Source organism: Xenopus laevis, chromosome 7L (assembly GCF_017654675.1).
Source record: "Xenopus laevis strain J_2021 chromosome 7L, Xenopus_laevis_v10.1, whole genome shotgun sequence".
Classification (NCBI taxonomy): domain Eukaryota; kingdom Metazoa; phylum Chordata; class Amphibia; order Anura; family Pipidae; genus Xenopus; species Xenopus laevis.
The window spans coordinates 11,673,116-11,817,294 of record NC_054383.1 but is presented as its reverse complement, the minus strand read 5'-3'; the positions used below and the strand labels follow the sequence as shown (position 1 = coordinate 11,817,294).

The following is a 144,179-nucleotide window of genomic DNA, read 5'->3' as shown; positions in this document are numbered from 1 at the left end:
CAGTCGCTGGCGACTTTTCGCTGGTTAGTGAATCTGTCCCTAGGCTTCTTGCATTGCTGTTCTCTAATGATGAGTCTGTATAACGCCCCTATGTGGTGCTATTTCTAACTAAATTAAATTATCTTGAACTGGTCCAGCATCAGGTACATGGACAGGTCCCTGAGATGAGAAAAATTTACCCCATAATGGGGGCACCTGCCGTATACAGATATATATGTTTTGATGCCCTTTACACTGCCACTCTATTAGTAGCCAAACTAAATATATAATGAGTCTTATCTCTTTATTATCCTCAATTAAGTGCATAAATGTATATTTTATCATGTTTATCGGTTTTTTCGTTCCATGCGTCCCATCTGTTGCCAGTATCTTAACATCTGAATTCTAATCTGTACTTGTAATCGTTCATTATTCCTTTTAACAAAAATGAATTGATTATAGAAATTTCGACGACTCTCTTGGTTATGTTGAGCAACAGAACGGGCGGAACTGTTGGTTCTTCTTTTTCTTTTGATTACTCGGAGAACGCTTCTAATTCAGAGTTACCTCCAGCTGTTTTTCGCACACAATCCACCTTTTATGCAGCTGTATGTGGAGGAGATGGATTAATGCACGTATCGTTGAGTTAAAAGAGAATTTTGACAATTTACACTCACAAAAGACGTAATATGAATAGAATATTCATATGTCAGATAAAAATAATTTCCTGTAAGAAATCTTCACATCATTAAGCATTATAAAACAATAGGCCACCTGCCACTGCAAATTTCTTTGGATTATGTGAGTATTTTCGCCTCCTGATGTGCAGGCAATGCGTTTCCCCTGTGCAAATAAATACACAATAGAGAACAGAGGTTGTTGGAGTATAATGAAGTGGTACATTATACTCCAGCTATGCTTGGAATGGCTTTATGTTGCTTACAAATGTCAGGCTGGCAATGTTTATAGTTGCAAAGAACCGCGGACCACATTATTGAAACATAAACTCAAATTATCTGGAGTCAAAAAATGACCATGTTTGGACCAACGTTGGAGATACCTGTATTCTAAATATGTATTATTTAGGGATGCACCGAATCCATTATTTTGGTAACGGCTGAACCCCCGAATCCTTTCCGAAAGATTCGGCCTGATACTGAACCGAATCTGAATCCTAATTTGCATATGCAAATTATGGGTGGAAAGGGGAAAACATTTTTTACTTCCTTGTTTGTGACAAAAAGTCCAGCGATTTCCGTCCTCGGATTCAGTTCGACTGGGCAGAATCGACTGGGCAGAATCGACTGGGCAGAATCGACTGGGCAGAATCGACTGGGCAGAATCGACTGGGCAGCTGAAAAAGGCAGAATCCTGGCCGAATCCCAAACTGAATCTTGGATTTGGTGAATCCCTAATATTTTTCAGGGTATTTAGAGTTCTATGATCTGTATACATCATTTCCTATGTGAAACAAGGAAAACATTATTTTGCTCCTAAGGATTGGGTGTGAGACAGGTACAAAGCCTTCACCAACTGTTGTCGGGAAGCAATAGCTCAGTAGACTCCCAGTCACTACAATGTATGTGAAAGAGTTGGGAAAGGGTTTTAAAGGCTTATAAACTGCCAAAAACATTGAACACACCATATTCCTCAAATATATCAATATGGGGGAGGGAGGTCATTATTGACCTGTTCACTAAAACGTTTATAAAGTCCAACATTGAAATTATTATTTAATAAATGCATTGAAGCTGGAATAAAGCCCCAGTTGACTATTTTTTCTTTTTACGGCAAGGTATGACTGCTAAATATACTGCTAGGGCTGTGCCAATTTCTAAGATGCAAAGAAAGCGCCAGTAATAAATAAGGCCCATTTCTTGCCTGGAGATTATTAATTCTTCAGCAAATTCATAAAAACCCAATCATATATATATATATATATATATATATATATATATATATATATATATATATATATATATATATATATATATATATATATTCATGATGAAAGCTGACGCACACTGGGATTTATCAAAAATAAAACTTATTTTATTGGATCGACGTTTCGGTCCACACACGGACCTTTATCAAGATAAATACAAAGTGCAAGTGTAGACAATTTTATAGACTCACCCACCAGTGAATCTCCACCCGAACACGCCCATGTATCAAGTGAAAATTTTAACCCCAGAGAACCCAAAAGTCCAGCGAACATGGATAATATTAACTTGGTCTGAAAAACAAAGTGCATAGAACCATATAATTTAGTATATAAAACTGCGTAATCACATATTACAAATACTTTTTTTAAAAAAATTGTAGTAAAAAATGGTGAAAACGTTTTTCTTTTAAATTGACGATGTGATAAATAAAGTGTTAACAGTGTCATAAAATCATCTAAAACCAGTATAATAAATACATAAGACATAAGCTGTTTGCATAAAAGTACATTACTGACTGTCAGTAGCAACACATAGAATAATATAAGCTTTATAGTTACTTATAAAAAGCAAGAAAATTAGCAGTATTCATTTAGTCCTCTAGGGGCAATGGTATTTAGCATTTTGATCCAATATACCTCCTTTTGCAATAACATGCGATCCCAATCACCTCCACTGGTGGGTTCGGGGATTAAATCTATGCCCATGAATTTGAATGTTGGGAGGTTATGACCCATTTTTAAAAAATGTTGTGGTAGTGGTAAATCAGATTTTCTAGTTTCTAAAGCTTTTTTAATAGATGACCTATGATTACCCATCCTCTCACGAAGGGTATTCTGCGTTTTCCCAACGTAGGTCAAACCGCATGGGCATGTTATAATGTAGATGACATGAGTGGATGTACAAGAAATCCGATGTCTAATCATGATCTCTTTCCCAGTGTGGGGATGTTTAAAAGATTTACCTGACAGCATGTATCGACACGTAATACAACCCGCACATTTGTAACAACCTTTGTTTAATTTACTTACAATGTTGCCACCAGACTCGTAGCATTTGGTTGGATCTGTCTGCATTAATAGGTCTCTTAAATTTGGACCACGTTTGTAGCCCCATAGGGGTTTTTGGGTAAGCGATTGAGATAACCTTTTATCACTTTTCAAAATTGGCCAACTATTTTCGACTATATTCCTAACAGCCATAGACCCAGTTGTGAAACTGGACGTTAGAATAAAACGATTCTGTTCCTTTGGACCTATTCTGCGTTGGGTGTCTTGTGTCTGTGCTAAATGTTCTCGGGCTCTTTCAACAGATTTGGTAATTACATGTTGATGGTAACCCCTTTGTTTGAATCTATCAGCAGTTTCCACTATTTGCCTTTCACGGATATCTTGATTAGAATTGTTTCGCATGGTGCGAAGAAATTGTGAAAATGGAACTGCTTTTTTGGAGCTAGGGGGATGGAAACTCGTAGAGTATAAAAGAGTATTTCTATCAGTTGGCTTGCGATATAATTTATACCCCAAACCATTGTTCTGTCTGAAAATTTCAACATTCAAAAATTGGATACTTTGCATATTATGTGTGACTGTAAATTTAACTGGAAGATTGAGAGCATTAAGATATTCAACCATATTTAGCAACCCGCTCACATCACCACGCCATATTAGTAGAATATCGTCAATATAACGTAGGTACAACAGTAGAGAATCCCCAAACTTAGGTATAATATTATGCTGTTCATAGTAAGCCATAAAACAATTGGCATAGGCAGGAGCCATTGCTGCACCCATCGACGTGCCTTCCTTCTGTAAATAATATTGTTTCTCAAAACGAAAATAATTATATTTCAATGTCAATTCCAAAAGTTGACAAATAAAGTCAATGGGAGGGCCCTCGTATGTGGTGGAGTTGAGAAGTGACCAATGAACAGCCTCTATTCCTTCATGATGAGGTATTATTGTGTATAGGCTACATACGTCCATGCTTGCCAATACAATGGGTACATCAGGGAGCATCGTATTCGATAGAATTTCCAAAAGCTGTTGTGTGTCTCTTAGAAAGTAGGGTAAGGCTTGAACTGTGCTCTGCAAATGGTGGTCCAGATATAGACCAATAGGGTGTAGCAGACTGCCCCTTGATGAAACGATCGGTCTGCCCGGGGGATTACACAAATTTTTGTGGATTTTAGGTAAACAATATAAAATTGGGCAGATTGGATGCGCTTGGAGAAGATATTGTTTCTCACTAAGTGTAATCCAATTTTGTTCAACCGCATGCTCCAACACCAAACCAATTTCGGATTTAAATTTATTCACTGGGTTGATATTCAGTTTAATATATACAGAGGTGTTGTTAAGCTGACTCATTACTTCTGTACGATAGTCAGTATAATCCATGAGGACTATGCCGCCCCCCTTATCTGCAGGTTTGATTATAATTGAATTATCAATACTTAAAGATTTCAAGGCCTGCCTTTCCTGAACCGACAAGTTTGGATGATTCTTAAAAACGGATGAAGGGAGAGTGTTAACTTCGTGTGACACGGTCTGGAGGAAAACATTAATATTGGGATTGGATGCTGCCGGATCATAAGAGCTTTTATTCTTCCATTTACAACTCAATACAGGCTGTTTAGTTTCACCAAATTGATCTACTAGGCGTAATTTCCTTCCCATTTTATAACACACCACTTCCCATTTAAAGCTATTGAATGGCACAGTAGGAACAAATGAAGTACCTTTATTGAGCAGTGAGGTCTCCGCTGGCGTCAATGTATGATGCGACAGGTTGTAGATTGGATTTATTTGGGATACTTGGGAGGACGGCTTCGGCCGCTTCTTCCCCCTCCTGATGCGCCTCGGGCGTCTCTGCCGGCGCTCCTGGTGCTTATTGGGGTGTAGGTATCCACTGGCCCACGATCGGTGGGTAGAGCGTCCTTTGGAAAATGGGCCGGTTGCTGGCTGCTTCCAGACGCAGCCGAGCCGCTGGGCTGCATCGAGGGTGCGTCGCGTTCTGATGACGTCATATCGTCCTCTCCTGCAGAATCACCGGAGCTATCCACGGTGCTAACAGCACGGCCTCTATGCTTCCGCCATCTTTGGGAGCTTCCGCGCCAGTTTGATGACTCTCTATTTCCACTGAGCCAGCGGTAAACCCTATGTTGCTGATAATCATCCTCAACTTTGCGTAGCTTCTCTCTTTTGAAGCGCAGTAAGTCTTGTCTAAAGACTTCCATGTTACTTTTAAGTTTATGATGGTACTCACTGAACAATGCCTCATTCAATGCTGTATGGTGAATCGTTTATATATATATTTATTCTCTGTAATATCCAAGGGAGAAATATGGGTATGGACAAAAGATACAAATTTCCTTAGTACAGGTAAGGGATCCAGTATCTGAAAACCCATTATCCAGAAAGCTCTGTATTACGTAAGGGCAGTCTCCCATACACTCCATTTTATCCAAATAATCCAAATTTTTAAAATCAATTTCGTTTTTCTGTGTAATAATAAAACAGTCGCTTGTACTTCATCCCAAACTAAGATACAATTAATCCTTCTTGGAAGCAAAAACAGCCTATTGGGTTTATTTAATGTTTACATATCCAATTTCTGCCAATATATTGCACATTTCATGTATACATATTTATTGTGTATTTTTAAGTGCCTTTTTGTGATATGTACTAGCTGGAGCCACATCGTCTCATCTCACTGTATATTCGTATACTGCTGAGATGACAATAAAGTTTACTTTGACCTTTGACATGATTTTCACGTTGACTTAAGGTATGACAATCCAAATTACGGAAAGATCCCTGCACCAGAAAACCCCAGGTCCTGAGCATTCTGGATAACAGGTCCCATATCTCTACTCAGGAGATTTACCTTGAGCCACCACTCTAATGACACCAATTCTATTTTTGTGAAGATATCTCAAACCAGGTACAGAATTGTTTGCCCAAGTTGTACTTTCTGGGGGTTTCCTTGTCCTTTAAGTAGAGTGCAATCTTTCGTTGGGAACTGTTCCTTGTGTCAAGAAAGGTGCAACCACCAAAAGGTGAAGAGAGCTTGTTGCACTGCAAGTGAGATAAAAGACCTTCTAAGATCCATTTGTTCTTTCCATAGTGCACCACCAGTTGTTTTGCCATTCAGCTATTGTTAGAGTGCAACTCGATCACCCTCTGACATTGAAATGTTGAGGGTCTGCACAGTCTACTGTGTCTCAGGCTTAACATGGCTTTGAGTATATTTTGTAAAATGTAGCATTTAAATCCTACAAACTTTTCTTCTTCTTCTTCTTCTTCTTCTCTTTAGACTCAGGGAAAGCTTGGTTTTCTTTAACTGTCGTTGACTCCTTAAAACAAATGAAGCACTTGTAACAGTAAATAAACACCACGGCATCTCAGAGATGGAAAGAGAATACAACATAGATCAATGCAGGTCTAGATCAAGCCAGCAGGATAACCTGGGACACATTGCTCTTTTTTATTTACTTAAATTGCAACTTGGATTTATATGAACACAATAAGCCCATAGTATTTTTCTAAAACAAAATGTTCAGACACTCATAAAACTTATAATAAAGCACTTGCGCAGAAATTGTATGAAAATCAGTTTAGACTTTGGGAGAGAAGTTACATAGGCAACAACATGGTAATTACAGAGAAACCTTTGTGAAAACACGATATTTCTTACATACCTGCTGTTTTGTTTAAGAAAAGTGAGTGACATCACGTTCATTGTTTGTTTCCCAGAAGAAAAGGATTTACTTGTTTCATTATATCAATATTTAGAGGAAAGGTGATGATCATTCACCAATAAGGCTTAAAGGGGACCCGTTGTCCAAAAAAATAATTCCAAATCCTATTTTATCATGTTTAAGTCAAGCAAAATAAACTTTAATTACACTGAAAAATATTTAAATCTTGTTTAGTTCTGTCTGGGAACTCATAATTATAACAAGCAGGCAGCAGCCATTTTGTGGACACTGTTATTAAGACAAGTCTTTTATCATCTCAGAATCTTGTTTGTGCATCAGAATGGGGGACCTGATGTCCATCCCCATGTCCTGGCTACACAATTAAATGGTGACGAGAACGGGGGGAATGTGGGAAGTGCAGTGACATCTAGGAAGTGCTGAATGGAAAGTGAAAGTAATTGTCTGCCCGCCTCTATGCATAGAGGAGGGGCAGGCAATATTTGATTGACAGCTGAGATTTCTAAATTAATTTACAACAGCTATGAATGCTTTAATAAAAAAATAATAATTTGTGTTTCATATTTAATCTGAAAAGGGCATTTATTATACAGCTTTTTATGGGTGACAGGTCCACTTTAATGCACTTTTAGAATAGAAACAGAGTGTTAGTTGTCCTTTATAATAAAAATACATTTGAATGATATTGTTCAGCACTTTGTTGAGGACCACAACGTCTGTGATTTATAGGATTATAGGATTTTTAATGACAACTGGAGTGCAAAATGTAACATTTTGAAACAAAGACAGTGCTTGATAGGAAAGTGCAAGTATTGAATTGGCTTCTTCTTAAACAATCTTGACATGGCTCCATCTCCCTGAATTTGTGTATCGTGCAGATGGTTTCAAGATAATATTGGGAAAGGGAAGAGCAAAGACAAAAACGTAATGATTTACAGGGGTAGGATACAAATCCCTAGTCAGTGTTTCGTTACTGTTACACATGCAGGTAACATAGGGCTCATTTACAACTGCAAGTACATTGAGCAAAGTGCAAATTTAACTGAAGTCAGTTGAGCATAAAACCCCATTAAACCCCCAATACGTAAAAAATTATTTTAAAAAGAAATCTTTTTTTTTTAGCTTTATAATATCCCAAAGCTGGAAATAGCTCAACTCCAGCTAAAACCTGTCAATGGCAGAGGTTCCATCAACCATTTAGAAGATGTGTGTAGCCTTCATGATGTTCTGTTTTTTTTCTGTGGGTTTCGCTCGAAAACTCGATTAATTTAAGCAATTTGATTTTTTTTGGTGAAAACTCAATTTATTTGTGTTTTTGGGTTGTTCACCCCAAATTCATTGATTGAGTTTTTTCCATTCAAGTTTTTTCTTAAATCGGAATTCGATCGAGGTATAAAAAAACCTCACAACCCTCTAGTACTCGACCTTTCATAAATAACCCCCCTCGGGGCAGATTTATCAAGTTTTTTTAAACTCCCATCAACTTGAAATTCAAATAAAAAAAGACCAACCAAATTTTTTTTAAAAAAATTAATGTTTTAACTTTGCAAAAAAAGAGACTCAGATGAGGCTTAATGAGATAATAACAGACTTCAGGTGTTGGGGTGTCCACTAAATTGACAATATAAAATGTTTTAACTTTGATCGTTCCAATCAAATACGGAATGTATTTGATCGAATTCAATTCAAAGTATTTAAAAAAAAAAAAACATGTGAATTTTCAAAGTCCACCAAATGACTCCAAATAGGTTCTAGTAAGTCCCCCATAGACTAAAACAGCAATTCAGCAGGTTTTAGATGGCGAATAGTCACATTTTCAAAGAGACAGTACATGATAAAATTCGATATTGTAATTTTTAAGTTTTTTTCAAATTCAAATCGAATTTGCACTATTCCCTAGTCACTAGTACTAGTACGCTAAGGGGCAGATTTACATATGGTCGAATATCGAGGGTTAATTAACCCTCGATATTCAACTGCCGAATGTAAATCCTTCGACTATCGAAGTCGAAGGATTTACCGCAAATAGTTAGATCGAACAAAAAATCAAACGATTTTTCTTCGACCGAAAAATTGTTAAAAAGCCTATGGGGACCTCCCCCATAGGCTAACAATGCACCTCGGTAGGTTTTAGGTGGCGAAGTAGGGGATCGAAGTTTTTTTAAAGAGACAGTACTTCGACTATCGAATGGTCGAATAGTCGAACGATTTTTAGTTCGAATCTTTGGATTCGAAGTCGTAGTCAAAGGTCGAAGTAGCCAATTCGATGGTCGGAGTAGCCAAAAAAATCATTCGAAATTCGAAGTTTTTTTTATCCTATTCCTTCACTCGAGCTAAGTAAATGGGCCCCTAAAATTAGCTCAAAATTTGAATTTAAAAATCTGATTTTTCAATTAGACCCATTATAATTCTGCCCCTTAAGGTATGAAGATCCAAATCTTGGAAAGATCAGTTATCCAGAAAATCCCACGTCCAGAACATTCTAGAACACACAAATACTGTATTTGCAAAATTTTTAATTATGAGATGCAAAATAAAATGTACATATAAGGAAGGAAAATCTGTAATTTTAGCATTTCATTATTTATACCCCATGCTAACTCTGACTTAAATCCATTTGTGACCTTTGATAGGAAATTTTAATATTCCTACAAAATTCAACGTTTTGCTTTACAAATGATATTATTCTTTGTACCTTTAGAGGTAAATAATTCAGCAAATATTAATTTGAACACGGGGAAATGTGACATATAATTACCATATCACAAAATGAGTTTGTCTTGGAGGGATGCATGAATATTAAAACGTAGAGGAATCGGAAATATCCGCGCTACAGTCAAACTATTCAGAACAGAAGAAATGATTTAAGAAGGGATCCCAGTGGGAAAGGCTACATTGTAGGTAGATGTCTAAAGTTTCTAAACTGATTGATGTCCAGCGGGTATTGATGGTGCTATTTTAGGCAGGTTGGGCATATAATACTTTTTCTACTATAAAACCTACATGAGATAAGATAAAGATCCCTTTCTTTATATTTTGTGATTTATATATATATATTTTATACAATAAACTGAAATTTTATGGTGCATTGTTTATTGGACAGGCATAAAAGTAGATCTACTTTTCAATTGCATGGTTAGGTTGCTTTTTAGAGGTACTTTTAGGAATGTCTTCTTTACTCTGATCGGACTTTATATAATTACTTACTATATAAGAGTTCACTGGACATCTCTTTTCTGCATACTCTAAGAGCTCAAGTCGGTTACTTGTTCAATGTGATGGTCTTCTCCTATATCCCAAATGTAATGCAGTATAGGTATGGGACCTGTTATCCAGAATACTCTGGACCTGGAGTTGTCCGCATAAGGGATCTATCCATAATTTAGATCTTCATACCTTAACTGTACTGGAAAATCATGTAAACATGAAATAAACCCAATCGGCTGGTTTTGCCTCCAATAAGGATTAATTATATCTTAGTTGGGATCAAGTACAAGCTACGGTTTTATTATTACAGGGAAAAAGTAAATTCATTTTTTTAAAATTTGGATTCTTTGATTATAATGGAGTCTATGGGGCAAATTCACTATGCGCCAAAGCGCCTAACGCTAGCGTCAATTCGCTAGCATTGGGCATTTTCGTTACTTCGCAAATTCACTAATGGACGCTGGCGTAACTTCGCTAGCGTAACTTTGCACCCTTACGCCTGGCGAATTTGTGCAACGGACGTAGCTACGCAAATTCACTATGCGCGCATTGTTTTGAACGCTACCTTTTAAGCTAGACTTCCTTCGCCACCTCAGACCAGGCGAAGCGCAATAGAGTAGATAGAGATTTCTTCAAAAAAAGTTAAAATTTTTTCTAAGTCCCAAAAAACGCTGGCGTTTTTTCTATATTATGGGTGATAGGCTGAAAAAGATCGAAACATTTTTTGTGGCTCCCCTCCTTCCCCCCTACATTTCCTAACTCATGGCAACTTAATTATACAGTGGGCACATGTGTAGGGCAAAATAAACATTTTATTTGATGTTTTGAAGGTTTCCCAGGCTTGTGTAGTGCTGCTACATATTCCTCCATTGAAATTTGAATTTGGCGCCGTATGCAAATTAACCATCGCTAGTGTAACTTCACTTCGCGAATCAACGCTAGCGCAACTTCGCAACCTTACGCTACCCCTGAGCGCAACTTCGGATTATAGTGAATTTGTGGAGTGCTGGTGAAACTACGCCTGGCGAAGTGCGGCGAAGTTACGCCTGGCGCAACTACGAATCTTAGTGAATTTGCCCCTATGGGAGACGGCCTTTCCATAAATTTGGAGCTTTCTGGATACCGGGTTTCCGGATAACGGATCTTATACCTGTATTGAGTCTCCACCATAATGATAAATCAAATAATCGCATTAAGTTTTCAACTGTCTCCTTCCTGGCCTACTACCTGATGACTTGACAAAGGATTACAGAACAGTGATATTCTATTTTCAAATAGAGAACTACGAGCTGGAAATGGACTTCTTGACCCTCAAAAAAAAAGAAGTTCATCATGAAGGTCTGAAAGATGGAAACGAAAGACTTTTTGCACTAATTTCCCCTTACTTCTCTGTCTTTCTTCCTGATTCTTTGATTGATTTTTTGTTCCCGATAAAAAGAACACAATGTTTAGATATAAAAAAATGAAAATAAAATAATGGAATAAACACGAAAGCTCATTTTGTGTAATTTGTAAGCTTTTTATTGTGCTATTTATCATTTATAAGACCCAGGGCACAGCAGCTGTTTGCTATTCCAATGTATTTCCACCAGAAGACAAATGCCTTGGGCTTCCTGCCACTGGAGCTAATGGCAAATGCCTATTTTGCCAATTCATTACTTAAAGGAACTTAAAGCCCATCTAGCAACAGTGAACTTGAAATATCCTCCAAAAAGTGTGCACAATATTTGATCCCATGATCCCCTTTAATATTAAACAAATCATATAGACATCAAACTCAGAGCATAATTCACACTCTTACTTGGAAAAATGGCAGAACTGCAACAAGACAGTCAAAACATCAAGTCAAAACAATGTGGATTGTTGCTTGAGGCTCCTTTAAAGGGCCCCTCCAACCTATGGTATACACATTGTTCCCATCAAGTCCAGACCTTTGTAGTATAGAGCTTAAACATGGAGCATCTCCTATGGTTTCAAACCTAAGAAGCAAAGGAACATTTATGCTATTGCACCATAAATATTTTTGTTAGATGGTGGATCAGCCAAGGGCTGGTGTCTTGCAAGAGTGATGTCGTAATGATGTCACTTTTCCCACCTATCTGTGTTTTTAGAGCACTGTTTGTGTTTGGATTTTCACTTAGACTGGGCGTAACAAAGAAATCTTTCTTCTAAAAAATCTTTCTAGGAAAGATCATTTATTTCAATACACACGTGTAGAGTTAGAAACAATAGAATTCTACCTATATTTGATGATTCAGCACTAACAATGGCCGATGTTTGGGTGCCTGGAAAGGCATCAGATCAAAATTTTCCGTCCAGCCCAATCGACGAGCCAATATTAGTCGGCTCGTTTCCTACCATACACGCACCGAATATCGTACGAAAATTTGTTGTTTTGTTTATCTGTGCGGTTATGGCTACCTACAGGGGAAGATTTACTCGAGGGCGAAAATTCGCCAGCGACCGCTTCGCTGCCATATTCACCAGGTGAAAATTCCCTCAGACAGTGTTAATTCACTGGAATGCGGAGTTTCACCGTGGGCGAGATTTCTGCTTATCGGAAATTCGTTAGAGGTCTGGTGCTCACATTAATTTGCATAAGGCGGGAAATTTAAAGTTGAATGGACGTATACGTTGCAGCAAATACATTACATTACACAAGTCCAGGGAAGCTTAATAAAGACAATAGAGTTGTTATATTGCCCTACACATGAGCCCACTGTATAGTTTATGTTCCATATGTTAGGAAATGTATGGGGGAACCCGATTACCCAAAAAAAAGGACTTTTGCTGGCTATCACTCAGAAAAAAAGGAAAATACGCCTTTTTCCACTAAAAAATATGATGTAAGAAACAGAAGATTGAGGAAGATCTTTGCACTCCATTGCACTTCACTTGGTCCGAGCTGGCGAAAGAGGTAAATCTGAATTTCATTGAATTTGCGAAGTAACGTCCATTCACCAGAGCAAATTGTCTCCTGTCGATAGAGTGCGAATGACCGCTAGCGTTTATGTCTTTCGCTGGCGAAGTGACGTCTGCGCCCGTTAGTAAATTGGCGATGTCCCGCCAGGCGGTAACGATAGCAAATTGACTCTAGCGTTAGCCACTTCACCCTTGAGAAAATCTGCCCCTTATTTCCTAATTAAATGCACTTTTATACAATGCAACATTGGAATACATATATATGCATATAGTTCAGCGCAGGAGTCGGATAATAACTGGAGCGCTATTAACTGATATATTTTGTAAAAAAAAACATGTTTTCCCATGACATTCATTTAATTCATAGCCAACAATCAGAACGGTTGTCTTCAAACAATCGACCAATTACGTTGCCTGTTGATTGATGGTTATAGATGAGCACTAACGCTTTGACTTTGCACCTTTTATTATATTAGCCCTACATTTTAATACTCATTTTGATCCTATTACAGTCCGAGCACTATAATAAGCTCTTAATGGACCCTGATATTCATGAACAAGGTCGGAAGCGGAGTTGTCTATACGAACCCTTATCTGTTGTAGATTCAGCATTATGATGGGCTTTGCAAAGGAAAATGTGACTTGTAATGATGAGATATTTTATTGGCCCGGGCAATTTGTTCACCCGTGATGATATCCCTGTAAGTGAGGGGATTTACACTGTGAGTGTTTGAGGCCATTGCTGAATGTTAATTCTCCATAAACAGAAAAGCTGCAGCTGGAGAGAATTATGCTGACGTCTCACTTGCCCGGCTTGATGCTCTTCAAAATAAATAAATAAATCTCTTAGAATTAATCTGCCCGAGAAATTAATTTGCAAAGGATATTCTGCAGGTGTTTTATGAATAAGACATGTAAGCGATATCTCAAAATTGAGAATATCATTCATCTTCCAGCAAAGACATTTGTTTTTCTTTAAAAGCAGCTACAAATACCCAGAATGTCAGAGCGATGGAAAAGCAAAGGAAAGAGGGAGAGAATAAAAGACTATTTGTGTTTGTACTTAGTAATGCTTTTATTTGCAGCTAATTATGCAGCCACACCCTTGCAATTAGCAAAAAAAAAAAAAAACAAGGCAGATCTCCCTATAGAAAGGAGCCTTGATTGAGAAGCACAGCCAGTGCATTAATGTTCCAGTCTAATGGATTGCAAGCTGTTTTTATTAGAATCAGCTGAATCCTGTTTTGCATAAAAAAAAAAAGGGACTGTGTTTGCCTTCAAGAACGCATTTACATCAGTACGACTTCGACCAAGGGAGGGGGGGAAAAATGTATCAAGATGATGTAAGAAGATAAGACAATGAAATCTCTGTGCCATGGGTTTTTTTGGCACAGAAACGTTAATCACGTCCCCACAGGAATGGAATATATTTTGCAATGTGTATCTCCTGTGCCTTTATTTTTCAAAACGTTGGTCGGCGGCCAAAAAACTTAAATGCCCGTTCAAATAGGAAAATTTAAAACAACTCCCCGTTTTCTTTGTTAAAAAGACATATCCTGTAAATGACATTTTATTTCTCTCTCTCTGCGTAATAATACAAACACATTCTGTTCTGGAAAGGCGAACGGCAATCATCTTGGTTATTGTAAGGGGCTTCCCAATATAGAGAAGCAGATGAAAACAAGGTTTTGGATTACATGGTAATTTAGGAATGCACGGAAGGCCAAACAGTAACCATAATAGAGATCTGAAAAACAAAATAATCCCAGCAAAGCAGAACAACATATGGTTCATTCTTCTGAAGGCACTTAGAAAAAAAAATATATATATATATATATTATCCAGAAACCCGTTATCCAGAAAGCTCTGAATTACGGAAAGGCCATCTCCCATAGACTCCATTATAATGAAATAATCCAAATTTTTAAAAATGATTTCCTTTTTCTCTGTAATAATAAAACAGTCGCTTGTACTTGATCCCAACTAAGATATAATTAATCCTTATTGGAAGCAAAACCAGCCTATTGGGTTTATATAACGTTTAAATTATTTTCTAGTAGACTTAAGGTATGAAGATCCAAACTACAGAAAGATCCAATATCCAGGTCCCGAGCATTCTGGATAACAGGTGCCGTACCTGTATATAGTTTTATTATTTTTAATTGCATTTTCTTGTTTATTGTTACTTTTGTAGTGATGGGCGACTAAATTGGGAAGCTGCGAATTCGCTGCAAATTTAAGGGGCCCATTCACTAAGGGCCGAATATCGAGGGTTAATTAACCCTCGATATTCGACTAGGAATTAAAATCCTTCGACTTCGAATATCGAAGTCGAAGGATTCAGCACAGATAGTTCGATCGAACGATCGAAGGATAATACCTTCGATCGAACGATTAAATCCTTCGAATCGAACGATTCGAAGGATTTAAATCCAACGATCGAAGGAATATCCTTCGATCAAAAAAAGTTAGCCAAGCCTATGGGGACCTTCCCCATAGGCTAACATTGACTTCGGTAGCTTTTATCTGCCGAACTAGGGGGTCGAAGTTTTTTTTAAAGAGACAGTACTTTGATTATCGAATGGTCGAATAGTCGTACGATTTTTACTTCGAATCCTTCGATTCGAAGTCGTAGTCGAAGGTCAAAGTAGCCCATTCGATGGTCGAAGTAGCCCAAAAAAAACTTCGAAATTCGACGTTTTTTAACTTCGAATCCTTCACTCGAAGTTAGTGAATCGGCCCCTAAGCGTTTTACTGCCGTTGAATAAATCTGTGACAAACTGTTTCGCCAGCGAAAAATGTGGGCGTGCGTCAGAATAGTCACGCGCGTCAAATTTATGCGGACGCCTATTGACTTTAATGCAAAAAATTGTCGCGAGTATCGAAATTGACTTCAATGCAAATTTTCCGCTGTTTTGTGAGAAATTTGCTAATTTTTCTGCAAAATGTGACAAATTCGCCCATCACTATTCATTTTCCTAGATTTTTAAGATATATTTGTATATGTTTTAATATTTTTTTTTTATTTACTTGCTTGGATTTTACCAGAATATTTTCATATTTAAACAATATATATTTTTTATTATTTATTTAACCATAGATTTTAACCAGAACATTTTTTAAAAAGTATTTTATTTTACTACCAGTATCAGATCCATTATCCGGAAACCTCTAATTCAGAAAGCTCAGAATTACAGGAAGGTTGTCTGCCATAGACTCCATTTCATCCAAATAATCCAGATTTTTGAAAATGATTTCCTAGTACAGCTATGGGATACGTTATCCAGAAAGATCCAAATTACGGAAAGGCCCTCTCCTATAGACTTCATTTTATTTAAATAATCACAATTATTATTTTTCTCCTGTTATAATAAAACAGTAACTTGTACTTGATCCCAACTAGGATATAATTAATCCTTATTGGAAGCAAAACCAGCCTATTGGGTTTATTTAATATTTACATGATTTTCTAGTAGACTTAAAGATGAAGATCCAAATTATGGAAAGATCCATTATGCGGAAAACCCCAGGTCCCGAGCATTCTGGATAATAGGTCCCATACTTTTAGCAAGTACCTTGTGCTTGATCCAGATTAAGATATAGGGGCCAATTTACTTCAGATTTCTATTTTTTCACAAATATTATTTTTATTTCTCTAAACATTAATTTTTTTAAAAAATATTCTCAAAAATTTGAGAAAACCACAAAAAACTGCAATACAAAACATTGGCAAGTAAATGCAGTGAAGGTCCTATAGAAGTCAGTGGGAGCTGTGCTTATCCTATTAGACCTTTTTTTTTAGCCAATCAGACGTTTTTAGAGGTGTTCGGATTTTTTTTTTGTCCAAGAAATTTGTAATTATTAGCTCATCATTCCACGTGTTTTTTCTGCTTGTTCTTTTTACATATATATTCGGATCTTTTAATAACTTTCATGGCATACGTGGTTTTAGAGAAAACAAGTTGTGGTTTCAAAAAGCTCTAATACCACTAAACTTTGACCTTTAATAAATGGATCTCATAATTAATCCCTATTGGAAGACAAACCAGCCTATTGGGTTTAGTTAATGCTTAAAGGAATTTCTAGTACACGTAAGGTATGAAGATCCAGGTTACGGAAAGATCCGTTATCCATAAAACCTTGAGCATTCTGGATAACAGGTCCCATACCTGTATTAATTCATTTATCATTCATCCATGGCTTTTTACCGAGATATTTTTTATATTTTTTTTATTATATGTTATTATTTTTAGCCTGGATATTAGCAGAATCTATTTTTGAATATTTTTCTATAAAAAAATATCTTTTTTTTTATCATTTTCATAACCTTGCTTTCAGTGCTCAAGCTTTTTTTCATTCCAGGTTGAGTCATTAGGAGGGAGGCATTGATTGATGATGATAATGCTGTGGATCTTATGACTAATCAGACGTTGGCAGCTGAAATATTTTCTTAGTATTGAAGATTTAATATTCCCTTTTATTCAGCCTTGTAAAAATCTTTTCTCCCCCCCCACCTATAAAAACAAACTGCGTCTTAAACATTACAGCACTCTTGTTATATGCGTTTTAACAACTTTGATCTAATGCAGGAAATATCTAAGCGAATTCTAGATGGATTTTTTTTTTTCTTTTTTCTTTTTTAAGGATTTACTGCAGGTATTTTGCTGGAGTGTAAATTTATTTGTCAAATCTCTGAACACATTTTTAATTAACTCGTAGCACTTGAGAAAAAGAATACAGAGCAGAGGAATATAAATAGGCGACTATAATGTACTGTAACGTATAAAGTTGCATTTAGAGCCTTTAATAATGAAGAACATTTAAAAAAAAAAAAACTGAAGAGACATTTTAAATTAGCAGTTCGATGAATTATTCATTGAAATGTATTTACACTATATTAACATATATTATCATTTTGGATTTTTTTTTCCAAGATGATTTTTTTAACCCTTGAGAAAAAACACTTCTTACAGAGCTTACCCATGTGTCCTGATATGTCTACAGTCTTGTTTATAATTGATGATATTTCCTTTTAAAATAAGATACTACTGAAAATTTCATTGAGTCTGGCTGTAGGGGAACCAGAGCGATGCTTCTGTATATATTTTTTATAAGAGCTCGGCACTCAATTGAAGTTATTGTCACCGGTAGCAAATTTGTCCCGTTTCGCTTTGCCATGAATTTTGAGAATTTCCCGCGAAATTTGCAAACTTGGTGAAAAATTTCACCCATTAAAGCCAATGGGTGTCTGTTAATCGAACCATCACCGGCATCAAAGTTTTTTTTGACACTGACGACGATTCCGATGACGGCGACAATTTTGACGGCCCATATTTTAGCGAAACCGGCAAATTTTCACCAGCGAATCCACAAATTTATTCACTAGCGGCGAAACGCACAAATTCACCGCAAATTCACGCCTGGCGAATAAATTCACCCATCACTAGTCACCATTTGTCTGCAAACAATAGGTTTTGAGTAAAGAAAAACATGGAGGTTACAAAAGCCCAAAAAACATGGCATTGCAAAGGTTGATAAATTGAGAAGCAGTTTGCCTGAACTAACTGTCCAAATAGAGACCCACGGGCCAGATGCCTTCATGGCTGTCAATCGTGCCATAGGCTCGACAGACAACTTTTAACTGCCTTCTCATTTTAAAATAATTTGGCCATCAAATGTCTTCTATAAGACATGACCACAACATGGAAGTAGTAACGATGGATGAACATTTCCCCCTACCTAAATAAAGCCATTATACCCACACAGTATAATTGAAGGGAACACTTTGAGATATAAGAAGCAGTTCTTATAATCTATGGGGGTACTATAATGAAAGGCACAAGGTTTACTACTGGTCTAGTAACCCATAGCAACCAATCAGCAGATCAGCACTGAATCCACTTTTTGGGATTCGGCCAAATCCCCGAATCCTTGGTGAAAGATTCGGCCGATTACGAACCAAATTCTAATTTGCATATGCAAATCCTAATTGCATATGCAAATTAGGGGCAGGAAAGGAAAAAGTGGAAAAAATCTTCTTTTGTGACAAAAAGTCACGTGCTTTCCCTACCTGCCCATAATTTACATATGCAAATTAGGATTCGGATTTGGTTCGGCCAGGCACAAGGATCCTGCTGAAAAAGGCGTAATCTTGGGATCCTGAATCCCGAACTGAATCCAGGATTCGGTGCATCCCTAGTTTCAAAACAAGGGTTCTACAGGGGTGCCCTCTTGTTCTTCAGAAAAGAATCTCCTGCCATTGGCAGTGTATCCATCCTGTCATTGTTCTTATAATGTTCCCTAATGTACATGTAAAGAATGTTCATGTCCTCTAACAAGTGCCCTTTCTCCAGAGAAAACAACCCCAACTTTGACAGTTTACCCTAACAGTTTAAATCCATCACTTTTACTAGTATAGTTGAACGTCTCTGCCTGCACTCTCCAGCTCATTTATATCCTTCTTAAGGATTGGAGCCCAAATCAACTCAGGGGACCTGCAAAGTACCAAAATGATGCTTTCATTGCATTCCTCAAGTTAATTACCTTTTTTTATGTAAGAGAAAACTTTATTCCCTTGGGAAGACACTTCCACTGGCTGGAGTTGTACAATCTGTTGTCCACAAACCCCCCAAATACTTCATAGGGACACTACTGATCTGAAAAGCACATAAACCGTATGGGTTTAAGTTTATTTATTTAATTTATTGTAAAGTGCCAACATATTCCAAGGACTGTATAACAGAAGGGGGTATACTTTAAACATTATATAGAAACAATAACCAATACAATAGTTAAAACCCTGCTCAATAGAATTTACAGTCTAAAAGAAGAAAGGGGTATAAGACATAAGGTGTAGGAATGGGCTATATCCGGAGACATAAAAGTGAATAATATACACTTAACAGATGGCAGTGACATACAGTGCACACTGATGGGATGTTATACTAGATAAGGATAAGCTTCTCCAAAGAAATGTGTACTAAGAGAAAGTTTAGAGGCAGAGGGATTGAAAGAAAGTCTACTGGACTTGGAAAGGGATTCCAGAGGAAATGTGCAGCTTCTCTAATTGGCCAAAACAATTCTTGCACATTAAATAAAGATCTTGCACATTAAATAAACATCACTTGTCTAACTGAGAAAGAGGCAAATAGGTCACTCTATTATTAAGTTTATTCAGCCGTCATCAGAATAAAGCCTACAATAATGCTGAAAATGCTGACTTTTGTATGTTGTACCTAGAGTTTCAGTGGCCCTATAAAAATAATGATCCAGGCCTTCAAAGTTGTCCACAGCAGCTCCCCATCTTGGATCTTGTTAGGTCATCTTTTGAGTGTCGCCGGCACTGCACATGCTCAGTGTGCTTCGGGCTGCTGTTGGAAGGTCGTCTTGGGAAATCATCATGGTATTAGCAATCTGTCATAAAACTGATGCTACTCGGCTGATTATTAATACATTCAGATGCCAGATGGACTGGTTTCTGAGCTGCCATGTAATTTGAATCTTAATTAATTTTAGTACTTATCAGTCTTGTATTTAGTATTTTATACTATGAATCAGCAGAAAAGAAGGTGCTGCTGAGGGCGTCTAGTTGCCTTAGGGTAGGACTCCACGAGCGATTTTGTCGCGATCCGACGCGCTGTGATAAAACGCATGCGACAAAAATAAGGCAGTCGCAGAGTTGATCCGACGCGACCCGACTGTCGGATGCAGACCCTTAGGCTCAAACAGTAGTATAAATCAAATTTCTAGCCTAATCCTTTGTTGAGTTTTAGTTCTACTTAATATTTCACCAAGCAATGGGAGACTGTTCAGGTTTCTTGTAATACAAGATGGATTAGATTCATTTAAGTGAGCTTCTTTTAAACATTCATAGGAACATTTACCATCATATTTCTTCTGAATGCACAACACTCACAGAAGAACGGACATCTCTAGGGTTTTGATCAAAGAACTGATGGTTGCTTGATACATATACATTACCTATTATCATTTAACTATGCAAAGTTGCATATGAATAATGATGGGCGAATAAATTCGCCTGGTGTGAATTTGCGATGAATTTCTGTGTTTCGCAGCCAGCAAATAAATTTGCGAAACTCCTGCAAAAATTCCCACGGAAAAAAAAAATTTAGGACGTGCATCGGAAAAGTCGATTGCGTTAAAATCGGAACGCGTCAACACTATTCGGACTCCCATTGACTCCGGCGTCAAAATTGACACAATCGACTTATTTAGACACGCATCCAAAATTGATGTGGGCGTCAATTTTCGAGTTTCACTAATTTTTCGGGAGAAATTTGCCCATCACTGCATATAAAGACTAAATATGTCCATGGGAGCATTCCCACTTCCTATGAGCGGATGAATATGTTACAGTTACTGATTAATAAACTTCAGTCAAGATCAAAATCTGCTACACATCAAAATAATAGCATTATATTAAAGGGGTTGTTCACCTTTGAGATAACTTTTAGTATGATGTAGAGCGTGATATTCTGAGTCAATTTGCAATTGTTTTCCATTTTTTATCATTTGTGGTTTTAAATTATTTAGATTTTTATTCAGCAGCTCTCCAGTTTGCAACATCAGCAATCTGGTTGGCAAGGTCCAAATTCCCTAGCAACCATTCATTGATTTGAATAAGAGACTGGAATATGAATAGGAGAGGCCTGAATAGAAAGAGGAGTAATAAAAAGTAGCAATAACAATAAGGGGGTTATTTACTAAACTCCGAATGCAAAAATCACGAAAAATTTGTGATTAATTTTTTTATATAAATTCTGACTTTTAAAAAATCACAAATATTTTGGAATTTATTAAACCCCGAGGATGGAAAAGTCTCAGACCTGTTGAGGTTGCATATAAGTCAATAGGAGAAGTCCCAATGATTTTTTGAGGTACGCTGGGTTTCGTGCAATACCCCAACGTTTTCGGGCAAAAATCTGAGATTCACGAAAATCTGATTTTTTCCCGCAAAGCTAATTTTTGGGAAAATGTAATAATAAATAAGCGCAAAAAACCTGAGCGGATTTGATTGGATTTTGTAGCAGAAAATAATAATAAATAAATTCAGGCTGTGATAAATAACTCCCCAAATGTGTAGCCTTACAGAGCATGTGTTTTTAGATGGGGTCAGTGATCCCCCATTTGGATGTAAAGTGTCAGAAATTATTAAAATAAACTATAAAAAAATAAATAATGAGCCAATCTATAACATACTATCCCCATATGTAATAAAAGGCACTAAGTTTGCCCAGGAGCAGAAATCAATAGCAACCAATAAGATGTTTACTTTGGAACAGATGACCAGTAAATGCTACCTGCTGATTGGTTGCTATGGGTTACTGTACCTGGGCAAACTTAGTGCCCTTTATTTTTTAGTGCCCTTTATTTTTTTAAGGGGTGGGTGCACCACCCCTTTAAAAAATACATAGGAAAAAAGATACCCTATGTACAGGTATGGAATCCGATATCCTGAAACCCGTTGCCCAGAAAGCTCCGAATAATGGAAAGGCCATCTCCCATTGACTCCATTTAATCCAAATAGTCCACATTTTTAAAAATTATTTTCCTTTTCTGTGTAATAATAAAACAGTCGCTTGTACTTGATCCCAACTAAGATATAATTAATCCTTATTGGAAGCAAAACCAGCCTATTGGGTTTATTTAATGTTTATATGATCTTCTAGTAGACTTAAGGTATGAAGACGAAAATTACAAAAATATCCGTTATCCAGAAAACTCGAGATTCTGAGCATTCTTGATACCTGTACTTGATCCCAACTAAGATATAATTAATCCTTATTGGAGGCAAAACCAGCCTATTGGGTTTATTCAATGTTGACATGATTTTCTGGTAGACTTAAGGTATGAAGGTCCAAATTATAGAAAGATCCATTATCTGGAAAACCTCAGGTCCCAAGCATTCTGGATATCAGGTCCCATACATAAAATATAGCTCTTTCTCTCGCCCACTGGGAACCAATACGTTTTAGACCAAATTCTGCTGTTTTTCTTGAGCAATGGAAACCAGTTGCAGTAACAATGGCCGACACCAGGTGTCTCTAATGGGCTAAAGTTGACGGGAAGGTGAAAAGTCTTATGTTGCTTAACTCAAAATGTCATGTCAAAGTTAATTCTGTATTTATGTATCTTAAGTGGCAACCGAGTGGATCTGAAAATACCCCCCACTAACGGAAATAATTGTATCCAATTGCACAGAAATAGCATGGAAAGCAATAAATTGGTTTGCTTTGGAAAAAAAACAGAGCACTTAAGCTAAATAATGACAGTCTTGTTTTGCTTTCAGTTACTAAATAAAAGGCAAAGCCTGCGACATGTTCCACTCCAGAAATAAGGTTTATATAACAAACCCGAACAGATATTCTCTCTTAATGTTTGTCTGTACAGAGGACACAGTGTCTCCATACAAAACACACACATATATACACTAATACACATATTTTTAGAAACGTACGCTGATTATTTTTGTTACTCGTTTTAAATTGAAGGAACTTCTCGAGAAAATAAATACAGATCCTAGAAGTGCATGGGTGCCCCAAACCTAACCCAATGGTCCCCCGTGATATTCCAGCAAACACCCTGAATGGGTCGGCACAGATATCTGATGGCACCAAACTATGAGATATGTCCGACACCCAGTGGTGGGGAAGGGGGAGAGAAGTCAACAGGCAATGGAGGAACCCTTGTCGGATCCTGCACAGGACTAAAATGGGTTGTTCACCTTTAAATTAACTTTTGGAGGCAGATTTACTAAGCCCGAGTGAAGAATTTGAATAGAAAAAAAATTGAATTTTGAAGTATTTTTTTGGGTACTTCGACCATAGAATTGGTCAAATTCGATCGAATCGAAAAGTGTCGACTATTCAACAATTCGATAATCAAAGTACTGTCTCTTTAAAAAATACTTCGACTTCATACTTCGACACTTTAAACCTACCGAGGTGCAATGTTAGTCTATCCTTCAATCGATCGCTTAAAATCGTTCGAATCGTTCGATCGAAGTATTTGCGCTAAAATCATTCGAATTCGATATTCGAAGGATTTTACTTCAAGGGTCGAATTCGAGGTTTTTTTTTACTGTTTTTATAATTGGTGTTTTTTGAGTTATTTAGCTTTTTTTCAGCAGCTCTCCAGTTTGCAATATCAGCAATCTGCTCTAGGGTCCAAATTCCCCTAGCAACCATGCACTGATTTGAGTAAGAGACTGAAATATGAATAGGAGAGGCCTGAATAGAAAGATGAGTAATAAAAAGTAGTAACAGATTTGGTTTTATAGATGGGGTCAGTGACCCCCATTTGAAAGAAAGAGTCAGAAGAAGAAGGCAAATAATTCAAAAAATATAAAAAATAAAGGCCAGTTGAAAAGTTCCTTAGAATTAGCCATTCTATAACATATTAAAATTTAACTTATAGGTGAACCACCCCGTTCCCAGACAAGGGGTAGGCAGAAAGAAGAGTTACGTGACTAGTGCCTCTTCTATCTACTATTTTTGGGTGGAGTTCCCCTTTAAGGAGCCTTCTGGATAACAGGTTTGGATCCTATACCTGTATCGTCTATGGAAGAACCAATTTCACATAATTCTGAGCTTTCTGGATAACGGGTTTCCGAATAACGGATCCTATACCTATATCTTTTTTTTAACCTATCACACAAATGTGTGTGCACTCTCACTCTTTGTCATCGTTAAAGGAAAACTATACCCGCCCAAACAATGTAGGTCTCTATAAAAAGATATTGCAGAAAACAGCTCATATGTAAAACCCTGCTTCATGTAAATAAACCATTTTCATAATAATATACTTTTCTAGTAGTTTGTGCCATTGGGTAATCATAAATAGAAAATTGCCATTTTAAAAAACAAGGGCCGCCCCCTGGGATCTTAGGATTCACTGTGCAGACAAACATACCAAACAAACCATACATGTTAGGTCACATGAGCCAATTAACAGACAGAGTTGTGTCTTTTGCTTCAACACTTCTTCCTGTTACAGTTAGGGGCAGATTTATCAAGGGTCGACCATCGAATTAAAATACTTCAAATTCGAATATCGAAGTCAAAGTATTTTTCACCGAATTTGGCCATCGAACAATCGAAGTAAAATCGATCGAACGTTTCGAACGATTTTAGTGTACAATCGAACAATTTTACTTCGATGTATAAAGACTTAGAAAATGGTTGTAGAAGGTCCCCATAGCTAACATAGCAATCCGGCAGGTTTAATTTGGCGAAGTATTGAAGTCGAAGTTTTTTTAAAGAGACAGTACTTCAATTATCGAATGATCGAATATTCGAACGATTTTTACTTCGAATCGAAGTCGAATTATCCAAAAAATTACTTTGAATTTCGAATTTTTTTACTTCGAAAATTCCCTCGAATTCACTTCGACCCTTGATAAATCTGCCCCTTAGAGTTGTAGTATTTCTGGTCAGGTGATCTCTGAGGCAGCACACAGACCATCACAAAATGGTGGCTCAAGGCAAGAGATGTAAAAGGACAATATTTACTTAAATATATATTCCAGTTTGGTAACGTTCTTTAATATGTCACTTAATATGATATAAACTGTTGCTTAAGTGTTCATTTTGGGGGTATAGTTTTCCTTTAAGTGGTTGAAACATTGAAATGAAGCAGCTCTAAATATTTTTTCTGAAAATAATGTGAAAAACGTTATTGTCTTTCTAAACTTTAAAAGTTGGTGGTATAACGGTTACACTTCCGGTGACACTCTAAAATATCTGCTACGCTCTAATAATGAGAATGAATTAGTACTTTATAAAATTGCTAGCGTCTACATTTCAGTTCTAAGAGTTGTTAACTAGCCTTTAAAATGTGCTTGTATAGTCGTCATTATCGAGTACAGTAATGCGGTTTGCACTCTTTAATTTAGCAACAAATGAACGCGCGTCATTACGCTGAAGAGCAGTTATCAGCTATTTCAAAGTTGATCGTGAGCATCTCTATAACTGGGCAGGAATGAAGTATTTTCTTCGATTTTCATGGGGTGTGTACAGTATTCTTGTTGGAAACGGGGGATTTAGGAAACATTAGGAAATATATTTAAAGGCAGTGCATCATTAGTGGGTTGTGGTGAAGGCAGGTGTTTAAAGGGTTAAGGTGGGAGTTTGATTGTGAGCATCAACGCAGAAAGCATTGGACTGTTATTAGGTGCTACAAGTAGATATAGGGGGTAATTATCACTTGCATCTAGCTAATAGGCCTGGCACCAGAGTATAGTATAAACTCAGTGGGGGTCATTTATCAACACTGGGCAAATTTGCCCATGGGCAGTAACCCATGGCAACCAATAAAATTGCTGCATTCATTGTTCTGCTTGCAGCTGGCGTTAAAAAGCTAATCACTGATTGGTAACTACCCATGGGCAAATTTGCCCAGTGTTGATAAATGAGCCCCAGTGTCTGAAGTGTTGTGTTAGGAAAAGGAAGCTTGTAATCCCCCAGATTTACCTGTTACCCAATACAGGTATGGGATCCGTTATACAGAAACCACTGAATTTTGGAAAGGCCATCTCCCATAGACTCCATTTAATCCAAATAATCCAAATAATTAAAAATGATTTCATTTTTCTCTGTAATATTAAAACTGTAGGTTGTATTTGATCCCAACTAAAATATAATTAATCCTTATTGAAAGCAAAACCAGCCTATTGGGTTTATTTAATGTTTACATGATTTTCTGGTAGACTTAAGGTATAAAGATCCAAATTATGAAAATATCCATTATCCAGAAACCCTTTATCCTGAAAGCTCAGAATTATGGAAAGTCTGTCTCCCATAGACTCGTTTTATCCAAACAATTAAAATTTTTAAAAATGGTTTCCTTTTTCTCTGTAATAATAAAACAGTAACTTGTACTTGATCCCAACTAAGATATAATTAATCCTTATTGGAAGCAAAACCAGCCAATTGGGGATTATTTACTAAAATCCAAATTTATCTCATTATATTAATAAAAAAGCTTGACCAAACTCTCATGCCCGATTTTAGCCTATTTGATTAAAAAAAGCCTCGATTTAATCGCATTGTGAAAAAAACCCGATAAAATTGAGTGAAAACTCAAATCGTACGAAGTTTACGGGCCTTTTCCCGAATCGATTTTCTTCAAAATTTTTTTTAGATGGGGTCAGTGGAAAGCTGGAAAGCTGGAAAGAGTCAGAAGAAAAAGGCAGATAATTGAAAAAAAATGAAAAAACATAAAAAATAAACAATTAATTAAGACCAATTGAAAAGTTCCTTTGAATTGTCCATTCTATAACATACTAAAAGTTAACTTAAAGGTGAACCATCCCGTTATTTTTAGGGACCGGCCCACTTTATACAGTACTTTGTATAGCATACAATCAACAATAGAAGGTTGTTAATTAATTCAGAATCATATTACACTGCTGCAAAGAAATCAGGGTATTCTGTATTAAAATTGATTAAAGTTTAAGATAAATGGTAAACAAATTCATGAAAACTTGCTCAGAGATTTGTTGTAAGCACTTTTGCAATTTACATTATATACTAGTAAAATTCTGATTTGCAAGATAGTAGCAGTTTTCAAACTGGTAATAGAATTTATTTGAAACAACATTGCCACCTACTGGTCATTTCCGACAACAGTTGTCTGTTAACCGTTTAGTATGTTATAGAATGCCCTATTCCTAACAGCTTTTCAGTTGGTCTTCATTATTAACAGTTTTTTTACTCTTCTGTCCCTTTCCAGTTTTCAAATGGGGGTCACTGACCTTGGAATCAAAAAAAAATCTATTGCTCTGTGAGGCTTTAATTGTATTGTTATTGTTAATGTTTATTACTTATTCCCATTAAGATCTTTAGATCCTCTTTTATTCATCTTCCAGTCTCTCATTCAATCCTCTGCCTGGTTACTAGAGTACATAAGACCCTAGCAACTAAATAGCTGCTGAAATACCAAACTGGAGAGCTGCTGAACAAAAATGCTGAAATTGGAAAATGTAAAAAAAAATAAAAAAAGTAGACCAATATCAATGTCTACATCATAATAAAAGTTAATGCAAAGGTGAACTACACCTTTAAAATGAAAAAAGAGGTCTTGTAACATTGCTGTGCTTAGAAAATGAAGTTAGTGAGCAGAGAAGAGTGATCTGATGTTTCTCTGGTAACGTAAACATTTTTGTTTTCTCAGGAAATTAATTATAAGACAATAATTCATTTATATTGTAAAATGTCTCAGAGGAGTGCTTTAAGCAATTATAAATAGGGATGCACTGGATCCAGGATTTGGTTGGGGATTTTTTTCAGTCGAATCCTAAAATAGTGGATTCGGGGCATCCCTAATTATAAATTAATTTATTTTGAGGGTTTCCCTTTAATGATCATCCCTGTAACAACATTGACAGCCTCTATGACAGATGTCACCTAATTTTCTGCCAAAGTTTTGAAAGACCATTTTGTTTCCCAACAGCTGCACACTGAGCATGTGCGGTGCCACTGACTCCAAAAGATGGTGTAACAGGATCCAAGATGGAGCTCTCCTGTGGACAACTTTTAAGACCTGGATCATTCTGATTAGTGATGGGAGAATTTGCACAAAATTTGCGAAACGGTGAAAACTTTGAGAAATGGCACTGGTGTCTCGTTTTGGCGCCGGCGTCCGTTTTTGACGCCGGTGAATTTTCGCCAGCGAATTTTTGCGTCCGTTTCGCAAATTTATTCGGCGGCGGCGAATCGTGCAAATTCGCCGCAAATTCACGCCTGCCAAATAAATTCGCTCATCACTAATTCTGATCCTCTGGGCTGGTACAGTAAATTCACTATATAAAATAACGCATTTCCATCAGTATTCTGTTTTAGGCTTTAGTTGTCCTTTGATACTTCAAGGCAATGTGTTTCTGAATCATGGGAAAACATTTACCAATAGACAACGCTTCAGTTTTAGGCTTTGCTCGTCTTTAAACGTGGATTGAACTCATTCGATAAATAAAATGTTAACCAAAATAACTTATGAAACCCATTCTGGAATATCCAATACAAATTCAAGTTCCACATATTGTTAATACCCATTTGTCCCTAGAAATATATATATATATATTATATATTATATAAAGTGAAATGATGTCACTAATATATCATAAAAAGAAAATAGCTTTCACCTTTGGTTCTCATAATAAACATCAAATGTTACATTTGCATGATTCATATGTCTTTAATCAGCTCGCCTCTTAATTCCTTAGAACTCGCTATTTATATCCGGGACGTGATTTTTTGAGAAACATTAAACATTAAATAGTTTTGACCTTTGTTCAATGGAAAAAAAAAAACAAAGTTTGTAATAAGAATATGTTTTTCTAAAACGATGGGAACGCTCTTGATAAAGTTCAACTGGCTTTTATTTATGAAGATATAAAGTTTTCAGATTGTAGGGGGAGGAAATCTAAGATGCATCACATGCAAGAAGCGAATGTCTGGGTTTATATCCCTTGAATTTAATCTGTGGTTTAAAGAGAAAATGAAAAAAATAAGAATACAAATGTTTCTCAGTAGGTGCTGTATAATTAATAATTAAAGGGGGTTCTCGCCTTTAAACTAACTTTTAGGGACAGATTTATCAAAGGTCGAGATGAATTTTCGAATGAAAAAAATTTGAATTTCAAGCTATTTTTTATGTACTTCGACTAGGGAATAGTCCAGATTCGATTTGAATTTGAAAAAAATGAAAAAATTTGAATATCGAAATTTATCATGTACTGTCTCTTTAAAAATTCGACTTCGACCATTTGCCATCTTAAACCTGCCGAATTGCTGTTTTAGTCTATGGAGTCAATTGGTGGACTTTGAAAAATCTTAGTTTTGTTTGGGAAAAACTTTGAATCGAATTCGATCGAATACGCTATTCCTTCGATTCGAACCATTGGAATTCAGTCGAATACGGACCTATTCGATCGAAAATCGACCAAAAAAAAAAAACTTTGACTTAATTTTAGTTGGTCTTTTTGAATTTGAATTTCGAAGTTTTTTCAGTTTGAAATTCGACCCTTTATAAATATGCCCCTTAGTATGATGTAGAGAGTAATAGTCTGAGACAATTTGCAATTGGTTTTCATTTTTTTTTTATTTGTGGTTTTTGAGTTTAGTTTAGTTTTTATTCAGCAGCTCTCCAGTTTTCATTATATGCAAGGTCCAAATTACCCAAGCAACCATGCACTGATTTGCATAATAGACTGAAATAGGAATAGAGGTAAACAGACAAATAAAAAATAATAACAATAAGGGGCAGATTTATCAAGGGTCGAATTTTGATTTCATGGGAGTTTGTAAAAATTCTATTTAAAAATGATTATTTTAAAAATGATTTCCCTTTTCCCCAGTAATAATAAAACTTCGACCATCGTATGGGCTACTTCGACCTTAGACTACGACCTCGAATCGAACGTTTCGAACTAAAAATCGTTCGAATATTCGACCGTTCGATAGTCAAAGTACTGTCTCTTTAAAAAAAACTTCGACCCCCTTATTCGCCACCTAAAACCTACCGAAGTCAATGTCGAAGAAAAAACGTTCAATCGATGGATTAAAATCCTTCGAATCGAACGATTCGAAGGATTTAATCGTTTTTTCAATCGATTTTTCATTCGATCAAAAGATTTTTCGTTCTATCGAACGAATTGCGGTAAATCCTTCGACTTTGATATTCAAAGTTGAAGGATTTAACCTTAAGTAAATCTGCCCCCCTATGCTTACATGATTTTCTAGTAGACTTAAGGCATGAAGGTCCAAATTACGGAAAGATCCGTTATCCGGAAAACCCCAGGTCCCAAATTTTCCGGATAACAGGTCCCATACCTGTACTCACATTGAACACGTCCTGCATTGAACACGATGGAGCATTGGTATATATATGTATATATGCTCCAAAATACGGCAATGCCAATTCCCACAGTGCCCCATTTAAGCAAATAATTCTTTTAGAAGCCTTAAGGCAGTGATCCCCAACCAGTGCCTCACAAGCAACACATTACTCACCAACCCTTGGATGTTGCTCCCAGTGGCCTCAAAGCAGGTGCTTATTTTTGAATTCCAGGCTTGGAGGCAAGTTTTGGTTGTATAAAAACCAGGTGTACTGCCAAGCAGAGCCTCCTGTAGGCTGCCAGTCCACATAGGGGGCTACCAAATAGCCATTATTTGGCACCCAGGAACTTTTTGCATGCTCGTGTTGCTGCCCAACTCTTTTTATTTTTGAATGTGGCTCACGGGTAAAAAAAAGTTGGGGATCCCTACCTTAAGGTATAGTCATCCGCTTTGTAGAAGTCTACTTTCCCAGCTCTATTCTAATATAAAATCTTGAACTAGAATCTATTTTAGTGCCGAGATGTGTGGGGAGAAGAAGACCACTTGAGCCAGGTCTGGACTGAGTGTCAAAATAGGCCCTGGCATTTCAGGTACACAGAGGCCCAATCAGTCCACACAGAGGACCAAACAGCCTCCACCAGCCCACTAAATACTGACTTTCTATGGCACCTTATAGCAGCCCCTCTGGCATTTGCCAGAACCCACAGATTGCCGGTCCAGGCCTGACTTGAGCTCTTCTAGTGAAGTTCTAGTGACCTCTTCTAGGAAGCTCCAGCGGGCAAGATCCATTCATTCCCTCATTGATGCACCCAATGGCCTAGCTTGTGAAATAGTGCATAGCTTTTTTTTCCCTCAATAGTTCAACATAATTTAGTGAAGCCGTGCCTTATAAATAATAAAAAAAAATTCAGTTAAAGGAGTGGGTGTGTGTGGCTCAGAAAGCTATACTGTGCGTCTGCCCTTATAACAGTGCGATTGTGCTCAGAGGGAGGCTTGGAGTTGTCCAACAAGTAATGGTATAATGAGGTTTGTTTACTAAAGGAAACAATAAAGCACTTGGTTTTGTTCCATATTGGTTATAGCAAATACACATATTGTGACAGTTAGGGAAAGTATAGGTTCCGCCATGGGATTCCGTAGCCACAATATCAGTGCAACCAACGAACAAAAGCCTTTAAGTTCAGGAGAAACAAAATAGTTCGGAAAATTAACAGTGGCAGCATGTGACTACTCAGAGCAGATTCCTCGAATGCTTGTGGTTTTCATAGAAATTTGTTACTGTATTTCAAGCCTGAACACAAGTCAACCACGGTACCAGGTCTACTCTCGCCCTTAAAGGATAAGTAAACCTCAACAATAAGTGAATGTAAAATGGATGAGGGTGCTATTATGAGCACTTTTGTAATTTACATTCATTATTTATTTTTTTTTAGTTCCAAGATATTAAAGGATACATGTACTGTTAATATGAATGAATTGTGTTACAACAGCACCACCTGCTGGTCATTTTCCCACCAGTCTGACCACCAAGTAGTCAAGGAAGTTGTCAGGAGAAAGAAAGAGGCTGCTCTGATGTTCTTCTGCTTAGGAATAAAATTAGAAACCTTTATCAAATCTTTCCTAAGCAGAAGAACATCAGAGCCGCCTCTTTCTTTCTCCTGACAACTTCCTTGACTACTTGGTGGTCAGTCTGGTGGGAAACTGACCAGCAGGTGGCGCTGTTGTAACAAAAGCCATTCATAATAAAAGTACATGTATCCCTTAATATCTTGGAATGAAAAATAAATAAATAATGAATGTACATTGCAAACGGTCTTAGAATAGCCCCCTCGTCAAGTTTACATTCATGGATTTCTAAGGTTTACTTATCCTTTAACTCACTTATTTAACGTACAGGGAAATCAGGGAACTTCAGTAATTGACTTTAATTTATGCCGCCTGATTATTTCCCTGTGCTGTTTGGAAGTATATTGAATTTGCTAAAAAAAATTATGAAAAATAAAATATCGTTTGAAAATGTCAAGCCTTTTTTTCTGGAGATACAACACAGGGAAAATAACATGACCTCATGGCAAATGTGTGGGGAATAAATCTGTGCCGATGAAACTTTCTTCTTCTTTTTTTTTCAATTTATTAAAAAAAATAAAAAAAATATCTCGTTTCCACCGTCTCCCGCTGTGACCACATGGTCGAATTTACAAGTAAATCCATAAATGACACACACCCTCGCAGATGGAACGGAGGGATTCAGAAGAAAGAGCACCACACAGAGTGAAACCAATGTAATCATTAACTTCTGAGGTTAAGGACAATGTTATTACATTGGGAATTTGTTTTTTTTTTACATTTTTTGTTTTGAGAAATTTTAAAGCCATAAAAAGGAAAATAATAATAATATGATTGATCTTAATTCCTCATTGTTTGAACGTAAAAGAAGAGACTTTTTTCTAAAATATTGAAATCAATCAATATAAAGAATATAACTTAGAACACAACTTCTCTTTCCCATTGCCTTAAAGGGGTGGTTCACCTTTCAGTTAACTTTTAGTATGTTATAGAATTGCTAATCTCTTTTATAGTTCTTAAATTATTCACCTTCTTCTTCTTCTTCTGACTCTTTACACCTTTCAAACGGGGGGTCACTGACCCCATGTAAAAAACAGATCCTCTGTAAGGCTACACATTTAGGGGCAGATTTATCAAGGGTCGAATTTCAAAGCAATGGGAGTTTTTTTGAACTCCCATAACTTCGAAATTCGAATAAAAAAAGACCAACCAAAATGTATTCAAAAAATCTTTTTTTTTTTTGCAGGTGAATCGGCTGTATTCGACTGTTCGAATCAAAGTAAGATCATATTCGATAGAAAGTATTTTTTAAAAAAAAACTTAGATTTTTTTTTTAAAGTCCACCAATTGACTTCAAACAGGTTCTAGGAGGTCCCCAATTGGCTAAAACAGCAATTCGGCAGGTTTTATATGGCGAATGGTTGAAGTCAAATTTATAAAGAGACAGCGCTTGATAATCGAATTTGGACTATTCCCTAGTCGAAGTGCACAAAAATAGCTCAAAATTCGAATTTTTTTACTTCAAATTTTCAATAAGGAGCAGATTTATCAAGGGTCAAAGTGAAAATTCGGATTTAAAATTTCTAATTTTCGAGTTTATTTTAGTGTAATTCGACTAGGGAATTGTTAAAATGTGATTCGAGTTTTTTAAAAAAATTCAAATTCGAATTTCGAATGTTTTTCATGCACTGGCCCTTTAAGAATTCAAATTAGACTATTTGCCACCTTAAACCTGACATCCTGAAAAAAGTATTTTTTGGCGGAAAAACTCAATTTGAATTTGATTCGAATTCGATTCGAGTTTGCAGGTCGATCCCATTCACCCTAATTTGAAAAATTCTATTTTTTTTTTTAAAAAAAACATTTTTCGATTGGTTTTTTTCCCCCGAATTTCGAGTTCATGGGAGTTTATGGGAGTTTTTACAAACTACCATGAAATTCGACCCTTGATAAATCTGTCCCTTATTGTTATTATTTTTTATTACTGTTTACCTCTACTCCTATTTCAGTCTATTATGCAAATCAGTGCATGGTTGCTAGGGTAATTTGGACCTTGCATATACTGAAAACTGTAGAGCTGCTGAATAAAAAGCTAAATAACTCAAAAACCAAAAAATTAAAAGCAATTGCAAATTGTCTCAGCATATCACTCTCTACATCATACTAAGGGGCAAATGTATTATTTTAAGGTCGAAGTGAAAATTAGAATTAAAAAAATTAAATTTTGAGCTAATTTTTGTGTACTTCGACTAGGCAATAGTTAAAATTTAAAAAAATTTGAAAATTAGAATTTCGAAATTTATCATGTACTGTCTCTTTATAAATTTGACTTCAACTATTCACCATCTAAAACCTGCCGAATTGCTGTATTAGCCTATAGGGGACCTATTAGAATCTATTTGGAGTCAATTGGTGGACTTTGATTTAATTTTGGTTGGTCTTTTTGAATTTCGAAGTTTTTTAAATTCGAAATTGGACCCTTAATAAATCTGCCCTTAAAAGTTAATTTAAAGGTGAACAGCCACTTTAAAGGAGAAGAAAAGGAATGATGACTTGGGGGTGCCAAAATGTTATGTACTCGCCAGTGATAATAATCTCTTACCATAGACCCCAGGTTGGTGTTCCTGTCCATTGAAAACTGCACCTACAAAAAACTTTGTGAAAATAAAAAAATGACAGGGAATCATAATACAGGCATGAGATGCCTTATCCATAAACCCTTTATCCATGAACCTCAAAATTAGCTACAACTGATTTCCTTTTTTTTTCTAAAAAAAATATTTACAGCACAAATAGTATGAACACTGCGTGAATCCATATTGGTGGCAAAACAATTACAGAACCTTATACAGAAAACCCCAAGTCCCGAGCATTCTAGATAAAAGGTCCTATACCTGTAACAATAACAAAATAAGTGCAAAGCTACACCTTATTGTGCCAGTACAGAGGTATTTTGTAGGGTAAACAGAAATTAGTAGCCTGTATATTATATATATAATATACAGGCCTGGCCGAACCAAATCCTAATTTGCATATGTAAATTAGGGGCGGTAGGGGAATCACGTGACTTTTCGTCACAAACAAAGATTTTTTTCCACTTTTTTCTTTCCTGACCCTAATTTGCATATGCAAATTAGGATTCGGATTTGGTTCGGTATTCAGCCGAATCTTTCACCAAGGATTAGGCCGAATCACAAATAGTGGATTCAGTGCATCCCTAATATACACACAGGTATGGGACCTGTTATCCAGAATGCTCGGGCCTGGGGTTTTCGGGATAATGGATCTTTCTGTAATTTGGATCATGTAAACATTAAATAAACCCAATAGGCTGGTTTTGCTTCCAATAAGGATTAATTATCTTAGTTGGGATCAAGTACAAGCTACGAGCGATGGATAGTGATGGGCGAATGTATTCGCCAGGCACAAATTTGCACGTTGCCGGTGTCGGAAAATTTTTGACAGTTTCAATACCGGCATCAAAGTTTTTTCGACACAGGCGACAGTTCTGATGCCGACGCCGATTTTTACGCTGGCAACTATTAACAGACGCCCGCTGATTTGAATGGGCATAGGCGTCAAAATTGCCGTTTCATTAATTTTTCACTAGTTTCGTTAATTTCGCTGGAAATTTGCGAAATTCATGGCGAAGCGAAACAAATTCTCCCATCACTAGTGATGGGTGAATTTTCTCCCGTTCAGAAAAACTAAAATTTTGGCATGTCAATTTTGATGCCCGCATAAATTTGCGTCAATTTTGACGCCGGCATTAAAGTCAATGGCCATCCGAATAATGTTGACGCAAACAACTTTTCCGACGCGTGTCCAAATTTATTCCCCGGCGGAGAAACGCGGGAATTCGCTGCAAATTTGCGCCTGCCGAATTTATTCGCCCATCACTACAAGGTATTGTTTTATTATTACAAAGAGAAAGGAAATCATTTTAAAAAATTTGGATTATTTGGATAAAATGGAGCCTATGGAAGATGGCCTTAATTCGGAGCTTTCTGGATATCGGGTTTCCGGATAAAGGATCCTACACCTGTGTATATATATATATAAGCATCACATAGCAAATTAGTCTTCTACTACATCACTTTCAGTCTTGAATTTATTCAATAATTTATTGCAGCAGAAATGATCAGCTAATGCAGGTAAGTGAAATCAGAGAGCACGGTGGAAATGTTTGGATAGCTTTAAATGATTCAGGATGTCCCTGAACTAACTTCCCCATGAGCTTCCTAAAGAATCAAAAAGTCCTGCTTAGCTCGAAGTGCTTTTGGCAACGCAGCCCTGTTTTTCCTGGAACATCCTGAATGTTTAGATTAGATCCATACAACTTTAAACCATGACTAATATGCAATTATTCGTTGCTTGGTAGAGGCAAACACATTCATTCGGTTTTTGTTTCTGAAACGATCAGCTCTTTTGTATTATTTATTGTTAAAATTATTTATCATTGTGTAACAAATACAACAGTCACAATTCTCTGACCACTGCTGAGAGGGTTAATCTAATGGAAGAATAAGGGGCGGATTTATCAAGGGTCGAAGTGAAAATTCGAAGTAAAAAAAAAAAATCGAATTTAAGCTATTTTTGTGTACTTTCAAAAAGGCCAAAATTCAATTCAAATGTGGAAAAAATTTGACTATTCGCATATTGAAATTTATAGGGGCACATTTACTTAGGGTTGAACAATATCGAGGGTTAATTAACCCTCGATATTCAGCCGTCGAAGTTAAATCCTTCGACTTCGAATATCGAAGTCGAAGGATTTACCACAATTCGTTCGATCGAACGATCAAAGGAATAATCGATTTTAATCCATCGATCGAACGATTTTCCTTCGACCAAAAATTTGTTAGAAAGCCTATGGGGAACTTCCCCATAGGCTCCAATGTGTTAAAGAAAACGGATCCGCACAGGATCCTGATGAAGGGTGGGTGCGAAACGTTGATGTTTGGTGCCTGAATAAAAGGGGATAATCCCCGACTGCACTAATCGGTGTGTGTGCGGATCCGTTTTCTTTTACACATTGGTTGCTAAGGGACCCGGCCGGGTCAACGGAAGGAACGCACCACCAGCTTGCAGGAGTGGTGAACTACAGGTGTGCGGTAGGATAATTACATTGCTTCCCCATATTGAGGTTCGGTATGTTTTACTTGGCGAAGTAGGGGGTCAAAGTTTTTTTTAAAGAGACAGTACTTCGACTATTGAATGGTCGAATAGTTGAACGACTTTTAGTTCGAATCGTTCGATTCAAAGTCGAAGGTCGAAGTAGCCAATTTGATGGTCGAAGTAGCCCAAAAAATCATTTGAAATTCTAAGTCGTTTTTATTCTATTCCTTCACTCGAACTAAGTAAATGCGCCCCATAATGTACTGTCTCTTTAAAACTTTGACCAATTTGAATTGCTGTTTTAGCTTATGGGGGACCCCCTAGAACTCATTTGGAGTCATTTGGTGAGCTTTGAAAAATCAAAGTTTTTTCGGGCAAATACTTCGATTAGAATTCGATCGAATGCTCTAAAACTTCATTTGAGCGATTCGAATACAGCCTATTCACCAGAAGTTAAAAACGTTGATTTTTTAAAATAAATTTTGAATGTTTTATTTTTCGGATTTCGAAGTTATGGGAGTTCAAAAAAACTCCGATTACTTCGAAATTCGACCCTTGATAAATCTGCCCCGAAGGGTAGAACTATGCGGTGCGCTTCCGTGGATTCCGACTCGATGAAACGCCGGCGTCACGTTGGATGTGCTGAATTTAATGTAAGTAATACAAATATCGCATGTAGAAGATTAATTTTTGTAATTCGAAGCTTTCTGGATAATAGGTTTCCTGATAACAGATCCCATAACTGTACTATAATCTTCAAATGGGGCAGATTTACTAAGCTCGAGTGAATAGTTTGAATGCATAAATATTCGAATTTTTAAGTATTTATTAGGGTACTTCGACCATCGAATTGGTCAAATTCGATCGAATTCAATCGAATCGATTGATTCGAACGATTCAAAGTAAAAATCGGTCGACTATTCGATAATCGAAGTACTGTCTCTTTAAAAAAAACTTCAACTTCATACTTCACATTAAAGCTACCGAAGTGTAATATTAGCCTATGGGGACCTTCCAGAGCACTTTAAGTTTTTTTTTATCGAATAAAAATTATTTGAGCGATTAAAATTTTTATTCCTTTTGTGCTAAAATCCTTCGAATTCGATATTCAAATTCGATATTCGAAGGATTTTACTTTGAGGGTCGAATTCGAGGGTTTTTTAACCTTCGAAATTCGACTCTTGATAAATCTGCCCCTATTTGTTTAGATTTTGTGAAAATATGGTGATAGGAATTGACCAGAGGGTTCCACTTATCTGGGAAATATCAAGATTTATGAAGGAGGGTGAAATGAAATAAACTGTAGGGGACAGAGCGGTCGTTGTTTACAAATAGGACAAGATAACCCAATAAATGGGGAAAAGATAAAATAGGGGCTTGAAACAGATGCAATAGCAGGAAAAGAAAACTAATTTGTGTGCATTGGGGGGTGACAATAAGCCTAGGAGGAGAGTTACAGTTTATAGATTGGTTTAGGCACAAATAAAATATTTACATTTTGATTATAGTGTGGCCTTAATTGGTAACGCAACAGAATGTGTTTCTATCAAATGATAATTACTGAACAGCTTTCTGGGTTTGGCAAATGAGTCGTTTGTTGAAGAGCATAAATATAACGCATTTGATTTCATATATTTCATACACAATAACTGTCAGGAAATCGAACGTGACACTGGTTTATTTTTTTTATTTTTTTATCCAAATCCCGAATGTTTTTACTTATAGTTGATCGGTATATGTTATTTCAATTAAGCGAAACACCTGTAAAATCAGCCCTGCCAACTTCATCGTTTCACAACAGCCTGTGTCTTTGGCACGACTTACATTGAGATCAGTGATTTTGCTTTCTATGTCGTTATTCAAGAGTTTTCTAATCTGCATGGGTTTAAGGGCAGGACTACACGGCCGATTCCGCCGCGGTCCGACATGCTGTGCAAAATCGCAGGCGTCACGTCGGAAAAAAGGTAAGTAATGGCAGTGTCGGATTGTGGCGCATTGTTGATGCGACACAGCGTGCAGCGTTTGCATCCGACAGTCGTATCGCGTCGCATCAACGCTGCGACACCATCCGACAATTGAATTACTTACATTATTTCCGTTGCATCTGACGTGACGCCTACGATTTTGTGCAGCGTGTCGGATCGTGGCGGAATCGGTCGTGTAGTCCTGCCCTAAGTCAATAACAGAACAGCAGCCTCGTGCATTAACTAGGGATGCACCAAATCCAATATTTTGGATTTGGCCTAACTCACCAATTCCTTCGCGAAAGATTTGGCCGAATACCAAACAAATCCTAATTTGCATATGCAAATTATGGGTGGGAAGGGGAAAACATTTTTTACTTCCTTGTTTTGTGACAAAAAGTCACCTAATTTCCCTCCCCGTCCCTAATTTGCATATGCAAATTAGGACTCGTATTTGGATCAGCTGGGCAGAAGGATTCGGCCGAATCCGAATGAAAAAGGCTGAATCCTGCCTGAATCCCGAACCCTGGATTGTTGCCTATATATCTTCTCTCCCAAAGTCTAAACTGATTTTCATACAATTTCTGCGCTAGTGCTTTATTATAAGTTTTATGAGTGTCTGAACATTTTGTTTTAGAAAAATACTATGGGCTTATTGTGTTCATATAAATCCAAGTTGCAATTTAAGTAAATAAAAAAGAGCAATGTGTCCCAGGTTATCCTGCTGGCTTGATCTAGACCTGCATTGATCTATGTTGTATTCTCTTTCCATCTCTGAGATGCCGTGGTGTTTATTTACTGTTACAAGTGCTTCATTTGTTTTAAGGAGTCAACGACAGTTAAAGAAAACCAAGCTTTCCCTGAGTCTGAACACAAGAAGAAGAAGAACAGGTTTAGTTCTCCTTTAAAGGCAAACCACTCTTTTAAAGAATGATGGGTAGTGATGGGCGAATAAATTCGGCTGTCACAAATTTGTTGCAAATTTCTGCATTTCACCACAGACGAATACATTTGCAAATATCCCGATGGTGTCAAAAATATTTGGACGTGCGTCCGAAAAAGTCGCTTGCGTCAAAATTGCCACGCATCAACACTATTCAGACGCCCATTGACGCAAACAATTTTTCGGACAAGCGCCCAAAATTGGATGCGGGCGTTAATTTTCGAGTTTTCACGTTATTCTCCATTCCTACTTGTGGTGATTCTTTTTAACTCTGAATATCGAAACAGCTTTATCTGCCCTCCTGACCCTGCATTACAGTGTAATATTATCAAGTAAACATTTCACAGCAACCACAATAAGTGATATAATAATATTGAGATAGTTGCCATATTGAGATGATTCTCATTGGATACTTTTCTTGATTCTGTATTTAGTTTTCGGGTGCCTAGAATATTTTTGGGGAAAGGAGAGGCCCCTTGTAAGGAATATTATGTTTTAATTGAATGGGTAAAATTCAGTTACCCATAGCCACTAAGGGGCAGATTTATCAAGGGTTGAAGTGAATTAGAGGGAATTTTCGAAGTATAAAAATTCGAAATTCTAAGTAATTTTTTGGATACTTCGACCATCGAATAGAATACTATGACTTCGAATTTACTTTGACTTCGATTCGAAGTAAAATCGTTCGAATATTCGACCATTCGAAGTACTGTCTCTTTAAAAAAACTTCGACTTAAATACTTCGCCAAATTAAACCTGCCGAAGTGCTATGTTAGCCTATAGGGACCTTCTATCTAGACCATTTTTCTAAGTCTTCACACATCGAAGTAAAATCGTTCGATTGCACGCTAAAATCGATCGAATCGTTCGATTCAAATGATTTAATTGTTCGATCGAACGATTTTACTTCGATCGTTCGATGACCAAATTAGGTGAAAAATACTTTGACTTCGATATCTGAAGTCAAAGTATTTTAATTCGAGGGTCGAATTCCAAAGTATTTGACACTTCGAAATTCGACCCTTGATAAATCTGCCCCTAAGTGTTTAACTGGTTGCAGCCAGCTAAGAAAGCCATAGGTTACTGCCCAGGTACAAGTGTTGATAAAAGAACCCAAATGGTTGTTTTGTTAACACCTTAACTGCTAACCTTTATGATATCATTGTCTTTGAGTGTATTGTCCTTCTTGTATCTTATAATACACAAGAGCAAACTATATTGATATATTATCTCCTGTAAATTAAATCTGTACACATGGTGATGTAATTGGTGTCACATGATTTGCTGAAACTGGTGTATGATAATAAATAATATACCCTCTCCATGACCTATATAAAAGGACTTAGTCTTGTGCCATTAGATGGTCATGGACTCCTAGGTGACTTCTAATATGCATATATTTTACAATAAGGGGTGCATTATTCTCTATATAATACACAAGAGCAATGACTCTCCTGTATACGATAGCCTTATAAATGGTGCTTAGTGATGTCATCAGTTGTAATTTGTGCTTTGTGGTGTCACATGACTAACTGAAACAGGGGCCAACTGAGGTGGCTCCTATGATGCGGCCCAAGAACATTTTAAGCATAAAGCAAGTATAAACCTATGGAATCACTCACCCCAATGGAGACGTGGCCCAGGTGCTCCAGCCCCAGGCCCTCATCTCAGGGGAGCGGACAATCCGTATACAAATCGTAAATGTTGGTGCAGGGCACACCGGTAAAATCACGTATTGATCAGACCAAAGGTAGTAGATAAAAAAATGTAAAGCTTTATTTATATAGTCATCTCTCGCCTGCACCAACCAATCATACCTTTCCTGTGCTGGAGATGTCCAGGAGAGGGCCCCAATGCTAGTGCAGAGAGCGCATTAATGATCTCTGCACTAGAACAGCCGAATTTCCAAAATTATCTCAACTTACCTCATTGGGGCAGCACCCCTGCACTGAAACTCTGGTATTAAAAAAACAGTGTACCCTTTTTGTTAAATATAAGGGTATTAGAAGTCACCTTTGGGTTTCATGGTTAAAAATGTCATTATATTATTTTCGATATAGAACAGAAGCAAGTAAAGATATCTAAGGGAGTTATTTACTAAACTCAAAATTTATCTCCCATTTTATTTAAAAAAAAAAAAACAGGACAACCCTTTTGAAATAAAAAAAATAACAGAAGTGGTATAAAGGGGATACCTTTATTGACTAACTAAAATAACACTTTAGTTCCTTTTTCAAGCTGATTACAATGAAGCTGTGGTGTTCTCAGCTTCATTGTAATTAGCTTGAAAAAGGAACTTTATCAAGTTTGATGCAGATCATAAAGCCATGTGTCAAAATAAAGGCTTCTTAAATTTGGAACTTTGAACAGTGCTGTGTCATATATTCGGGCTAAACCCAGTGCAGACCACAAAAACTTCAAATTGAGATAGGTGCCTCTCCCGTTGACTTATACAGGACCTTGAAAGTTCTGAGATGGCGGATTTTCAGATTCAGGTTTTTGCAGCATCGGGTATAATAAATCGTTAAAAATTCGAATTTTCTAGTTAAAAAAAAAACTACATTTTTTCGAGATCTTAATAAATAACTCCCTTAATGTTTTCTAGAAAAAAATAACAACTTTGTGAATTTAAACTAATAAATAGTTTTATTTTAGAAGTTTATCGAAATATTATACAACCCTAAAATCCACATCAGATTGATGTATTCTGGTAGATATAGTGCAACCTAAATTTTAGGGCTTCCGGGTGAATATATCCTTATTAAAAATTAAAATGTATTCACGCCAAAAAATATTTCAAGTGAAAAAACATACAAAAGAAAAGTTTTTGCTTATCTTATACTTATCAGGGGAAACAGGCAGGTCCCAGTGTAGAGCCCAGACAGATGCAACAGTCCAGAATCAAGGATCCAGAGAGGGTCTAAGCTTCGAGCGGGTGTATTGGGGCAGACAGAGGTTGTATCTGAGATGGAATAGATTGTGGGCAGGAGTAACAATATGAGCAGTGAACAAATTTTTTGTGGATTTTACACCATTTGGTGGGAAATTCGCTAATTTTTCATCGAAACGAAACAGGAGAAAAAAATCAAAAGGCCCCATACTACTTTGTATTAACAAAGTAGTATGGGGCCTTTTGATTTTTGATGGCTAGTGATGGGCAAATTTCTCCTGTTTCGTTTCGATGAAAAATTTGCGAATTTCCCACCAAATGGTGTAAAATCCACAAAAAATTTGTGAAACTCGAAAACTGACACCCACGTAAATTTTGGACGTATGTCCGAAAAGTCGCTCTCGTCAATTTTGAGTCTGGTGCTAAAGTCAATGGGTGTTGACGCTCACCGATTTTGATGCGAGCTACTTTTCGGACGCGGGTCCAAATTTTTTGACGGGAGTTCCCACCAGGTGAATTTATTCGCCCATCACTAATGTTGGTGTCCTTGCACAAACACAATAGTGTTGATATTCTCTTTTGACATGTGTAGTGTTCTCTATGGTTCAGTAGGAAAAGCGGGACTTTTGGAGGTTTTCTATTTTTTCGGTGAGGGCCTCTTCCTGTACTCGCAGCTTTTCATGTATCTCAGCCTGCAGAGAGAATTACAAAAAAAAGTGTTTAGGGTAAAGCGATTTGTCTTCTAGCTCTGACACATCCTCCTGCTTTAAAACAGAGATTACACTTCGCCTGCCTTCCTGTCTGACAGACGTTACACAATTTTTGGCTCCTTTATTATCATAACACTTCTTTATCATAGCAATGAGCAGAAGTACATATGGGACGAATGTTAAAACTGACAAAATAAAACACAGCAATGTAGGAAGTGAAAAGATAATGTGTAAATATAGAAATTCTTCACATATATGCACCGCGCGATTTCATTCGACAGTCGGATCAATGTAGTTGTAACATGCGATTTCTCCTTCACTTCCGTTTTCAGTAAACCATCCGACACGTCGCATGCGTTTAGTCGCATTGCGATGTGTCTGGTCAAAAATAGATCATCGAGTCCTGCCCTAAATGATGTAGAATAACAACGGCAACTCTTTTAAATTTCTATATATCTAGATCAAACGCAGTGTAATCTGCCCCTTGGTCCGACAAAATGCCACAGTCCAATTTCCAAACTTCCGTACCGTGACTGCAGTGAGCCGCTTTCTATATAAATCACAGCCAGTGCTCAGACAATAGAACACATTTCTGGAGATAAAATAGCTTCCTTTACAATGTTTGGGAAAAAAAGGCTGCTTTTCAAGTTAAAAGGCAGGAAGAGATAATAAAAATATGCCATGAAACATATATCAATGTATTTCGGTTGCTGGTCTATTTTGCTGTACTTTGAATGAAAATAAAACAAAAACTGAAGATTTATACACTTTATATCCTGGAAAAATCCACTAACAAGGCATTGAGAAAAGCTTCAAATTATCTACAAGGTTCATACATTTCATTTCAGTTTTCTAAGCATTCTGAATGACATTAAAACAAAAACAGAACTTTTGCTCACTAAAAGTTTAATAACGGCCCAATTCTCAAAAAAAGGACATTAAAATAACTAACATGATATATAATATTCAAGGGACAATGCAAGTAGTTTAGTTCCTTGAATGGTGGGTATAAGGAATTTCTTAGGGGACGAAGTGAGACCTTAAGGCAGGAGCTGTTGACTTACAGGAGCTGAGAAAAGAGAGGCTGAAGATCAGGATTGTGATGGAGCGGTCGAAGACTCAAGAAAAGGCTGGAGTGGGACAAGCAGGCATAGAGTCAAGGACAGGGTTCAGATGGATGGAGCGGGTTTAGAGTCAAGGGGGGTCATTTATCAACACTGGGCAAATTTGCCCATGGGCAGTAACTCATGGCAACCAATCAAATTGCTGCATTCATTGTTCTACTTGCAGCTGGCTTCAAAAAGCTAATCACTGATTGGTTGCTATAGGTAACTGCCCACGGGCAAATTTGCCCAGTGTTGATAAATGAGCCCCAAGGACAGGCTGGAGTGGGATGGAGCCGGTGTAGAATCAATGATAGGCTGTAATGAGACAGAGCGGGTTTAGAGTCAAGGACAGGCTGGAGTGGGACAGAGCAGGTGTAGAGTCAAGGACAGGCTGGAGTGGGATGGAGCGGGTGTAGAATCAAGGACAGGCTGTAATGAGACAGAGCGGGTTTAGAATCAAGGACAGGCTGGAGTGGGATGGAGCGGGTATCGAGTCAAGGACAGGCTGGAGTGGGACAGAGCGGGTGTAGAGTCAAGGACAGGCTGGAGTAGGACAGAGTGGGTGTAGAGTCAAGGACAGAATGGAGTGGGACGGAGCAGGTGTAAAGTCAAGGACAGGCTGGAGTGGGACAGAGCAGGTGTAGAGTCAAGGACAGGCTGGAGTGGGATGGAGCGGGTGTAGAATCAAGGACAGGCTGTAATGAGACAGAGCGGGTTTAGAATCAAGGACAGGCTGGAGTGGGATGGAGCGGGTATCGAGTCAAGGACAGGCTGGAGTGGGACAGAGCGGGTGTAGAGTCAAGGACAGGCTGGAGTAGGACAGAGTGGGTGTAGAGTCAAGGACAGAATGGAGTGGGACGGAGCAGGTGTAAAGTCAAGGACAGGCTGGAGTGGGGCGGAGCAGGTGTAAAGTCAAGGAAAGGCTGCAGTAGAACGAAGCAGACATTGTCAAGAACAGACTGGCAGGAGGAGGTTGAAGCTGGAGAAGGACGAGAGACGGTGCAGGCGAGGAGGCAGAATCAAGATAAGGACCTGATCAGGAGTGAGGAGCAGAACCAGAAAGGGCTGCAAACGAGGAGCAGAGGCAGAGTCAGCCCTGATTAGCTGACCCCATCATACCAATAAGGTTGCTTGGGTGAGACAACAGACCGAGGGCAACAAGTGTAGTGGAAATGAGCACACAAGGAGTGTGCTCCTGGCCCAGTGGATAGGGAAAATAGCTAACAACAAGGAAGTCCTTGGTTTGAGCCCCAGCAGAGCCTGACAGTAAGGTGCTGGAGCTAAATGTTATTATGGGGGATATTTTGGGAGAAACACCTGGAGGTCAATTAGGGAGAGATTTTGTGCGAGTACTTAATTGTTGCCCTAGATATAGCTGAATGGCTGCTACACCAGTGCTTTCCTATACCTGTAAACTTTTTAGTAAGCTCTAAGTATGACCTTTATAAAAGGCTGTATGCCCAGGGTGGGCCTGAATTAAAAGAAGGCCTATAACAGCTGAAAGTACATGAACCAAAAAATTTTGACTAATGTGCATCTCAGGAATGTGGACTTCAGTGTTCCTTAGTGATTCCTCATAATTCTCAGTCCTGGACCAGCATCTTCATTATGTTCAGACCAATAGGAAGTGGTGGTTTGGACCACCACAGTTCACCCAGAGAAAACCACTGCAGTCAAAATGCATTATGTGCCAAGAAAGCAAGAGACCGTGGTTCCTTTGCACTTAACATTTTCCAAAGTGACAGGCAATTGAACTTACTTCATAAATGTATTAAAGATAAACTAACAAATATTACAGCACAGCTTTGAAAACATAATTTGTAGCTTAATCATATTGCAGCAGGGAGTAATTAACAGTTCATTAGTAAATGTTTGAAAATTGCAGAGTTCCATAATAGATGAGTAGGTGATATTGCAGCATATGAAGTCCATATGGGCTCCAAATAATCCATTGCACATTAGTTGTGCAAATGTATTGTGCTTTTGTAGTCATTAATGACAGGGAATGGATTTTTCTTTAGAATCAAGCTTATCAAAACAAACAACTTTACAACAAAGGTCTTCAAATAATTGTCATTGAGTAAAATGTCTGTCAGTTACATAGCTAAATTGGGTTAAAAAAACAAAAACCAAAATCCGTCAAGTTTAACCCCTCCAAATGAAACTCAGTGTCCATACAGCCACATCCGCAAACCGACCCTCCATACACTATATATCAACTATATATACCAATATCTATATTGATGATAGAGTTTAGTTTCACAATAGCCTTGGATATTCTGCTTGTCCAAGGAATCATCCAAGCCCCTCTTAAAAGCATTAACAGAATCAGCATCATAACATCCGGCAGTGCATTCCACAAACTCACTGTCCTCACTGTGAAGAACCACCTACTCTGCTTCAAATGAAAGTTCTTTTCCTCTAGTTTGAAGGGGAGGCCTCTATTGCGGTGATCCTCTTTATGGGAAAAAGTCCCCTGCTATTTGTCTTTAATGCCTTTGTAATGTACTTGAAAAGAGGGAATTCCCATAGGGAGGAAGCACACCAGACACTTGACTTTGCCTTTTAGAACATTTATTCCAGCAGAGTTGGCCTAAAAGGCAAAGTCAAGTGTCTGGTGTGCTTCCTCCCTATGGGAATTCTTGTATGAAGAAATTGGCTTGGAAGTAGCCTGAGGAGTTGAATGCACCCTATGAAAAGAAAGAAAGTGGTGTGCCGAAGAAAATGTCAACCTTGAGGTCTAGTAGTCTACCGTCATAATTTAAGTCTTCCATCCCTCTAACCAGTTTAGTTGCAGGTCTCTTCACTCTGTCCAGCTCATTTATATCCCACTTAAAGGAGAACTAAACCCCCTGTTAATCAAAAATCCCCATCACCTTCCATCCATTGGCCCCCCTCACCTATGCAGAGTAGCGCAGAGGAGCTCTCCGGTGCCATCTTCTGTATCTTCTAGTTATTCACCGAAGTGAGCGCCGGCACATAGCTTTTTCGCGCATGCGCAGCTGGGACCATTCTGGTATTCATGCCTACTGTGCATGCACAGAAAGCTCCAAAGCTCGCAGAAGGAAAGAAGAGTATATGAGGTTACAGAAGATGGTGTCGAAGAGCTCCACTGCGCTACTCTGCATAATTATGCCAAGATACTTTTTCCACTGAGTTACTAAGGAGGGAGAAAAAATTGAGGGGGATTTTTGATTTTAGTTCTCTAAGTTCTCCTTTAAGGACTGGAGCCCAAAACTGAACTGCATACTCATAGTGAGGTCTTACCAGGGACCTATAAAGAAGCTAAATTTTGTTTTCATCCCTTGAGTTAATCTCTCTTTATCCATACAAGAAAAATGCTTGAATACAAAAATTTGCCAAGTAAAAGTAGTCGAGGTCCTATAGTAGTCAATGGGAGCGATTTTTTTTTTACTAGTAATTATCCAAAAAGCTTATATTTTTAGAGCTTTTAGTAATTTTTAGAGCATCATTCGGCTTTTTTAAATTTAATTTGTACTTCTTATATTTGGATCTTTTAATAACTTATCTTCTAGTTCCTCGCGGAAGTGAGCGCCGGCACAGAGCTTTTTCGCGCATGCGCAGTTGGGACCATTCTGGTATTCATGCCTACTGTGCATGCGCAGAAAGCTCCAAAGATTGCAGAGGGAAAGAAGAGTATCCGAAGATACAGAAGATGGTGCCGAAGAGCTCCGTTGCGCTACTCTGCATAATTATGCCAAGGTACATGACAGGGATACTTTTTCCACTGAGTTACTAAGGAGGAAGAAAGCATTGAGGGGCCAATGGACAGAAGGGGATGGGGATTTTTGATTAATGGGGGGTTTAATTCTCCTTTAAGGACTGGAGCCCAAAACTGCACTGCATACTCATAGTGAGGTCTACCAGGGACCTATAAAGAGGCAAAATTATGTTTTCATCCCTTGAGTTAATGCTCTTTTTGTATACAAGAAAAAAGCTTGAATACAAAAATTTGGCAAGTAAAAGTAGTGGAGGTCTTATAGTAGTCAATGGGAGCGATTGTTTTTCACTAGTAATTATCCAAAAATCTTATATTTTTAGAGCTTTTAGTAATTTTTAGAGCATCTTTCGGCTTTTTTTAATTTAATTTGTACTTCTTATATTTGGACCTTTTGATAACTTACATGGCATTTGTAGTTTTCAAGAATATTAGTCGTTTCAAAAACCTCTTAAACCATTAAAATTTGAATGTTGATAAATGGGCCCCCCCAAGCCAGCAATATTACTTTTAAGAATCATTTCCCAATCCTCCTTGTAATGCAATGACTTCCTCAGCTTGTTCCATTGAGAAGTGGAAATGGATTCAGGCACTTTCCATTGTGGGTGGTGCACTGATTCTCTGGAAAGCCGAGGGACTTCAAGTGCAAAACAAAGTTAGCAATAACAAAAAACTGGGCTTCCTGTTGACTCAGGCCACATCCTCATCCAACTCTTAAAGCTGACCTGTAAACCAGACACAAAAAGCTGGATAATAAAAGTCCTTTTGAAACTAAAAAAATTCCTTTTTTTTAAAAAAAAAACATCCATTCCTGCTAAACTCTCAGCTGTCAATCATATACTACCTGTCCCGCCTCTATGCCTTAGCAGTAGAGGCCGGACAGGCAATCACTTTCACTTTCCATTCTTTACTCCCCACATTCCCCCTCCCTCTTCACCATCTAACTGTGTAGCCAGTGCATGGGAATGGGAATGGGAATCAGGTTCCCCATTCTGGCACATAAATAAGATTTTGGTATGATGCAAAGCTCGTCTTAATAACAGTGTTAACAAAATGGCTGCTGCCTGCCTGCAGTGATTATGAATTCCAAGACAAAAAAAAACAAGATTTAAATACTTTTTATAGTGCAAGTGAAGTGCATTTTGCTTGACTAACATCCTAAAAAAGAATTTGGAATTATTCTTTAAGGTGACAAGTCCCCTTTAAATATTGGGGGTCTCACACTGTTCTTCAAGCAGATTTTTACATACATTTACCTTAAACTGCGAAAAATTTATATAACTTATTTCAAGCTATCCTTTTAAGATTTAAGATTTTAATAGAGAAAAATACCGAATGCTCTTGTAAAGATTAGAAAAGTACTTTATTATTTTGGCACTAAATCACTGAAAACTCATGTAAATTGTTCAATATAAAAAATTGTTGATTAAACATGAAACAATGAACGCTCCTGGGAAATGAAGCTGATGCATTTTCTAAGATGGCTGTTTGTACAGAGTACTTTATGCAGTCTCGTGGACTCAGATATCAGTTAAGCTTTCCCTTGAGATGCTCCTTTCAAACACATTTTCCTAGACTAGTGTATGTTTTACAACCACATAAATAGGTCCCGGTTTAATTTATTTTACAGACTGAAGCCGTGCAGGTTCTCATTTTTAGGCTATATAACTTGCATGTGTTTTGGATTGTGAAGGGCAACAATGCAACAAATTATTCTTGAAGTATAAATGACTGTCTTAGTCAAGTTTCAGCTCTGTAATGCTTGCAAATTTTAATTCATATTTCTTTTTTAGATGTCAGTTAGAGCTGAGCTATTTTCTGTTTTTCTTTTAAACAAAACTAAAATGTATTATGGTATTATGGTACTTACACTATAAATTCTAAAGTGAAGATTTGATAAGCTCTATAAGTAATTTTGTATAAGATGCATAAATATTTAATAGTATAGTTTGTTGAATTAATTACAGTTCTCCCTTTGTCTGCAATTGTGTCCTTATAAAACTGGCCCATTTGTATGTGCATGTGATAGGTAGTGTCATAAATAGAGTCGCATGGGTCCAGGTGCAGCCAGGTCCCCTCATGTCCCACCATCTCCAGACAGGCCCCTCATGGACATCCACCCCTCCTGTCCTCTCCATGCTCTTCCCATTGTGTATCTGACAGGCCCTGAGGGGTGGTGGGACATGGTGCACCCCTGCACCCCTAGTAGTTATGTTACTAGTGATAGGGATTTTAGATTGTAAGCTCTGCACCGATACAGAGGGGCGTAACTACAGAGGAAGCAGACCCTGCAGCTGCTTGGGAGCAGGAGATATAGGGGCCCCATAGTCCCTAATTCGCATACAATTTCAATAAATATTGGTAAAGCATGTCAACCTCTAGACATTTTGGGGGCCTGAAAAATAATTGCTGTGGGGTCCACTAATATCTAGTTATGCCACTGCCGATATGGACTGTTCTAAATATATGACCACGCTAAAGCAGTGTGTAAACGTGTTGGTTATATAAAAACAGATAACACAATATTAAACAGATATTTTACCTATTGAAAACCTATTTATTACATTAGTTCAGAATTAGTTCAGAATTTTGAACTAATTTGAACAGATATTTTTTGTCCAGGTTAGGATGCAGATTCCCTTGAACCTTGTTCTGGGGTGGTCTTTTCCCCCTTTCTGCATTAAATCTTTACTGCATTTTCCAGGTTTTGTCTTTTGTTCTTTTCCCCAGTGCTATAACCAGGCCAGCCTGCTAGTTGAAAAAAAAACCCGGTGGGCCAAGCTCTTAAAGGAGAATTCAACCATTAACTTAAAAAAAACCCTACACTCCTACCCTACGTAGACCCCATTCCCACATCCCCCCAGCCGAGCTGCTATCCCCGAGAAATGCCCCTAACTTTTTACTTACCCCTCGTTGCAGATTCAGGGATCACAGTTCACGACATCCATCTTCCGAGTCTATGGGGCAAATTCACTAACAATCGTAGTTTCGCCAGGCGCAACTTCGCCGCACTTCGCCAGCGCTCCGCAAATTCACTAAAATCCGAAGTTGCGCACAGGGGTAGCGTAAGATTGCGAAGTTGCGCTAATGTTGATTCGCTAAGTAAAGCGAAGTTACGCTAGCGAAGGCTAATTTGCATAGGGCGCCAAATTCAAATTTCAATGGAGGAATACGTATCAGCACTACAAATGCCTAGAAAACCTTCAAATCATCAAATAAAAATTTTATTTTGCCCTACACATGTGCCCACTGTCTAGGTAAGTTGCCATGAGTCAGGAAATGTAGGGGGGAAGGAGGGGAGCCCCCAAAAAAATTTCGATCTTTTTCAGCCTATCACCCATAATGTAGAAAACATGCCAGCGTGTTTTGAGACTTGGAAAAAATTTTGACTTTTTTTGAAACAATCCCTATCTACTCTATTGCGCTTCACCAGGTCTGAGGTGGCGAAGGAAGTCTAGCGTAAAAGGTAGCGTTCAGTACACTGCGCGCGTTAGTGAATTTGCGTAGTTACGTCACTAGCAAAAATTCGCAGGCGTAAGGGTGGGAAGTAACACTAAAGAATCTACGCCAGCGTTCGTTAGTGAATTTGCGCAGTAACGAAAATGCCAAACGCAAGCGAATTAACGTTAGCGTTCGGCGCTTAGTGAATTTGCCCCTTTGTGTCTTCTTCCACCGATTTGGCAATTTCCGTCTATTTTGGCGCATGCGTGGTTGCCGCGAACCCGGGAAATTACTCCAACTGCGCAACGCCGATTCGCCGGTCTCAGTCTCAGATTACTGAAGACCCGGAAGATGGCTGCCATGAACTGCGATCCCTTAATCTGCACCGAGTGGTAAGTAAAAAGTTAGGGGCATTTCCCCGGGTTAGCAGCTAGGCTGGGGGGGTTCTACATAGGCATGGGGGTAGGGTTTTTTTTAGTTAAGGGTTGAATTCTCCTTTAAGGGCTTCAGCTAAAGTCAATTCCCATCAATCCTTTCTTATTGCTACCATAGGCCTATATAACATTTTATATTTATAATATAACCAAAGTCAGACTGCCCTTTCTAAATCCCATAAACTTTTATGGTGACCAAGCTCTAGGCAAGTAGGATCAGCACACTCTGCATATGGAAAAAAAAATGTTTATTCATGCACATTTGGGGGCACCAACTTATGCTGCTTTGGATCCTCCTCACTGCAATTTCTCCAAAGGAACACGCACAATTGAAATTGATCCAGACCATGTTTCAATGGTTCAAGCTACATAATGGTCATCACAATGACGAAGACCTGAAGCAACACAAGATGGCGTTTACCAACCGTGCTGCCCAAGTCTGAATTCTTCAATCAGGTTATGTTAAGCTACTGCTTGCAGTTAAGTTAAGCTACTGCTCCCAAGGGAGCCTGGAGGCCAACGTTCTCCGTGCCACCTCCCTCCCAAAAGATTGGGCATGTGCGCATACTTTCTTAGTGGAGTGTCTAGCGCTTAGTGCTCCAGAATCAAGCCAATTACTAACCCCTAATTTATGCCTGCCTAGGCCGGGCCTTTGCAGCCTCACTGCAAATCTGGACCAGACTGCTTTATGAGTCCCCAGCAGTGAAGTTTAGAAGGGGAGAAGGGGGACCTCTGGAGGGGGTTGGGTTTATTCTCAAGTTTTATTCTCCTTTAAAGGAACAGTAACACCAAAATAAATGAAAATATAACTGTATTGTTGCCCTGCACTGGTACCACTGGTGTTTTTGCTTCAGAAAGTATACTATAGTTTATATAAACCAGCTGCTGTGTAGCCATGGGGGCAGCCATTCAAGCACAGGATACACAGTAGATAACAGATAAGTACTATTATAGTTTATATAAACCAGCTGCTGTGTAGCCATGGGGGCAGCCATTCAAGCACAGGATACACAGTAGATAAAGGATAAGTACTACTATAGTTTATATAAACAAGCTGCTGTGTAGCCATGGGGGCAGCAATTCAAGTACAGGATACACAGTAGATAACAGATAAGTACTACTATAGTTTATATAAACAAGCTGCTATGTAGCCATGGGGGGCAGCCATTCAAGTTATCATTAGATAACAGAAGGTCTGTAGACAACAGAGCTTATCTGTTATCTGCTGTGCATCATGTGCCTTTTCTCCCTTTTCAGCTTTGAATGGCTGCCCCCACGGCTACACAGCAGCTTGTTCATATAAGTAAGTATAGTTGTGTTTCTGTATAGTTACTATTCCTTTTAGAAAACTCAGTAGCTGCTAATATGCTAATTTAGCATCTAAATATTTAGGAGAAAAAGCAAACCAGTGAAAAATAGTTTGTTTAACTAGGAGATTACATTCTTATATTTCAGAGCTTTCATAACAGATTTCTGCATAATAGATCTGATACCTGTATATATCTTTCATACTATAGGCCAAAAAAAAAATCTGCCAGGCAACTGTCTTGCTACAGAATACTAAGTGCAGATACTTCTCCCACCCACAGGGCATTATGGCTGCTGTAGCTGGGGCTAATTAACTTGAACACGTTCTTAAATATCTACTTATACCTACACTTTATTTCGTGCAGCTATTATCCTCCCGTCAGTAAAAAAATAAAGCATCAAATTATTAACTGCATATCTCCACTTACAATGCCAGATGCAGCGGACTGAATATGAATGCATGACGTCTGCTGTTATTTATTTTTGTATGATAATCTTGAGGGTGAACAGATTTTGTAACCTTGGAAGAACATGCAGATACTGCCTGTAGGAAGATTTATTCTTTTGTAATCAGCATTAAAAAAAAAAAAAAATACGTGCTAAAAATTCTGCTGCAGGAAGCCTGATGCAAATCAAAATCTCCGGCAAATAATTTTAGAGCTTGACAATTGAATGTAATTATAAAGATAACGTACCTGTAGGCTGCCAATAACTTCTGTTGTAACCTGATTTAAGACCGTCTTCACATCTTCTACGGTGAAACCACTCAGGGGATCAACTTCATCTGCTGTCTTTTCATTCCCCCCCAGCCCTTCAACAGGCTGATCTATCTGCATATTTAGAACAGTGAATTCCATTAATACCTATAGAAACAGAGCTGTATGCTTCACATTTCCAATGAATAGCTTTAACAGGGGCCCATTTACTTAAATAGCTGCACTGAATTTGGTGTCTAGAGATTCACCTTCCATTAATGAAAGAGCCCTAAAGAGTCTTTATAGGGCGCTGTTTATATGACTTACTTTTGTGCCTTTATAATCATATTAATCCTGAATAATCATATTAATCCTATGGTTATTTCAATTAGAAATATATTGCTGTATTTCTAGAGGTGGTCTCCAGCAATGTAGATATTGTTTTAGCCTTGCTGGAGACAAAGCAATAAAGTCAAAGCAACAGTAAGAATATGAAAATCCATTTACTTACTTTTATCACCATCCATTAAAGGTTTCTTTTAGCCGGGATAACATGAGTATCACATTATCAAATTATATTTCCATAATACGATTATAGTACGTTATGATTGCCAGCCACATTAAGGAATGGAACATTATGGCCAGAAAATGGGTTCATATACTGACAATCCTATCTACAGTGTCAGACTGGCCCACTGGGATACCAGGAAAACTCCCGGTGGTCCCAGATGTCAGGGGGCCCTTGTGCTGCTAAAGATTTGGCCTATTTCATGACCATTTCCTATTTCTTTGAGAACAAAGAGGCTAAATAGATGGAATAATAGATTATAGTATGTAAAGAATAGAGACTAGGAGAATAGAGGTTGAGCGAGGAGAAGAATAATAATAGTACTGAGAGTAGGCCTCTGGTCTAAGGTTTTTGGGTGGGCCCCTGGTGTCCCAGTCTGACACTACCTATCTATATACACATTTGTCATTCTAATGGGCTGACTCCCACCTAAAGATTTTTATAGTAAACGGATATACCAACTCCTATGCAATATATAGTCAAAAAAAAAAAGTCAAAAATGTATGTTTAGCATTGTCTAAGCTATTAGAAAGTCCTGCACCCTATTTAACCTCATCAGTAGAAGACCACCAAGGTATATTATGAGAAATTATTTTCATATATAGAATAATAAAACCTACCATGGTATTTTCTGTCCCTGTTATGGGTGATAGTGCTACTGGCGGAGCGATGTACTGTGAGTAGATTTCAGAAGAAATTCCTTCCTCAAGTGGAGCAGGAAATGTTGGTTCTGGTTTAACAACACTGATCATGTTCTGTAGAGAAATTAAAGTGGACCTGTCATCCAGATACAGAAATCTGTATAATAAAAGTCCTTTTGAAGTTAAACATGAAATCCAATTTCTATTTTTTATTAAAGCATTCATAGCTGTTGTAAGCTTATTTGTAAATCTCAGCTGTCAATCAAATATTGTCTGCCCCTCCTCTATGCCATGGGCATAGGGGCGGGGCAGACAATTACTTTCACTTTCCATTCAGCACTTCCTACATGTCACTGCTCTCCACACATTCCACCGTTCTCTTAAAGGAAAACTATACCCCCCAAACAATGTAGGTCTCTATAAAAAGATATTGCATAAAACAGCCTGCTTCATGTAAATAAACCATTTTCATAATAATATACTTTTCTAGTAGTATGTGCCATTGGGTAATCATAAATAGAAAATTGCCATTTTAAAAAATAAGGGCCGGCCCCTGGGATCGTAGGATTCACTGTACTCACAAACATACCAACAAACCATACATGTTAGGTCACATGAGCCAATTAACAGACAGAGTTGTGTCTTTTGCTTCCACACTTCTTCCTGTTACAGTTAGAGTTTTAGTATTTCTGGTCAGGTGATCTCTGAGGCAGTACACAGACCATCACGAAATGGTGGCTCAAGGCAAGAGATGTAAAAGGGCAATATTTACTTAAATATATATTCCAGTTTGGTAAGATCCTTTAATATGCCACTTAATATGATATGAACTATCTGTTGCTTAAGTGTTCATTTTGGGGGTATAGTTTTCCTTTAACCATTTAATTGTGCAGCCTGGGCATGGGGATGGACATCAGGTCCCCCATTCTGGTGCACAAACAAGATTCTGAGATGATACAAAGCTTGTCTTAATAACAGTGTGCACAAAATGTCTGCTGCCTGCTTCCTACCATTTTGAATTCCCAGACTGAAGGAAACAAGATTCAAATAATTTATATAGTGTAATTAAAGTTCATTTTGATTGGCTAATGTGATAAAATAGGATTTTGAATATTTTTTTTGGGTGACGGGTCCCCTTTAAACAGACGGCAGAAGTGAATATGTTCAGTGAAACAACATGAAAGTATACATTTTAATTTCCGTCAGGTGTAGATATCAAATAAATACCATTTTTATTGAAACAGCTACATCTTCCAAGTACATAGTCCATGTAAAATACCCAGTACCTAAACTTTTTTGAGTTAATTTATGAAATCTATCATCCAAAAAAACTGCTATCCAGAAAGCTATGAATACAGCAATGCCATTTGTAATGTTATTAAAGAATTGTTTCTTTGTTTTTTACTTGCTTTTCCTCTGTAGTTATGAGACTGTTGACTAAGCGAGTATAAATAAAGAGATCAATTATACAGAAAACCAAGAGAAATATAATTACATGTTCTCAATTGTGTATTTTTTTTCTTAATGTAATTATAAATGTTTTATTTTCAATTTGAATCTCTGTTTACTTTGAATAGGTTTGTCTTTCAGTGAAAGCTTAATGGTTAATTTTCTGTCTGAATGAATGATTCTGGGCAGGAGAAAGAACATTATGTCTCAGAAAGCCTAAAAAAACACAGTATGAAGGAGACTGAGATTCAGCTTGATTCTGTGATTTATTGTGTCTCTGCTGAGTTCTTTTGATCCCTGCTTGTGCCCTTTGTCCTTTTTACAATGCAATGTGTTCTTTAATAGCTACAACATCAGTCTGAAGAAAAAAAAAAAACACTGAAAAGCTGGCGTTTCACTTAAACATTCTCGGTACATTATAAAGCCTTTTAGGCAAAATAAAATGCACACATACACAAAGTAAAAAATAATGTACTGCAGCAATTATACTGCAGAGTTAAGAAATGGAATGGATATATTTAGCTAATATAATGTTAAATTAACGCCATGCTCAAGGGCTGTTAACAGTTCAGGCTTGAAATTAAATTCCTCCTTGAGCACCGACCCAAATGATGAAACCAAAGATAGACCTATTTAGGTGATAGTCTTGAGACTGAAGAACAGATTCAGAAGAAAGACCTTCAGACAGCAGAGCTCTCCAGGACACATGGAAAAGTTGGACTGTTGAGGTCCTAACTGCTGCCACCTTATAATAGAAGATATGGGGTACTTGATAACAAATGATGATAATATAGTTAAATTAGAGGGTCTCCCCCTTAAAATTGATCCATTGACCTGATGGCTTTTCACTGTTAAAGAATTCCTGTCCCACTCCCCCATAAGCAGTCATGAGAGAACTCCTGTAAGTCTGGTACTTGATGCTTCAACTTTATGAGATAGGATGATAGACTGTAACCTAAAATATGACATAAATGTTCCTGCCGGTGAACTTGTTAGTGAAATGCGCTTCCCAGACGGGTGTACAGTACATCTGTATTTGCTCACAGATGACATGTTTATTGGGTGGGCACTTTTACTCTATGTGTGTTAGCTAAGATTAGTGGGCAATGAAGTCATGATTGAGAACAGAGCAAGGAGGTACAGGGAATTTTTGGCAGCTAAAAAAAAAGCACAATTCTGAAATTAAATCAAAAATAAACTTCACTGATAATGAATAAAACAAATCATATAAAATACAATTGATGTTATTTTTCCATTACAAGTGAGCCAGTTAGTTGAAATTTATTGACTTGAAAACTTTGTAATGCTATCTTTGGAAAAAAAAAGATAAAGCTATAAAATAAAACAAGGTAATTATTAAACGCTAAGGAAAACAGCAACAAACAATTGGTCAGTCTTTTTTTCACTGAACAGTCCAAAATAACAGGGGCTTTGGAAAGGGTGAAGCTTGTGTTGATCATGGGCATGTTTGTTATGGCAAACAGTAGTCTGTTCAAGGATGTGGCCAGAATGTTCAGATTGTTAATGTTTGGAGGAATGCTCCATTGCCACATTATAATTATTATAAGAAAAGTAAAAATTTGGCTTAATAGGAAATCATTTTAATGTTTTCGGTTACACATCACTGGAGCTGAGCAGTAGGTTATGATGTCTTCTTGGGAGTGACACAGATAGAGCCAAACGCATTACAAAACTCAATGTGCTTTAGCTTTCAAAGGAGACCAAATTTCCTACAATTTAGTGGGTTTATATAACAAAATAGAGGACAGATACTGCATAGCTTGGAAAAATGTCTCTATATACTATAGAAAACGTTATCATACTGTCTTTGTGCCAATTTCCTTAATCGTTGACTTTATTTGAGTGAGCACATTTAACTCTTTTCAACTGCTTTAAATTAGCTGGATGCTTCTTGGCGTTAAAGGGATCGTTTACCTTTAAGTTAACTTTAGTATGTTATAGAATGGCAACTTTTTAATTGGCCTTCATTATTTTTTTTTTTTTTATAGCTTTCTAGTTTTCAAATGGGGTCACAGACCTCATCTTAAAAAATGAATGCTCTGTAAAGCTACACGTTTATTGTTATTGCTACTTTGTATTACTTATCTTTCTATTCAGGCCCTCTCTTAGTCACATTCCAGTCTCTTATTCAAATCAGTAAGTTGGACCCTAGTAACCAGATTGCTGAATTTACAAAACAGAAGAGCTGCTGAATAAAAAGCTAAATAACTCAAAAACCACAAATAATGAAAACCAAGAGCAAATTTCTTAGAATATCACTCTCTACATCATACTAAATGTTAAAGGTTTTCTATGACATTAGCAGGGGCGTAACTACAGAGGAAGCAGACCCTGCGGCTGCAGGGGGGCCCAAGAGGCATAGGGGGCCCCATAAGGCTCTAATAAATTAGGAATTTTAATATATATTGTTAATACAGGGCAACCACTGGATATTTTGGGAGCCCTAAAATTATTTTGCTGTGGGGCCCAGTAACATCTAGTTACGCCACTGGACATTAGTATTTAGTAATCTGGCTGGCCTTGCGTTTTGTTAGTTCTGAAATGTTTTGCTGACTGACCCACCTCATTATACTTTTTAGCAAGCACCACAGTAAGGGGGTTTACTTACTAAACCTTGATTTTTTCTGGTCAGGCTTTTTGGAACAAAAATTGTTTTATATTTATTATACCTCAATGCTTCAAAAAGCCATAATCTGAAAACCCGGCATTTTAAACCTGTCAATGTCATGTATAAATCATGGATGCAGGGAACCAAGGCTATATTATGGGCTTGAAGTATAGAACAAACCCATGTCATAGATACAACCAGTTATAAAAAAAACAAAATAGCCTCTAACTAGGAAAATGGGTAAGATGAAGCAGATATTTCTTTTTGTCTGTTGCACCTTAATTTCAATATGCAAAGGGGCTTATTGTTGCAGAGCATATGGATAAAGCAATGAATACTAAAAAAAGTTATTTGCAGTCATGTAGTCTTCAGGCCATGCCTAAACCGGTAACTTTCCTTAAAGGTCATTGTTATTGAAGAGGACCTGTCAACCAGACATAAAACGCTGCATAACAAAAGTCCTTTTCAAATTAAACATGAAATCCAAATTCTTTTTTTTGTGAAAACATTCATATGTGCTATGAAATCGTTTAAAAATCTCAGCTGTCAATCATATTTCACCTGCCCCTCCTCTGTGCCTTAGGCATAGAGGCGGGGCAAGCAATTGCTTTCACTTTCCATTCAGCACTTACTAAATGGCACTGCACTCCCCACATTCTGCCGCTCTCAGGTCCCCCATTCTGGTGCACAAACAAGATTCTGAGATGATACAAGGCTTGTCTTAATAACAGTGTCCACAAAATGGCTCCTGCCTGCTTGCTATAATTATGAATTCCCAGATCAAAGGAAACAAGATTTGAATAATTTATATAGTGTAATTAAAGTTTCTTTTGCTTGATTAACGTGATAAAATAGGAATTGGAATAATTTGTTTTGGTAACAGGTCCCCTTTCAATGATCATGTAATACTCAAATTCAGCTGACATAGATATAATAAAGATATAATAAAGATATAAAACAGTTTCAAAAACATAATATACATAAATTCAACCTTTAATACTAAAAATCAACTAATGACCATAAGTAGCGGTGTTATTGTAGGGATAGTAACAAGGGGCATACAAGTTCTACAACTATAATTGCCCATATTAGTGATCTGTGTGGGCTTTAAGTGCTCATATTAGGTAATTCTGGAGTATATGATGATAACCCTTGTATCTACATCCATGGTAATTACATTTCCAACTGCATACGGTTCTCCAACACTCTAATTGGGAATCCATCCATATTTAGTCATACATCACTATTCATTTCACTGAATACCTTTTCATCTTCATCTTACTCTTCATCTGGGATTCATCTTTTCCCATCTGTGCATAATTTCATTACGGCATTATGTATCATTATATATTACACAAGTGGAGTTAAGAAGGAAGAGATTGGTTTGAAGCGGCTATACTGTTAGAGCACCCCTATATTAATTGGTTACATTTGTTCCACTTATATATACATTCGTGCACTTCACATACATATTTATGAATTAGTTATTGACTATGGGCTTGATTATTGGCTTACTCATGAATTTTCATCTGTCCAATTTACTGGTTATAAGAATGTTTTTGAGAGTGTTTATTAACTCTATTTCAGCCTAATAAAATATTTATATTACAGAAGGTTCTCATTCCACATAAATGAGCAATTAGCACTCTTTATACATAAAATAATCTTTAGTATTTGAAATCACTTTTTCATTATTGTATCACTTTAATAAAGATATATCATCATTGATTGTCATTGACATTGATTTGTCATGGGAAAACGTTTTTGTACAACATACAGTTACAAAAACATTGTATTACATTTAATAGCATTCTTCCTGTTTTTCAAAAGAGCAAACCGTTTTTTCAAATTTAATTTTGAAATCTGACACGGGCTGGACGTTTTTATTTTCCCAGGTTCCCCCAGTCATGTGACTTGTGATCTGATAAACTTCAATCACTCTCTACTGCTGTACTGTAAGTTGGAGTGATATAACCCTCTCCCTTTCTGCCTGCAGCCTATTATAAGAACAATGGGAAGGTAACCAGATAACAGCTCCCTGACACCTGTATTGCTAAAAATGCCCCACATAGTGGTAGATATGAGTAGAGCACTCAGTCATAAAAATCTAAGTCCAGCTAACCCAAGTCCAAACTCCTCCAGTTACATTGAGTAGGAGATACAATAGCTTATCTGAAAACAGTTGTGAAGTGCCGGCTCTTTTTAAAAGCAAATGACCAGGCACAATGACCTGAGATGGTCACACACCAATATTACAACTAAAAAAAATACATTTATTGGTTCAAGAATAAAATTTTAAATGGTAGAATGTGGTAGAATGTATTCCTTGCAATGTGCACAGTGTAATTAAGCAATAAAAACTATTCAATACAAATCATGACAGATTCCATTTAAAAAAAGCAGAATTTTGCTCTTAAGATACTAGAGGTCACCCCTAGTGCCACCTACAGCAAGGTGAGAACGTTGGCTTAAAGGGGACCCGTCACTCAAACAAAATTATTCCAAATCCTATTTTATCATGTTAGTCAAGCAAAATGAACTTTAATTGGACTGTATAAATTATCTGAATATTGTTTCCATCAGTCTGGGAACTCATAATTATAGTAACCAGGAAGGAGCCATTTTGTGGACACTGTTATTAAGGAAAGCCTTGTATCATCTCAGAATCTTGTTTGTGCACCAGGAGACAGGGACCCAATGTCCATCCCCATGCGCTGGTTACACAATTAAATTGTTAAAAGAGCTGGGGGAATGTGGAGAGAGCAGTGACATCTAGGAAGTGCTGAATGGAAAGTGAAAGTAATTGTTTGCCCCGCCTCTATGCCTAGGCATAGAGGCGGGGTAGGCAATATTTGATTGACAGCTGATATATTTAAAAGAGCTATGAATGCTTTAATAAAAAAAAGAAATTGGCTTTCATGTTTAATTTAAAAAGGACTTTTATTATACAGATTTTTATGTCCGGGTGACGGGTCCACTTTAAATGGCCCTGTATATTTATAGGGTTCACTCAGCATTGTCTTCTTAATGTTCCTTAATATTTTAAAATATATGAGAAAATTATTCAAAATTACCACCAGAGACATTTGTTCTGGGGTGATGCTGAGCTCCCCATTTCACTAGAAACTTTAGAAAGTAAAGCAATGTAATAATAATAGTCTAGATACAGTCTGCTGCACTCCACCACTACCTAATTCTGCAGATGCCATTGCTTGGTCCTTTCTGCAATGATGGTTCCGGCAAAACGGTAGCTGGTACTGGATAGGAGGCAAATTACTAAATGTATGAAACTATTTCCCTGCAAGCACAGCTAAGAAGTAAACCCTTGGCTAAAAAAAATCAAATGCATTTTGGCTTTGTATTAGAAGACATGAAGATGGACACTCTTCCAAGCAATTTACCAGAGGTCCCAGAGTTATTTCCCCCTGCATAGGTTATAGGTTTATGAGGGTCAGTGCTATAATGTTGAACTTGTCTTTTATTTCCCTTAACATTTTGTAACGGTAGAAAAAAATGTCAAGTTTAAATATATTTCTACCTACATGCCTCGAGTTGCTTTTATAGATACAGTGATATTTCTACAAGTCAACACTTCATGATGACAAGAGGTGACTCATATTTTAAATGTCTATTATGGTGACAGGTGATCAAATATTATAAACATCTCGCTACTCCTGATCAAAATGTAGCAGAGGAACAGGCTATTTAGAGAAAGTAGGAAAATGCTAGCATTAAATGTCAAGGATACACTTGAAAAATAAACAGGTTTAGATGAAATAGTTGCAATATGTATGAATTGTCATAAAAAAACCCTATTTTTAGTACGGCAGAAGAGTCTGAAATATGAATGAGCTCTGCATTCAATATGCTTTAGAAATCTCATTTATTTAAAATATTTATTCTGTGCTGGCAAAAACCAATCTTATTATTGTGTTTCTTAATTACATGGTTTTATTTCACTGCTGCATAATGTAAAGTATTTTATGCCGCATGTACAATATTTCCTCAATCTACACGGCAGAAATCAATATTTCATTGAGAAACAAATAAAAACCTAATGTCTGTTCTCTAAAAACCCCAACACTGGAAATCATACCAGTCGATGAATAATATTTATTTGTTTCTCTCTGTACATTATCAGCAGATAATTACACTGCGTTTTTTTTTTTTACCGAGCCACATAATAAATAATTTACCAGCAAGAATAATTATTTAAAAAGAACAGAACAGTGGAATGGACTGATTGATGTATGCATAATGAATGAATTTCACAGATGTGATTGCTGAAGGAAGAACTGACTTTGCATAAGTTACCAATATACTGTTAAGCTTTTCCCCCCAGATGCAGTCTTATCAGAAATTAGCTTTGCATAAATTGTCAGAGATGTTCATTATATGCACATAGAGCAAAATTACTGTTATTCAAGGCATCATAAAATGAACTCGGGATTATGACTTTTTTTTTTTAGTGCTAACAGCTTTCTAATCACATAATTGACAAACTACAGTGGAATGTTGTAATAAACATGACTTTTGATACTTACTTTTACAGCGTTATAAAGATTTTATAAGAAGTAAATAATGTATCGGTATCTATTACTAGAATAATGAACTCTTCATTAGATACGCATGGATCATACCATTGTTTACTCTAGCTTAAAGCACATTGGGTAATTATGTTTTCAGGAACCTCAGATACTAAATACATGTTCTGCCTACAGAAATAGGATGTTGCAACACTAAGGGGCCTATTTATTAAACCTCAAATTTATCTGGTCAAGGTTTTTAAGGGGAAAACAAATTTTTTGTGGAAAAACCACTTACATTTTTAGAGATTTATTATACTCCAAAGCTGCTAAAAATCCGAATCCCAAAAAACTCCATCTCAAACCTGTTGAAGTCATGTAGAAGTTAATGGCAGATGTCCCTGAAGCTGTTTCTTGAAATTATGATCTGCACTGGATAATCCAATAAAGTCAGGGTTTTTATCTGATAATCACAAAAAGTCAAGTTTTAGCAGCGAAAATCCCATAAAGTCGAGTTTTTTCGGTCAACCGTATGATACGAATTTACATTTGATTTTGTTGCAACGTTTTGTTACTCTGATTTTCTTGAGAAAAATTATTGACAAATAAAGAGTTCATAATAAAGAGTTCAAATAAAGAGTTCAATTCATGGAATGAAGTTTGGTTGATTTTGGTTGATTAATTTGAGTTTTAGTAAATACTAGGGATGCACAGAATCCAGGATTCGGTTCGGGATTCGGCCTTTTTCAGCAAAAATCGGAATCCTAATTTGCATATGTAAATTAGGGGCAGAAAGGGATATCACATAACGAAGGATTTGGCCAATCCCAAATACTGGATTCTGTGCATCCCTAGTAAATAAACCCCTAAATATTATAGGTAGTAGTAGTGTTAATAGTATATTTTCTAAGTAATGTTTGTCTTGTAGATTTGCTATCAAGGTTATTCAGTTATACCATTATTATGTCATCGACGTGACATCACCCATGAGTGAGAACCTCAAATTAAACTAAGGATGTAAATTAGGGATGTCCAACTAGTGGTTCTCCACTCTTTCAGGCAAACTTAGAGACACTATCATCAATGTTTTTTGGATGAAAGTTTTGGTTGCATAAAAACCAGGTGTACTGCCAAACAGCCTATGAAACGCATAAGGCCATGTACATCAGCAGGATTCCGCAATAAACCTGCCTTTTTACCGGAGTGCCGTCCTTCTTTGGTCTTGAGATTACGTACTACCAAACAAAGCCTCCTGTAAGATGCCAGTCCACATAGGGCTACCGCAGCCCTTAATTTGCAACACCAAGGAACATTTTTCACGCTTGTGCTGCTCAGCAACTCTTTTTACAGTACATCTGAATGTTGCTCACAGGTAGAAAAGGCTGGGGACCCCTGGCTTAGGGTTTTTCTACCAGTTGATGTGGCTAAAGCTTCTCTCCACAAAGAAAGACAGGTAAAAAATTCTGCAAGGCTTATCTTGACACCATATATATATATAAAGAATAAAACAGGTGGTGCCACTCTGCCTCCAAGGAACCATTCAGTATAAAAATAGAATGAGGCTTAACGATCCACTGATTATCATGTGATAATGAATCAGCGAGGAGTGGCATACAGGAATCCTTGATGTGCAAGTATATATTTTTATATAAAAATATACAAAAATAGCAAAACAATTGAATTTGCTCCTTTAATAGCATAAATTAGATGCTTTCTTTAGTTTTAATAAATACATTTTAACAAACAAATATAAAGGAATTTGTTATAGAATAGGAGCATGGCATGGCTGATATAACTAGGTAAGGTCAGTCTGAACTAGTTTACTGACGTTGCCAACACATTTCAATTCTTAATAATTATGTTATGGAAATACAATAGGGGGCACATTTACTCGAGTGAAGGAATAGAATAAAAAAAAGTTGAATTTCAAATGGTTTTTTTGGCTACGTCGACCATCGAATTGCCTACTTCGACCTTCGGCTACGACTTTGAATCGAACGATTCGTACTAAAAATCGTTCGACTATTCCACCATTCGATAGTCGACGTACTGTCTCTTTAAAAAAAACTTCGACCCCCTACTTCGCCCTCTAAAACCTATCGAACCTCAATGATAGCCTATGGGGAAGGTCCCCATAGGCTTTGCAAAGCTTTTTTTTCCCAAAGATTCTAAGGATTTAATCGTTCGATTGAACGATTTTTCGTTCGATCGAACTAATTGCGGTAAATCCTTCGACTTCGATATTCTTCAGCAGTCGAACCCTCGATATTCGACCATATGTAAATCTGCCCCTAAATATCTCAAATGTGTATACATAACACAAAGAAGTCTTTCCACGGATAAGAATATTTTTGCTTAGATTTTCTATATTATATATTAATTATTTTATATTAATTTAGACACATAATGGGCAAAAAGGATGCCAAGTTCAATATATAATCTTGCCATATACATACAACCAGAGAGCAAAATAGATGTTCTGATCAACTCCAGTTTTTTGAGTATGCCGAGGCTCCACTGGAGAAAATGGCTGCACTGCACCTTTTTTCCACAATTCCTTTCTTCTGTGCAGACTTAATATCTTTTCGTCGCTGCTTATAAGTTAGCTTATTTATTCCAATAAAGCTGTAATTGTCTCAGTCCATGCATGTCAAATAAAACATAAACTCGCTTACACTGTTAATGTTAGTTTAGAATTTAATTTTTTCTCTTTATTTGTTCTCGCAATCTGTCTGTAGTAGTGTGCATGTGCCAGCATGATTAAAACCAGTATTTCACTGCAGGAAGTCTTATTTAAATAAAGAAAGTACAGACAGGATCAGCATCATTTATATTCTTGTTGTTTCCTGCCAATGTACTGGGGTTGGGGAATAGCCAAATTAAATGAACCGTTTTTGTTGCTTTTTCCAGACTTTTGAGTTACAGCCTCTGTTGTTTTATTTAACTCAAGTTGTCATTTAAAATTAGATCTGGTGTTAGATGTTTAAGCATGATAAATATACATTCACAGCATGGGTTAAGTTAATTCTTCATTGAACCTATGATTGTTATTCACATTTTAAAGTAGAATATTTAAGGGACACTGTAGGGCATTTGTGATGCGGTGCGCTGATTGGTGTAGTGATCAGCAGTATTTCTTAAATTCTTGCACGACACGCAGCTGCCATTGTATTAATGTTTCTGTTTTAATGTTTATGTTTTGAGCCATGAAAGTAACAACCATCTACTTCCTGGTGTCATTGGACTGACATTGCACCATAAAGGTAACTAAAAAAGTGCTGAGCCTTGTGAAGTATTATGAACTTTGCACACTAGACTGTCCCAATAATTTTAAATTAAGTTGATGTGGACGTTGTTTTAAAACTGCACTTGTGATGGTGCAGCACTATGCTCTGACTACTAAAGTATTGTTCAAACTGAATGCAGTGATCAATATGTAAATCAGGTTAATTATACAGGTATGAGATCTGTTATCCAGAAACCCATTATCCAGAAAGCTCCGAATTACCGAAAGGCTGTTTCCTATAGACTCCATTATAATCAAATAATTCACATTTTTTAAAAATTATTCCCTTTTTCTCTATAATAATGAAAAAGTATATTGTACTTGATCCCAACTAAGATATAATTAATCCTTATTGGAAGCAAAACCAGCTTATTGGGTTTAATTGATTTTTAAATTATTTTCTAATAGACTTAAGGTATGAAAATCCAAATAATGGAAAGATCCATTATCCATAAAACCCCAGGTCCCAAGCATTCTGGATAACAGGTCCCATTTCCGTAATATATATATATATATATATATATATATATATATATATATATATATATCAATTATCAGCAGACCAGCACTCCCTTTAAAAACTTGATAATTTTATTGTCGTAGTATCAAATGCCCGACATTTGGACCTTTTTCAAGGATGATGAAAATCCTTGAAAAAGGTCCAAATGTGGACCGAAACTTCGGGCATTTGATACTACGACAATAAAATTATCTAGTTTTTAAAGGGAGTGCTGGTCTGCTGATAATTGATATATATATATATATATATATATATATATATATATATATATATATATATATATATATATATATATATTACGGAAATGGGACCTGTTATCCAGAATGCTTTTATCACGTTTTTAAAGGGAGTGCTGGTCTGCTGATAATTGATTCATACATAATTACCGTGCACCCCGCCATTAGCAACAGCCTTGGAGTGCGGATACTCATTGGATATATATATATATATATATATATATATACACACTAATATTGATAGTTTGTTTCCCTGCCCATTTATAATATATACAGTATTTGCAATTGTATAAGTATTTTATGTAAGTATATTATAACAATTACTAATTTATGAATAGTTTCATTAACAAGCAAAGATAATTTGGTCAATTTAGTGAAAAATACCTGCATTTTTTAGTAAAGGTTTTGTGTGCAGTTATGGTTATAAATATCACTGTGTCCTTGGATTTTTTGATGTCCATTCAAAACAGTTATTGATTTAGCATCCCCCCCATTAAGGCTGATAATCCATTTGAATTTACTATAGAAGATATGGGGGGGTTTAGTTGTCACAACTAGGACCAAACATTTGGTTAATACTGCCTATATGTAAGAAATATGCCCACAAAATGTATATTTCTCATTTCTGATGAGACAAGAGAGAGGAACTCCCTGTCCTGTAGAGCTTACAATCTAATGTATCAACCCAAACTGTTCTCTCATGAACTTGTATGTATTTAGATTTAGGGAGATAAAAGCTGGCGGTGAAGCTTTTTTTCATGGCCTACTAGATTATACTGCAGAGATAAATGTATTCACAAAAGATAAATTATACCAACAGTGTGGAGTCAACCTTTCATCTTTAAATACCACAGAGAAAAACAGAAGAACAAGTTTTTCCTTAAGCATTTTATCACTATTTCATTTTTGGCATATTACATCCTAAAAAAAACATTAAAAAGAGAAAGAAAAGAGAATGCACATGCTACAGTACATTTAATTTGCTGAGTCTTCAATGCCATTTTAAAGTATTAATCACATCAATCTGTGTTGATGTTGGTGCAATTGAAAGAGCCTAAATTACAAATTAACCTGAGTTCCTTCAATAAAGATGAAAACATAATTCATCCCTCATGCCGACTCCTCATTTTCTTTGGTAGACTATCAGGAAAATACAAGAACAAAACAACACAGTTTTTTTCTATTTTTGGCACCTATTAAAAGGGGTCAAGTCATCCAAATATTAGTGAAAGTAGCAAGCATTAAAAAAAATCTAGGCCTTGGTCTAAAATAGAATCTGCTAAGAACTGACTATAATTACATTTACTTGTGTAAAATGATGATTTAAGGGCTCATTTACTATTCTGTAGACACAAGCACTAGGGTGCTCTAGGGTTCTATAAACCTGGGGGTCCATTTAATTACAATTGAATTCATTTTTTTCCACGAATCTCAAAAAATTTGTGGGTTTCTTATTTTTTTTTAAAAAAAAGCTCTAACAATTTTTTATTTATTAAGTGGAAAAATCGCTTTGACCTATAAAAGTCAAGGGGAGCTGCACTGATCCGGTTTGACCGCTCTAAATCAGTTTGGAATATTTTGTATTTTTTCGCAAGGGATTTTCAAGAAATTCTTATTTTTTTGTGCGGAGTTCAGGGAAATTGCTCTGTTCGTACTTTTTTTCATTTGGATATTTTAATAAATCTCATGACATTAGTTGTTTTAGAGTTTGTGAGTTTAGTCGTGGTTTCAAAAACCATTTAAACCACAAAGATTTGACTGTTGATAAATAGACCCCGTAGCCTTTCTCTTTACAATAAATGATAAACGTGGTTCTATCCTCAAGAACAAATTAAGATGTGGTTGAGGATTTATATTAAAACTTACTTTTACTTAAAGAATAAGGAAAATTATAATCACTGGATGTTGCCAAATGTTAGGCAGCCCCCAGTGAAGATAATCCATCAGGCAGGTGGTTCTGTTAGCAAAAAACTACACTGGCATTGGGTTCTTCTGTGTCATCACCTTGGAGCCTTCCATGTCTCCCGACTTCTCGGTGGACAGGCATGCGCAGTGGAGTGGAAAACGGAACTGTAAGAAAAAGCCAGCTTTTTACTCTACTGTGCATGCACTGGCCTGGGGTAACAGCAGAAAGAACAAGCATTAGAAGAAGATATTGCTAATGATGTTAGCAAAGCCTCTGTGCCTTTACTGACATATCCAGAGACAGGCACAGGAGTTCAAGGGAGCCCTATGCATAATGTCTACCTTGAGCAGGAGGTACAGTAAGGGGCAGATTTACATAGGGTCGAATATCGAGGGTTAATCAACCCTCGATATTCGACTGCCGAATGTAAATCCTTCGACTTCGAATATCGAAGTCGAATGATTTACCGCAAATAGATCGATCGAACGATTAAATACTTCGAATCGTTGGATTCGAAGGATTTTAATCGATCGAACGACCTTCCCAATAGGCTAACATGGCACCTCGGTAGGTTTTAGGTGGCGAAGTAGGGGGTCGAAGTTTTTTTTAAAGAGACAGTACTTCGACTATCGAATGGTCGAATAGTCGAACGTTTTTTAGTTCAAATCGTTCGATTCGAAGTCGTAGTCGAAGTAGCCAAAAAAATCATTCAAAATTCTACGTTTTTTTTATTCTATTCCTTCACTCGAGCTAAGTAAATGGGCCCCTAAGTAAATGATGTACCTATAGGCTCTCCGTCCGTCAAGAATGCTGCCCCTGACAAAGCAGGTCCAAGTTGAATCAAGCAGTGCATCATTCTCTTTCCATACTAGGAGTGATTTATGCCATGACAGTGGCAGATTTAAAAAAAAAGGTGCGGCAGGATATATTATGGAAAAGAACACTGTACGTTACCGTTTCCACTTTGCCTTTTTGTTTCAATTATAAGGGAAATTATAATTTAATCTAAAAATCTAGAGAATTCTAAAAAAAAAAAAAAATAAACAAACAAGATTCTACGTTTATTTTTTTTTTCAGACCAAAGAAGTTACTTTTTCATACATTCAGTTTCTGGGTTTCATATTTATGAAAGGTGAAATCAAGGCTTCCATATTATTCCTTACTGTCTCTCTGTTTCCTGTAGTTGACTCATTATGAAGCCAGAAGGAAGGAACAGTCAGTTTTCTTTACATGAAAGGAGGAGGAAAGTCTTCTTCCACTTGGGGGTGCCAAATGTTAGGCACCCCCAAGTGGTTGTATTTACTTACCTGAAACCCGGGGGCAGTGCTCCATTCAGGAGAAAACTGCACCAGCCTGGGGTTCCTCCAGCGAGCGCCACAGAGTGATTCTCTTCCGGCTTCTTCTTTCTTCAAATTTCCCAGGGCAGAACATGCGCAGAAGAAATAGACAACTTTTTAGTTCAAGTTTGGAAGCCAGAAGAAGCCAGAAAAGGATCGCTTTGTGGTGCTCGCCGGAAGAACCCCAGGCCAGTGCAGTTTTCTGCTGATAGGAGCACCACCCCGGGTTTCAGGTAAGTATATACAATCACTTGGGGTTGCCTAACATTTGGCACCCCCAAGTGGAAGAAAACTTCTCCTTTAAGGACTATCCCCCATATGTAATATAAGGCATTACGTTTGCCCAAGAGCTTTAAAGCAGTTGTTTAGCTTTAAATTAATTTAAGTATGATGTCAAGAGTGAGTGATATTTTGAGACAATTTGTAATAGACACCTATGACTAAGCACCGGAGGGTGCGAAACGCGTAAGGTGGGCCATGTGGGGTCAGTATGTATCTGAATTTTAATGTGAATTTAAATAAAATATTTTTTTACTGAAGGAAAAAGCCTTGGGACAGATATCTTTTGATATAGGAATTTTTTGCATATGATTGCCTGTGAACTGGCGAGTCCCATTGGCTTAATTAAGGCAGAAATCAGATGTGGACTCCCGATCGATGAATACAATTTGTAATAGGTCTTCATTTTTTATTATTTGTGGTTTTGAGTTATTTAGCTTATGTTTCAGCAGCCCTCCAGTTTGCAATTCCAGCAATCTGGTTGCTAGGGTCCAAATAGAAAAGAAAGACAAGTAATAAAAAGTAGCAATAACAATACATTTGTAGCTTTACAGAGCATCTGTTTTTAGATGGGATCAGTGACCCCCATTTGAAAGCTGGAAAGAGTCAGAAGAAGAAGGTAAATAATTCAATTTGAAAAGTTGCTTAGAATTAGCCATACTAAGGGGCCGATTCACTAAGGGTCGAATATCGAGGGTTAATTAACCCTTGATATTCGACTAGGAATTAAAATCCTTCGACTTCGAATATCGAAGTAGAAGGATTTAGCGCAGATAGTTCGATCGAACGATCAAAGGATAATTCCTTCGAATCGAACGATTCGAAGGATTTTAATTCAACGATCGAAGGAATATCCTTCGATCAAAAAAAGTTAGCCAAGCCTATGGGGACCTTCCCCATAGGCTAACATTGACTTCGGTAGCTTTTAGATGGCGAACTAGGAGGTCGAAGTTTTTTTTAGAGACAGTACTTCGACTATCGAAAGGTCGAATAGTCGAACGATTTTTAGTTCGAATCCTTCGATTCGTAGTCGAAGGTCGAAGTAGCCCATTCGATGGACGAAGTAGCCCAAAAAAAACTTCGAAATTCTAAGTTTTTTACCTTCGAATCCTTCACTCGGCCCCTAAAAGATAATGTAAAGGTGAACCACCTCTTTAACTAATAGCAATCAATAAGATGATTGCTGTTCAACAGGTGACAAGTAAATGCTTCCTGTTTATTGGATGTTGTGGGATACTTGGATTCTTGGACAACCTTAGTGCCTTTTATTACACAACATCCTATAGAAATAAAAATCCAAATTGCTATAAAATGATTAATAAAATAATGATCTCCTTAAAGTAAATTGAGGGAGAGAAGAGATGGTGCATCTATATATGCCATACCCTCCGCCATATTCCACCATTTATATGTCAATATAAAGAATCCCCATAATTCCAATGAAAAAGCATGACAAACAAGGACAAAAATAAATCAGAGTTTGAGAACAACTTTAGAAGCTCTGTACCACCTAATATTAAAGATAGAAATTTTCTCAACGGTTAACCCATCCCAATCTCTCTCTATACAAGCTTTTTACAGTGAAAAATGTATCTTTATATTGAGTCAGAACATGATTTGCTTCTATAGGGTCTAGTAATAATACAATCCTTTCTGATCTTAATGTAATATATCTGATAATAAGAGCAGGTGCTGGTTCCTGTCCTGCTTATTCTCCATATTTACTGCCTTTAAAGACATGAGGACAATGCGTGGAAACATGATTTACATTTTTACAGAACTTCCTCAAGAGACGTTGTTTTATAGGCATGTATTACTGCATAACAACAATGACAGTTATGGTGAATTACATCCCCTAAGTGCTTCTTAGCTTTTTTGAGGCTGCAAGAACATGTTTTCAGCAGCTTGCTGGGGTCAAACCAGGATCAGCTCTAGGTCTCTAATTTCATGAGTAAAGATGGCGCCATAAATCATAAGTCTTACAGATTCACAAGCAGACATACAAATGTACCTTGCATACACTTTGCTTTCTGCTCCACTAAATTAATTACATAGTACAGTAAATGAAGAGCGCAATCTAGAAAGTGCATTGCAAGAAACAATATACAATGCAATTTAATCAAGTTCTTATTTCCACAGAGATTTTCCCTCTTGGTTTTTAAGAGAATTGTAATTTCGGTAATTGCAAGAGATTTCCTTTTAAAACGTGCTCTGTACATTGCTTTTCAGCTACAGCTGCTTTATGTCAATTAGGCTTCCGAGAAAAACATTCTAGGAATGAGAAGATGAAATGCGCAGATTATTTTTCATTCGGAAATAACTCTGCAGATTCTGTGCTATTACATGGATCACCCAAATAGAAAATGTTTGTGTTCTTTCTGTTTACTGTTCTTGTTACTAGGGGTAACTACGAATGTACAGTTATTTACCATGTTGCTGAATTGTCACACAAATTGCAAAAATTAAAACTTAGGGGCTGATTCACTATGGGTCGAATATCGAGGGTTAATTAACCCTCAATATTCGACTAGGAATTGAAATCCTTCGACTTCGAATATCGAAGTCGAAGGATTTAGCGCAGAAAATTTGATCGAACGATCGAAGGATAATTCCTTCGATCGAACGATAAAATCCTTCGAATCGAACGATTCGAAGGATTTTAATCCAACGATCGAAGGAATATCCTTCGATCAAAAAAAGTTAGGCAAGTCTATGGGGACCTTCCCCATAGGCTAAAATTGACTTCGGTAGCTTTTAGATGGCGAACTAGGGGGTCAAAGTTTTTTTTTAAAGAGACAGTACTTCGACTATCGAATGGTCCAATAGTCGAACGATTTTTACTACGAATCCTTCAATTCGAAGTCATAGTCGAAGGTCGAAGTAGCCCATTCGATGGTCAAAGTAGCCCAAAAAAACCTTCGAAATCCGAAGTTTTTTTACTTCGAATCCTTCACTCAAATTTAGTGAATCGGCCCCTAAGTGAAATGCAAATTTTAGAAAGCTGTTGCTCACTAATATTATTGTGTAAAAAATTCTGAACTTCCAACAAAAGGGGTGAGATCACTTTAGACAATAAAAAATAAATTATATTGGCACAAATGGTCAATGTTTTTTAAAACTTCTCGCTAGTCACATGCTTTTCTGACAATTAGGGATGCACTAAATCCAGGATTGGGTTCAGGATTTGGCCTTTTTCAATAGGATTCAGATTCGACCTAATCCGAATTTGCATTTGTAAATTAGGACGGGAAGGGAAATCACATGAAAACATTTTTCCCACTTCCCCGACCCGAATTTGCATATGCAAATTAGGATTCGGATTCGGTTCAATATCCAGCCGAATCTTACATAGTAAGTATTCAGCGATTTGCCAGAATTCCCAAAGTAGTGGATTTGGTGCGTCGCTAATGACAATTAATAAAAGGATTCAAATTGGCAAAATACATAAGTACTACATTCCCTAAACTGCTGCAATAGGCACAATGGGAAAGTTTTGGAATAAAGGGCAAAATTCAGTTAAATTAGAAAAAGATCTCCTAATTCAATTCCAAATTGTCTCATGGTCCAATATTGAGTATAAGTATTATTTAAGATAAAAAAATGTTTTTCTTGTGGTACTAAATCTGGCCCAAACTTCCACTTATACAGGAATGGGATCCGTTATCCAGAAACTTTTTATCAAGAAAGCTCCAAATTACAGAATGTCTGTCTTCCATAGACTCCATTATAATCAAATAATCCAGATTTTAAAAATTGATTTCCTTTTTCTCTGTAATAATAAAACAGTAGCTTGTACTTGATCCAAAACTACGATATAATGAATCCTTATTGGAAGCAAAGTGAGCCTATTGGGTTTATTGAATGTTTACATGATTTTCTAGAAGACTTGGGGGCACATTTACTTAGCTCGAGTGAAGGAATAGAATAAAAAAAACTTCGAATTTCGAATGTTTTTTTTTGGCTACTTCGACCTTCGACTACGACTTCGAATCGAACGAGTCGAACTAAAAATCGTTCGACTATTCGACCTTATGATAGTCGAAGTACCGTCTCTTTAAAAAAAACTTCGACCCCCTACCTAAAACCTACCGAACCTCAATGTTAGCCTATGGGGAAGGTCCCCATAGGCTTTCTAAGCTTTTTTTGGTCGAAGAAAAACCTTTCGATCGATAGTTAAAAAACTATTTGCGGTAAATCCTTCGACTTCGATATTTGAAGTCGAAGGATTTACATTCGGCAGTCGAATATCGAGGGTTAATTAACCCTCGAAATTTGACCCTATGTAAATCTGCCCTTTATTGTTATTGCTACTTTTTATAACTCTTCTTTCTATTCAGGCCCCCATCAAATTCATATTCCAGTCTCTTATTCAAATCAATGAGTGGTAGCTAGGGTAATTAGCTAGCAACCATATTGCTGAAACTGTAAACTGGAGAGCTGCTGAATAAATAAGCTAAATAACTTAAAAATACACAAATAATAAAAATAATTGCAAATATCACTGTCTACATCATACTAAAAGTTAATTTAAAGGTGAACAAGGATGATTTTATTTGCAGAAAAACTCAGTTTGGTTGTATAGTTCCCAAAAAGTACAATATGAGGAGGAAAAAAATAAAAAGGAAACACTACTAGCTAAGCATTTTTATGATTTTGCACAAAAGGGGAGATTTATGAAAGGCCGTGAATTTTACTGAGCACAATAATGATAACATTTGCTTGGTAAATTTTTTAGATCTAGCAATTTGTTTTAATTGTTTTAGCATGGGAAATAATTGTCTAGTATCTAGTAGAAATAAGTCTTGACTTTCTGAATATTCTTGAGAATGTTTCACCACTCATCTGAGCAGCTGCTTCACTTCATCTGAGTGGTAAGGACCACTTTAACAATATGTTTGCAATTTAATCTAAATATAATTGCCATATTAACTGCACAGCTGTATAACTGCAACCATAAGGGGGTTATTTACTAAACTCCGATTACCCGAAATCCGAAAAATTCGTGATTTTTTTTTTTTTTATAAAATCCGACTTTAAAAAAAAAATCACGAATTTTCTGAATTTATTAAATCCTGAGGGCTAAAAATCCTGAATATAAAAACAAGGCATCTCAAACCTGTCGAGGTTGCATAAAAGTCAATGGGAACAGAAACATTGACTTTTGGTTGTGTCGGGGTTTCGGGCAATTTCACAATGTTTTCTGAGCTTTCAGGTGAAAATTCACGAAAAAATCGTGAAAATCTGAGCATTTTCCACAAAGCAAATTTTTGGGGAAATGTACTAATAAATAAGCATTAAAAACCTGAGCTGGTTAGTTCGGAGTTTGTAGCAGCCGATATTGAGATAAATTCGGACCTTGATAAATAACCCCCTAAAACTTGGGTGTGTACAAGTGTGCCCTACTTATTTTGTGTTACACTGCAAAACACTTCTACATTTTTGCTACAGCAGCACTTTGGAACTTTCACTGTGAAATACAATGAATGCCATTAGCCTAAATACAATCTAGATTGCAGACATGATCATAGAAACATAAATACTTTGAAAACCAAAGCTCGGATTGGGTCATTAACTGTAATCATTTACAAAAGGAATCAAAGCTTTTGCTTTAACTGGGATGCTCAAAGTGAAGTCATTTGCCAATACAATGTACAAACAATCTTCCATAAGAAAAATAATTACATTTTGACTGAGCCGCGATACGTTCCTTTGGAGATGAGGTGACCCAGGGGATAATACAAGATAAGTGTGTTAAGAATATTAATGGGTGTGAACAGTTGCAGAGAATAATAGATGTTATCCTTTGTTGCATTACTGTACAACTGTAAAATAATAATCAAAATAATACAGAATAAAATAGCTCCATGATGCAACTTCTGTTTGAAAGGGGTTGTTAATCTTTAAACTAACTGTTAGTATGATGTAGAGAGAGATATTCTGAGACAATTTGCAATTGGTTTTCATTTTTTATTATTTGTGGCTTTTGATTAACTTTTTATTCAGCAGCTCTCCAGTTTGCGCCTTCTGCAATCTGGTTGTTAGGGTCCAAATGATGCTAGCAACCATTCACTGATTTAAATAACAGACTGAATATGAATAGGACAGGGTCTGAACAGAAAGATGAACAATAAAATGTGGCAGTAACAATAAATGTGTAGCCTTACAGAGCATTTGTTTTTTAGATGGGGTCAGTGACCTCCATTCGAAAGCTGGAAAGAGTCAGAAGAAAAAGGCAAATAAATAGGATTGAAAAACTTGAATACTCAAATTGATCGAGGTTTTTGAGCGAAACCCACCGAAAAAAAACCTTGAACATCATGAAGGCTACAAACTTCTTCAAATGGTTCAAGGGACCTTGACTTCTATCCTCGACCGGTTTTAGCCGGTGTATTTTCGATTCAAGCTACTGTATTTCCATCTTTAGGGTATAAAAGATGACTATAGTTCAAGCTGAAAATGGCCGGTTGAAATTAAATACCTCGAGAACTTGCTTGTCGGCAACCTAAATTTATATGAAGGCATATCCCAGAGCCTGGATATAAAAAAAACCCTCTCCCAAACTTCTGCAATTAGCTGGACGGAGTTTTTGTTGTGGTTACAATATATTCCACTTACAGGACATAAGGATGGAAAAGATCTGCAGAAATGTTCTCATGTGATATGACATTTTTAGTGTCAGCAGTAATGCACATCTACAAAGAATACAGGGAAGGAGAAATATCTCTCACTCTGTGCGCCACCTGGTGGCTTGGATTTCCTCCCACATTAGAACCAATGTACTTTCTGTAAAAAAAATCTGTATTTTATAACTCTCATAAAATGTGCATTTTGCACAAGAGCTGCTATTATATTACATAGCCTGGCTTCATTTTGTCCTAGCAGTAATTTGCTAACAGAATCTCTCAGTTTTTTTCAATGAAAAAAAAATAATGAACCACATATTGTAAACTATAACATATATATATATCCATGGGATTTTTAGAAGTGTATATATCATTGGGTGAAAGTTAGAATTCACCCTTTGATAAATATGCTTTTAAAAATCCCATAGGAATGAATATAAAGTGAGTAAGGTTTTCTGCGGTGAGCTCGAAACTGACATTTTGATAAATCTGCTCCATGGTGGCCTATTTTCAAGTCTTATTTTCGCAGTTTCAGAGGATTTTGAAAGCACGACTAAAATCACTTTCTCTAAAACCCTGAACTTTATAAAAAAAATCGAAATAAAACTGTAAAACTGTAAAAGTCAAGAAAATTGCAATTTTCCAAGTTGTTGCACAATTACTTCAACTTTTTTGTACTGTCGCACAGGGGCGTAACTATAGAGGAAGCAGACCCTGCGGCTGCAGGGGGCCCAGGAGGTATAGGGGGCCCCATGAGGCTCAAATTCATATACAATTTCAATAGATTTTGGTAAAACAGGACAACCTCTGGATATGTTTGGGGCTCTAAAATTAATTTGCTGTGGGGCCCAATAACATCTAGTTACGCCACTGCTGTCGCACAAATAGTGTAAACAAAAAACCCGAAAAACTCTGAAACCATGAACCAAAGAAAGATTTTCCAGTTGTAAAAGGGACATCTGTTATTGACTTCTATATGTTTAAGCTGGAGTATTTTTGTATTCGTAATTGTTGAGTTTTGTCGCTTCGAAATCCCAAAAAAGTCACACTTTTTTCACACATCTTTTTCAGATTTTTTTCCTCAAAAAGCCTAAACTGAAAAAGTCACATCCCTTAGGGGCCGATTCACTAACTTCGAGTGAAGGATTCGAAGTAAAAAAACTTCGAATTTCGAAGTGTTTTTTGGGCTACTTTTTGGGCTACTTCGACCATGGAATGGACTACGACTTTGAATCGAAGGATTAGAACTAAAAATCGTTCGACTATTCGACCATTCGATAGTCGAAGTACTGTCTCTTTAAAAAAAACTTCGACCCCCTAGTTCGCCATCTAAAAGCTACCGAACTCAATGTTAGCCTATGGGGAAGGTCCCCATAGGCTTGGCTAACTTTTTTTGATCGAAGGATATTTCTTCGATCGTTGAATTTAAATCCTTCGAATCGTTCGATTCGAAGGATTTAATCGTTCGATTTGAAGGATTTAATCGTTCGATCGAAGGAATAATCCTTCGATCATACGATCGCACTATTTGCGCTAAATCCTTCGACTTCGAAGTCGAAGGATTTCAATTCCCTTAGTGAATCAGCCCCTTAGTGTCATGATTTTGTGAATGAGCATTTTTTTTTGGAGATGGTGACATTGACATTGGACGTTTCCTCTCCCAACAGATACAGTTGAGCCAATAGGTGAATTTTCTTTGAAATTTGTCTTACACCAAATGCGTTGTAGTCAAAAAGTTTTTCTTGTACCACATGCACCATTTTTTTCCCTGAGAAACAAAATGCATGGCGAAATTCTAGTACCGAATTTTTGACACTTACAAATCTGTGAATTTTGCCATGAGAGTTTTGTCAGGCAAAAATTATTCGCTCGTCCCTGTTAACTAAACAAAAATTTGATTTGCATATTTTTGTTCCTTAATGTTGAAAAACGTACTAATATTGTGTTGTTTAAACTGTCAAACTGTTGTAATTTATTTTTTAAGTAGCTCAAATTTAAAATACTAAAGAACAAAAACACCCTTTCGAAATAAAAAAATCTAAATCTATATATATATTTAAATATATAAACTTATGTGCATCATAAAGTTATCAGCTCAATTAAATTTAGCATGAGGTGTAATAAGAGCTGGTTTTCAAGCCATGGGGTTGCAAGTTGAAATCACACCATGGGTGCAAACTGTTACTTAGAGCCTTATAAAAATAGGATCTCAATTTTTAGAGAAGGCCAGAAATATAATAATGACTTAATAGGTGTAACTTGAAGAAGAGAGATATTTATAGATTTTAAGCGAATCTGGCAGGTCTGCTCATGAGGTATTTAATGGGCTAGCACTTAATATTTGATTCTGTTATACAGTTACAACTTTGTCTTGTTCTACGTTATATCCTGGCTGTCTGTTTCCATTATCGCAATGGAACAGAAAATTTCCTAAGAAAGATTGTTACAGTATTAGCATTTTACCAATTGGGCATGGAACTACAGGGGAATGCAATACTTTCTGTATTGTAAACTACCACCAAGGAAATTATTTTTGTGTACTAGTAGCCGTAGTATAGAAGGCCAGTGTATATAGTATGTCTATAATGGTGTGAAGAGGGCATGGCTAGACCCAACCTAAAATCAAAAGGACCACAAATAAGAATGCATTCAGGCACCAAGCATGTTTTTTAACTTAAAAAATAAATTGCTTATGTGTAAATTGCAAATGTGAAAATGTATAAAACTGCCAAAAAAAATCCAAGTAGAGCTTTCCAGTCACTTGTTTAACGGAGTAACAAACCCGTACTAGAAGAAAACCCTACTCCCCTAACCTGCGTAGACCAACCTCCCTCCTCCCCCACAGCCTAACTGCCACTCCAGGCAAATGCCCCTAATTTTTTACTTACCCCTCCTTGCAGATCTGGCCTCAGGAGTTCACTAGCGCCATCTACTTTTTTTCAGTCTTCTTCGGTATCTGAGCGGAGTTTCGGTGCATGCGCAGTTGGAGTAAATCTCCAGTCACGACTGCGCATACACCGAAAGTCACAAAAATTTCCGAAAATGTTAGTGACTTTTGGCGCATATGCATTTGTTCAGGACCGGAAATTTAATCCAAATGCGCATGCGCCGAAACTCCGCTCAGATTCCGAAGAAGACCAAAAAAAAAAGATGGGACCTGTGAACTCCCGAGGCCAGATCTCGAAAAAAATCTGATTTTTAGAGATGTATTATACCCCAATGCTGCAAAAAGCCAGAATCCGAAAATCCGCCATCTCAGATGATCCTGTATAAGTCAATGGGAAGACACCTATCTCAATTTTAAGTTTTCTTGGTCTGTGCAGGGTTTAGCCCGAAAATCCAACTTTTTTGGGGTTTGCAGATACAAACTCGAAAAATTTGTGCAATTCGTGCAAAAAGAGGGAAAAAATTGAGCAATTCGGGTTTTTACTCGATTTTATTGAGTTTATGGGTCCCATTATTTTAGATGGAGGTTTTGTCCTTTGTCAGCAGGAAAGGACTATTATTTAACCATAAGACTGCATATATATATATATATATATATATATATATATATATATATATATATATATATATATATATTTATATATATATAACGATTTGTCAGCAAGGATCCGCACACCAAAGTTTTCATTTAATCAAAGTGTTTTATTTCGTACATAGCTATGTACGAAATAAAACACTTTGATTAAATGAAAACTTTGGTGTGCGGATCCTTGCTGACAAATCGTTATATGAATCTTTTTGGACCCTGCACCCACCAAGAGAGAACTAAGTCCGGTCTTCAGAGTGCGGTCGTTTGTCACTGACTATATATATATATATATATATATATATATATATATATATATATATATATATCACACAAACACTGTTTCATCAGCACTAAACATTCAAAAAGTGAGTATATTTTCAACGGCACTGAATAAGGTTTACAAGTTTAACTGGCCAGAAATGGGTAAAATACTAACCTTGTCAACCTAGGAATAAGCAGCCCAGCTCTTGTATCTGGAAAGATTATTATACAGTGCGTCATCATGCAACGCTACATCAACAATGTCCTCTCATCTGTAAATTTTTTGATTTACATAAAACTCTTCTTCATAGACTGCAACATCACATCTTCCAAATGGACCCATGAGTAACAACCCTGTTTTAATGCTTTCCATAGCAGAAACTGATGAGCAAATGCTACACTTATTTCCTAGCCAATTTATTGTGTTAGTCCAAGTCTCAAAAGGTTAGATTTTTGCCGTTGGACCATAACAGAGTGATATTTAAAGGTCTCTAATGAAGAATTTTATCACAGTCATTATGTTCTTTTTTTCTGTTTTATAGTATTAATTATCACCAGAGAGCAGTAACTTTTAGTTTTACAGTAGTTAAAAAACACTGTTTGTTAAGCTAAAGTAATCTCATTATTTTCAGTGTAAAATATTCTTGTGAAGCAAGAACATTTTTTTTTCCCCTCACTGGAGAAAAGCTTCAATAAATCCAGCTTTCGAAGTGGAGAGGTGCCCAAACACATTTCACAGCTTGCCTAAATGTTTCCAAGGTGGTAAGCCAATGCAATAAACCGTAAGAAGCCAGATTTAGCTTTCAGAATTGTTGCCATGTTTACAAATAATATTCAGTCTCAGGTAACTGCATTACTTCTGCGTTGTGACACATATAATCACCCTCGAAGGTTAATGAGCAAATGTTAACATCCGTGCCGCGTCTCGAAAGTTGAAAGTCAATGCTAATGATTTAAATATAATGAAAAGTAAAATCATTCATCTAAAATATATCGCGTTCAAAAAGCATCGTTAAAGCCATAATGTATCAAGCACAAAAATCATTACATGATACTGCGGAATTTATTTGAAGCTATAAAGGTTATTTATTCGCTTAGTAGCTATTCTACAACCGAGCATTTTGTAGCATTTAGAAATGCATATCATTTTTCATGCAGTAAGGAGAAACTATAATTCGTTATATACTTGTTTTAAATCTTATATTAGAAAATACTAAAGGCAGATTAATGATATGTGTAAAGTTTATTCTGTATTTATCAGCTTTTAACAAAGTCTATTTTTTTCAGACTTTCTGGTCCTCTAAAACCTTACTCCTATACACTAAAAAGAACATATACATATTAAGCTACTCCCATCCACAATCTTGGGAAGTAGTACAGGTATGGGATCCGTTATCTGGAAACCAGTTACAGAGAAAGCTCTGAATTACGCAAAAGCCGTCTCCCATTGACTCCATTTAATCCAAATAATCCACATTTTTGAAACTAATTTCCTTTTTCTCTGTAATAATAAAACAGTAGTTTGTACTTGATTGAAACTAAAATATAATTAATCCTTATTGGAAGCAAAACCAGCCTATTGGGTTTATTTAATGTTTACAGGATTTTCTAGTAGACCTGTCACCTAGACAAAAACATTTGTTTAATACAAGTCCTTTTCAAATTAAACATGAAATCCAAACGCTATTTTTTTATTAAAGCATTCATAGCTGTTTTAAACTCGTTTAAAAATCTCAGCTGTCAATCAAATATTGTCTGCCCCTCCTCTATGCCTTAGGTTTAGAGGCGGGGCAGACAATTACTTTCACTTTCCATTCAGCACTTCCTAGATGTCACTGCTCTCCCCACATTCCCCCTCTCTCTTCATCATTTAACTGTGTAGCCAGTGCATGGGGATGGACATCAGGCCCCCCATTCTGGTGCACAAACAAGATTTTGAGATGATACAAGGCTTGCCTTAACAGTGACCACAAAATGGCTCCTGCCTGCTTGCTGTAATTATAAAGTCCCAGACCGAAGGAAACAAGATTCAAATAATTTATACAGTGTAATAAAAATTACTTTTGCTTGACTAATGTGATAAAATAGGATTTTGAATATTTTCTTAGGTGACAGGTCCCCTTTAAGTTATGAAGAAAACGCCAGGTCTCTGGAGGTCAGGTCCCATACCGGTATTTCTTAATTGTGTGTAAGGAATTTTCACCCACTCTGTTTTAGGGGTAGCTAAAGGTGGCCATACACGGGCCGATAAAAGCTGCCGACAGACCGTGTCGGCAGCTTATTGGCCCGTGTATGGGGCCCCACGACGGGCTTCACTGATCGAGATCTGGCCGAAAGTTGGCCAGATCTTGATCGGATGGGACAGAAAGTCCCGTCGGATCACGGCCGCATCTATTCGTTGATGCGGTCCCGCAATCCGACCGCCCGTTTGGGCATCGTTAGGATCCGATCGTTGGGCCCTAGGGCCCACGATCGGATCAGCCGATATTGCCCACCTCAAGGTGTCGCCAAATGAGCGGATCTCTCCATGTATGGGCACCTTAAATGTACACTTTGTATCCAACTTTGGAGGGTGTTCTCCATCCTGGGTACAGGTCAATGATCCAGGTCTCCAGTTTACAGTTATTGTGTGTCCCAAAAATACCTTGTACATCTCCATGGCTACATATGTGTGGGGGATTTTTCTACACCATAAAAATGTATAAAAACAACTAAAGTTAATTTAACATTTTTTTGATGAAAGATATTTTAGGGCACAATTTAATGAAGCCACAGGAAGGGTATTTGGGAGAAACTGCCAGTGAGGCACAGCAGTGGTGGAATACCATAAAGGCAATCAAGATGGTCGCCTAGGCCCAGCAGCAACGGTTAGGAGTTGGGGTAGATCAGGGCAGACCATTGCCCAGGCCCTTTCGAGAATGAATCTGCAACCACTAAAATAAAAAAAACCCTTACTGGTACTGTATATGTGTATGACCTGTACTGTATATCTTGCTTCTACTCAAGCAATAAATTTCATTCACTACAAAAAAGTTTGCTGTTTTCCTTTTGTCACCCAGTAAAATTATATAAGATGGTAGACTGGCACCCATACAAGTCTGAGTAAGTACACTGGCTGTAGTATTTTTTCCCAATCTCATTCTGCCATAAACACTTTCTTGTTTTGTGACAGCTCTCTTCACTCCTTACAGAAGAGTTTGTACTAAATCAATCCCTTCCATTGACACTTTAGACAAAAAGTATTTTCCAACACCAAAACACATTGTCTGCTCTTTCTTTTTAGCAAAGATATCTTTTTTCATTTTCAGATGCTATTGGTTAGTAGACCTGGTGCAAATGTAATGACATTACCTCCATTCTGTTTAAATATTAAATTCTCGTACATAAAAAACCTAAACATTCATGTAGAGCTTCTTGTATAAAATATATATTTATATGCACAGACAAAAAATGTGTTGGTGCTTCATAACTTATTTAACAATATAATGTTTCAGAATAGATTTATCAGTAAGGATTAGGAATTACTCCAACTTTATATGAGCTAAGATACATCTTTATCAACTTCTTAAAATTCATTTCTAGGTGATAATGGCCTTTTAATAAAACATATTCTGTTTGAGGTCATAGCAATGCCTTCATCCCCCATACACTATGTGGAGGGACACTCAAGTGATTGCAGCTAGTTTTTCAAAAAAATTTATCTACCATAACAACAAATTGGTGCATTTTGCCAACTTAAATTGGAAATTTGTACATACACTATGGGGTTACTTATAAAAATCCCAATTTATCTCATTATTTTCTGAAATATACTCAAGACCAAATCCACATGGGTTATTTCCCCTTATTTATCAATACATTTTCCTGAAAACTTCCAGTGCTGGAAAAAACTCGAAAAAATAATACGAAAATTCGAATCGTACACATTTTCTGATTTCCCCCCCAAAAATTCAGATTTTTTTTGTATATGTTCGGATTTTTGCCCGAAAACCATGGAATCTTTGGATTCAGGATCAGGATATTTTCGGGACTTCTTCCATTGACTTATATACAACCTTGGCAGGTCTGAGATGCTAGATTTTCAGATTCTGACTTTTTCCATCCTCGGGGTATAATACATCAATTTTAGGTTTAGGGTATAATAAATCAAAATTTGAGGGTTTTTTTTTACTAAAAATTTGGATTTTATAGTTAAAAAAAAACTCAAGTTTTTAGAGTTTTTGGCATTCAGACTTTAATAAATAACCCCCTAAGCTGCAGTTCAATAGTTCCGTATTTAGATGTAGCTGGTTATGGTTGAATGATCTAAATCAAATAGCTATAACTTAGTTTAGAGGAAGAACTGGAGAATGAACAATTGATTAACTGGTGACTTGAGAATAAAGGAAAGAAGAAGCAATATATACTGTATGAGTAAAGGTTAAAATGGGAAAAACTTTATATTTTGTACTTAGTATGTATAAACAATCTAGTAGTGTGTTGTTAATGACATACATACCTCTGCCCCTAGCACCATCACATCCCTAGGAACACTGAACATGCATTGATAGAGCTTGTAATGCTGAAATAAACTGCAAACAAAATGAAGTATTATTGCATCTTGTATTAGAGATACTGTATAATCAGGGGCGTAACTATAGAGGAAGCAGACCCTGCGGCTGCAGGGGGGACCAGGAGGTATAGGGGCCCCACGAGGCCCTAATTCATATAAATTTTCAATAAATATTGGAGAAACAAGTCAACCTCTAAACATTTTGAGGGCCTGAAAAATAATTTGCTGTGGGGCCCAGTAATATCTAGTTACGCCAATGTGTATAATATATAGACATTTTCACCTATTGACCCTTTTATTGGCCTTACATTTTGTAAGGGCCTTATTTTAATTTGTAAAAAGGTTACAGATAAGGTTATAAGGCATTATTGTAATACCACTTATATTGTTCCAGGATTATCAATCAACTAAGCATTTCACCAAAATCTTCCCTGTTTTGGGCTCCTTACCATAGCCCTATATTTCTATTCTAATGTACATATGTAGAATATTGACATGGTAGAAAGGGATGCTAGGGGTATATTTATCAAAGAGTGAAGTTAATAGTGAAGTTCCCCCACTAGAGTGAAATTCCGCCACTTTCCATTCATTTCTATGGGATTTTTAAAGGCGTATTTATCAAAGGGTGAACTTTCACTTTCACCCATTTATAAATACACCTTTCAAAATCCCATAGAAATGAATTGTGAGCTGTGGAATTTCACTCTAGTGGCGGAACTTCACTTTTTGATGATACATTTACCCCTTAGAATTTTGATTTCAATTAAAGGTATATTCCTACTGCTTCTTATGATTAATATTCCTGTTTCTGAATACACACATAGAACATTGAGATTAAAACTCTAATGAAATGAACATAACATACAACAGCATACCTTATTAAAGGATAACTAGACCCTGAAAATGAATATGGCTAAAAATGCCAAATTTATATAGTGAACTTATTGCACCAGCCTAATGTTTCAGCTTGTCAATAGCAGCAATGATCCAGGACTTCATAATTGTCACAGGGGGTCACCATCTTGGAAAGTGTCTGTAACACTCACATGCTCAGTGGGCTTGCTCAAGGGTTGTCACAAATTATCCAGCAGAAAATGAGGTTGGTCTGTAATATAAGCTGATGCTACAGGGCTGATTATTAAATTCTGATGCTAATTGCACTGGTTTCTGTGCTGCCATGTAGTAATTATCTGTATTAATTACTAATTAGCTTTATATTGTGACATTTCTATTCTATGTGTACTGTATATTGTGAGTGGGTCCCTAAGCTCAGTAAGTGACAGCAGCACAGAGAATGTGCAGTGAATCAGCAGAAAAGAAGATGGGGAGCTACTGGGGCATCTTTGCAGACACAAATCTTTATATTTAAAATTATCATCAATAAAGGTGAAGATGTGGTGCTCCAGAAAACTCTAGATCAGTGACCCCAACCAGTAACTCATGAGCAACATGTTGCTCACCAACCCCTTGGATGTTGCTCCCAGTGGCCTCAAAGCAGGAGCTTATTTTTGAATTCCAGGCTTGGAGGCAGGTTTTGGTTGTATAAAAACCAGATGTACTGCCAAACAGAGTCTCAATATAGGTTGACAATCCACATAGGGGCTACCAAATGGCCAATCGTTCAGATTCGGGAAGATTAGCCGCCCGGCGACAGATCTACTCTTCTTCAGGGCGACTAATCTCACCCCAAATGTCGCCTGAAGTTTTCTCGTGAAGCAACTTCGGAAAACAAAGTGCTCTGAGTGTCATCCCGCCGGCAATTTTAATTCTAGCCCGCGGGAAGGCAGGGAAAGGCAGTTTGGGTGAGATTAGTCACCCCGAAGAAGGGGGCATTTGATCATGTGTCTCTGCCCTAAAGGTTTTTCAATTTTCAATTTTATTGAAATTATTTGATTAAAATAAAGTCTATGGGCGATGACCTTTGCAGTATTTTGGAGCTTTCTGGATAATGGGTTTCTGGATAATGGATCCCATACCTGTATGAAAACATGGTCCTAATAGTGACCTAAAATTCCAAAAATATACTGGAAAATAAAATTTGCATTTGTCCCCATGGAATGACTGCTGTACAAGAAATTCCAATGAGGCCATTAAATAAATATATACCTACCTAATCAGGTTTGTCAGACTTTCAATCATTTTTTTTCGGTGATGATTTGTTATGGTTATGTTGATGTAGACTGTATGAGAGTGGAACTATTCATGCATCCATGAGGCTAATCAAGTTTGGCATATAGTGCTCCAGACTTGATAAAGAAGAAAAGTATCTCATGATAGTGAATTCTTTCACTGCCAAATCCATATTCCAAAATGATCGGAAGTCATAAATGGTTTGTGGCAACAGAACAAAAGCATCTTGCAGTTTAACAAAATGATTGATGGTCGTTATTTTCCCAAGTACATTTAATGCAGCTTGAATTATGGAAAGTGTATTTACTAAGTAAAATGACACCAGGCTTTGCTTGTTTTCTCAGCCAGAGGTGGTAATTTGTAGACATTTTTGCTTGAATGTATATTTCATTGTTAATACAATGTGTTTATTATAATGACACATGATTTTAATACAAATTAACACACAAAGGCTTACATAACAAGATCATGTAGCTTATTTAACATTTAAAGGAGAAGGAAAGGCTTGCAGCACTTGGGGGTGCCAAATGTTAGGCACCCCCAAGTGATTGTATTTACTTACCTGAAACCCCGGGCTGGTGCTCCTATCAGCAGAAAACTGCACCGGCCCGGGGTTATACCAGTGAGCACTGCGAAGCGATCCTCTTCTTCTTTCTTCAAATTTTCCGGGGCAAACGCATGCGCAGTTCAATGAAATAGGCAACTTTTTAGTTTTAGTTTTAGCGAAGAAAGAGGAAGACGGAAGAAGATTTATACCATGGTATAACATTTATACCATATGGAATTTATGTTACACACTCGATTACAAGATTATTGGACTACCTTAAAGTGACACAGACACTAAAAAACTACTTTTTAAAATATGAATGTACATTAAGGGGCAGATGTATTAAGGGTTGAATATTAATCCTCGATATTCGACTGGCGAATTCAAATCCTTCGACTTCAAATATCGAAGTTGAAGGATTTTGCGAAATTCGTTGATCGAACGATCGAAGGAATAATCGTTCGATTGAACGATTAAATCCTTCGAATTGAACGATTCGAAGGATTTTAATCCATTGATCGAAGGATTATCCTTCCATCAGAAAAAACTTAGAAAGCCTATGGGCTAACATTGACTTCGGTAGCTTTTAGGTGGCGAACTAGGGGGTCAAAGTTTTTTCTTAAAGAGACAGTACTTCGAATGGTCGAATAGTCGAACGATTTTTAGTTCGAATCATTCAATTCAAAGTCGTAGTCGAAGGTGCCAAAAAAACACTTCGAAATTCGAAGTATTTTTTATTCTATTCCTTCACTCGAACTTAGTGAATGGGCCCCTAAAAGTTACCTATATGTTGGGTTATTGCCCTACATTGGTTGGCTCCTTCCCTTCCTATCTCACATGTTATTAACAGACTTAAATTTATACAGTCTATGCATCATTTATTGGCTCTCTTGGAAGACAAACTTTTTCTTATGTACTATTATGATTTTATTCATATGTTGATAAATATGACAAATAACGAGTTATAAAAAGTCACCTATAGGTCATGTTGATTGTTTTTTGCTGAGAGGGTTGCTTATGTAATTTATTGTTAGTTGAAGTTTCTAAACCTGACTGTTTTGCCAACCTGACTGTCCCATCTCAGCCTGTCAGTTAAAGTTTCCAATGTTGACGGACTCCTGCTGCACAAATATGGCAGCCCCCTCATACAGGAACATGGGGCATCAGACAGGTAATGTAAAAGCATTGTGCAAATTATAAGTTGCTTTCAAAGGCAATATTATGACAGATGTAAAAAAGAGTATAATTTCTGGTGTCAGTATCTCTTTAAGTCAAAATACAACCGGCAAAGTTAGGTAGGTTTAGCGTAACAGGAAATGTTAGTATTAACCTTATTAAAGGGGTTGTTCACCTTCCAAACACTTTTTTCAATTTAGTTGTTTTTAGATTGTTCCCTAGAAATAATGACTTTTTCCAATTACTTTCCATTATTTATTTTTTACGTTTTTTCCAAAATCTAAGTTTAAAGGTGAATGTTCGTGTCTCTGGTGTTTCAGTCTGGCAGCTCAGTAATTCAGGTTCAGACTCTAAACTGTTACAATTTTGCAACATTTAGTTGATACATTTCTCAGCAGCATCTCTGGAGTATTAGCAACAATTGTATCAATTCTAACAGCTGCCTGTAATGAAACCCAGAGATTCTGCTCAGCAGGGACAAAGATAAGAAATGTATCAACTAAATGTATCAATTTAGAACAGTTTACAGGATCGGCGACCCCCCCTCCCAGAGCTGCTTCAGAAGGAGAGAAATTACACTTTATACTTCAATATTTGAAAAACCATGACACATAGAAAATACAAAGTCATTGGAAAAAGTCGTTATTTCTGGTGATCTATCTGATAACAACTAGTTGTTTGAAGGTGAACAACCCCTTTAAGCTTTGTCGGTGCACAACAGGTTTAATTCTCTTGCACTCAAACATGAAGAACTTAGTATTAAATGAAGACACACTTATTTCAAGTATGGGAAAGACTAACATTGACAAAACAGTACATCAATATGATTATTTGCATATGTAAATTGGGGACTCTCAAGAGTATTCACATTCCCGAAGTCAATCAAATCAAGCTTCAGTCTTATAGAAAATATTAAGTCCATGTGTGGATTAAATATGCAGCATTTTGAGAGCTCATCAGTTCAGTGTCTGACTTTAGTCAGCAAATGGTTTGTAAATAAAAACAATTCCACTGTCAATAAGCTCTCTACTATTTATGATGCTCTAATCTCTTAATCGTTTAATACTGAGACCAGAATCAGTTTTACAAATATTGGCAATGAACTGCTTCTGTAGCTTTCCATTGCCATTAAGCAACAAGAAAGGGGTTAGGTTTCAAATGTTTGACACCAACCTCAGGGTACAAATATCTGCCTCCCTTATGACTTGTCTGAGGCCACACAGCAAACTTGAGCCAACTGCTTTAGCTCCCTCTACCTTCTTATACCTTAGAATCAATTAGGGCATTGAGATGGTTGAAGAGCAAGGGTCAATAATTCAGTCTCCAGGGCTCAAATTATTTTCTCTTCTTCATTTTCGTTTTTTATTTATTTGCACGACATTAAAGGGGGTTATTTACTAAAACTGGATTTTTTCGTGATTTATTATACCTCGTTGCTGCAAAAAGCCAGAATCCAAAAATCATCATCATCATTTATTTATATAGCGCCAACAGGTTATGAAAATCCGGCATCTCAGACCTGTCGTGTATATGGCAAATGTCCCTATCCCAAGCTGAAGATGTCGTGGTTGGCTCTGGGTCTCCTGAAAAAATCAGCGTTTTCAAGAAATAACCTGAAAAAATTTAGCAATTCAGGAGAAAAGTCTGAAAACATGTACGATTTGGGTTCTTACTCGATTTTATCTAGATCTTTTCCCGATCCAATTTTGGTCGAGCTTTTCTTTTTATTTAAAAAAGAGAGATAAAATCAGATTTTAGTAGATAACCTCCTCAAAGATGTAAAATTACCAGGGAGCAGATGCATTTAATATGATTATGTTATGTTATATTCCTGCTCATTTTCACTTAGTTAGTTTTTTAAAAACTAAAAGTTCTTATATTCTGGTGATAAATTGGTCACTGAATCTGCCCACTGTGTCTATACTTAGAAAGCCTTCTTCTATGAAACAAGGTTGACAAATGAGTTGATCTAAAGCCAATTTGGTCACCATGTGCAGGGGCAAATTAAGCTCATGCTAATGTTTGGTCCCTGATCATAAGTCAGGCCTAGACACCACTTGTGAGGAGACTGGACTTGGATATTCTAACCTGCCTATATATTTATATGGCCAATTCCTATCCAGCTATCGAACAGGCAGCACATCTAGACGAGTGTCAAGTTACCAGCTAATGCTGCCCATTTACCGTATATACTCGAGTATAAACCGTCCCGAGTATAAGCCGAGGTACCTAATTTTACCTCCAAAAACTGGGAAAGCTTATTGACTCGAGTATAAGCCTATTTGGAGGTGCCGGCGTCTCGTTTTTGGATGTTGGCGACCATTCTTGGACGCCGGCGAATATTCTTGGAGACTATTCTTGGACGCCGGCGACTATTCTTGGACGCCGGTGACTATTCTTGGACGCCGGCGACCTTAGTGCTCTTGACCCGAGTATAAGCCGAGGTAGAGTTTTTCAGCATATTTTGGGGGGCTTATACTCGAGTATATACATATGCATCAGCTAAATATTATTTAATTTTATTATACACAATGTTGATATTTAGCTAAAGGCTCTGTTTAAACAGAATGAGCAAATTGCAAGTGCTACCAGTCCATACTTCTATGGCTTCTACAATAAAAGTAAATTAAACAATACTTCAGCAGGGCTGGTTTGCTTAAACAATTTAACTGCTTTTTGAGATTTAAAGCATTACATGTGACAGTTTCTGACATGAGAAGAATTTAATTAACATACCTAATTTTAAAATAGCTGATGATGTCTTTGGCTTGTTCAACGCTGAACAAAGTAAAGATTCCCTTTTTGCCAGGATGACTTTGCCCTATGCCAGTCAGCAGTCTCCCCAGGTCTTTTAAGTTCTCTTCAAGTGACATTTTTTTGGCTGAAATGTGAAATACATTCATTAGAAATAACATTTTCCTCTAGCCAGCTGGTGGTGCTGAGTAGTCTGTCACTATTACCTAATAAAAGTGGAAGGCATACGCATAATTGAGTGCAGCACTGTAAATGATAGAGGGTTAAGTGAGTTACTAATGCAAAATGGCTTTTGGATTATCCCAATATTACGGGGGTCCATGCTATATGCTATATCCATTTTAGAAAAGTGTTAAATAAATCAGGGAAATAATACATTTATTTCGGACATTAAAAATTAAGCAAAATTCAGAAGCTTCCCTTAGTAAGTCATTCATTCATATAAACTTTAATGGAAATTAAGTCTGTGCCTCCTGGGAAAAATGAACCTGTGACATTATCGATAATTGGAATAATAACATTTCAGCTGTATAATTTAACAGGAAAAGTTTTAAAGGAGAAGTAAAGGTTAAAATTAGGTAAGCTTTGTCAGAAATGTCTATGTGGATAGACTAGTAAACCCTCAAAGTAATGCTGCTCTGAGTCCTCTGTCAAAAGAAACACCACATTTCTTTCCTTCTATTGTGTACTCATGGGCTTCTGTATCAGACTTCCTGTTTTTATCTTACACCTCCAGGGCTTGGGCTTGAGCATGCTCAGTTTGCTCCTCTCCCCTCCCTCCTCCCCTCTCTGCTGTAATCTGAGCTCAGAGCTATGAGCGAGCAGGGAGAGACTCAGGAGAGACAAGTGATGTCACAGTAAGCTACTATGGCAGCTGCTATCCTAAACAAACAGAGAATGTCTATAGTTGTTTACTCAGGTATTGAAAAGCATTCTAAAGAAAAAAAATGGTGTTCTATCTTGCACTGTTGTGGTTAATCTTTTGGCAATAAACTGCCTTGGTAGCTTTCCTTCTCTAAATATCATTTTCCTGCATACAATAATACAATACCCCTAAAAAGGCTCAAACACTGTGAGAAAATGACAATACTTACTCTCTAAATTATCCAGCAATAAATACAATAATCCCATAAAATCTGCAAGTTGCTCAGAAGTGAAGCTCATCTCTTTCCCCCAGCAAAAACCATCCACGTAATAATCAAGCAAAATGGCTTCCTTTAAATTTGTTTGTAGCTCTTTAAAATGAAGGAACTCTTCCATTTTCCTGCAAAAATAATTATGCAAAATTATTAGCACAAGTACAGCTGGATGGGAAGATCACACAAACAATCTAATAAAACAATTACTTTTTAACATGCAATGGGGAAATCTGCACAGCTCCGATGACAGTATCCAGGAGATTTGGTTAAACATTGTCTTACATCAAGTATAATGATTTGATGTGTGTTTTACTACATAAATAAATACATTAGCGATGTTTGTTTGTCAAACTGATGATTAATAGCAGCGACATCTATATTTCAGTGATATACTTTATGATATTCACTCAAAAAATAGGTCGATAATCACTTCTTAAGGTGGCCATAGGCTTAGAGATCCGCTTGTTTGGCGATGTCGCCAAACAAGCGGATCTCTGCCTGATATGCCCACATTGAAGTGGGCGATATCGGGGTGATCTAATAGTGGGCCCTAGGGGCCAACGATCAGATCATAATGCAGGAGAATGGGCGGTCGGATCGCAGGACCGCATACATGCAGAGATGCGGCCGTGAATCGTCAGGATTTTTTAAACCGCCTGACCGAGATCTGGCCGACTTTCGGGCAGATATCGATCGGGAAACCCTGTGGGATGGCCCCACATACGGGCCAATAAACTGCTGACTCGGTCTGTCAGCAGCTTTTATCGGCCCGTGTATGGGGGCCTTTAGGAATAAAATTTCTGGTGTCTATTTGGCAGTAAAAAATGTTGAAGCTAGGGACCCCCATCCCCAGTAAAAATGGTCTTAAAGAAAATACAGGTATGGTATCCATTATCCGGGAATGCTCCGAATTATGAAAAGGATATCTCCCATAGACTCCATTTTATCTAAATAATCCAGATTTTTAAAAAATGATTTCCTTTTTCTTGTAATAATAAAACATTACCTTGTACTTGATCCCAACTAAGATATAATGAATTGGATAAGTAAACCTTAAAGGGATACTGTCATGGGAAAAAAGTTTTTTTCAAAATGAATCAGTTAATAGTGTTGCTCCAGCAGAATTCTGCACTGAAATCCTTTTCTCAAAGGAGCAAATAGATTTTTTTATTTTCAATTTTGAAATCTGACATGGGGCTAGACATATTGTCAATTTCCCAGCTGCCCCAAGTCATGTGACTTGTGCTCTGATAAACTTTAATCACTCTTTACTGCTGTACTGCAAGTTGGAGTGATATCACCCCCTCCCTTTTCCCCCCCCAGCAGACAAACTAAAGAACAATGGGAAGGTAACCAGATAACAGCTCCCTAACACAAGATAACAGCTGCCTGGTAGATCTAAGAACAACACTCAATAGTAAAACCCCATGTCCCACTGAGACACATTCAGTTACATTGAAAAGGAAAAACAGCAGCCTGCCAGAAAGCATTTCTCTGCTAAAGTGCAGGCACAAGTCACATGACCAGGGGCAGCTGGGAAATTGACAAAATGTCTAGCCCCATGTCAGATTTCAAAATTGAATATAAAAAAAATCTGTTTGCTCTTTTGAGAAATGGATTTCAGTGCAGAATTCTGCTGGAGCAGCACTATTAACTGATTCATTTTGAGAAAAAAAATTTTTTCTCCAAAAAAAACTTAAATGTCAGTAAGGCTATTAACTTCTTCAAATAGGTCGGCGGACCTCTGTCATTGACTTCTACATGAACTCGGCAGGTTTTAGGGGGCGACCTATCAAATTCGAGTTGGTTCCAGGGTAGGGAGGATTCGAATTTGAATTTCTAAATTGAGTTGGTGGTTGTAGACTCGAAATTGACTAAAAAATCTAATTGAAAATTTGAATTCGAACCTTAGTAAATCTGCCCCTAATAGTAGAGGGTCTGGGAAAAAATAAAAAGAGCCAGAATTTGAAGGATAAAATATATGCTGGTTAGAATAGGTTCAGCTATAACAAAATGCTTATGGAAAGGTAAACTTCTGTGATTTAGTGTCCTATTAAATGATTTCTCTGCGACTATCAAAAAGTGTTGAGTATAGAGAAAGGTACATGTACTACCCACACCAACCCTACAAAGCTAGAAGAACATGCTGCAGAGGTCTATCAGGCAACCAAAGAGAAAAAGCCCATAGCCTTAGGATACAATGACAAGGACAAACTAGTGGTTCTGTAATTTACAGAACCAATTAAAGTTAAATGTTCCAAAAGGAGACATGAGTTAATAAACAAACAAACCAGACACATTCAATTAAAAGAAAAGGGGTGCGAGAGAGAAAAATAGGTAGTTAATTTAATTGTTTCATTTTGAGACTGTGTTTTAATTTATTTCCGCTCTTAAATGTTGATGGTGCCACTTAGCACAGTGGAGATACACTGCCCCCACCCAGTGCCCACAGAACGCCATTGGTTTGAATAGTATAAAACAATGAAGGACTAATCTATAAACGATTTTTTTTCATTGTTGGGCTGAATGCGGTGATATTGAGGTTTATCACTCAATCTTTGTGATGCTTATTTCCTTCTTACAGATGAACGTTTCAACTCCAAACAACTTTATGACGGAATTTATGGTCCAATTGACATTTATAAGATTACCTACCCATCATTTTAATGAACTGCAAGTAATCTTAAAAATGAATATTGGATACGAATATGCTTCATATCGCTTTACATGTGGAACCTCTAACACAATTTATTTACTTTGTTTAACGAAGCATGATGGTTTTGATATCCATCAACTTGTGTGTACAACATCAATAAGTACAGTAATTGAATTCTGGTCTCTGTAAATGTTACAGGGTTTGTAGCTGATGCTTTGCAGAAAACACTTTCAGCTGCGTACGTTACTTTTATGTCCAAGAAAATCTGATATGGAAGCAAACAAAGGCCACCGTGGAAAGGCAGAATGCAGCCACCGTTCTACAAAGGAATAATGGAGCAAGTGCAAATCATAATGGGGTATCAAAAGAGAAAACTGCAAAGTGTTCACTAAATTTCAGTAAAAAGCCCTGCAGAAATGTGGCTAAAAAGCAGTTGAGGTCCCATAGAAATCAAAGGTAGCACATTCTGATCCTGGACCTTTTTTTATCCATTCAAACTTTTCAGATTTTTTTTCCGTTTGTTCAGCACTTTTTTCTGTTAGTATTTTTTCCCGTGTTTGGATCTTTTAATAAATTTCATGGTGTGGTTTTTAGAGAAACAGAGTTTGATCGCGGTTTCAAAAAGGCTCTAATGCTACTTAAATTCGGCCAATTTTTCAACAGTCTCATTTTCGTGTTCTTAGAGGTTTCTGAAACCACGATCAAACTCTAAGGGGCCCATTTACTTTGCTCGAATGAAGGAATAGAATAAAAAAACCTTTGAATTTCGAATGTTTTTTTTGGCTACTTCAACCATCGAATTGGCTACTTCGACCTTCGACTACAACTTCAAATTGAACGATTCAAACTAAAAATCGTTCGAATATTCGAACATTCGATAGTCGAAGTACTGTCTCTTTAAAAAAAACTTTGACATCCTACTTCTCCACCTAAAACCTACCAAGGTGCAATGTTAGCATTTGGGGAACATTTGTTCGATCGATTAAAATCCTTCGAATTGAATCAAATCATTGTTCGATCGAACTATTTGCGGTAATAGTCGAAGTCGAAGGATTTACATTCGGCAGTCGAATATCGAGGGTTAATTAACCATATGTAAATCCTAGTTCTCTAAAACCAGAAATTACAAAAAATCTGAACTGAAAAAGCACGAACCGGAAAAGTCACAGAAAAGTCGCACAACGACTTAAGACTTTTTCATAATGTCGTACAAAAGTCAGCGTCAAAAACTCCGGATAACGAATCAAAGAAAGATCTTCCAGTTGTAAAATGGACATTTGCCATTGACTTCTACATATTTTCAACAGGTTTTAGCTAAAGTATTATCATACTTGGAATTGTCGCATAATAAATTGTGAAAAAGTTGCAGTTTTTTTCCGCGATCTGAAAAAATTTTCGACTTAATAAATCGACCCCTAAGTTTGTTCAAGAGCAGCTACACATAGAAACCAATCAGCAGGAAGCATTTACTGGTCACCTGTTTAAAAGCAAACATCTTATTGGTTGCTATTGGTTACTGCTCCAGGGCAAACTTAGGGGTAAATTTATCAAAGAGTGAAGTTCCGCCACTAGAGTGAAATTCCGCAGCTCTAAATTCATTTCTATGGGATTTTGAAAGGCGTATTTATCAATGGGTAAAAGTGAAAGTTCACCCTTTGATAAATACGCCTATAAAAATCCCATAGAAATGAATGGAGTGGCGGAATTTCACTCTAGTGGCGGAACTTCACTATTAACTTCACTCTTTGATAAATATACCCCCTAGTGCTTACTGTTTAATTGTGGTTTAAAAAAGTTTCGGTTCGGGATTCTGGCTTTTTCAGCAGGATTTGGATTTGCCCGAATCCTTCTACCCAGCCAAATTTACTCCGAATCCTAATTTGCATGAGTTTTTTTTTTTTTACAAAACAAGGAAGTATAAAATGTTTTCCCACCCATAATTTACATATGCAAATTAGGATTCAGATTCGGCTGAATTTTTCGTGAAGGATTCAGGGGTTCGGCCGAATCCAAAATAGTGGATTCGGTGTATCCCTACTAAAACGGTCCTTTTAGTATTGCAGCCCGAAACCACCCATAATTTTCCTCTATGACAATCATTTGTAATAATTAGAATATTTGCTTAATCTTCTTATTTTGCTCTGTGGGAGGTGGCTTTCCCGTAATTCGGAGCATTCAGGATAACAAGTCTCTGGATAAGGAATCCCTTACCATATAGTTATGTATATATATATATATATATATATATATATATATATATATATATATATATATATATATATATATATATATATATATATATATATATATATATATATATATATAAAATTTTATTTTTTATTTTTTTCATACATGCAAGTGTAACATCATAGCACTGACAAGTCTTGCCGCAGGGGGATTAGTAGAGGCACTAGTTTTAAAATTAATACCCCCACATATTCCACTTCAGATCTGTGTATAAAGAAAGCAGAAAAGGGGAGGGAGGACGTTCAATGTTCGTGATGCTTTATTTTCTTTTTGCAGACGGATGTTCTTAGCTTCACACATCTTTATTACTTAATTTATGGTCCGAGTGACATTTATAAGATTACCTACCCATCATTTTAATGAACTGCAAGTAATCTTAAAAATGAATATTGAATATGAATATGCTTCATATCTCATTACATGTAGAAACTCTAACACAATTTATTTACTTTAACGAAGCATGATCGTTTTTTTTTAATCAATTTTTGTGCAACATCAATAAATACAGCCATTGAATTCTGGTGTCTGTAAATGTTACAGGGCTTGAAGCAAGAAAAATAAAAACATTTTTTTTTTTAGAGAAAAGACTTTTTATTTTATATCCAAAAAAATCTGATAAATTGAGAAAACCTGGTTCAAAGCAGATTTGAAAGCAGGTTACCAGTGTGTTTTGGATTCTTGGATGCAGGACGAATATCCGCACATACAAAGTATAGAATATTAATTAGAAACTTGTAAAAGAATGTTTTCTTATTTGAAACTTGAATTTTCTCAAGCTGTAGATATCTGCAGCCTGATGAAATACGTTTCCTACCTGACCTAATTCTAGGATTCTAATTAGGAGCTGGGAGAGAAATTGCGTGACTTTTTGTCACAAAACAAAGAAGTGAAAAATGTTTTCCGCTTCACGCCCCTAATTTGCATATGCAAATTAGGATTTGGTTCGGTATTCGGCCAAATCTTTCACATAGGATTCGGGGGTTCGGCCGAATCCAAAATAATGGATTTGGTGAATCCCTACTTATGGGGGCAAATTTAATTATGGTCGAATATAGAGGGTTAATTAACCTTCAATATTCGACTGCCGAATGGAAATCCTGCGACTTCGAATATCGAAGTCGAAGGATTTACCGCAATTCGTTCGATTCAAAGGATTTTAATCCATCGATCGGACTATTTTTCTTCGACTCAAAAAAGCTTAGAAAGCCTATGGGGACCTTCCCCATAGGCTAACATTGACTTCGGTAGGTTTTAGGTGGCGAACTAGGGGGTCGAAGTTTTTTTTTAAAGAGACAGTACTTCGACTATCGAATGGTCGAATGATTTTTAGTTTGAATCGTTCGACTCGAAGTCGTAGATGAAGGTTGAAGTAGCCCATTCGATGGTCGAAGTAGCCAAAAAAAACATTTGAAATTCGAAGGTTTTTTTATCCTATTCCTTCACTTGAACTAAGTAAATGGGCCCCATAATGTACCACCAACTTTTTGTTGCTGTGATTAAATTGGAAACTCTTGTCTCCTGCTTTGTAATTCCACCAGCTAAGGCGCAACACTGTGCAGGACATTTCAAGAATTCTTTTGCCAGCAAATACAATTTGGCAGGTACCTTATAGGTATCTTAAATATCGATATATGCAACAGTTATGTGAGTCTCTGTATGGCTTACTGTTCATTGAAATAACAAACATCTGTTGTAGAAAGCAATACATCTAGCTTCTAAAAATTCCATTAGGATGGCAAAGAAGCTTGTTACTAAGAGTGATAAAAGCAAGAGCCTACCACACATAATAGCAAGAGAATATGATTATGTTCTGTCAGATACATTACCTTGCCACAGTTACAAACAATAATGGATCATTGTCCATTATTATTATTATTAGTCGACAGGACGGTAACACCCAAATGTTAGTTTTAATGCTCAAAAAGCTAAATGCATACATGTCATACCTTGCAATTCAATATACGTATGGGATCCGTTATCCGGAAACCCATTATCCAGAAAGTTTCGAATTACGGAAAGGCTGTCTCCCATAGACTCCATTATAACAAATAATCCAAATTTTAAAAAATGATTTCCTTTTTCTCTGTAATAATAAAACAGTAGCTTGTACTTGATCCCAACTAAGATATAATGAATCCTTATTTGAAGCAAAACCAGCCTTTTGGGTATATTTAATGGTTACATGATTTTCTAGTAGACTTAAGGTGGGAAGATCCAAATTACGGAAAGACCCGCTATCCGGGAAGCCCCAGGTCCCGAGCATTCTGGATAATTGGTCCCATACCTGTATATATATATATATATATATATATATATATATATATATATATATATATATATATATATATAACTATATGAATATCCTGTAAATGATATCCTTATAAATGGTGCTTAGTGATGTCATCAGTTATAATCGGAGCTTAGTGATGTCGTTTCTGTCACATGACTCACTGAAACTTGTGTATTATAATAAATAAAGTACCCCCTGTTGCAAAATATGAAGATATTAAAAGTCAACTTAGGAGAGAAAAAGAGAGATATATATTCATATTCATTATTATTATTCCATGTTGCATTTGCCCAGTCAAACTATATAAAGGTTACTGCATAATAAGATTCCTATTATTTGGCTTTTTATAGAGAGATGTTGGTTAGTTGCTCGGTCCCATTATCTGTTTTATTTCCTTCCACGTTCCTTCAGTCATGTGCAATATTCCTCTAACAATATGGTGGAATAAGGGCACGGCCTAGTTGGTGGGTAGTGCAACCAGGACTGGAGCATGAAAAAGATAAAATGAAATCATTATGGTTTTTTTATCCTGTTTTAATCATTTTAGACCTTCAAACAGGGTTCCAGGATGTTTCACTTAATATCAGGATTTCTGATGCTTACACAATTTCGTATATAATTGGCCTGGCCTGCACTTTGGAAAACTGATCAGTGTTGTTTGATTTATTGATCCATATATATATTTGGCTAAAACAATAACCGGCACAGTTGAAATCTGGCTGACTTCAGCCAAATACTTATTGAAAAGGTTTAATAATCCTGTCAATAATGACCCTTATTAATATCTAATATTTGGTCTGGTGACAATAGAGAAATGGATCGGTCCAATTTTTCATCTAGATTAATGAAACATTTGTCTTTGCAGCCCTGCCCTTAATTATTGGGGCGGCTATAGAAAGAGAGAGAAAAAAGATGAATATATATATTTTTGGTTATACAGGTATGTGGCCTGTTATCCAGAATGCTTGGGACCTGGGGTTTTCTGTATAATGGATCGTCATACCATAAGTCTACTCAAAGTCATTTAAACATAAAATAAAGCCAATAGGCTGGTTTTACTTCCAATAATTCATTATACAGTATCTTAGTTGGATCATGTATAAGCTACTGTTTTATTATTATTATAGCGGAAAAGGAAATCATTTAAAAAAAATAAATAATTATTTGTATAATATGGAGTCTATGCGAGATGGCCTTCCAGTAATTCAGAGCTTTCTGGATATGGGATCTAATACCTGTATTTGTATTCAGGGCCTCAACATGGTTAACCACAGTAGTAAGCTCAAACATATCTCAGAGAATAAATTAAGGTTTTCGAGTTTATTTTGTAGTCAAAAATCAATATTTTTTTTCAGGGTTTTTATAGAAAAATCGATCGGTTCAAGCGATTTCAGTTTTTTCTCACCGAAAACTCGATTAATTTGAGTTTTCTATTAGTTCGATTAATTTGAGTTGTTAACTCCGAACTCATTGATTTGAGTTTTTCCCAAACCAGAAACCAGAGTTCATTCGAGGTGTATAAAACTAAAATCGGACCTCTGATAAATAACCCCCTAAATGTCTAAACCTTTATGAGATATAAGGAGAAACATTACTGATAACTAACATCCAACTTAATAAATAAATGGAGGCAGAGAGTGAGGTAAAGAAAGAAAAAAAAAACAACATTATATACTTATTTTTATTCTGCTTTTCCCTAATGCTTTTCTACACTTCATTCTACCCAATGACCTGCTAATGTACAGACGAGAGCTGCTGAAATCTAAATTAGGAGTGTGGTGGTCATGCAGTGACAGGCGCGTGTTTTATAATGACAAGGTGAGAAAATATCGTCGTATTAAAGTTTTGTTTTATAGAACTGACCTAATTTGATGGCAAAGTGGAAAACCAACACTACAATAATGCCTGATTAAAGGAACAGTAACACCAAAAAATTAAAGTGTTTTAAAGGGGACCCATCACCCAAAAAAAATATTCAAAATCCTATTTTATCACATTAGTCAAGCAAAATTAACTTTAATTACACTGTATAAATTATTTGAATCTTGTTTCCTTCAGTCTGGGAATTCATAATTATAACAAGCAGGCAGCAGCCATTTTGTGGACACTGTTATTAAGACAAGCCTTGTATCATCTCAGAATCTTGTTTGTGCCCCAGAATGGGGGACCTGATGTCCATTCCCATGTCCTGGCTACACAATTAAATGGTGAAGAGAACAGGGGAATGTGGGGAGAGCAGTGACATCTAGGAAGTGCTGAATGGAAAGTGAAATTAATTGTCTGCCCCGCCTCTAGGCCTAAGGCTCACAGCCAGTCACAGTTTTAACATAATGTCGCAACAAGCAATGCATGAGGTACAAAGCCGGAGGAAAATAAAATATATACATGCTTTCATGCTGGTGATGAACTACAACTCCCAGAATCCCTCAACAACAGAGGGAGCATTGCAGTCTGGACAGGAATACATTAAATATTATTTATACATTTTTAAATGTCTGGCAAAGTATAAACAAAAAAAAAATGGAGCAAATAAATACTGATTATAAATGGATATTTAGGTATTCATATACTATAACATTTATGTATTTGATTTTGAAACAAAGACAGTGTTTTTTTTTTTTTTTTAATCAAAAAGTATTGATGTATTAGAACAGTGCAGCAGGCGTTTTATAAAATACAGCTTTTGCAATGTAAGGGGTTTAACATATTAAGAAATTCAGCACTAGGTGGCGCTTTAGTTTAGCAGCTAAACAAGCTCAAAATAGGTTCATTGATTCCTAAAAGAGAAGAATGAAGCTGTAATGTGCACTGGAAAAGAAACATGAGAAATAGATTTCAAGAGGTTCCTGCATTTTATAATTACAAGAATTTAGAGGCCTATTTATTAAAGGTGCATTTTTTTCCAGTGGAAAAGATCCAGTTAGTTACAGATAAAAACAGTCATTTTTTAAAAATTGGATTATTTGAGAGACCGCCTTTCCATAATTCAGAGTTTTCAGGTTTTCAGATAACGGATCCCATACCCGTATATCAATAGAAAGATTGTTTGAAGTTTTATCATGCTCCGAATAAAGAATTTGTCTATTAAACTAGGTGACATTTCCTACAAAAAAATCTAAAACTCCTAGGGGTAAATTTACTAAGCGCCAAAAATTTGCCAGCGACGGCTTCGCAGGCAGCGCAACACTTCGCCAGGCAAAAATTCGCTCAGACAACGCTAATTCACTAACATGCGTAGTTGCATCCAGGGCGCTTAACGATGGCGAAGTTTCGCTAGCGTTAATTCGGCAAGCAGAGCGAAGTTGCGCTAGCGTTGGCTAAATTGCATACGGCGGGAAGTTAAAGTTGAACGGACGTATATGTTGCAGCAAATACATTACATTACACAAGCCCAGGGAACTTTAATAAAATAAAATAGAGTTGTTATATTGCCCTACACATGAGCCCAGTGAATAGTTTATGAGCCATAAGTTAGGAAATGTAGGGGGGGAAGCCTGGTAACACAAAAAAAATTTACGCTCTTTTGCAGCCTATCACCCTGAAAAAAGGAAAAGACGCCAGCGTTTTTTGTGACTTAGAAAAATTTTCAACTAAATTTTGAGGAAGTCCTATTTACTCTATAGCACTTCGCCTGGTCTGAGGTGGGGAAGGCAAGTTTGGCACAAGAGGTAACGTTCAGTAAAATCCGCATCTTAGTGAATTTGCGGAGTTACGTCAGGGAGCCGTTAGGGAGCAAAGTGCCGCTAGAGTCTATCTCCTTCGCTAGCAAAGTTACGCCAGCGACTGTTAGTAAATCGGCAAAGTTCTGAAATGACGTCAGGCTGGCGAATTTTTGCCAGCGTTAGTCACTTTGCCCTTTATTAAATTTGCTCCCTAGTTCTATATGATAAAGTAATTTTTCCAACTGAAAATTTCTGCCCATTTGCAATAATAGGAAACAACAAAATTGACCTTAAGAAGAAAAGTAGTATTTGATAAACCACTGGGTGACCCATACATATGCATACCCAGTCTAGGGGGTCATCCTCAAAATGGGCCAAATTGGTCCCTGCAGTTGGTGTATTAGATAAACCGCACTCCTGTAAATGACTTACACTACAATAGTGGTGCTGGCCCTCTGTTGACCTGGCAAGGTCCCACAGCAACAACAGACACACTGTTTTCGGCAGTAGGCGAAGTGTTCATTTCTTTATTTTATAACACCAGCAAAATAATCCTCCAAATAAATCTGTATAAATCTGGCTCCATGATCTTTGTCCCTGCAGCTGGAGTTGGAAACAGTAAAGGGTATGTAAAGGCAAAAATAAAATCCAATACAAAGCTCTACACAGTCGCCGACTGCTATACAGGGAAACAAACAAAGCTGTTTGAGTTCTGCATGGCTGGGAAGTAAGGTGGGGACTCCTCCTGCTGTTTCCCTGCTCAGCAGTTAGGGACCGTCTGACAATTCCTATCCACTGCAGTAAATGAAGGGAGAATTTCACTGTAAACAGTCAGGTTTCTTATAAAAATGGTACACATTTTTTAATTAAAGTATATTGGAGATAGGTTTCTTTTTTATTAAAGAAAGTAAAAATGGGATTTTATTTTTTTTGCCTTTACCTGCCCTTTAAGCGATTTTAATAAGCCAGATAGTAACGTGTGCAAAATCTTTTCCAGTGAAAAGTGAGTATAGAAGGAAAGTGTTTTTGGCTTGTTGGTGCATTAGGAAAGCTACTTAATGTAGAAAAACTACAGCAAATTAGATGGAAAATTATGGCTAGAAATGACGTCAACAACAGAACAGTGTAGGTTGAGGAAAAATGACTCTTGATTAACAAATTGTATACGTGATCCTAAATAGTGAATATGTTCGGCTCAAGCAAATGTTCTCTGGAAAAGCATTCAGCAGCTTGGGATCAAGTTCAGTGAAAGTTAATATGAGAAAATGATGTACATGTAAGTATTGCCAGACGATTCTATGAATTATTTCTCCAACCTTTTAAGCTTGGCGAATAAACTTAAGAGAATCCAACCTGGAAAGCTAAACAACCTACTATTCTATACATCTATCATGCCTGCTGCAGTGAGCCAAAAACTCATTATATATATATATATATACATACATACATACATACATATATATATATATATATATATATATATATATATATATATATGTATGTATGTATAAATAAATGCACTTTCCTTCATGTGTTAACTACATTTATTTGCAGACCCGGTGCATTCTTTACCTGGACATTTCACAAAGCTAAAGATTGAGGGGAAATGAAAAGAGGGATGACGTATGCGTTCCTTTCTGTACAGTGCAAATATAAAGGTGGTTATTGAAGCCATTAATCACTATTAGAAAGCTCAGCTCCCAGGATTACATATACAGTATTCAGGTTAATGATGCAGTTGTGGCCTGTGCTAGAATGAAATACAATTCCTACAGAGTTTTATTGCATATTCCAAGTTGCACATGCGGCAAGATATTGTCTGAATTTATTACTGGTTAGCGAAAGGAAGGCAACGAATTCTGCAACACGTTGACATTGGGGGGAAATGTATTAAGCAAACAAAGATATTATACCAGTTATATTCTAATAATAATGTAGTAGTTGATAAGTAACACAGGTATAGGATATGGGATCTGGAATGATTGGGACTTTTCCAAATAAAGGGGCTTTTCCACGCCTTAAGGTCTCTTTAAAAAATTGAACACGTAGGAGTCTGAATTTATCGCAATATTTTCTGAAAAAAACTCCAACCAAATCCGCACTGTTTTTTTGGGCTTATTCATTATTACACTTTCACGAAAAAAAAAAATTTGCGGGAAAAAAATCTTAAAAAATCTGATTTTCACATTTTTTTCAGATTTTTCATGTGATTTTCATGATTTTTTCCGATATTTCACCCGAAAACTCTGAATTTTGCCCGAAAACTCTGAAAACTTCAGGCTGTTGCCAAAAACCCAGTGCACATCAAAAAATCATCGGGACTTCTCCCATCGACTTTTATGCAACCTAGACAGGATTTTCACATTCGGACTTTTCCATCCTATGGGTTTAATAAATTCTGAAAAATTCGAGATTTTTTTAAAAGTCCTATTTTATTAAAAAAAATCACGAATTTTACGTGACTTTTGCATTCAGAGTTTAGTAAACAACCCCCATAGGATCAGATTTGTTAAGGTTCGACAAAAATTCGAGTTATCAAGGTTTTGTTTTGGTCGTATAATAAATTTTTCAGGTTGAAAAAAAACAAACACATTTCTTTTTTATTTTTTTATTTTTTAAAACTCAAATTTTTCAAGATTTATTATACCCTGACCCTGGAAATAGTTGAATGTGAAAATACACCATCTAAAACCTGTCAAGGTCATGTGGGAGTCAATGGCAGAGGTTCCGTGTACCATTTGAAGATTTTTCTGCCGAAAACTTGATCAATTCAAGTGATTTGAGTTTTTACCCTGCGAAAATGCAATTCATTTGAGTTTTTGGGTTGATAACCCCGAACTCTAGTTTTTTTCTTAAATAAGAAACCAGTTCATTTGAGGTATAAAAAAACACTACAATTTGGCCTTTGCTATATAAACCCCTAAGGCCTAAGTCATACCTCCCAACTGTCCAGTTTTTTCACAGGACAGGCCTGATTTTGACAGCTAAACCCTGCATCGTTACTGAAATGTCCCGACTTTCTCTTTGATCTCCTGCACTGAACAGCCAGAAAAAGATTCAAAGTTTCTAACTTAATTGGCTTTTGGCAGAGAGCCCAGAAAAGATAATTAGATACTTTTGTAACAGTGTAAGATAAGCAGGTCTCTTGGGAGAACTTACAGCTTAAAGGGCAATTCGCCTTCATTAGCAAAACTGTAATAACACATAAAAACCACAGAAATGTGTTCAAACTTTCTTAACCTGCCAAATTTTGTAAAATGGACATGGACATTTGGGGGTGTGGCCAAATACGGACATGGTCAAAAAATGTTCACCGCGCTCTGCTCAGCAAATCTTTTTGTCCCTCTTTCTATTTCCAAAATGGTGGGATGCCCTAAGTAAATACTATGGAATGTTTCGCCGCCAATATGGATTCATGCAGCTTATTATATGCAAGGTATTGTTTTATTAGGAAAAAGGAAATCAGCATAGCTATGGGACCTGTTATCCAGAATGCTTGGGACCTGAGTTTTTTTCCAGATTTGGAACCCTGCTCATTACAACTGTAATTTATTTGTGCCTCAAATGAAAATCATGTTGGTAGTTTCAAGCCAGTCAGTTTAAACAGTATGTGCACTCTAAGGGGCCCGGTCATGCAAAAAGAAAAATGTGGGTAGAGCTCCCAATTTAATAATAAACACAGGTATGAGGTTCCGCAGGCTCGAACCGGGCCAACAAGACTCAGGGTAAAAACTTGGTGGGCCTCACTGACCCAGACCAGCACCCATCTGGTGCCTGCACAGGCCCCACGACCCCCTGATTTCCTCCCCACTGGCCGCAACTAGAGAAAAGGTACATGCGAGGGACCCAGAGGGGGGTTGCAGCTGGGGCAGGGGGGCTTGGAGGAGGGGTGGGGGACCTTATGGTGGATGTCCTGGTGGGCCGTGGACCCTCCACTACGAAGCTGGGATCCCTCCTGAATTACAAGAAGGCCATGTCCCATATTTTTAATTTCAAGTAGATCTGTAATAAACCTTGTACTTGATGGCAACTAAGCTGCATGAATCCATATTGGTGACAAAACAATCCTACTGAATTTATTTAATATTGAAATGATTTTCAGCAGACTGAAGGTACAGAGATCCAAATTACAGCAAGACTCAGGTCCCAAACATTCTGCATTATAGATTCTATACTGTACCTTTAATAATAATCATCATATTAATATACTTAATTGTAGAAAGTATAATAAAGGTTTAATTCCATTAAATACCACATGACATCACCAGTAAAGTAAGTTACACAATGGGGTATATTCATTAAAAGGTGATACACGTATTATTATGGGTGCAAAGGTACATACTGTTTCCATTAAGACCAATGCAGAATGGGTCAAGAGTAGGCTTTTAAATACAAGGCTAGGTACGAGTCTGAATTAATAGAACATCCCAACAGCTAGTGGAGAATTAAATACATGTGTAAGAGCTACAGCTCATAAGCTGCTGAACACATTCTGAGGAATTAAAATACACATTTATTAAAGGGGAACTCCACACAAACATAACAAGCTTTTTGAAAAGTAAACATAATTTCAAGCAACTTTGCAATATACATCAATTAAAAAAATATGCAGACTTTTAATGATTTTTAATGGTTTTTGACAGTTCCCTAAGCCTAGCCCCCTGCTCTTCTGCTGATCTGTCAGACTACTTTGATGAGCTGTCTGACTACTGTTACTTTGTATCAACAGCCATCTATCCTCAGTCTGCATCCTCCACACTCCACAATTCCCTGTGCGCGTGATTTCAATAAGGAAAGGAACATCACAGTGCAATGCATTGTGGGTTATGTAGTTCCTGCATGCTGTCTGTAAGCTGTGGAGAAGTTGTTACAATTTGTAACATCAGTGTTTAGTCGCTCCTTCCCTGCCAGAATTTCAAATGATGCAGAAAGAGAAAAACTGTTCTGGATTTCATTTATTCATACTTTTTGAAGAAACCGATAACTGTGATGGGTAGAGGTTTCTGTGTTATGTGGGCCTCTTTATCAAATTTTGGTTTGGAAGTCGGAGTTCCCCATTAACATGAGAAACAGTATGTGACATCTGAATATTGTTAATAAATAGCAAACAAATCAAACTGCTGGGAATTCTGGATTCTTAAATCTGTCTCTTTATTTTGTTACCCTAATTTATTAAGTTACCCTTAAAGGACATGTAAAGCCTAGATTTTCCTACCATGTATATAAGTTGGGCATATCTCCCCCGCCCAAGCCACATCATTTGTACTGCATATACCCCCTCCATTTGCCAGCGCCATTACATTTTCCTAAAACAAATAGCTTTCACCCGGCGGCCATTTTCCCCCTGACACATCAACAGTAACATTGAGACATGTATGCTGTAAAATTCATGCAATGCAGGATGCAGGTTTACACAGGCACAACATACTTTGATAAAAAGTTCTGCTGGGGTTGAGCACTGTAATGTTTAAGCTGAGCTCAGGAGAGGGGGTTAGGAGAGAAAAAATAGTATCAGACAGCTAGCTTTTCTATGGGAACCTGCAATGCTATCTCTACATTGGCTGCTAGACTGGAGGGTGTGTTTAGTAATCTGAGCTGAGAAGATCTGAGTATGCTCATGAGCCAACAGTCTAAAGTAAATTCCTGAGGGAGGGGCTGAGTGAGTTAGAGGAAGAGAAGGATTTCTAAGTGATTAAGGGAATGCTGCAGCCTTACTGTTAACCTTTTAACAACCAGAATGGCACGTATCTAAAAATTTCACAGAGGCTATTCACAGATTAATTATGTGTGTGTGGGGTTTACATGTCCTTTAAGCTGTAACCAAATTTCCATCGGAGCGGGGGCTTTCACCCTACAATAACCACAGATACATTTACTATTTTAAAGAATATTCATTGTTTAATTCTGTTTGGGGTCTGAACTACATCATTCAAGCAAATGAATTGGATACTAGGGAAATATTTTGGTAAGTTGAATGCATAAAGGGAAAGGCATTGCTTATACCATAACATAACAGCTTTTACCCAGTTAAACAGTTCTAAAAGAACATCCACCCTTGCCTGAGGATAAAGCAGTGCAGCAATATGTGAAGTTGTATGTCTTGGATTCATTGATGGTGGTACTAGTAATCTCACTGAAGGTGAAAGAACAACAAAACAAACACATGCCAAAAATCTGCAATGTTATATGCTGGATTATCAAATTAATGATCCCAAAATTATAATTAAAACCCTTGTCTTTTGAAAATATATAAATTTGCACAAAAATGTAAAACTATAATTTGTATAAATATTTCCTACCATTAGAATAATATATATTGTACCTTCATATTTAAAGAGTGGGTCTCATTCACTAACAGGCAAATTTGCACCTGGGCACTAACCCATGGCATGCAATTGAGTTTTTGTTTTCTATGTTTTATTTGCAGCTGACTGAACACTGATTGCTTGCTATGTGTTTGCAAATTTGCCAAGTGCTGGTAAATGAGGCTGTATTTTTAAGCAAAGACAAAAAATAAGGCGATGATATTCATATTTATAGGATGAACATACATACCTTTGCACACCAGCCACATCTTGTTCCAAGAGAGAATTTATCTGGGTTATAGACAGAATCACAGAAGAAGAAAAGACCTGGGTATCACAAGGTAATGCATCTTCCTGCACAGTAAAAACAAAACAGAAAAAAATGTTATTACCCAAAGAACACAGACAATTATATGTACACTATAGGGCTCATTTATGACTGCAAGTACAGTAAGCAAAGTGCAATTTACAGCACAATCACAATGTTTTTTCCCCATAATGCAGCATTTTCTGGTGTTCAACATACAGCGGACGCAGAAAATGTAATATTAGATTCAGCATACTGACATAAGAAACTTTCTAAATACAATCAATTAAAAATCCTGTACTGTGTCTGAAATAATCAGGTTTATCTTCACTATTCCTCTCTCAGCATCTGTTTCTCTTCATTCTGTCTTCATTCAGGAGTTGGGTGTCAGATGAATGATCCAATAAATCTTATAGGGGGGCTTCTTTTGCCTAAAAGATGTATTAGAGCTCACTCTATTAAAATCACCAGAAATCGTGTCTCTCTACAATCAGGATTTGTGCCAAAGACAATTATTTTGTTAGATTTTGTTTGAACTGGAATCAGTTATTTGTGTGAGCTCTAATTCATCTGCTAGGAAAGGGAGCCCACCCTATAAGATATATTGGAATCATCAGACACCCAACTGCTGCATAAAGAGAGAATAAAGAGAAACAGATGCTGCTGAGAGGAATAGTGAACATAAACTTGATTATTTCAGAAACAATGCAGAATTTTTAATTGATTGTATTAAGAAAGTTTCTTACTTCAGTATGAGGAAGCTTTTATTATATTTTCATTTTGAGTTCCCCTTTAATGAGTAGGGTTTTACATGCCACTGACTGTAGGGAAATTTGTGGGACCACAACTGCACTTGTGGTTGTAAATGACCTATAATGTTTACATACACATAATGTTATGGACACACAGGAGGAAAGAGTTCACTGCTCCAAGCAACCCTCAATTAGTTTACATGAATTACAGTTTTGGGCATAGATCACCTTTAAAGGAATTGTTCAATGTAAAAATAAAAACTGGGTAAATAGATAGGCTGTGCAAAATAAAAAAAATGTTTCTAATATAGTTAGTTAGGCAAAAATGTAATGTATAAAGGCTGGAGTGACTGGATGTGTAACATAACAGAACACTACTTCCTGCTTTGCAACTCACTTGGTTTCCACTGATTGGTTACCAGGCAATAACCAATCAGTGACTTGAGGGGGGGGGCACATGGGTCATAACCGTTGCTTTTGAATCTGAGCTGAATGCTGAGGATCAATTGCAAACTCACTGAACAGATTTGTACCATGTGGCCCCCCTTCAAGTCACTGACTAACTCAGAGTTAGAGAGCTGAAAAGCAGGAAGTCGTGTTCTGGCTATTATGTTAGACATCCAGTCACTCCAGTCTTTATACATTACATTTTTGGCTAACTAACTATATTAGAAACATTTTTTATTTTGCACAGCCTATCTATTTACACAGTTTTTATTTTCACACTGAACTGTTCCTTTAAGATTGGAGATGGCAGTGAATGTGGGTGGTTTGGGCTCTGTGAAGAAAGCAGCAGACATCTAGGAATATATGAAGACATAAGTGAAAAGGTGTAGCAAGTAGTGGTGTGCGGCCTAGTTGTTATGTTTTGGGTAGCCGAGGATGAGTAGAGTATAACAGTGCTTTATTAGCAGAGTCATGCAGGCATTACACAACAGTAACTTTCACTTTTAAGATGAGTATGCACAGTATAAGTGTGGGCATAGTGACATCTACAGGCCATTTGCATACACACCACACTAGTATAACACCCGTGGGAACTGTGGGATTACCCGTGAGTCAGGTGGGTTCAGGCCAACTTCTGCACACAATTCCTGTGTTGGCTTCTGCCTCTAGTGCGTGCCTTTTAGATTGTTTTGCCCCGCCCCCTTACGTGATGTCATAGCAGGACATGGTTGATGTGGGTCTATAAAGTCAGAGGTTAGGGTTGGCTACAGGTGGAGGAGCATAGGGTTAGGGACGGGTGCAGGTTGAGTTTTTCTCGACCTGTACATAACTAGTAGCAAGATGTGTTTTTTAAATTGTTTTGCAGTAACATTGAAAGCACTTGAATTTTAAATTTGATACCACCTGCTTGGTTCTTCTGAGCAATTCAGAAAGGAGGATAATGTGGCTAAGCAAATTATTAGTGAAAGCTAAGCCCCATATAAGTAACTTATCATCATCTGTAGGCCTGTGATGGAGGAAGCAAATTGCAAAAGGTGAGCAGTTTGTTTATAGAGAGCTATCCAATTCATGGGGGGAATTATAATGGGGGAAAAAAAAAAGATTTTTAAGTTAAACGAATAGCATTTGAACTGTACATCCGAGTGATATACTACTTACCATGTTTGCTTTAGTTGCAAAACGGCTACTAAACTGATCAGCTTTTGCAGTGGAACTCAAAAACAGCAAGGGGAATGTACCTAGAAGTAAATTAAGAGTTCACATGAAAATTGAGACAAATCACATTATTTTTAAAAGTTTCAACATGCTTTTAATTTTGCTTAAATCAGAAATTCTGGGATTAGCCTCCATCCACTTTAACCTACCGCTGGTCCAGTGAATAGGTATATGTGTTATGCTACAAAATGACAAAACTACAAATTGTGTTTTGGCTTCAACACCAGCCATAGGCCACCAGAGCCATTTAGCAGTGAAGATCTGTACCTCTGAAGATGTCCCTATCTTTTCTTCTATTAACTCCCAGCATATGACCTGGGCTTTATTAAGGGTCCAATTCAAAGCTGAAAAAGGAGAAAAGGCACAGGATACATAGATAACCAATATGCTCTGTAGTATACAATGGGATTAAGAACTTATCTTTTATCTACTGTGTATACTGTGCTTGAATGTCTGCCCTCATGGCTACACAGCAGCTTGTTTATATAAACTATAGTAGTACTTATCTGTTATCTACTGTGTATCCTGTGCTTGAATGGCTGCCCCCATGGCTACACAGCAACTTGTTTATATAAACTATAGTAGTACTTATCTGTTATCTACTGTGTATCCTGTGCTTGAATGGATGCCCCCATGGCTACACAGCAGCTTGATTATATAAACTATTGTAGTACTTATCTGTTATCTACTGTGTATCCTGTGCTTGAATGGCTGCCCCCATGTCTACACAGCAGCTTGTTTATATAAACTGAAGTAGTACTTATCTGTTATCTACTGTGTATCCTGTGCTTGAATGGCTGCCCCCATGGCTACACAGCAGCTTGTTTATATAAACTGAAGTAGTACTTATCTGTTATCTACTGTGTATCCTGTGCTGGAATGGCTGCCCCCATGGCTACACAGCAGCTTGTTTATATAAACTATAGTAGTACTTATCTTTTATCTACTGTGTATCCTGTGCTGGAATGGCTGCCCCCATAGCTACACAGCAGCTTGTTTATATAAACTATAGTAGTACTTATCTGTTATCTATTGTGGAGTTTCTGAAGCAAGCATACAAGTCTTTTATTTCTTTAAAACACTTTCATTTTTTGGTGTTACTGTTCCTTAAGGAGAAGCCTGGACTCTAATGTTGTGGACAATTTTAGCAGAAGTCTACAAACAGTAACTGTGAATGAGGTCTGTAGGATATGGTAGGATAGGTACTGTCATACTGGCTCTAGGAGTGTGAGACAGAAAGACTAGCTAGCAAGCGCAGTTGTGGCCTACAACAGATTGTAGTGTTGGGTAGTTACCCACTCTCTAGTCTAGAATGTAGGAAAAAGTAGGGACTCCAGGACATAGGGAGCAATCCCATGGGAAAAAAAGACTAAAAGAGCCTGGTTTTCTGGGGGCTGAACAATTGTGGTAAGATTACACATTGATTTTCCATAAGAATCCAGTGTACCAAGTGAAATACCTTTTGTTTTTTAGATATATTGTTGACATTTCTTTTTTGCTGAATTCTGGGAAGAGTACAAAAAAAAGAGAGCGGTTGAGGGGAAAATATGAAGGTGTTCACAGTTGATAAACTGGGGTTTTTTTTTTTCATTTATGATTTTAGAAAAATTTGCTGTTCCATTTTTAGAAGCACCGGTGGCAAAGTATAAGATAAGATATGGAGCACATGCTTTTGATATTGATACGGACACTTTGAGGCAGATTTATCAAGGGTCGAATTTCGGAGTAATGGGAGTTTTTTTGAACTCCCATAACTTCGAAATTCGAATAAAAAAAGACCAATCGAAATCTATTCTAAAAAGTTTTTAACTTCGGGTGAATAGGCTGTGTTCGACTCGAAGTTTTAGCGCATTCGATCGAATCGCAGGATTTGCCCCAAAAAACTTTGATTTTTCAAAGTCCATCAAATGATTCCAAATAGATCCTAGGAGGCCCCCCATAGGCTAAAACAGCAATTTGGCAGGTTTTAGATGGCGAATGTTCGAAGTCAAAGTTTTAAAGAGACGTACATGATAAATTTCGATATTCGAATAGTCTAATTTTTTTAAATTTGAATCGAATTTTGGCCTCTTCGACAGTCTAAGTACACAAAAATAGCTTGAAACTCTAATTTTTTTTACTTAGAATTTTCACTTCGACCCTTGATAAATCTGCTCCTTTATGTTAATACTATATATTTTTTTGACTGTTTTGTGATCATTGTTTTGAAGTGCTTTGTACACTAATGGCCACTAGATGGTGTAATAGAGTATAAATAGTATTGGTAACTGTGTGTCAGTAAGCTTGATAAAAGGCCACATGCGCTAATTAACACTTTTTAAGTAAAAATAATTTGCGTTTCTATTCCGATGTTCCTGCTTATGGTATGTTAGTGGAAAACGTGCACCACCTTACGAAAAACTGATAAATGTTGTGCTGACTGCCTGCTTTAAATACAATTTACCCTATCAGCCAGGCAGTGGTGTGAATGAGAGACTGAATGATCAATAGGAGAGAGACTGAAGAGAAAGAAAAGTAATGCAAACTTTCCATTAAAGGGGGTTGTTCACCTTTAAATTAACTTTAGTTAGAAAGATGATTAATAAAAAAGTAGCAATAACATTTGTAGCCTTACAGAGCATTTATTTTGTAGATTTGAAAGCTAGAAAGAGTCAGAAAAAGAAGGCAAATAATCAAAAACTATAAAAAGGTGAAATTGAAAAGGTGAATTACCCATTATAGAACACACTTAAATGTAACTGAAAGGTAAACCCCCACTTTCAAATAAAATTGAAGCTTCACAAATCATTGTTTTTTTGGTTGCCAGGGTCTAAAAATTGCACACAGCATACCAAAAGATTAGCAATATTGTTAAAGGAGAAGGAAAGTCTGTTTGCACTTGGGGGTGCAGTAATGTAACTAGAGGGGGCGGGCCCTGGTGCGTGATGCCCCCCCTGCCCCCCTCCGTACGCAATTTTCCACCCGGATTTCAGTGGCGCGTGAGCTACCGGGGGGCCCTGAGGGGGTGCGGGCCCTGGCCCGCTCGCACCCCCTGCTCCCCCGGTAGTTCCGCCACTGTGGGGGTGCCAAATGTTAGGCACCCCCAAGTGATTGTATTGATGTATCTGAAAACCCGGGCCAGTGCTCCAGCAGAAAACTGATAGGAGCTAATTTCCCGGGGCAGACGCATGCGCAGTAGAATGAAATAGTTGACTTTTTAGTTAAAGTTCTGCTTTGTGGTGCTCACTGGTATAACCCAGGCTGGGCCGCCATTAGAAATCATGGGGCCCCGTACAACAACATTTTCGGGGCCCCCTGGGCCCGGCCACACTGGCGCCCAAGCCCCATCCCAGATCCCGCCCACTCCACACAACAGTTAAAAGACCACACAGACATCAGCGCTAAGAAAGTAACCCCCACACACACACGTTATAAAAAGCTATTGATGCTCAGGGCCCCCCTTATAAGTTAGAAAAAAAAAACATTGGCGCCAGGGCCCCCCTTACAAGTTAAAAAAAAATTGGGGCCCCAAAGAATATTTTTTTTAAAAAAACACTGGTGCCAGGGTCCCCCTTACACTGGTGCCAGTTGCATTTTAAGCAGTCTGGTAAAAAGGTCCAAATTACCCTAGCAACCATAAATCCTATGCAATTTTCCCAGCGCTTCCCTTAACTTTTAGTAAGTGGGCTCACACCGTGAAGACCAAAAGATTCATCAATACACTTTGTATGAAGGAGGCCACAAAGCATCCGCAGTACTGTGCTGCAAAACTTTTATTCCAAAATACACTACATGTTTCGAGTCAGTCTTTCTCATGTGTAATTAGCCAAACGTGTAACGTGTATTGATGTACCCTAGCAACCATGCATTGATTTGAATAAGAGACTGGAATATGAATAGGAGAGGCCTGAATAGAAAAATGAGTAATAAAAAGTAACAATAACAATATATTTGTAGCCTTACGGAGCATTTGCTTTTTAGAGGGGGTCAGCAACGCCCATTTGAAAGCTGGAAAGAGTCAAAAGAAGAAGGCAAATAACTATAAAAATAAACAATGAAGACCAATTGAAGAGTTGCTTAAAACTGACCAATCTATAACATACTAAAAGTTAACTTAAAGGTGAACCACCCCTTTAAAATGATAAGTTAACCCAAAAATATATTTTTTTTTTCCCAATAAAAGAAAACAATTCTAAGCAAATTTCCCATACTATTAATACAATGTAAGACAAGGCAGCTGATTAGCAGCCCTGTCTTTGCTGAGGAACTCAGACTGCTGCAACATTTTCAGGGCAGAGAATAGTCAGGGACATACAAAACACTGCTTTCAATAACAATACATATACAAATAACTTAAAAAACATAGAAAATATCTAATGAATGTATATGGGTAAACTGCTTAGAATTGTCTTTTCTTCTATTAGAAAGAAAGTATGTGTGGGGTTAACTTATCCTTTAAGTCTGTATTTTGCATCAAAATGTGATATTTGATATTATGTTTCAAGTTAACTTTTTTTGTCGGATTCTTTTGGCGTCCCCTGCCTTTGCAGCCCCCGCCACTCGCCTGGACCCCAGCAGTAACTTTCCAGTCCCTGTTACTTGGATTCCTGGCACATAGGCCCGGGCTGGCAATCTGTGGGTTCTGGCAAATGCCAGAGGGGCTGCTGTAAGTTGCCATAGACAGTCACTATTTAGTGGGCTGTTGGGAGGCTGTTTGGACCTCTGTGTACCTGAAATTCCACGGCCTATTTTGATTCCTAGTCCAGACTTGCTGCTGACATGACTTGACTAAAGGTGGCCATAGATGTAAAGATCCTATCGAGGATTTGTACGATTTTCGGACCGTGTGCGGAGAGTCCCGTCATTTTTCGTCCGGCGGAGATCGGTCGTTTGGTCGATCGGACAGGTTTGATTTTGTCCTGACCGTACCTCTCATCGTAATCCAATCGTTCGGCCATAGGGCCGAACGTTCAGATTACCCCCGATATAGCCATGCCCGTTAGTGGCATATAGGGGAAAGATCGGCTCGTTTGGTGGTCGCCAAACGAGCGGATCTTTGCGTCTATGGCCACCTTAAAGGGGAAGGAAACCTAGTTGGCGCAAATACCCTCCCCCCTGGCCTACCCGTCCCGCTGGGCAAATGCCCCTAACTTGTTACTTACCCTTCTGTGCAGGTCCAGTCCAGGGAGTTCACAGACGACATCTTCTTCCACGCGATCTCCTTCCTGCTTTGAACGGCGTTTTGGCGCATGCGCAGTAGGAGCATTTCGCCGGTACGGATCTACTGCGCATGCGCCAAAAGTCACGAAGTACTTTTGGCACATGCGCAGTAGATCATACCGGAGAACTGCTCCTACTGCGCATGCGCCAAAACGCCGTCCAAAGCAGGAAGAAGATCGCGTGGAAGAAGATGTCGCCTGTGAACTCCCCGGACTGGACCTGCGCAGAAGGGTAAGTAACAAGTTAGGGGCATTTGCCCAGTGGGACGGGTAGGCCAGGGGGAAGGAGGGAGGGTGGGCAACGCACGGGAGGGGGGAGGGTTTTTGCGCCAACTAGGTTTACTTCCCCTTTAAGGAGTGACCACACAAGTCTGCGAAACAGAACCATCAGAGTAGTTAAACTACAGCCCCCAGCATTCTACCTGATAGCTGTTTATCTGTGGGAGGAACACTGGGCAGTGACACTTCAAAACAGCAGGTGGGTAGCAGAACAGATTTCTCTGATACAATAACAATATAACACGTCCATTTATCTACTCTCCCAGGGGCCCCTGATAATGCCCTGTGGGCTCAGGGCAAAAGTTTTCTGTGCTTTACCCTAGTTCCCTAGTAAATATACCAGCTAAGCACTAACCTCTGAACTCCAAACAGCACTAACTCGGCTCTGTGTGCGGTTGCTATGAGCTTTCTGCGTTGCCAAAGAAGCAGCTTCCTTCACGGAAAGGCTCATTAACAGCTGAAGGGGCGGGAGATACGAGTTCTTTCATTTAAACCTATATCTTTTGTTGTAGATTTCTCCAGTGTCATTGATATTCAGCCAAATATCTGCTTTTAGTTTTCACCTAGTTAAACCCAATACGGCAGACGCGACTGGAAACAGGTTACTGATCCGTGTGACTAATACCCCCCTCCTCATCAGTTGGTTTAGCCTGGAGCATTGTATCCGGAAGTAGGGCTTGTGCACATGCGGCTGCAGTCAGGCATTTGTTTGTAACAATTAAAGTAAAGACAGCGCTGTAGTAATGAATGGGAAGCAATTACTTACCAACCAGAGACCTAGAAGGTGGACACAGGGCTGAGTACATTTATTTTATTTTAATATGAAAAATGCTATTTCCTGAATTTGCTTCTGGCATAAGGAATCAGTGTACTGTATCTGCTATATAAATACATTATATGCAAACAATACATGCATAGTAGAATGTGATCTCCCTCCCACTCCCAAAAGAAAATATGTAGGTAGGGTTGCCACCTGTTCAGTTTTGGGTAGAAGAAATTTGGAACTAGTGATGGGCGAATTTGCGTGTTTCGCCGCCAGCGAAAAAATAAATAAACGTCCGCGAAAATTCGTGGCAAAAAATTCGCCGGCGCCAAAAACGGGCGCCGGTGTCGAAAAAACGGGCGCCGGCGTCAAAAACCAGACGCCGGCGCCGTTTCGCGTATTTTTCGACATTTCGCGCGAAGTTTGCAAATTTTTTGTTGAAGCGAAACGGCGCAAATTCGCCCATCACTATGATTGGAACAGCACCACTGTATTTTTCTTATTACTTAAAAGCCTTTAATTGTGCATAAGGGCATCACAGCAACGTTTCAGGCCTTGCGGCCTTTTATCGAGGCCTGAAACGTTGCTGTGATGCCCCTATGCACAATTAAAGGCTTTTAAGAAATAAGAAAAATACAGTGGTGCTGTTCCAAATTTCTTCTACCCATGATGATTCCAATGGAAAGTGGCCATTGAAGTGACGTGCACTGCCTTGATTGAATCCGACAATCGTTGTGCTGACTACTTACCACTATACACCTGTTCAGTTTTGACCCGAACAGTTCGGTTTTTGGAAGGTCTGTTCGGATGTCATCATTCTGTTCGGGTTTCAGCCCATATGAAACCTGAACAATAATCTGGCCAATACACAAAAAACATTTAAATACTAAGATACTATATGGTTTAGTTACTATCTAGTGCCATTAATTTCTTATTGTTACAGGAAAAGCAAATCAATCAAAAATAAGATTTTGTTTTTCCAAATTAGCAGTTCTGCAATTACGGAGCTTTCTGGATAATTGATTTCTGTATAATAGATCTCATACCTGTAATTAAAGGGTTGGGCAGTATAGAGATAGGGTTGCCACCTGTGTGGTTTTGAACTGGTCATCAACACTGGCAGTGGCATCTAAGTGATGCAATAGCCTCGCCCCGGTGTCATAACTCCACCAACATCATTGTGTCCACCTCTGATGTCATCATGCCTGTTCCTATATCACTGCCCCACCCCCAATGCTATCTGCCCCCCCCCGTTCAGGTTTAGCCATCAGCAAAGGTGGCAACCCTATATGCAGGTCAGCACTGACTGTTTCTAGTCCTGTTAACTGTGTGTGGAGATCTAAATAAATCACTTAAGATTTAGCACAATTGCTGAAGTGTGTGCCATCTGACTTTATATGCTATATAGTCCTGTTCACTCCCTATATATCAAGGGAGAGACTTGGAAACTGTGATTTGTGTCCCTTTAAAGGGGTTGTTCACCTTTAAATTAACTTTTAGTATGATGTATAGAGTGATATTCTGAGACAATTTGCAGTTGATTTTCATTTTTGAGCAATTTTAGCAATCTGGTTGCTAGGGCCTTACCCTAGCAACCATGTATCGATTAGAATAAGAGACTGGAATATGAATAGGAGAGGCCTGAATAGAAAGATGAGTAATAAAAAGTAACAATAAATATGTAGCTTTACGGAGCATTTGTTTTTTAGATGGGGGTCATTGAGCTAGGGGGGTCAGAAGCACAGGGGGCTTTGCGGTAGGGGCGGGGGCCCAGAGGGGTGGCCTTGTGCTCCCCAATCCAACCCTGCCTTAAGCAGGGGGGGCATATTTAAAATAGTGTTACACTAACTGAGTGACAAATAACAGGGCTGATAAATAATGGTACAAAGGCGGTAGGGTAAACATTCAAAGTTAGTCAAGTATAATGGAAGTGCGACTGTGCAGACCTAGTCAAATACAAAAAAAGGGGGGTAATGAAAAGCTGCCCCGAATCGCTCAATATGTGCATGCGCGTGACGTCATATGCACGTTATGCGAATGCGAGTGACCGGACCGGGAACTCCCTCCCAGTGTGGGTAGCCTGCTGGCAAGGGGCTCTATCAGCCCTCACCTTTGGTTGGGGATAACATCTTTTACCCAACAGGTGCCCTTAAATGGAACCCAGAGATTCTGCTCAGCAGGGACAAAGATAAGAAATGTATCAACCAAATGTATCAATTTAGAACAGTTTACAGGGTCGGCGACCCCCCCTCCCAGAGCTTCTTTAGAAGGTGAAAAATGACACTTTACACTTCAATATTAGAAAAACGGTCACACATAGAAAATAGAGAGTAACTGGAAAAAGTCGTTATTTTTTGCACCAGACATTAAGGGGCAAATTTATCAAAGGTCTAGGTGAATTTTCGAATGAAAAAAATTCGAATTTCAAGCTATTTTTTGTGAACTTCAACTAGGAAATAGTCGATCGAATGCGCTATTAATTCGATTTGAATGATTCGAATTTGCCCAAATACGGATCTATTCGACCCAAAAAAACTTTGACTTAATTTCGGTTGGCCTTTTGGAATTCGAATTTTGAAGTTTTTTCAATTCGATATTCGACCCTTGATAAATATGCCCCTGAATGATATAACACTATAACCCAGGGATTCAATGACTTGCACATTTGCTATAAGTTCTGGGTCATTTGAGATCACTAGACCCAGAATAGCATTTTTTTCTGGTTGGCTCCTCAACAACCTGTGCCATAAAATTGTCATGCAATAAGTTCATAAACTTGTTCCCATTAACTGATCTGGCAGTGCTGTTGCTCCAGTCAATATCTGGGTAATTAAAATCCCCATTATCATTAGCAGCATCATTGCTCGTGCCACAGATAATATCTCTGAGAAAATTACCGTGGAAGTCCTCCCCCTCAACTTTACACCTGTTTTTTTTAAAATCGTTCTTGAAGGAGAACTGGATCCTAAAAATGAACACGGCTAAAAATGCCATAATTTATATACGGAACTTATTGCACGAGGCTAAAGTTTCAGCTTGTCAATAGCAGCAATGATCCAGGACTTCAAACTTGTCACAGGGGGTCACCATCTTGGAAAGTGTCTGTGACACTCACATGCTCAGTGGGCTCTGATTGGCTGTTGAGAAGCTAAGCTTAGGGCTCGTCACTAATTATCCAGCAGAAAATGAAGTTGGTCTGAAATATAGAAGGACTTATTAAAGTCTGATGCTAATTGCACTGGTTTCATGTAGTAATCTTTGGAGACACAGATCTTTACTAGGGATGTCGCGGACTGTTCACCCGCGAACTAATTCGCGCGAACATCGACCGTTCGCGTCCGCCGAATGTTCGCGAACGTTGCGCAACGTTCGCCAATTTGGGTTCGCCTTAGCTGGCGCTTTTTTTGCCATTTCTCCCCCAGACCAGCAGATACATGGCAGCCAATCAGGAAGCTCTCCCTCCTGGACCACCCCCACACCCCCTGGACCACTCCCCTTCCATATATAAACTGAAGCCCTGCAGCGTTTTTTCATTCTGCCTGTGTGTGCTTGGAAGAGCTAGTGTAGGGAGAGAGCTGTTAGTGATTTGAGGGACAGTTGATAGTAACTTTGCTGGCTAGTAATCTACTTGATACTGCTCTGTATTGTAGGGACAGAAGTCTGCAGGGATTTGAGGGACATTTTAGGTTAGGTAGCTTTGCTGGCTAGTAATGCCACCTAGCTGTGTGAGCTTGTTCACATTCTGTCTAAATAATAACAATAATAATTCCGTGTCCGTAAACACCACCTGAGTGACGTTTTTCAAGCAGCAATAATATATTCCGTATCCACTACTGTATACGTTGACCTTGCAGGCATTGTTTGCCCAGTCTTTAACCAAGTGCCACCTAGCTGTGTGAGCTTTTTCACATTCCGTGTCCAGAAACACCACCTGAGTGACGTAGTGTGATTTCTGCCCTTTACAGCACAAAACGCAGCGCTGTGTCAACAATGGATTTTTTAGAAACATTTTTGCCCTTGATCCCCCTCTGGCATGCCACTGTCCAGGTCGTTGCACCCTTTAAACAACTTTAAAATCATTTTTCTGGCCAGAAATGTCTTTTCTAGCTTTTAAAATTCGCCTTCCCATTGAAGTCTATGGGGTTCGCGACGTTCGCGAACCGTTCGCATTTTTGTCCGGACGTTCGCGAACATGTTCGCGAACATTTTTTCCGACGTTCGCTGCATCCCTAATCTTTACTGCTAAATGGCTGTGGTTGCCTTGGGCTGGTACAGAAGCACAAAACATCATGTACAACATTTCTAGCTACTTCTTTAGTTAGGCTTTAGTTCTCCTTTGAGGACGTCACCACCTCCTCTAACTTTGTCATTGGTACCTATGATCTCTAAGCTGATCCTCTTTCCTCAACTGCCGGCGAACAATGAGCCTGACACACTCCCATGCCTGAGGAGAGCTTAAAGGGGAAGGAAACCTAGTCGGCGCAAACCCCCCACCCCCCCTCCAGTTTGTTGCCCACCCTCCCTCCTCCCCTCTGGCCTACCCGTCCCGCTGGGCAAATGCCCCTAACTTGTTACTTGACCTTCTGCGCAGGTCCAGTCCAGGGAGTTCACCGACGCCATCTTCCACGCGATCTTCTTCCTGCTTTGAACGGCGCATGCGCAGTAGGATCATTTCGCCGGTACGATCTACTGCTCATGCGCGTGACTTTTGGCGCATGCGCAGTAGATTCGTACCGGCGAAATGATCCTACTGTGCATGCGCCAAAACGCCGTTCACAGCAGGAAGAAGATCGCGTGGAAGAAGATGTCGTCTGTGAACTCCCTGGACTGGACCTGCGCAGAAGGGTAAGTAACAAGTTAGGGGCATTTTCCCAGCGGGACGGGTAGGCCAGGGGGGAGGAGGGAGGTGGGCAACAAACGGGAGGGGAGGTGGGGGGTTTGCGCAGACTAGGTTTCCTTCCCCTTTAAGGGGCAGATTTATTAAAGGGCAAAGTGACTAACGTTAGCAAAAATTCCTGAGTGTGACGTCATTTCGTTACTTTGGCGATTTACTAACAGGCGCAGGCATAACTTCGCCAGCAAGGGAGATAGACTCTAGTGGTAATACGCTCCCTTACGCCTGGCGAAGTTGCGCTCTGTCGAAGGGAAGTAACTCCGCAAATTCACAAAGATGCGGATTTTACTGAACGTTACCTCTTGCGCCAGACTTGCCTTTGCCACCGCAGACCAGGCGAAGTGCAATAGAGTTGATAGGACTTCCTCAAAAAATAGTTGAAAATTTTTCTAAGTTCCAAGATACGCTGGGGACTTTTCATTTTTCACGGTGATAGGCTACAAAAGATCATAAATTTTTTGGTGGTGACTTTTTCTTTTTTTAAGCTTGATTGCCTACGTCTATACAACTTTAATGTACCCACCCTATTCAAATTGACCTAAGAGTAGGACGACTTTTCGCTAGGCATAAACGAACGCTAGTGAATGCTCACACTGAAGAAGTATCGCTAGCGAAAAGTCACCAGCGTTCGGCACACAGGACACAACTTTGCATTTCAGGGAATTAGCATAGAGGTAACGAATTTCCGCTTAGTGAAGTGGTGCAAAGAGGAAAATCTTAGGTCCCAAGTATTTTGGATAACCGGTTCCATACCTGTATAAGTATCCAAGAAAAAAGTTTTAACCAAGCGACTTACATTCGGGGCCACCATCAGAAATCACGGGGACCCGTACAGCAAAATTTTCTGGGCCCCCTGGCCCCGCCCATCCCAGATCCCGCCCATCCCACACCACAGTAAAAAGTCCACACAGACACCAGCGCTAAAAACAGTAAACCCCTCACTCACAAGTTATTAAAAAAACATTGGTGCCAGGGCCCCTATTAAAATTTAATTGTTGGCCAGGGGTTCAATAAAATAAAACATTGGTGTTCAGTGGAACTTATCCTAGGTTCTTCCTCAGTTTCCTTTCGTAGCTTTGGGTCTTTTTGTGGCTTCAGGACTTCAACTTCGGGTATTTTCGTGGCTTCGGCTCTTATGCGCTGCTTTGGGTCTTCGGCAAAGACAATATTATGATTGATGTAAAAGAAGGTTTCATTTCTGGTGTCAGTATCTCTTTAAGGTCCATCTTTTGGAAAGGGCCCCCCTGGAAGGTCCAACCTTTGGTCAGAACCCCCATAGCTAATGAGATGAGTATAGGTATAGTATTACCTCAGAGTGTCTAGGGCAGCAAATACATATTTCCCCCTTTCTTACCTTAAAGGGGTGGTTTACCTGTAGGTTAAATTTCAGTATGTTATAGAATGGCCAATTTTAAGACACTTTTCAACTGGGTCACTGACCCCATTTGAAAACCAATGATTTGTAAGGCTACAATGTTATTGCTACTTGTTACTACTCATCTTTCTATTCGGGTCCTCCCTTATTTATATTCCAGTTTCTTATTTAAATCAGTGCATGGTTGCTAGGAGAATTTAGACCCTAGCAACCAGATTACAGAAATGGCAAACTGGAGAGCTGCTGATTAAAAGCTAAATAAGTCAAAAACCACAAATAATAAAAAATAAAAAACAATTACAACTTGTCTCAGAATATCACTCTCTACATCATACTAACAGTTAATTTAAAGGTGAACAACTCCTTTAACTGACCTTCAAGCTAGGCTTTTTATTTCTTTAGTAATGCTGCTTATGGTTCTATTAAAAAATGGTAATTGTAAACTTTTTTTTAACTTCTAGAATAAGCAAGCAACATGAGCACTAGAAAGATCTGCATAATAATAAGGTAAAACATACATACTAGGATAGAATGGCAGCAACACTAGGCTGGTGCTAAGATGATTACACAAATACAGGCTGGAAAGAGAGGCTCGCCGTGCCAATGTTACAATACCTGACTCTTCTCCACTGCTCAGTCTGGAGTTGCAGGGTGAAAAGCTTCTGCTCCTTTCCCCCTCCCTCCTTCTCGTCCGCACCCACATCAGTAATGCTTTTATAGGGTGATATACCTTTAAATTGCTCCTGCTGAATTGTGCTCAGCCTCCGTGTTAGCAGCAGCACCGGAAGAACAAGAGAGTGCACTTGCCTTGCCGCACAGAGTTTAGTGAGTGACAATTGAGAAGCAGCAGCAGGTCTTTGGCGCGGCTTCGGATTTTCAGCTGCACATGAACAGGTGACCTTCGGCGCTGTTAAGGGGGGCCCGGCTAATTTAAAAAGTGTAACACAGCCGGGCCCCCCTTCACGCCCGGGCCCGGTACAGCTGTACCTCCTGTTCCCCCCTGATGGCGGCCCTGCTTACATTACTACAAAATCTTTTGGAATTTGTCTGTTTCAAGTATTTCTGTCGCCAGATATTGTGTTCAAATGCACTGGTGTGACAGCATGGCTATAATAACCAATCTTTCTTTTATACATACTGTATATGGCTGTAACTCTTTACTTTGCATTTTAGTTTTAGAGTATTTTATACTAAAGTACACCTGACACGAATATAGCGCATGTGTAACACTCTTATGGCTTGTACAAAGCAGCAATGTAGAGTGCAACCGATTAATGTTTGTAGTACAAAAAAAAACAAATGAAACAACTGAAATCGACAATTGAAATACTTTATTGCCAAATTTTATCTGACCCAGTTACTGTTCTGTCTCACTGTAAATAATATTATTTTTCATTCATAATTGTGCAGTATATCCCCTTCATGGTCAGCTCTTATCTGATGTGACATCAGTTTTTTAATATTCTGTATGATTTTGTTTTGTTTCCTCCATTCATTTTTGTATATGCAGTATATGCCAAAAAATTCTAAATTTTTTAAAATGATTTCCTTTTTCTCTGTAATAATAAACTAAATATGTAATAATGTAATAAAAGACTCAAAAGGGCAAAACCAGTTTCTGCGAGTTCGAGTCCCACAACTCCAAAACTCGAATGAATCGAGTTTTCATCGAAAAAGAAACTCAAATCACTCAAATCATTCTACAGAACAGGTTTTAGATGGTATATTTTCAGTTTAGAGCTTTTTCCAGGGTCTAGGTATAACGAATCTCGAATATTCAAGTTTTTTTTTAACCTGAAATGGAAAAAACAACTTGAACCTTAATAAATCTGCCCCAAAGAGTTTGTGCGTCAACCCAGAAGTTCAAATTATTTTATCATGTTATAAGGAAAGCTCAGGAACATGTTTGAAGAAAAGAAAATTAGTTTAGCCACCAAAACACAAAACGTACACTCTATCAGAGAGGTGAATGAAAGAAACGCAGGGAGTTTTCCATACCTGAGGTCTGAGACTTAACATACTGTATTACAGTACAAGTTAGTGCCTGTAAAGTAACTTCATCTGCGCAAAGTAGCTGAGATTACAGTATATGGGGGTAACTGTCCCTGATGATCGGAAGCCTGGAATTGTTCTGTTCTCTGGGCCTTTCTGCGCCCCCTTCCCCGGTGCGTGTGCCTAAAAAACGCTGGTTAGATCACCGTCGCTGCTGGTATAGACTGTGGGGCTGTCTATCTCACCAGTTGAAGTTGCGTCTATTTCCCCAAGGGCGTCTTTGTGATCTGTGGCCTGGCAGTCTGGTTCTTGGAGATCCCTCCTCTGACCGCTGCCTCTCTCTGTCTAGTCGCCACGTGTACATTCTCTCGTGCGCGTAGTCCTCCGCGTCTCTTTCCAGCTTCGTTATTTTCCGGGCCAAGATACTCTGCCGGAGTTTATCAATAATTTCCCAATGGCGTGCATGTAGCCTAGCTGCTTCCTCCGCTCCCACGCTTGCTGCCAGTTCAACTCTGCGTGCGTCGATCTGATTTTTAAGTGAGGTGAGTCATTACTTGCTACAAATCACACAACATGTTTCGGGCATGTTTTTCAGATAAGGTGGGGAAAGAGACTGGATACATATTGCAGCACCATTATTAACGATTTCTTTTTTCCAGCAAATGGATTGTCTTGGCTTACATGTGGACTTTTAGGGCTCTTACACACGGCCGTTCCAACCTGCGCTCCCCTGCGTTCCGTTTTTTGGCGTTCAGCCGCAGGGGAGCGCAGGAATAGACGCAAGTAATGATTTGAAATGGGGCTGTACTCACGAAGGCGCGTGTAGGCGCCGAACGCAGGAAAAATGCAGCATGTTGCGTCTGAACCTGCGTTCGGCGCCTACACGCGCCTTCGTGAGTACAGCCCCATTTCAAATCATTACTTGCGTCTATTCCTGCGCTCCCCTGCGGCTGAACGCCAAAAAACGGAACGCAGGGGAGCGCAGGTTGGAACGGCCGTGTGTAAGAGCCCTTAAAAGACTGTTCTGTGTTGAATATAATGATATGGACACACCTGAAGATTCTGATTATCCACTTGGTGGGAGGATGGGTGCGTTTTAAAAGTTTTCACGCTTTACACTGGGATTACACTTGAGAAAGGGCAATGCCCGAAACATGTGATTTGTAGTCAATAATAAAATGTTTTAGCAGTATCTGCTTCTATGAGTGCTCTCCTCTAACGGCTATTTCACAAGTTTTTATGGGATTGCGGTAATCCTTCACTGAGGATTGAAGCCAGGGTCGGACTGGGGGGTCCGGGGCCCACCGGGACTGGTGTCCAGGGCCCCCCTCTGGCCCCGCTACCTACTTGTTCGGCGAATCCCTGCTCGGCGCATCGCGCATGCGCAAACGGCGCGCATGCGCAAACGGCGCTACTATGCGCCGAATTTTTTTTTATTATTTTTAAAAAACAGTTTGGGAGAGGGGGACTGGCCCGGCGGGGCCCACCGGGTATTTTCCCGGTATCCCGCTGGGCCAGTCCGACACTGATTGAAGCACTGACAAATTAACCTCAGCACGGGGAGAGCGGAAGAACAATCCCCTCTTTTTTTCATGAGGTACAGTAATTGTAATAACTAGATACAAATAGAATTCCTGCCTTATAGATACAGTAGGTCCATGTCACTGCTCTCTTGCTGATTTATTTGCTTTACATTCTGTTCCTCCAGCAAAAGCCACACCACAGAAGAATCGGCTGCTTTTGCTTCCAATAAGGATTAATATATCTTAGTTGGGATAGTGCAAGGTACTGTTTTATTATTACACAGAAAAAGGAAATCATTTTTGAAAATGTGGGTTATTTGATTATAATAGAGTCTATGTGAGACATCCTTTTCGTAATTAGGAGCTTTCTGGGAAATGTGTTTCCGGATAACGGATCCATACCTGTATACTAAAGTACAACTGACACGCATACAGTGCATAGCGTATAACTCTTCTGTCTTATACCAAATGTCAATGTAAAGTGCAACCGAATATAGTTTGTAGTACAATAAACAAATGAAATAACTGTAAAATAGAGAAGTAAAATATTTTTATTGCCGAATATTATTTCACCAAGTTACTGGAGGGTCTTTGTTTCAGTGGAGCGAGTCTGTGAATAATATTATTTAATAAGCCATCACTTTTTAATATTCTGTATGATTTTGTTTTAAGTTTCCATTCACAACTGTGTATGCAGTATATCCCCTGCACTGGAAGCTCTTTATGATCATTATAGCAAGAAGAACTGATTGTGGATGAGGGGAAAATCGTTGCGAATCATAGAGGATATTACCAGCAATGTTCCCTCTAATTCCTTCTCGACTATATGCGCAAATAAATTCTTTGTGCGCACATTTTAAACTTGTATTGTGTGGGTTGCGTTCAAAATTTGCGTGCGCTTACACGAGTGCACATCTTAGAGGGAACATTGATTACCAGTTCAGATTGGAAAGTAATATATATATATATATATATATATATATATACAGTAGAATAATTTCTTATTTGCGTATGCAGTATATCCCCTGCATGGGCTCATTGTATTTCAATAATCCTGTATATAACCATGCGTGGAATACAGAGTTCTGCGTAAAGATTCCTGTGTCGAACAGTGAGGGTAATTCCTCTGATATCATTTTGTAATTGTAACATTTCATTGTGGTAAGAGAATCTGAAGACAGAAAATTCAAACAAATACATTATTATTCCACGCAGGATTGATTGTGAATGTCTTATGATGAGTTGAAAAATCATTGTTACTTTCAGAGGATTTTATATGATCACTTCAGATTGTCTGTTTGGAGAGTGATATGGAACACGACTTGTATATACAGTATTTAGTTGTCTTCTGATTTTTCTAACCTGGACTCCCCACTTTATATCTGTCATATTGGCCTGAGTTCTGCTTGTAAAGCATTACACACGTTATTTGTATTTCTTTGTACGCAAACCAGTCCTGTGATGAATCAGAAAACAAAAAAGAAGCAGGAGGCCAAGCTCTGACTAATAAAGCGCCACAGTCGTCCAAAACTAAAGCACCTCTAGAGACACGAACTTAAAAGTTTTTCATTTATGAGAAAAGTTTATACAGATATGGGATCCTTTATGAGGAAACCTGTTATCCAGAAAGCTCAGAATTATAGAAAGGCTGTCTTCCATAGACTTCATTTTATCCTTTTTCTCTGTAATAATAAAAAAGTAGCTTGTACTTGATCCCAACTAAGATATAATTAATCTTTATTGGAAGCAAAACCAGCCTATTGGGTTTATTTAATGTTTACATGATTTTCTAGTAGACTGAAGGTATGAAGATCCCAATTACAGAACAGATATTTTCCCTGAAACCCCCAGGTCCCGAGCATTCTGGATAACAGGTCTCATACCTGTACCATATTTAAAAAGGAATTCTTCAGGTTTCAGGACCGAAGCCAAGAATGAACCGTCAACCAAAAAAAAATACAGCAAATGCAGATAAATACCATTTAAACAATATACAAGCTGGCCAAAGGTACGCAGTTTATTCAAGTCAAGTTGCAGGTAAAAAAAGTCCCTTTTGTAAAATGTATAATGAAGCAATAGAATTCTTAATGAATCAGATGAAAATTGAGCGTAGGACTGGCCAGATATGGGATGACTTTGACGTAGTTGGCCATCTTAAATATATTGCAATATATGGACAAACTATCCCTGTTTTGTTTGTCCACGGATTTGCTCACAGCGCAACACTTCGCCAGGCATAGATTCGCCAGGACAACGATAATTCACTAAAATCCGAAGTTTTGTCTAGGGTGCCGAACACTGGCGAAGTTGCGCTAGCGTTGGCTAATTTGCATATGGCGTGAAGTTAAAATTCAATGGACGTATATGTTGCAGTAAATACATTACACTACACAAGCCCGGGAAACAAGCTCCAGTTGTTATATTGCCCTACACACAGGGTAGGACTGGGGGGCCCGGGGCCCACCGGGACTGCTGTCCAGGGCCCCCCTGCAGCCCCTCTGCCCACCTACTGCAGTGGTGCACATGCGCGAACTACGCCACACCAATGCGCAAACTGTACACTCTGTGCGCATGCGCAAACAACGATGCGTGGAGCGGAAGAAATTTTTTTGTGCAATTCCGAATATTGGGAGAGGGGGTCTGGCCCGGTGGGGGCCCATGAGGGTCGGGGCCCACCAGGTTTTTTCCCGGTGTCCCGCCGGGCCAGTCTGACACTGCCTACACATGAGCCCATTGTATAGATTATGTTCCATATGTTAGGAAACGTATGGGGGAAACGGGTTACCCCCAACAAATTGTACGCTCTTTTGCAGCCTATCACCCTGAAAAAAGGAAAAGTCGCCAGCGCTTTTTGGGAAAAAAATTTCAACTGAATTTTGAGGAAGTCCTGAGCTGAGGTGGCGAAGGCAAGTCTGGCGCAAGAGGTAAAGTCTTTGCGTAGTTACATCCATTCGCCAGAGCCCAAATTCGCCAGGCGTTAGGGAGCGAAGTACCGCTAGATTCTATCTCCTTCACTAGCGAAGTTACGCCTGCGACCATTAGTAAATAGACAAAGTACCGAAATGACGTCACGCTGAAGAATTTTTGCCAGCGTTAGTCACTTCACCCTTTAGTAAATCTGCCCCTAAAAGTTCTTTTAAAGGTGAACAACCCCTTTAGATAAAGAATATGACCGGTTTTCTGTACTTTGCTTTTAGATTTATTTTGATTTTGTAGCTGAAACTGAGAATAACTACTGTACTTTGAGTAGGGTGTAATTTATTAGCATGCTATTTATTACCATGGCAATTGTGAGTAATGCATATGATGTCACTTCCTTTAAATGCAACATGTGTATTGGGTTTTATCTAATATGGCTTGATAAAAGGTACAGTATATAGCTTGCCCGAAACGTTGCATATGTGATTTCTTTTAATACACCAGTTTTACATTGAAGATATCCGTGCGCTGCTTCTTTTTCTAACGGTGTTGGTATCTATTAGAGGAATTATATATAAAATATATTTTCTGGATACTGGATCTTTCTGTAGTTTGGATCTTCATACCTTTATTCTACTAGAAAATCATGTAAACATTAAATAAACCCAATAATCTGGCTTTGCTTCCAATTATGATTAACTATATCTTAGTTGGGATCAAGTACAAGCTACTGTTTTATTATTACAGACAAAAAGGATTTTTAAAAATTTGAATTATTTAATTAAAATGGAGTCTATGGGAGATGTAGAGTATATGACCATGCTCGCACACCCTTGCCTTTCAAAAATGGTTGGTGCACAGTGATAGAGGAGTCAGCACCCTCCTAATCCAGGAAAACAAAATATTTACTATCACACAAAGGCAGTTGCACAACTTGGCAGTTGCCAAGCACAGCTGCGATACACACACAAGGCCTGTCCCTGCTTGTAACTGCCTTTGTGTGCCAGTGAATTCTTTGTTGTCTATGGGAGATGGCCTTCCTGTAATTTGGAGCTTTCTGGATAATGGGATCCCATACCTGTAATTAAATTAATGTAATGAATGCAGGAAATATAAAACAAAAAATCACACACATTCACACATAGCTAGTTTCTACAAGGCAAAAAGTGAAAGTTAATTTATTCTAGGTGCGGCAATTTATAACCCAGAAACTTCCAGGTTCTGAACATTCTGGATAACAGTTCCCATACCTGTACAGCTAAATCAATTTATTCTATGAATGATGCCAGGACCATCTCATGGAAATCCGCACTCATTCCACTTAGTGACTTTTTATAGCTCTGCACAAAGTAATGCTTGACTCCCATACTTTGATATGTTACTGTGTCCATAGAGAATTAAGGAACTGCACCAGTACAGGTATTAACTAATGCCCTCTTTGGATCCTGTGCTTTCTGCCACTAAACATACAGTACCGTATACAGGCCTCAAATAATTTGGAGACATAGAGCAGGAATGCAGTGAATTCACAGCTCTGCTTCTCCAGCTGCCTTCAACCTCATCTCATTAACAACTTCATTTGGCCTCTCTTCGCAGACTGACTCCCCTTGCTCACACTTAAGTACATAGATCTGCCACTCCTGCTTCTCATCCACCCTCACTAATTCTCCTTTGCACCTTTGCTTTCAGATGGTATTTTTTCCATGGCAACAGGGCCGGAACTAGTGGTAGGCAGAAGAGGCACGTGCCTATGGCGCAAAGGCAGAGGGACGCCAGGCATGTACCTCTTCTGACACTTTCCCCTAGTTCAGACCAATTTGTCCAGATCTCAGAAGCTGCGGCAGCAGTTCACATGAGTGTGCTCTCTTCGGCGCACTGGTGCGGGCTCGACGCTCTTCCACACATGCGCACTTCCTCCTTTATGCAAACAGTTGGGGCAACGAAGTCGGCCGGGTTGCCTAGGGTGCCCGGGCTGACTCGGCCCGGGACTGCATGGCAATCATTTCACATTGTACATGCATACACACAGGGACGATCCTGGGCATTGTGCCGCCACCCACCCCTCCCCACGGCACTCAACTCTGCGTGCGTCGATCTGATTTTTAAGTGTGGTGAGTCATTACTTGCTACAAATCACACAACATGTTTCGGGCATGTTTTTCAGATAAGGTGGGGAAAGAGACTGGATACATATTGCAGCACCATTATTAACGATTTCTTTTTTCCAGCAAATGGATTGTCTTGGCTTACATGTGGACTTTTAAAAGACTGTTCTGTGTTGAATATAATGATATGGACACACCTGAAGATTCTGATTATCCACTTGGTGGGAGGATGGGTGCGTTTTTAAAGTTTTCACGCTTACACTTGAGAAAGGGCAATGCCCGAAACATGTGATTTGTAGTCAATAATAAAATGTTTTAGCAGTATCTGCTTCTATGAGTGCTCTCCTCTAACTGCTATTTCACAAGTTTATATGGGATTGCGGTAATCCTTCACTGAGGATTGAAGCACTGACAAATTAACTCCAGCACGGGCAGAGCGGAAGAACAATCCCCCCTTTTTTTCACGAAGTACAGTAATTGTAATAAATAGATACAAATAGAATTCCTGGAGGAGCCGACTTACCTTATAGATACAGTAGGTCCATGTCACTGCTCTCTTGCTGATTTATTTGCTTTACATTCTGTTCCTCCAGCAAAAGCCACACCACAGAAGAATCGGCTGCTTTTGCTTCCAATAAGGATTAATATATCTTAGTTGGGATAGTGCAAGGTACTGTTTTATTATTACAGAGAAAAAGGAAATCATTTTTGAAAATGTGGGTTATTTGATTATAATAGAGTCTACGTGAGACTGTCTTTCCGTAATTAGGAGCTTTCTGGGAAATGTGTTTCCGGATAACGGATCCATACCTGTATACTAAAGTACAACTGGCACTCATAAAGTGCATAGCGTATCACTCTTCCGTCTTATACCAAATGTCAATGTAAAGTGCAACCGAATATAGTTTGTAGTACAATAAACAAATGAAATAACTGTAAAATAGAGAAGTAAAATATTTTTATTGCCGAATATTATTTCACCAAGTTACTGGAGGGTCTTTGTTTCAGTGGAGCGAGTCTGTGAATAATATTATTTAATAAGCCATCACTTTTTACTATTCTGTATGATTTTGTTTTAAGTTTCCATTCACAACTGTGTATGCAGTATATCCCCTGCACTGGAAGCTCTTTATGATCATTATAGCAAGCAGAACTGATTGTGGATGAGGGGAAAACCGTTGCGAATCTTAGAGGATATTACCAGCAATTTTCCCTCTAATTCCTTCTCGACTATATGCGCAAATAAATTCTTTGTGCGCACGTTTTAAACTTGTGTTGTGTGGGTTGGGTTCAAAATTTGTGTGCGCTTACACGAGTGCACATCTTAGAGGGAACATTGATTACCAGTTCAGATTGGAAAGTAATATATATATATATATCTATACAGTAGAATAATTTCTTATTTGCTTATGCAGTATATCCCCTGCATGGGCTCATTGTATTTCAATAATCCTGTATATAACCATGCGTGGAATACAGAGTTCTGCGTAAAGATTCCTGTGTCGAACAGTGAGGGTAATTCCTCTGATATCATTTTGTAATTGTAACATTTCATTGTGGTAAGAGAATCTGAAGACAGAAAATTCAAACAAATACATTATTATTCCACGCAGGATTGATTGTGAATGTCTTATGATGATTTGAAAAATCATTGTTACTTTCAGAGGATTTTATATGATCACTTCAGATTGTCTGTTTGGAGAGTGATATGGAACACGACTTGTATATACAGTATTTACTGTTGTCTTCTGATTTTTCTAACCTGGACTCCCCACTTTATATCTGTCATATTGGCCTGAGTTCTGCTTGTAAAGCATTACACACGTTATTTGTATTTCTTTGTACGCAAACCAGTCCTGTGATGAATCAGAAAACAAAAAAGAAGCAGGAGGCCAAGCCCTGACTAATAAAGCGCCACAGTCGTCCAAAACTAAAGCACCTCTAGAGACACAAACTTAAAAGTTTTTCATTTATGAGAAGTTTATACAGATATGGGATCCTTTATGCGAAAACCTTTTTTATAGAAAGACTGTCTCCCATAGACTTCATTTTATCCTAATATTTAAAAATTATTTCCTTTTTCTCTGTAATAATAAAACAGTCGCTTGTACTTGATCCCAACTAAGATAAAATTAATCCATATTGGAAGCAGAACCAGCCTATTGGGTTTATTTAATGTTTACATGATTTTCTAGTAGACTGAAGGTACGAAGATCCCAATTACAGAACAGATATTTACCCTGAAACCCCCAGGTCCCGAGCATTCTGGATAACAGGTCCCATACCTGTACCATATTTAAAAAAGGAATTCTTCAGGTTTCAGGACCAAAGCCAAGAATGAACCGTCAACCAAAAAAAAATACAGCAAATGCAGATAAATACCATTTAAACAATATACAAGCAGTACGCAGTTTATTCAAGTTGCAGGTAAAACCTAGTCCCTGTGTAAAATGTATAATGAAGCAATAGAATTCTTAATGAATCAGATGAAAATTGAGCGTAGGACTGGCCAGATATGGGATGACTTTGACGTAGTTGGCCAGCTTAAATATATTGCAATATATGGACAAACAATCGCTGTTTTGTTTAAAGGGTAAGGCATTTTTAGAAGCAGTATGCACAAAATGTCTTAATGTCTTTAATATATTGATAATGGGTTGAGTGCAGAGCAGTGGCGTAACTAGACCTCCAAGGGCCCTGGTACAGAAATTTACAACTGGGAGTTAAATTTTAGTATCATATAGAGATGGATATCCTGAGACTATTTGCAATTGGTTTTCATTTATTATTATTTGTGGGTTTTGAGTTATTCAGCTTTTTATTCAGCAGCTCTCCAGTTTGCAATTTCAGTAGTCTGGTTGCTAGGGTCCAAAGTCCCCTAGCAACCATGCATTGATTTAAATATGAGACTGAAATATGAATAGGAGAGGGCCTAAATACACAAAGGAGTCATTAAAAATTAGCAACAACAGTTAATGTAAAAGTTACACGAAAAAAGGACATTAGAAGTCACTGAGCGGTTCAGTGACCATATAAAGGCACAAGGCTAAAGGCTGAGTTATACGGGGAACGCTGAGTATCACTCGTATTATAAGGGATAATGTACCCCCTACTGTAAATGATAAGGATATTAGAGGTCACTGAGGGGTTGTTCTGTGACCATATAAAGGCACAAGGCTGCAGGCTGAGTAATACAGGGAACTCTGAGTATCACTCATGTATTATAAGGGATAATGTACCCCCTACTGTAAATGATAAGGATATTAGAAGTCACTGAGGGGTTGTTCTGTGACCATATAAAGGCACAAGGCTGCAGGCTGAGTAATACAGGGAACTCTGAGTATCACTCATGTATTATAAGGGATAATGTACCCCCTACTGTAAATGATAAGGATATTAGAAGTCACTGAGGGGTTGTTCTGTGACCATATAAAGGCACAAGGCTGCAGGCTGAGTAATACAGGGAACTCTGAGTATCACTCATGTATTATAAGGGATAATGTACCCCCTACTGTAAATGATAAGGATATTAGAAGTCACTGAGGGGTTGTTCTGTGACCATATAAAGGCACAAGGCTGCAGGCTGAGTTATACAGGGAACTCTGAGTATCACTTGTGTATTATAAGGGATAATGTACCCCCTACTGTAAATGATAAGGATATTAGAAGTCACTGAGGGTTGTTCTGTGACCATATAACGGCACAAGGCTGCAGGCTGAGTTATACAGGGAACTCTGAGTATCACTCATGTATTATAAGGGATAATGTACCCCCTACTGTAAATGATAAGGATATTAGAAGTCACTGAGGGGTTATTCTGTGACCATATAAAGCACATACTAGTACCACATCGACCACATAAACTACAACTCCCAGCATCATGAACCAGCAGGTGGAAGAATTTGCCCAGGGTTATATGGCAACACTTCAAAGTTCTATAAAGAATCACAATATGTATAAAAAAAAAACCTGGATGTCCCAGTGCAACTAGCAGTGAGCTCCCTGGTGCCGGGGCATGGACTACAGTCTGCAGAAACATTTCCCTCTCCTGCTGTAGCAGTGCTAACCAGGGACCGTCTCAGTCAGTGTGCCCACACACCTGCCATTCATCTCAGGCTGCAGCCACAAAAAGAGTTTGTACCAGGACACACAAGAGAACACACTCAGACCCACAGACACACACAAGGGCTGAGAGAAACTTACCCCATGCACCTGAGCTCTCTAACACATCAGGGATACCCCTCCCCCTAGTGTAGCAGCAGCAGCTCCTCCATGTGGCTCTGCTTGATGCCTGCGTACAATGGAGGAGGTGGGGAGAGCGATGAGAAAAAAAATGACCACTGCGAGGCTGCCTGTGCTTCCACCAGCACTTGCCATGATATCATGACAGACCCGACCCCTGCTTGCTCTCCCCAGCGTAGTCTGGAGACAGGGGGACATCACAAGCAGGAGCTGAAGACTGAAGCGGAGGCGGAGCTACTGTCACTCCCGGTGTGCAGGCTTTGAAGGGACATTGGTGCAGGAGGAATAACAGAGGGTAATTCCTCTGATATCATTTTGTAATTGTAACATTTCATTGTGGTAAGAGAATCTGAAGACAGAAAATCCAAACAAATACAATATTATTCCACGCAGGATTGATTGTGAATGTCTTATGATGAGTTGAAAAATCATTGTTACTTTCAGAGGATTTTATATGATCACTTCAGATTCTCTGTTTGGAGAGTGATATGGAACACGACTTGTATATACAGTATTTACTGTTGTCTTCTGATTTTTCTAACCTGGACTCCTCACTTTATATCTGTCATATTGGCCTGAGTTCTGCTTGTAAAGCATTACACACGTTATTTGTATTTCTTTGTACGCAAACCAGTCCTGTGATGAATCAGAAAACAAAAAAGAAGCAGGAGGCCAAGCTCTGACTAATAAAGCGCCACAGTCGTCCAAAACTAAAGCACCTCTAGAGACACAAACTTAAAAGTTTTTCATTTATGAGAAAAGTTTATACAGATATGAGATCCTTTATGCGGAAACCTGTTGTCCAGAAAGCTCAGGATTATAGAAAGACTGTCTCCCATAGACTTCATTTTATCCTAATATTTAAAAATTATTTCCTTTTTCTCTGTAATAATAAAACAGTCGCTTGTACTTGATCCCAACTAAGATAAAATTAATCCATATTGGAAGCAGAACCAGCCTATTGGGTTTATTTAATGTTTACATGATTTTCTAGTAGACTGAAGGTATGAAGATCCAAATTACAGAACAGATATTTTCCCTGAAACCCCCAGGTCCCGAGCATTCTGGATAACAGGTCCCATACCTGTACCATTATTTAAAAAAGGAATTCTTCAGGTTTCAGGACCAAAGCCAAGAATGAACCGTCAACGAAAATAAAAATACAGCAAATGCAGATAAATACCATTTAAACAATATACAAGCTGGCCAAAGGTACGCAGTTTATTCAAGTAAGTTGCAGGTAAAACTTAGTTCCTGTGTAAAATGTATAATGAAGCAATAGAATTCTCAATGAATCGGATGCAAGTTGAGTGTAGGACTGGCCAGATATGGGATGACTTTGACGTAGTTGGCCAGTTTATATAAATTGCAATATATGGACAAACAATCCCTGTTTTGTTTAAAGGGTAAGGCATTTTTAGTAGCAGTATGCACAAAATGTTTTAATGTCTTTAATATAATGATAATGGGTTTAGTGCAGACTGGTCATGGAACTCCGAGGTGACTTCTAATATCCTCATATTTGCAGCTGGGGTACTTTATTTATTAAAATACACAAGTTTCAGTGACTCACCGTTTATAAGCTTTCTAGCAATGTACTAGTAAATGTTTCTAGTGCATTTTAAAAACACTGCTTTGCTGCAATTGCTGAATTGTAATATTAACTGTTTATGTTGGTGTTGCATCCCCAATCAATAAATAATATCGAAAAAAAGTAAAATAGTTAATAGGAGCTTCCTAAAGGGAACATTATATTATACATACAGTACACTATATCATTGACCTGTATGGGCTTATAAACTGCTGCATTCATTGCATTTCAACCGAGTGATATTAATAAACACAGAGACAGCTCTGCTTGTCATTACAATGTCTTTTTTAAGAAAACAAGACTGTGTACATTGAAGTCTGTAGTACAGAAAAATAGTCAATATAAAACATTTTCTGGAGAAATAATGGATTATACTCACAGTTCCCATTAGTTACATAGTTACCTAGTCCAATCCCTCCAAATGAAAACCCAGCAACCATACACACACCCCACCCTACTTTCACACAAATTCTATATACCCATAACTATACTAACTATAGAGTTTAGTATCACAATAGCCTTTGATATTATGTCTGTCCAAGAAATCATCCAAGTCCCTCTTATTGTCATTAACTGAATCAGCATCACAACATCACCCGGCAGTGCATTCCCCAACCTCACTGTCCTGACTGTGAAGAACCCCCTACGTTGCTTCAAATGAAAGTTCTTTTCTTCTAGTCTGAAGGGGAGGCCCCTGGTACGGTGATCCACTTTATGGGTAAAAAGGTCCCCTGCTATTTGTCTATAATGTCCTCTAATGTACTTGTAAAGTGTAATCATGTCCCCTCGCAAGCGCCTTTTTTCCAGAGAAAACAACCCCAACCTTGACAGTCTACCCTCATAATTTAAGTCTTCCGTCCCTCTAACCAGTTTAGTTGCACATCTCTGCACTCTCTCCAGCTCATTTATATCCCTCTTAAGGACTGGAGTCCAAAACTGCCCCCATACTCCAGATGAGGCCTCACCAGGGACCTATAAAGAGGCATAATTATGTTTTCATCCCTTGAGTTAATGCCCTTTTTATGCAAGAGAGAACTTTATTTGCTTTGGTAGCCACAGAATGACACTGCCCAGAATTAGACAACTTGTTATCTACAAAAACCCCTAGATCCTTCTCATTTAAGGAAAATCCCAACACACTGCCATTTAGTGTATAACTTGCATTTATATTATTTTTGCCAAAGTGCATAACCTGCATTTATCAACATTGAACCTCATTTTCCACTTTGCTGCCCAGTTTTCCAACTTAGACAAATCACTGTGCAAAGTGGCAGCATCCTGCATGGTACCTATAGTTCTGCACAATTTAGTATCATCTGCAAAAATAGAAACAGTACTTTCAATTCCCACCTCCAGGTCATTAATAAACAAGTTGAAAAGCAAGGGACCTAGTACAGAGCCCTGCGGTACTCCACTAACAACACTGGTCCAATTAGAAAATGTTCCATTTACCACCACTCTTTGTAGTCTATCTTTTAGCCAGTTCTCTATCCAGGTAAATACTATGTTCCAGGCCAACATTCCTTCATTTAACCAGTAATCTTTTGTGTGGCTCTGTATCAAATGCTTTAGCAAAGTCTAAGTAAATCACATCCACTGCCATCCGAGAATCGAGGTCTCTACTTACATTCTCATAAAAAGAAATGAAGTTAGTCTGGCAAGATCTATTACGCATAAAACCATGCTGGCACAAACTCATAGTATTATGATTTGCTATGAAGTCCAGTATCTTATCCTTTGTTAACCCTTCGGAAAGCTTTCCTACCACTGACGTCAGACTAACTGGCCTATAGTTTTGAGGCTGAGAACGGGATCCTTTTTTGAATAGAGGTACCACATTAGCAATTCGCCAGTCTTTCGGCACTATGCCAGATCTCAATGAATCCTGAAAAATTAAGTAAAGACGTTTGGCAATCACAGAGCTAAGCTCGCTAATTACCCTGGGATGAATACTATCTGGCCCCGGACCTTTGTTAATCTTAATATGTTCTAGTCTCTTTTGAATTTCTTCATGTGTGAACCATGCATCATTAGTTGTATTACTAGAATTGGGACTATTAAGAAGGAAACCTTCACTTACTGGTTCCTCCTTTGTGTAGACAGATGAAAAATATGAGTTCAGAACCTGAGCTTTTATTTTGTTTTCATCAACCAGCTGACCCCCCTCTGATAGTAAGGGTCCCACCCCTTCCTGCTTCATTTTTTTTACTATTAACATAATCAAAAAATAATTTGGGATTTTTTTTACTGCTTGCTGCAATATCCTTTTCTATAGCAATTTTAGCTTACTTATAGCTTCTTTGCATGATTTATTGGCCTCCTTGTACCTTATAAATGATTCGGCTGTCCCAGCTAACTTGAAAGCCTTAAAAGCACGTCTTTTCTTACCCACCTCAACACCAACGCTTCTATTGAACCAAAAAGGTTTTTCTTTGCAACGACGTTCCTTGCTTACAAGTGGAATATACTGACAAGTATATTTATTAAGCAGCATTTTTCCCATTTTTGTTCTGTGTTTAACCCTGTGAAAATCATTTCCCACTTAATATGTTGCTGAGATGCCCTTATACTGTCAAAGTTTGCACGTCTGAAATTTAGTGTTTTAGTTACTCCCTCATAGAATTGATTCTGCAACAGAATCTCAAAGGAGACCATGTTATGATCACTATTTCCTAAATGCCCCTCACCCACACAAATGTTAGAGATGAGTTCAGTATTGTTAGTTATTACAAGGTCCAAAAGAGAGTTATTCCTAGTAGGTTCTTGAACGAGCTGGAATAAAA

General features: G+C 37.8%; 1 protein-coding gene and 1 long non-coding RNA gene across 2 annotated transcripts; both read right to left on the bottom strand.

The window, feature by feature from the left end:
* Positions 1–43,378: 43,378 nt before the first annotated feature.
* Positions 43,379–120,360, bottom strand: cabcoco1.L (ciliary associated calcium binding coiled-coil 1 L homeolog). Its single transcript, XM_018225110.2, has 9 exons — positions 120,348–120,360; positions 114,459–114,538; positions 112,045–112,148; positions 94,590–94,759; positions 93,478–93,622; positions 86,835–86,907; positions 55,729–55,863; positions 54,541–54,675; positions 43,379–43,799 (listed from the first exon to the last, which is right to left on the bottom strand). The coding sequence occupies exons 2-9, from the start codon at positions 114,459–114,461 to the stop codon at positions 43,713–43,715; spliced, it is 852 nt and encodes a 283-aa protein (XP_018080599.1). The 5' UTR covers positions 114,462–114,538; positions 120,348–120,360; the 3' UTR covers positions 43,379–43,712.
* An 8,687-nt stretch (positions 120,361–129,047) lies between these two features.
* LOC108696964 lies at positions 129,048–129,586 on the bottom strand. The gene is made up of 2 exons (XR_001932360.2): positions 129,262–129,586; positions 129,048–129,199 (listed from the first exon to the last, which is right to left on the bottom strand). It is a non-coding gene; the product is annotated as an uncharacterized LOC108696964 (long non-coding RNA).
* Between the last annotated feature and the right edge of the window lie 14,593 nt (positions 129,587–144,179).

Bases quoted from the DNA above. Each gene is read 5' to 3' on its own strand.
- cabcoco1.L (XM_018225110.2), bottom strand. The intron at 93,623-94,589 runs GTAAGTATTGTC...TTCACATTTCAG, and splicing joins ATTGCTGGATAATTTAGAGA to CCAAAAAAATGTCACTTGAA. The intron at 43,800-54,540 runs GTACGTTATCTT...TTCTCTCTGCAG, and splicing joins AAGTTATTGGCAGCCTACAG to GCTGAGATACATGAAAAGCT.